Consider the following 126,366-nt stretch of genomic DNA (forward strand, 5'->3'; position numbering starts at 1 on the left):
CTCTCTCTCTCTTTCCTCTCCCTCTCCCCCTCTCTCTTTCTCTTTCTCACTTGATCTCCCTCCCTCCCTAGCTGCATTCCTATCGATGCCTGGCCGTAGGCTATGGTTCGGAGACCTCCAGTCGGATGAGCCTCGCCAACCACATCGGCACATCGCCCCTACTCCCCTTGTCTTGTTGTCCAGTGTCACTTCAGTTGTCCTCTTCCCCGGATTATTAGTAGGGCTGTGTTTTTTAAGACCACTACTTCGTACTGCTGTGTTTTTTAGTAAAAAAAAACCTGAACTAGCACTCACGCCAGCTTCACTGCATCCGGCGCACTTGTATTGTACCCGAGCTCAGTTGTTATCCAGGGAGTGCAGCCGAATTGGTGCTCTGTGTATTTGTGAGTGGTTTGTTCATGGGCCGCTTGCTCGGACACGATCGAGAAAAGTGCTCCCCCATGCAGATCATGCAGGTGGCCCTCTGGTCCTCGTGACCGACACGAAACTGGTGCCGGTCGGCTGTGCGGACAAGTGACAAAACTTGCCGATATCCCCCCTTCAGCTCGATGGTGGCGAATCGCATACCTGTCCCTACAGTAATCTCCGACGGGTTTGAATTTGACCATGGCGGATGTCGCCCCGGATCTGGCCGAATGCAGCCAAAGCACTGCAGATAACGATATTCTCGATCCAGATCGGGACATCAAAGATATGGAGTTGTAGTTGTTTGGTGAATGCAGGGCGTACAGAGAAATGGCTGTCGCCGATAAAAAAAAAACCGTGCCCCAGCAGTGCGTCAGTCTGCGTAGCAGATAATAACGATACCTTTGTGAGGTTGGAATTGGTAATCTGGACGGAGGCGACGTTCGTGTACCCTTGGGTTACAAGGGCCTCGGCAACATCCACTGTCTTGATACCGGCGTGACTTGTGGAAACTATGGTGTTGGCCTTCATATTCTCTCGGGTAAGAGATTTCCACCATGGCTCGCCATTTCCGGCATCAGTACTAATGTTGCGCTCCATGGTTGGGGTCTGGTAAGCCTCAATCCACAGAAATCTAGGGAAAAACTTGGAGCACCAAAATCTGCTTCCTACTCCTACTCACACACTATTGTTGTTGTTGTTTGAATTCTTTATTCTCACGATGGCACCATCGCCAATAAGAGATAAATTTATGAGAAGGTGAGATTGTGGGTTAAACAGTTGGAAAGTGATTTACATCACGTTAAACTTTACAAGTATGGGAGAAGGTGAGCGCTGCAGGAGCAGATTGAGTTAATCAGCAGTGAGCAGATTTCTTGTTTTGAATTCTTTATTCTCACGATGGCACCATCGCCAATAAGAGATAAATTGATGAGAAGGTGAGATTGTGGGTTAAACAGTTGGAAAGTGATTTACATCACTTTGAACTTTACAAGTATGGGAGAGGGTGAGCGCTGCAAGAGCAGATTGAGTTAATCAGCAGTGAGCAGATTTCTTGTTTGAAAGCAGGTCGGGAGGAGACGTCACGAATGCTAGCAGGGAGGGCATTGTAGTATTCTAGGGACTTGTACAGTGGGGAGTCTTTACAGCGATCGGTTCTGGAGGGTGGGAGGTGCCAAGTGCGTGCGTGTCGAAGGCTGTACTGGGCCGTAACTTGAGCGGGGTTGTTGAGCAAGCGTATGTGTTGTGGGGCATATTGGTATTTTATGGAGTGAGCAAGAAGGGTGAGCTTCACTTTGCGGCGAGAGAACATTGTCGGCCATTTGAGCCGATGGAGCAGTGTTGAATGATCCAGAGGAGTGTAAAGGGGGAGACGGAGGCAGATTCTGGCCGCCTTGAGCTTTATTCGCTCAAGACGGTCAAGGGCTGCGATTGAGAGCGGGGTGACAGCAATGCATGCATATTCAATTATAGGCAGGATATACGTTTTGTAAATGAGAGAGAGTGATTTAGTGTGTAGAGATGATTTGAGCCTAAAGAGAATATTAAAAGATTTTACGGCTTTCTTCAGCACAAAGTCAAGGTGGGCTGACCATCTTAGGTTGTTGTTGTTGTTGTTGTTGTTGTTGTTGTTGTTGTTGTTGTTGTTGTTGTTTTTGTTGTTGTTGTTGTTGTTGTTGTTGTTGTTGTTGTTGTTGTTGTTGTTGTTGTTGTTGTTGTTGTTGTTGTTTCAAATCTTTATTCTCACGATAGCCAGTGGCCAATAAGAGATAATAGTGTAGGAAAGGAGAAAAAGTGAGGAAGAATTGGGTGGGCAGGGCCTAGGGGTTAATGACTACTTAAGTGTACGGGCAGGGGTGGTCGCCACACGAGCATACAGAGTTGCGTACTTAAGTGTACGGGCAGGGGTGGTCGCTACACGAGCATACAGAGTTGTGCAACAGCAGGGATATCTCGGATTTGAAGGGAGTACGAGAAGGGATTTCGCGAAGCTGGGTGGGCAGGCAATTAAAGTAATGAAGGGCCTTGTACAGGGGAGAATGGAGACAGCGGTCAGTCCGCGGAGTTGGCAAGTGCCAAGTACGAGAGCGACGTAAATTATACGAAGGTTGCACGTTGCTAGCAGTATGCAGCGAGAGTATATGTGGTGGGGCATAATTGTGGCGCAGAGAATGCGCGAAGAGTATATGTTTAACTTTAAAGCGTGAAAATAATGTTGGCCATTTGATGCGATGCAAAAGGTGGGAGTGTTCTAAGTGTGTGTAAAGGGGAAGGTGGAGACATATTCTGGCGGCTTTCCGCTGGAGTCGTTCTAGCCTGTCAAGGGAAGTGTGGGACAACGGTGTGAGAGCATTGCTCGCATATGAGAATATAGGTAGTATGTATGTCTGATAGATGTGAGATAAAGAATCACTGGTGAGTGTGGACCTTAGTCTAAAAAGAATATTGAAAGACTTGAGTGATTTTTTGACTATGTATTCAACATGCTCCGTCCAACGGAGGTCATGCTGAAAGATTATTCCGAGGTGTTTGTGTTTTTGTGCTACGGTGAGCGGACTATTCCTGAGGGTGATCTGGGGTAGCTGTTCAGGGGGGCGGTTATTGTGGTAGACGTGTTGTTGTTGTTGTTGTTGTTGTTGTTGTTGTTGTTGTTGTTGTTGTTGTTGTTGTTGTTGTTGTTGTTGTTGTTGTTGTTGTTGTTGTTGTTTTTTGTTGTTGTTGTTGTTGTTGTTGTTGTTGTTGTTGTTGTTGTTGTTGTTGTTGTTGTTGTTGTTGTTGTTGTTGTTGTTGTTGTTGTTGTTGTTGTTGTTGTTGTTGTTGTTGTTGTTGTTGTTGTTGTTGTTGTTGTTTCAAATCTTTATTCTCACGATAGCCAGTGGTCAATAAGAGATAATAGTGTAAGAAAGGAGAAAGAGTGAGGAAGAATTGGGTGACCAGGGCCAAGGGTTTAATGACCTTAAGTGTACGGGCAGGGGTGGTCGCTGCACGAGCATACATAGTTGTGCAACAGCAGGGATATCTGGGATTTGAAGGGAGTACGAGAAGGGATTTCGCGAAGCTGGATGGGCAAGCAATTTAAGTAATGAAGGGCCTTGTACAGAGGAGAATGGAGACAGCGGTCAGTCCGCGGAGTTGGCAAGTGCCAAGTACTTTAAAGCGTGAAAATAATGTTGGCCATTTGATGCGATGCAAAAGGTGGGAGTGTTCTAAGTGTGTGTAAAGGGGAAGGTGGAGACATATTCTGGCGGCTTTCCGCTGGAGTCGTTCTAGCCTGTCAAGGGAAGTGTGGAACAACGGTGTGAGAGCATTGCTCGCATATGAGAATATAGGTAGTATGTATGTCTGATAGATGTGAGATAAAGAATCAATGGTGAGTGTAGACCTTAGTCTAAAAAGAATATTGAAGGACTTGAGTGATTTTTTGACTATGTATTCAACATGCTCCGTCCAACGGAGGTCATGCTGAAAGATTATTCCGAGGTGTTTGTGTTTTTGTGCTACGGTAAGCGGACTATTCCTGAGGGTGATCTGGGGTAGCTGTTCAGGGGGGCGGTTATTGTGGTAGAACGGGAGGATGACTGTTTTTTTTGTGTTAACCAGCAGGTGCCATCTTTGAAGCCAGTCTCCAGCTGCTGTGACACTCTGTTGTAGGTTTCGGGTGCAGTCTTGAAGAGTTCTCGCTATGGAAATCAGAGCGGTGTCATCTGCAAATTGGCTACAGGTGGTGCCGGGATTCTCACATGCGTGTGGAAGGTCTATGGTGTAGACGAGGAATAGAAGCGGCCCAAGATCAGATCCCTGAGGGATGCCGGCAGGGATCTGGAGGAAAGGCGATAGGTCGCCATCCACCTGGACCCTCTGCCGACGCCCCAACAGGTACCGTCGGGACCACTCCAGGGCGTTGCCCTGGACACCATAGTGGGAGAGTTTTGCTAGAAGGCCTGCACACCACACACGATCGAAGGCCTTGCTTAGATCGAAAAAGCAGGCATTGACGTGTTTCCCGTCGTCTGTCGCAGTGGAGAGGGTATGGACGAGACGGGCAAGTGGCTGCTCAGTGCCGTCTTTCTCACGGAATCCGGACTGCTGGTTGGGCAGGTGGGGTGTGATGTGCTTGTAAAGGAGTTGACGTGCATTTTTTTCTTGGTTTTTTGATGTAGTGCTCAAGAGAGAGATGGATCTGTAATTTGTTGGTTGGGTTGGGTCACCGGGCTTGGGTACTGGAGTAATGGCGGCATCTTTCCACTCCTGTGGGATTTCTCTGGTTTGGAACGATAGATTTAAGAGGGACGATAACGACGGTGCAAGTTCCTTAGCCGCTTCTTTCAGTAGGCGGTTTGGAATAGAGTCGAACCCGGGGCTTTTATTGGTATCAACTCCGCGGAGGAGTTTTTCGACCTCAGTTTGGGAAGTCGAGATTTCTTGAAGGGGACTGAGGATGTCAGGGGTGGTGTTGATGTCTGGAGTTTGCTCATCCGCATTGGCCACCGACAGCTTGCTCTGTGAAATGAAGAATTCGTCGAGGGCAGCGGCTTTTTGTGCTGGTGTCGTTGCAGGAGTTGCTTGGCTGACGAGTTTGGGTATGCGTTGTTTTGTAGCTGTAGTTAGGTGCTTCATGCGGTGGTGTAGGGAAGTAGAGGAGGCTGTTGAGTTGTTTACGAAATCCGATTTTGCACGACGCAGGAGGGTGGTGACACGGTTTCTTTGGGCAGTGAACGTGTTCCAGTCGTCGGGCGAGCGTGAGTGAAGGTATATTCTGTGTTTTCTGTGCTTATCCTTGATCTCTTTCAAGAGGCCCTTTGATATCCATGGTCGTGCTGGCACGTTATTCCTGTCCCAAGGGGGGGGGGGGGTGAGTGCGAGTAAATTGGCAGTGTTCTTGGGCGATGCTCAGGACTTTGTCGCGCCAGGATCGCCAGAAGGTGTCAACTGGGCATGGGTCGTGTTGGTTTGGATGGTGGTTGAGATTTGTGCGTGGAAGGGCTTCTCGAAGAAGGTGGATAGTGCTGTCTGTCCATGACCAGAATGTGGTGCTTCTGGCTCGTGGAGGGGAGTTGTTAATTATGGGGGGGGGGGGGGCAGTTGATTATTGATGTGGCCACTGATAGTAGTGTGATCGGATGCGCCAAACGGTGGAAGTGATTGGATATGAACATCATTGCAGTGGGGTGAGGAGATAGCAAGGTCTAGACATGAGAGAGGTGTTTGTCGGTGGATGTAAGTAGGGAATCTGACATGTTGTGTGAGGCCGTATGTGTGCAGAAGAGTTTGTATGTCGTCCCCAAGGCGATTTGTTCTGTCTGTCACCACGCACTGTTCTTGGCATTGAAGTCTCCAAGTAGTAGGAGGTCGTCACCTTCGGCTCTAGCGGTTTTAATGCTTCTTTCCAGTTCCGCAGTTGTTGTTGTTGTTGTTGTTGTTGTTGTTATTGTCGTTGTTTTTGTTTTTGTTGTTGTTTAGTTTACTTCTCAAATTCTAATGGGCAATAACAAGAAAGCGAAGGATAAGAAAACAATTAGAATTGAAATGAAGGGCTAAAGATAATGAATTATAGGCGAAAAAATGAAAAAGATAAGAGCGGGGTGGTACAGCCGTTTTCCTATTCTGATTTCCCTGACCGAACTATCACACAGCAGCACCGTAGCAAGAGAGCTACCTCCGTCAACATCAGTGGACGTTGACTAACTAGACTATGAGTGGATGTGACAGCAAAAGTGACTGTGTGTAGGAGGCGTGGTTGTGCGGGTGTGGCAATGATGACAACAAAATTAATGGAATAATGGCTGATACGTTTCAGGGAGCAAGTGCATGGAGATGACTGACCTCTTGAAAACACTGCGTTTGGGGATGGTACGAATATCGCTCGGTAGTGGCAACAGAGAACCTAGTCTGACCAGCGCCGCTTGCAGCGGGTGGTACATGCGCTTCGATGTCCTTCTACAAGCGGGTACCGCCATCCTGGTGACTTTGAAATCAGTGCGTAACTGAGCAGGCTCCCCGCAAAGCCGTGGATGCATCGCCCGGTGAACAATAGCAACTTTTGTTTGTCCAGCTCTGCGATTCGGCAGAGTTCTACACATTGCTCAGCAGATCTACAGTCCGACTGCGCCCACCCCTGCAATGCAATCTTCATTAGCATCGTGACTATTTCCAACGCCGAGGTAAACTTTGATTTCTCTTTATCAGATCCCCATGATTGTATGTATATATTATACCTCACTCCATATACACCCGCAGTCATATACCAGATCTCCCATGAAGTTTATAAATTTCCATATACACTGTTCATTATACACCACTAAGGAGGTATATACACCACTAAGGAGGAATATACACCACTGAGGAAAACCATCAGAAAAAAACCCACTGAGGAGCTTTCTTTCTCTAAAAAGGAGTGTATATAGCTTTCTTTCTCTAAAGCTATATTCACTCCTTTTTAGGGAAAGAAAGCTATATTCACTCCTTTTTGCTCTTGAGCTTGCACATGGAGAGGTATAAATATTATTATAACAAGTGGCCTCGTGTATATCGAGAAATATAGACCAGTATAAAAACCGAGGCTTCGCCTCGGTTTTTATACTGGTCTATATTTCTCGATATACACTCGGTCCCTTGTTATAATTATACTTATCGCCTTCTTAGTATTTGACCCCACTAATTTCCCTGATACCTAAGCGGTCAAATATATCGCGTATTTGACTGCTTAGTCAAATACACGATATATTTGACTACTTATATTTGACTCCTTAGAACTTCTTGGACTTAGAAATTTTCTCTCCAACTTAGAAAAAGAAATTTTTGAAGAAAGCAGAAATACACAAGATGGGATTTGAACCCACAACCTTGTGAATCTCAGTCACTCTTCCTTACCACCCAGCCACTGTGCTACCGATGCTAAACCTAGTTTAAACAATGATCTTGACTTTCAATGCAGTACAATGCGGTATAGGCTATAGTATAATACTAGAATTACAAGGATAAGTCGTATATGAAGAGAAACAATTGCGTGGAGAACACGATAAATAGATTATAGACCTCATAGTTGGTCTATACAGGATATATAGACCTCCTTACCGGTCTATAATCTATACTTATAACACGGCACACGGAACCGAGTGTATATGTATAGGATATTGACCAAGACGAGGTCTATATGGGAAATATAGGCCGAGTAAAAGACCGAGGTCCGCCGAGGTCTTTTACGAGGCCTATATTTCCCATATAGACCGATGTCGAGGTCAATATCCTATTTATCACGATTCCTTCGCCATAACCCCAAAATTTGAACCTTTAGGAGCTATTTTAACCTTTTTAGTATAGCATTTGTACTATAGTGTACATAGGATGTTGCCAAGTTTGGGTAGAAGACTGTAAGAACAACAGAGTTCAGCATCTGCAGCACAGTGGCTGGGTGGTATAAGGGGTTGCTTAAGATTCATACTGTTGTGAGTTCGAATCCTGCTTGTTCTCTTCCTTTGTCTTCTTTCTTTCAATTTTTCTTTTTGAAGTGGAGAGAAAAATTCTAAGTCCATACAAAGTCGAAAGATTACAATGCCTAAGTGGTCGATACAAGCGGTCGATACAAGCGGTCGATAAGCGGTCAATATTGCGGCGATATGGGTAATATAGGACCAGTCAAGGATCACGAGAATTAGTGGAGGTCGATATAGAAGAGTGATGACGAGATATATACACCAGTATGAAAACCGAGGCGAAGCCGAGGTTTTTATAACTGGTGTATATATCTCGATATACACGGGGTTCTTTTGTTATAATATATTTATACCTCTCCATATTCACCGTGTGTGACCTCCTAATGGCTTGTTCCTCGCTGACAACTACTGCTAATCCCCTTAGCGGTGTATATGGAGATATTTACACCACTAAGGGAGAGCATGCCTAAGACTGTAAGTGTATATGGAGATTTATACCTCACTCCATATACACTTCAGTCTTAGGCATGCTCTCCCTTAGTGGTGTATATGTATATAATATAACCTAACCAGTTGATTATATGGGAAATATAAACCTGTATACAAACCGAGGCGAAGCCGAAGTTTGTATATTGGTTTATATTTCCCATATAATCAACTGAGTAGGTTATAATTATTATGCTTATACTGAGCTGATATACAAACTCCCCTCTCCCCCACAAAGGAAGAGATTGGAATTCCAACCCACAACCATGGCTCGACGAGTCTTCCTTTCACCAACCTGTGCGGAGCAAGAACAAGACTACCACTGACTCTGTGCAGTGCATGCAGTGCAGTACCATATACCACCACACACTCTTTGTGACTTCAGTTTAGTACCGGTAGTTCCATCGGAAGTAACAGCTATGCGCCAAGTAAGTAGTTAGTTTGAACCTCACAGTTACAGTGACCGTTACGGCGCGCACATCTCACCGCGGGCTCTGTAAAAGAACCGCTATTGAGTATTGTCTGGTCATTAGAGACATAGAGTTCGTCTCCTTTCCAAAGTAAGAGTAAAATGAATCAGCACGAGCCTGTTGAATCGACTCCCAAACGTTTCTTTGGTTCTTCTGAGGACGACCACGAATCTCGATGCCATTATTCAAGCAGCAGTTCCCAAGAACACTGGCAGTGCCACGGATTATGGCTGCGCATGTTCCGTCCGCTCTGCGAGGGACGCGGAAAGGAGAACATCGATTGGAAAACCGTCAGTAGTGAAGTTCCGTCGCCCCTGCTATCTGCGTTCTACGTCGATGCAAAAACGCAGGAGGGCTCGCCTTTCTCCAAGAATTGTCTCAAAGTAGCGGCACGCGGGGTCTTCAGCCGCACATGTCGAGTGCTGCGCTTGACAGACGGAGTGCTGAAACAGCGAAAGAAGGACGGCCTCGAACGTCAGGTGCAGCACAAGGCACCCGCTACACGATTATTTCAGCGACATCGATGACACCAATGGCAACGACGCAGTAAAACTTACCTATTACGAATGGTTCTATCTGATATTGCGCTTTGTCTTCGTGGAGGCGAAATGTAAGCCTCCATCAAAAAGGACAACGTTGTGTTCTTCGTCCGCGTTGACGGGAAAAAGATCCTGAAGTTGGGACCGTCGTGCATGTCGAAAAACCATCAAGGCGGATTGCGGGGCACTAGTGTGATTCTAAAAAAAAGGAGTTTATATACCAGTTTATACACCAGTTTATATACCAGTTTATATACCAGTTTATATTCTCGTCATCGAAGTACCTGTTATATGCAAAATACAAGTCTGGAGTGTTGTGTGGGGAGAGATGGGAGTTTGTATACAAGCTCAGTATAAATCTCCATATACACCGCTAAGGGGATTAGCAGTAGTTGTCAGCGAGGAACAAGCCATTAGGAGGTCACACACGGTGAATATGGAGAGGTATAAATATATTATAACAAAGGAACCTCGTGTATATCGAGATATATACACACCAGTATAAAAACCTCGGCTTCGCCTCAGTTTTCATACTGGTGTATATGTATCTATTATTGCACGATTAAAGAGGTCAATATATGAAATATAGAACGAGTAAAAGACCGAGGTCCCCCGAGGTCTTTTACGAGGTCTATATTTCATATATTGACCTCTTTAATCGTGCAATAATAGACTTATCACGACATAGCATACCTAAAACTGTTTTTGCTTTGCAATAGGAAGAAAGGAATACTATTGTAATAGTATAATAGTATGTACATATGCCGTTTTCATTGGACATTACTTCTGTGTAAACCGAAGTTTTCAGTTGTCTCTTGTACTATGTTCCCCAAGTTCTTTGCCTGAGAATCTGACAGTTTGGGTTCAAATCCCAGCATTTGGCTTCAGATTTTTCTTCTTTCAGTTCTGATTTTTTTCTAAGTTGAGGAAAAAGTTCTAAGTCCTCGGGCTAAGTGGTCAATAATAAGTGGTCAATATAAGCGGTCAATATATGCTGATATTTGACCGCTTAGAGGTCACAAGTTTCTGTGGGGGTCAATAATAAGAGAGTGATAAGTATAAATATATTATACACGAGGTCCCTTGTTATAATATATTTATACCTCTCCATGCGCAAGCTCAAGAGCAAAAAGGAGTGAATATAGCTTTCTTTCCCTAAAAAGGAGTGAATATAGCTTTAGAGAAAGAAAGCTGTATACACTCCTTTTTAGAGAAAGAAAGTTCCTCAGTGGGTTTTTTTCTGATGGTTTTCCTCAGTGGTGTATATACCTCCTTAGTGGTGTATATTGAACAGTGTATATGGACATTTATAAACTTCAGCTGCCGCCTAGCATGTGATGACCCGTGTGATACTCGGCTAATAACACATACATACACCACTAAGGGAGAGCATGCCTAAGACTGTAAGTGTATATGGAGTGAGGTATAAGAGATTATCGCCTTCTTAGTATTTGACCCCACTCATTTCCCTGATACCTAATTGACTACTTATATTTGACTCTTCACTAGTTTGAGGGAAAGAGACAAACGGGAAAAGTCTGAAGAAAAAATTGACTGTTACCACCAGGGACCCTCGCTTGTAGCCAGCGATGCTCTAACCACTGAGCTATGGGGTAGTCGTCATCCCAGCAGAGACTGTTCAACATTTTCATCAGACTTCGTAGCTCACACTTCCTGTGAATCCACACAGGCGGGCGGGACGCAGCCCTCACTGTACCCACACACTATATTTGACTCCTTAGAATTTCTTGGACTTCGAAAATTTCTCTCCAACTTAGAAAAATAATTTTTTGAAGAAACAAGAAATACACAATACGAAGTAGTGGTTGCGACTTCGGCGATGATTTGTAAGAAAGGGTTTGCTCCCCACACCGGAGCTCGCCAAGTCAAGTGTCAAGTAAAGTCGGCGGAATAGCGCGAGCTCCGGTGTGGGGAGCAAACCCTTTCTTACAAATCATCGCCGAAGTCGCAACCACTACTTCGTACTGTTGTGCCCAGCGCGGGCTTGCGACTAGTTGGTTTGGAGGTGACAGGGTCCTCGACGTCTGTCTCACCGTCCAGGAGCGACACTGACTCACGCTGCTATCTGGTATTCACGAGGTGTTTGTCGCGCTGGAAACGGAGCGTCTCTGTAAGTTTGTATCCCTGATGATGTTTGTGTCTGGAGAGCACTATCAGGGACAATCTTCCTCAGCCAACTCAAGCTCAACTGATGAGGGGTGAATTCCCCGAAACACTGTGTATTGAGCAGGGAGTGGTGCTTTCTTGCAGGTTTGCCGAGTCGAAGGTTCGAAGGACTTCTCGTGTGCTCTGGATGGCAGTCGTGAGTCAGTCAAGTGTCAAGTAAAGTCGGCGGCATAGCGCGCGCTCCGGTGTGGGGAGCAAACCCTTTCTTTTAAGAAATACACAAGATGGGATATGAACCCACAACCATGTGAATCTCAGTCACTATTCCTTACTACCCAGCCACTGTGCTCCCCATGCTGAACCTAGTTTAAACAATGACCTTGACCGGCTTCCAGCCGAGTCTCACGCAAACAGTGAGATTTTTTTGATCCTGCAATGCCGTACAATGCGGTATAGGCTATAGTATAATACTAGAAATACAAGGATATGTCATATATGAAGAGAAAGTATTGCGTGGAGAACACGATAAATAGATTATAGAGCTCATAGTTGGTCTATACAGGATATGTAGACCTCGTAAAAGACCTCGGAGGACCTCGGTCTTTTACTCGGTCTATATATCCTTTATCGCCTTCTTAGTATTTGACCCCACTAATTTCCCTGATGCCTAAGCGGTCAAATATATCGCGTATTTGACTGCTTAGTCAAATACACAATATATTTGACTACTTATATTTGACTCCTTAGAATTTCTTGCACTTTGAAAGTTTCTCTCCAACTTAGAAAAAGAATTTTTTGAAGAAAGCAGAAATACACAAGATGGGATTTGAACCCACAACCATGTGAATCTCAGTCACTCTTCCTTACCACCCAGCCACTGTGCTACCGATGCTGAACCTAGTTTAACCCTTTGGAGTCCGTAACTTTTTTGCTTCCGCAGAATTTGTGGCAGTCACGAAAATGCGCACTCCATTTCCAACATAACTTAGGTTCTACTTCACCGATTTTGAAGATCTTGGGCTCGTTAGAAAGCTCTTGATGAGAGAAATACAATGAGTCCAAACTCGCCAAGAGCACTATTCATTTTCCGCCACAACGCGCCCCAAACGCGTGTCCAGCTCCAGATCTGAGACGAAATCGGTCTCGTGTAGCCATTTCACTGAATCTAGCTCGTAACTGTTCAAATTTTTTCGAGTAGAAGCTTACCTTGCCGTGACTTTGCGCCGCGCCGGTCCTGGCACATGCCGCCTGTCATGAAGCTGGGAAAATCCCTTTTTTTCACGCACTGCTGACTCGCAGAACGCAGCGCAGAAAATTCGAAATGTTTGATCGCTCGCCGCTCACACAAACTTCATCGGCGAGACTTCGGACCTGTTCGAGGCGATAGCTGAGAGTTTTCTCTACCATGTAGACTCTTCGATTGTTGAATTTGGTCAAGATTTGGCCGAGAACCGAAAGTTTGACTGCGCCCACATGCATACAAAATGCCCATGGTTCGAAATCGAACCATGGACTCCAAAGGGTTAAACAATGACCTTGATCCTGCAATGCCGTACAATGCAGTATAGGCTATATTATAATACTAAAATTATAAGGATATGTCGTATATGAAGAGAAACTATTGTGTGGAGAACACGATAAATAGATTATAGACCTCATAGTTGGTCTATACAGGATATATAGACCTCGTAAAAGACCTCGGGGATCCTCGGTCTTTTACTCGGTCTATATATCCTGTATAGACCTCCTAATCTATACGTATAGACCTCCTAACCGGTCTATAATCTATACATATACACCAAACAGAACTTGAACTTTCTGTAATAGACTGCCACTTGGCTACGTTCGTAGCCCCATGTTTCATTCATTCAGTAGCGGTCGTGCAGATGGTCATGGTGCGAGTTTTCAGTCTCTGGGAGCAAGACCTCTGTCACACTCGTGCATCGCTATGGTTGGTTTCATCTCCAATTACGTTCTATAGCATTCACATATACACTAGAAGAAGGGGATGTTTTGCCTATTTCCTAATAACGTAAAAGATGCGAACTGCAGGAAAGGGGATCGGTCATGTTAGGGTGCGCTATGCTGGAACAACAGTATTCGCTCCATCTCCATTCCTTTTCAGTTCTGTGGGGCAGCAGTCCCGTTTCTACTATGAACTGTGGCTGGCAGTGTACATGTGTGTGTTTGTGTGTGTGTGTGTGTGTGTGTGCACGTGTGCGAATGCCTCCAAGTGTGTGGATGTGCATGAATGTGTGTGAATTTGTGTGTGTGTGAACGCGTGCGCGTGTGTATGTGCGTGTATGTGTATGTGTGTGTAGGTGTGTGGGTAGGTGTGGGTAGGTGTGTGTGTATGTTCATGTATGTATGTATGTATGTATGTATGTATGTATGTATGTATGTATGGTGTGTGCGTGTGTGTGTGTGTGTGTGTGTGTGTGTGTGTGTGTGTGTGTGTGTGTGTGTGTGTGTGTGTGTGTGTGTGTGTGGCTTCGATTTCTCTCTCTTCTCTTCTCTCTTCCTGTCGGTGTCTCCCGCTTGTGCGCGGCATGGCCCATGCTTCATGCATGCTTGTTCTTGTTGTTGTGGTATGTAAGCCCAGGTACGTGTATATTGTGTCCTGCCGCTACTTGGGCTTTGGCCGTGACCACGATTTATCTTCTCGTTTTCCCCTTTCTTTTCCTTTTCTAAGAGCCGTGACCACGATTTACCTTTTCCTTTTTTCTCCTTTATTTCTTTTTTTTTGGCATATTTTCTTTTCATCTGTTTCTCTTTCCACATTTTCCCATGTCTGGGTTCCTTGGACCTCATTCGCTTCCTTGTCATCGGACATGTCAGTCCGTTAGGTTTTGCGAATTCAAATAAAAACACAACCAGCAAACCAATGTTGTTTTTGAAAGACCGTAAAGTCTTAGTCAGACAAAACCTCCCCCCTTTTGTTCCTAGTATGGTTGCAACCTGCTATACATCATGAACATGTAAAACATATTATCAGATATTCCAAGTGATATGATGTTGATGAGTGATCTGCAGACCTACGAAAACAACTGGCCTCTTCTGTTTAAAAGATCAGGCTTATATAAACAGATTCGGGCAGCTTCTAGAACATTTAACTGCCTTTTAGCATGTCTGAGAATACCAAAGTATGTGTGCAAGTGGATCTCTCCGATTTCGCTCAAAATTTGCAGGTAGGTTCCCTTTGGGGTGTGGATCGCTCGTGCAAAGCCCTTGAAAAAGTTTCTGAAGGGAACCTTGAAATTTGCATACCCCTCAAAAATGGCCGAAATATCACATTATTTATGGGTCTAGAAACGAGTCACGCCACAGCGTATACGAACAAGCTATGAACAAAACTCCATCAAGCCAACATTGCCTCACCTTAGAAGAGTTCCTGGAGCAGTACCGCTTAGCCACGCCAGCATCCCAGAAGACGAGGTCCATCACCCCCTGACGCCACAAATGATCGTCTTGAAAATAGCCAATTTACAAGCGCTGGCAAAACAGCTAGCTACGTCCTCAATTGGCCAGAACTATACACCGGCAGATAGTAGAACACCTCTTCTAGCGCTGAGGACATGTCCCCCATCTTCCTTTTGGGGTTTTCTTGAAATAAACTTTTTTGAATTTTTCCACTCGACCATGGTGAAATACGGCCAAAGTCATACCTGCGCAGGAAAGCTCGCCCCTCCGCGACGTCTCCTCAGCAATTTCTACTCCAACACTACTCCCAAGGCCGCAGAACAAAGTGTAGTGTTGACTCTGACAAGGAAAAGCAGCGGTGATCACTTGTCACTCCAAACGACAAGCTTCTCCTTGCGCCACCAATAAATTGTTGTGCGACTGTTGATGCAAAAGTGACTGAAGGCCTGAGCGCAGTTTTTGAATTTTATTGCAAGATGCACGGTGAGATCGCTTGCTCTGTGACGTAGGATGACGCTTCCTGGATCACGACACGCGGCCATCGATCGCGAACGTGTTTGGAACGCTACTCGGAACAGACCATGATGGCAGAGGTAAGATGAGCTTCATTTCCTGCTTGAACTGCTGAGAACCCCCACAAACTGTCCTAGGAGTGTTGCAATGGCAGCAAGCCGTTGAAATATGCCCCTCGTACAGCATGGAGAGTTATTCGTCTTTCACACTTACCTCCTGGAATCCCGAATATAGTCCAACAGTAAAGTCCCTTGTTTTCATGTCGATGCTCGACAAAAGCGGCTAGCTCGGTCCCTTTGTGTTGACTGGCACGCGAGTAGCACTGGCTGCACGCACTTGTTGCGTGAACTGCATGAGAGATTTCTTACGTCATAAAGAATGTGATTTCATCATCATTTCACTGGTCTTCGACCTACATGGTCAGGGAAAGTCCCGGTTCGTAGGCCTACCACACGGTCAGCGTGTTCTTGAGCGCAGTAACAACACAAGTGTGATCACTTCCAGACCAACGGGCGTTCAAGGCGAGTAACAAGCGCACTTGACAAAGGTGACTCTGAAATCTCGTGAGCTGTGATCCACGCGACTTGGCATTCTTGCGTCACAAGGCACGTGATTTCACCGTGCATCTTGCAATAAAATTCAAAAACTGCGCTCAGGCCTTCAGTCACTTTTGCATCAACAGTCGCACAAAAATTTATTGGTGGCGCAAGGAGAAGCTTGTCGTTTGGAGTGACAAGTGATCACCGCTGCTTTTCCTTGTCAGAGTCAACACTACACTTTGTTCTGCGGCCTTGGGAGTAGTGTTGGAGTAGAAATTGCTGAGGAGACGTCGCGGAGGGGCGAGCTTTCCTGCGCAGGTATGACTTTGGCCGTATTTCAGCATGGTCGAGTGGAAAAATTCAAAAAAAGTTTATTTCAAGAAAACCCCAAAAGGAAGATGGGGGACATGTCCTCAGCGCTAGAAGAGGTGTTCTACTATCTGCCGGTGTATAGTTCTGGCCAATTGAGGACGTAGCTGGCTGTTTTGCCAGCGCTTGTAAATTGGCTATTTTCAAGACGATCATTTGTGGCGTCAGGGGGTGATGGACCTCGTCTTCTGGGATGCTGGCGTGGCTAAGCGGTACTGCTCCAGAAACTCTTCTAAGGTGAGGCAATGTTGGCTTGATGGAGTTTTGTTCATAGCTTGTTCGTATACGCTGTGGCGTGACTCGTTTCTAGACCCATAAATAATGTGATATTTCGGCCATTTTTGAGGGGTATGCAAATTTCAAGGTTCCCTTCAGAAACTTTTTCAAGGGCTTTGCACGAGCGATCCACACCCCAAAGGGAACCTACCTGCAAATTTTGAGCGAAATCGGAGAGATCCACTTGCACACATACTTTGGTATTCTCAGACATGCTCTCTTAAATAACTAGCACGAGAAAGAACAGGGAATTGAGCGTCACCCAAACGAGATAACAACTGATTGTTTTGTCTTCTTTCACATAGATTTGACTGAGGCCAATTGCCGGCAACACTGTAGCATCATTTCCGACCTGGACAAATGCGATTTGTGTACCGGTTATCTGTACAACTACACTTGCCTAGGTGAGTAGTGGTATTCGACTTGTACGTACTCCACTCAGACCATGCCAGCAAAGTGCTGACAGTGCTTTTCCAGGGTCGTCAGGGCACAATTCCTGGATTTGCCTTTCTTTTCGGGAAATTGTTTTGTCGTGTGTAAAAGCCTGTGGCATCATTTCCTCACTGGACAAATGCTCTTCGTGTACCGGTTATCTGTTCAAATACACTTGCCTAGATGAGTACTCCAATCAGACCATGCCAGCAAAGTGCTGACAGTGCTTTTTCTGGGTCGTCAGGCGGGTTCAGAGGCAACTTGACAATGTGCATTCCTTGCTGGAGGTTCGACAATGTGTAGTTTTTCTCCCTTTTTGTCTAAAATCGAGAGCAGTATATCCCTTTCTAAGGGCGAGAATTGAAGTTGCGTTGCAACTCCGAGTTTCCAGCGATCAGGATCACACGTTGCCTAATGATCCTGACTGCGTGAGACTCGGAGTTGCAACACAGCTAGGCATTTTCCAAATCGGCCGGCCGAAAAATTCGCCAGAAACATTGGCTATGAAAAGAATTCAACTATCTTTTTTGCCGAATATGCAATTTTCGAACTAAAATCGCCGCAAATCGATGCTTTAGTGCCTCAGCAGAATGCAAACAGAATTTCTGTATCCATTATCTGCAATAGGTGACTGCAACTTTAGGCATTTCCCGGAACCGTCATCGGGAAAAGACCCCGAAATCAATCGAAATCGCCGATAATTGCGCCGAATTTACAAATTTGCATGTTTATTCTTATTTGAATTTGCAAGTAAACATGGGCTACAAGCCCAATTACATTGAACCCAAAGTGATAATGGGTTAAGAAAAAGCGTGGAGGAAGGAGGAGGACGGTAGCAAAGCTACAAGGAGGGCACTTCAGGACCAAAATTGACAATTGCACAAGATTATGAGAGTACCTGAGATCGAGAGTACCTGTGGAGCGATAAAATGCTAAAAGCAAAAAGAAGAAAGGAAATCATACGCCAATACCGGTACGCGCTAAACTGCACTTGAGTTATAATGAAGGGGGAAAAACGGGCGCTCAAGAAAATTATAACATACAAAGTTTTTTTTTACAAAATACACAACTCACCGGCACGCACATGGGGCTAGCATGGGGTGAGATGGTGCTGGTGGGGGTTGCCATGCTCAACCGACCAGAGGTCTCAGCATCTTCACATGGCGCACCAAGTGAGGGAGGGAAGCATAAGCATAAGCATGAGGGGAAAAGCACGGGAGAAAATGGAAGATTTAGAACCAAGGAGAGGATCTCATTTGGAACACAGCAGAACATAGCAAAAAATCAAGCAGATAATAGGAGTGAAAGAAGAGTGTCAAATGAAAGGTGCAATAGGGTAGCAGTGGAGATTGGCTACTCACGATTGGCGACAATTAGGCTTGGGGTGGGAGAAGCAGGGGCAAAAGCCCTGAGGAGGCTAGAGGTGGTCGGTTGCCCAGTCCCAGTCAGACTGCCTCAAGTGGTCATCGACCTTCTTCTTGAAGGTCTGCATCGCCTTCTGGAAGGGGCGAGCACTGAGGATAGAGGCTGTGAGGCAATTCCAGCTGTCAATCATACAGGGGGGGGGGGGGGGGGGGGGACCGAATGACATTGTTCCGAGACTGAGGTGGTACTGAGGTCTTGGTCAGCTGGAATGGACGGTGGTTCGCAACTCTGCGCACGCTGGCTCGGGTGCGGGCCCGGGCTGGAGCTGGCGGGGGTAGGAGGGCTGTGATCATGGCATGGCCAGTCAGATAGTGGAGCTTGAACAGGTAGCAAAGGGTCGCAACAGAGCGACGAATGTCCAGGCTAGGCAGGTACCAGCCATCACCGATAACGTGCAATGCCCTACGTTAGCGATGTCAAAATGCCGTGCCACGTGACCTCCACGCTTGTCGCTGGATTCCCTAGCAACCAGCTGAAATGATGGCACAAAAGGTCAGTACGGCAGAATGCCAGTCGCGGCCAGAGCGTGCAGTGCACGCGGGATATTCAAATGTGACCTGAAGACGTCAGTGACAAGCTTGGTCGTGACTATTGCCACGAAATAGAAGATGAACTTTCGTATCCGCGTTTGTGCGGGCGCGCTGCGCCTACGGAGCTGGGAGTATGGCCGCCGACAAGTTAGCGTATGTTCAGTCGCCTTTTTCATCTCTTGCGCTTCCTGATACAGGTTTGATTTTAGTTCCATCGTGTTCCCCGTCGTCCAATTTAGTTTGCTGCCAAGTTTCACCGGCGTATCACGCCGCGCACCAGACTTGTAGTATTTTTCGCGACAGGTACTCCATTGCTGGATACACCGCCATCATGAGTGTTCGTCCAGCAAAGGGACCGGCGGTGAAGATGTTTTGTCGAGTCTTGGACTCAAGGAGGAGCAGCTATTGCAGGATAAGCCCCTGCCTAGCATGATCGGAAACGTTTCAAATGCATTGGTGTTAGAACTGATGACGTTCAAAGCGGACCACCACCAGGATCATAATCTACTTGTCGAACTCTTCTTGTCTCGGAGAATGGCCAAATCACAACTCATACTTCGGCTACTCTTCAACAGTCTTCTTGAATTTCTCCAACAGTTTGCAGCAACAAAAAAACCAAACAGTACAGCTACGGTATGTACATTTTGTACAGTGCACACGATTATTCATGAGCCGCGATCCCTGTTGTCAAGACCGATTTTGTGCCGTGGTGAGATCTGGCTTGTGTACAGTGCGGCATGGTGCTTTTCGACAATGGCGGCGCTTACCCCGCGCACTCTAAACTGGAATGAGTCCACTATGTTTGCTCCGGTTTGCTTCAAACTTTGCCAGTATACTCTACTTGTCTTCAGGAATCGGATGGTATTACAATATTTGCCCGATTCTCAAAACAGAAATTTACCCTGACATCGCTACCTACGTTGGATGGCTGGGAGCTGGGCTAGTGTGAAGGGTGCTGCGCTCAACCATACCAGCATCCCAAACTCCAGGATCGGCCGAACAAACCCACGGTATGCTACAACACGGCATTATGGGTTGAGAGCCATGGCAGCCTTGCGGACGAAGCCGAGTCGCTGCGCACCGCGTATTGCGAGAGACCATAATGTCCTGCTTGAAGCATAGCTGGCTGTCAAATGTTACTCGGCGGCGCTGATCCACCTCAGGTACGTCCGTCCCCTGGAATGTGGTAGAGGGAACTGGGTGGTGGGATCGTCGGTGGGTGATCGTGAGGGCTTACGACTTTGTCGGGTCAAACCTAATTCGCCAGAGGGTGCCCCAGTCGGCAAGTGCATCAACAGCCTGCTTGAGCGTTGTGACTCCATCTGGGATATTGGCTCGCGTTGTGATACACTTATATACCGTGGTGTCGTCGGCATATACTGCGAGTTTAGCCTCTTCAGGTAGGTGGTCCTATGCTTTGTTGATGTAGATCAGGTACAGCGTTGGGCCGAGGACTGGATTTCACGGGTAGTGGAGGCCTGGCCACCTACGACTGCTTTGATCTTGAGACTAGGAGATAACTCTGCAGGTAACAGAGCAGGAACCCTTTGACACCGTATTGCTCTGCCTTGCGAAGAGCTCCTGGGCGTGAGACCTCGTAGAAGGCCCCAGCGATGTCCACTGCAAGCACCCTGACAAGGCCTCCCTGGGCAGCTGTCTGGTGCCACTAATGCTGGAGTGCGAACAGAAGCCGAATTGCCGCAGTGACAGGGTAGAATTCTTCTCCAGGAAGTTGGACAGACCACGGTTGATTATCGACTCCATGCATTTGGATATGATAGACAACAGGGGGATCGGTCGGTAATTCTTGGGAGTGGACTTTGACCCTTTTTTGTGAACAGGCACAAAATTTGCAGGTTTCTAGGTTACAGGCTGATAGCCATTGCGGAAGCACTGGGCAAATAGCCGGTAAAGTGGGAGAGCCAACGGTTCGGCGCAGATCTTCACCATGGCAGGTATTTAGTCAGGTCCAGTGGCCTTCCTGGGGTTGAAAGAAAGCAGGGTGCGGCGCACTGTGGCTGGGCGGAAGTGGATTGTAGTGAGCAAGTTCTGGGAGCGTAGGCGAACAGAGAGCATTATGCAGGAGGCGTCAAAGTCATTCTCGAGGCTGCATTTATCAGCGAAGTACTGGCATATGAGTTCGGCCTTCTCGGTATTCCTGGTGTGCTCATTGCCATGGCTGTTGATGAGAACTGGGATAGAGCTGTCTCTACCGAGCCCTCCGGAGTGCTTGCTCAGGCTCCACTACTCCTAATCCTGGAGACTTCTTGTTGCAGGCTTCGCTCCGGTGTACTGGAGATGTGCTTGCTTAGCGCTGGATAGTCGCGCACAGAAGCCAAGCATGCCCATCTCTACTCTGCCTGAAGAAGATTAGTCGAGTGCTTGCGGAGTCAGCGTCCCATGCCCACAAAACTACACTTAGTTACATTACTGCAGGAGGAGTCAGGATCATCAGTGATCAGTTCGTTCCACGCGGTTGCTTGGTAGAAGGGTGTGAGCAGAGGCCAATCAGCATGTTGGTAACGCCAAACGGTCCGGGTGTCTGGAATATCATGGGATGGAGTTAGCTGGAAGTTGGTGGCGATTACTGCATGGTCTGATCGACCAAAGGTTGGGTACATGGTGGGTTTAACCGCACCGGGGACATCCGACATGACTAAGTCAAGGGTGTTCCCGCCTCGAGTGGGCTCTGACACATGCTTGCAAGGTTGTGGATGAAGCAAAGGTCTTCGGCGGCTTCTCTGGCTGCTGTTGTGCGAATGCTACCAAGCCATTCATGGCAGTAGACATTAGAATCTCCTGCCACAAACATGTGGCAGCAAGACTGACGGGCAATGTCAATATCAGATTCGAGCTGTGTGAACATAGTCATTTCATGGTCAGGGCAGGTTCCAGGCCGGTAAGCTGCATATACTGCCATTCGTGTTCCTGTGTGGATGGTGATACTTACCCATAGGACCTCCTCGCCCGCAATGTTTATATTAAAATTTAAAAGTTCATCCGCGCCTTTGATCCTAGAGGGTGGTGGCGTTCCCACGGCGGATGAGGAAAACTCGGCTTCCAGCCGAGTCTCACGCGAACCGTGAAATTTCTATATATTTATTTTTAGTGGATACGAATCTTCAGCCAGATTTTTTTGTATTTTATTATATTTAAGGATTTGCCAAAGGTTTTGTGCCTGCCCAGGGGATCTCCTGCAAGAAGAAAGAAATGACAACTTTACATGTATGTAGAGGCCTTTGACGCTCTGAAAGCGGCATGAATGCATCTGGATGTACAAAGGGTCCAGCGGATAATGCCGGAATTTTGCTCGGCGTTATGAGACTATCCGAGCATCAGAGCATTATGAAGCATTAGATTCAAACAAAACGAGCATTGTGTGATGTTTTACCGGCATTACAAATTGCATAGTAGATAATTATTTTGAAATCCCTGTTCTTTTTCTCAACAATCTGCTATATGCAGTCATGAGTTCCAACCCTCGTCGTGCCTGAAATGCGTAGATCTACGGTTGCAGCACATTCTACCATGTACCTGTAGCCGTACATGACTTTGTGGACAAGTAACACTTTTAGCACTTTGTTCGCTGTAAGTAGCAATGCAGTCAGGTACGTACCGGTAAATGTACAGTCATGTACGTACAGTCGGAGTCAAAGAAATATGGCGCATGATAAAAGCCAAAGGCAGCACCCAAGGGGCCCTAGGATGTTTTTAAACGGTTTTTGGACGGTGCAAGATGTATTGTAATAGACTTGAAATGAGCCGAGGCACTACAACCAAAGATGTTTCACAAATTCGAAACGATGATTTACATGGAGTAGATGTTTGTTTAGAAATATTGGAGAGCCATGGATCATGGAGAAGACAGATGAAGAGGAGTTTTCTCGTTGTGCCTCAGACCCTGGCGATGGTGTCTCCACCAGGATGAAGGAACGGCTATGAACAGAAAGCGGAGAGCGTTCCAAAGAACTGTCTTTGCTATGTCCAGCCGAGGCCAGGAGGCTCGAAGAAAAACTAGAATTACCCGTACTCAAGGACTCAGTTACAAATCCATATGAGCTCTCAGCATTGCGTGCCCGACTTTTCTAGTGAAGCAGGTACTGGTAGTTGTGGACGGTTGTAATGCCAAGCCTGCAGTCAAATGCTATAAAAAAAGAGGAGTATATTGGTCCTGCATTTATCTACACAAGACCAAGAGGAGAAGAAACCACCACAAGCAAAGGCTGTAGAATGGTACAATAACTTCCTACCACGTGTTTTCCCAAAGTTGGAGGGATCTCAATTCATGATCATCTCTCACGAACTGACGTAATTTCTCCTGTTTAGGATAAGGCACTTTTCACACAGTGGAATCAGTGACAGGTTGTCTGCAGGCAGGAATACCACTTGCCAAGATAAGCTTCCAGCATCCATATGATCGGCGCCAAGCCGCCGAGCATGGTAACAAATCGGCCGTGAGTAAGTTCACAAAGGAACTGGAGCATTCCGTGAACGAAAGCAACATCCGGAATTGCAAGCGCCTCTACCTGGGACGCTTGAAAGACTTGAAGAGTCCCGACTTGGTGACGACTCTCCCTCATGCAGCTGGGGGTCACTCACTGCTGCTTGGCGACCTGGACGGTGAAGTTGCTGAATACGTAAAAGCTTTGCGACAAGCTGGTGGCTGCGTCAGCACAAGTATCATCATCGCTGGCGCGAAGGGAATCGTCGCGCACCGTAAAAAAAGAACCACCTGAAAAGACCAAATCGCTAAAATTTCCCGTCGTTAACAGGGGCGTTTTTTCAAAACGCTAAAGTTGCACGCCGCAAAAGTTTCCCGGTTTACAGTAGCCCTGCCCCCAGTGAAGGTAATACTTGCTACTAGTGTGGGTGGCTAAATCAGATGGCGGGGAGACTTGGCTGAAGTGGTAGGCTTTGACATGCCACGTTGGTTTTGCTGAAATCTTGACACGCCTATTGCGCTTCATGCCTTCGCGGACGCCAGTGAGAAGGCGTTTCGATGCTCTTTGTATGCAGTCATCAATGGAGAGTCACACTTGGTATTTGCCAAGGTCAAAGTGGCAACGGTGTCTCCGCCCACGTTAGCCCGCCTTGAGTTACATGCAGTATGTCTAGCGGCTTGCTATGCTGAGTTTGTGGTGAAGCAGCTGCGAGTGACCTTCACGCAAGTCTATGGCTGAACTGACAGTCTCACTATCGTTCATTGGATCGGTAATCCATCGAACGAATGGAAAACATTTGTGGTGAACCACGTCTGTCAAGACCAAGAGATATCGAAGAAGGTCGGCATTGTGTGGAACCATTGCCCGGGCCTTCACAACCCGGCAGATTTTCCGTCACTTGGGAGTAATGCACAGCAGATCCGTAGTCCGTTCTTGTTGGGCGGGCCAACCTGGATCACGGAGCCCAATGACTGGCCCACCGCATCCCCAACCGCTGGTACTGATGAGTCCAGTGTAGAAGTGCGAGTGTCACCCACCACCTGTAGTCGAGAATCTGATAATGAATGGTGGCTCCGATTCAGTAAGTGGTCGTGGGCACAGGGCATGGCGACTCGGATGTGGTTGGATACATTGGTGATGGCCAAGCTGGAAACTGCCGCAGTTAGTACCAATAGTAAAGTCGGTGGATATTTCCACTTGATGATGGTGTGCTGTGTTTGCAAACCAAACCATTTCCTGTTTTCTTGTGTGGTATTGAAAGCTGGTCAGAGTTCCTTTTTGTGTTTGTTCTTTTTTTGCCGCATTGCGGCTTCGCCATAGCTACGGGAATTAAAGTTATGTTATATATATGCATTGCGGCTTCGCCATAGCTACGGGAACGAGAGAGCTTGGAAGCTCAGGGCCCTACGCTATGCTTTGTTACTTAGCTCATCGTGCATGTTGTGGGAACTGATGGAAATGTTTCCTGGGAAGGCGCTGACTCTGCCGAGCACGCGCGTTCTGGAGTCGACGGGATCACTCTGCCGACGTTTCCTGTGACCGGCGCTGAGTCGCCAGTTCACGCCTATTTTGGACACGACGGGATCCCTCTTCCAAAGTATGTTTTTGCTGACGCATCCTATCACCTATTCGGCAACTAACATCCATTCTAATTTCATTTCCTCCTCGTCTCCCTATTTCTTTCCAGAAAGTCTCTCTATACATCAGGGAGTCTTACTGTATTGGCAGCTACCCTAACGGGTCACGCCGCCCACCACCCAAGCATGGGTATGATGAGGGACAGTGGCAACAAAAACAAAACTGAAACAGCAAGCAGGGAGAGAAAGCAAGAGAAAGACGGCGATGGTAGTACATCTGGTGTGCTACGTATAGAAAAGAGAGATGACAAGAGATGCGCACAAAATAGGAAACAATAATTATTTTTGCAGTTCCGAAACAATCAACCAGGTGATGGAGTGTGGTCACCCGAAGTCCCACCTGGACTCCACTGGAAGAACATCCTACGCAGGGATATCAGCGATAGGCCAAGCGTTGAAAAACAGCCATGAGGACACATCGTCTAGAAGTCCACCGCGCTCGAACTGAAATTGCAGGTTCAAACAATTTCCCACGCGGCGTCAGGCAGCGTAATTCTTCTCCCTGCATCACCATCCATCTCCAGCAACCGTCTCCACTCACAGCTCATGCCTCTGCCACCACTGTACTCCTCCGAGCTTCGCAGTTTGAAACCATTCGGGGGTCAGCTACACCACCGCGAATGGAGAGACGAGGACGACAATGGTCGTGACTGAAAAGACACTGCCTTGGCGACCGCTTCGCGGAACCCTCGCCCCAGCAAATTCAGAAATACGCCAGGGGCAACTCTGGTGGACCCAGAGCCAACCCCTTGGCAAGATTAGTAAGAGGAACGACTGAAAACTCAGATAAAACGGAGCTACAAAAAGTGCAACCGTCCCCTTCAAGCACAGTTTGCAACACACAGGGAGTCGTATACATGTACATAATATTGTGGCCAGCTGTTTGTAGCCAGCTGTGTTTGATGGTACGGTACGGTACGGAACAGATATGGGAGCCAGCAAATGGCCAGCTGTGCGACACTGTACGGGACAGATACGGGATAGTGCCAGGCGTGACACAAACAAACAAACAAACAAACAAACAAACAAACACCAAATTAAAGCTGTGTGGACCCTGGCTAGCGCCAGACGTTACTGAAGTAACGTCTTCTGCATAGCTACGGGAATTAAAGTTATGTTATTATCTTGTTACAGTTGTGTACATTTGCTTCATAACTCGTTTCCAAGTGATTTCCCTGGGCTAACCCTTTCGAACGTTGGAGTATTCGTTCATCTCCAGTTGCTGCCAACAGCGATAATTGCTGTGCCATTGTGATCACGTGTGCCAGTAATGACTGTTATTTTGTTTGTGTCTTGTCTGATTTTTCAATTGCAGTTGTTACATGCGCTACTCCATTAGCGCCTACATTTGGCAGTTTCTCTCTACCGGCTGGTGTATCAAGCTTTATCTATAACACACTGGGAACATTTGCCTGCAATCCCGGCCATCGGCTTGTCGGCCATGCCACCACACAGTGTTTAGCCAATGGGGATGTCAGCAGCACACCGCCCATGTGCCAGAACGTCAATGAGTGTGCAAATACCACTTTGCATACATGCGATCAAAATGCGTTGTGTAGTGATGTGATTGGAACGTTCAGCTGCAAGTGTATGGTTGGGTACACTGGCGATGGACAAGCTGGAAACTGCCACAGTTAGTACCAATAGTAAAGTCAGTGGATATTTCCACTTGATGATGGTGTGCAATGCATGCAAACCAAACCATTTCCTGTTTTCTTGTGTGGTATTGAAAGCTGGTCAGAGCTCCTTTTTGTGTTTGTTAGTTCTTTGCCGCATTTTCTGCTGCTTCTGCCATAACACCCCAGAGTGCCCACTGTCCGCTGAAATGGTCTGTGCAGCAGCAGTTTGCATGATGTATCGGTACACATGTTCTGCTGGTTTCAGAATTTGGACAAGTATAAATTATACCAGAGTTTGTAGAATCAATCGACAGCGACACGGGTGTTCCTAATCCCGAGAAAAGATCAAATGGGCCAGTGCATGCAATACCATGTCTAAGGGCTAATTTTTGGAAATTTTTTCTTTCTTGAAAATCAATCACAGGGGTCTAGAGAACACCTCTGTGGAAGATAAAGTTGGATATCGCATTTGAAAGTACATAGAGACCATGATTTCTATGCCATTGTCCAACATAGAATATGCCTTGTATAATGCATTATCTACAGTGTCGCTGAAAGCAGCAACAGTTTTGCGTATCAGCCTTTAGCATTGGCCAAGACATTCAATGAAGGCTGCCTTGTTCTCCAGTCAAAACCGGGCAACATTGTCCAGCAAGTGCTTGCGGTGTTGAGCTAACAAGAGCTCGAGTTCTTTTTGTGCAAAGACAACATGGTCACAGAGTGGTTCCCCTCAATATTGGCCCAATATTGGCAAGATTTATGGGTCTACAAACGAGCCACGGCACAGCGTACAAGAACAAGCTACGAACAAAACTACATCAAGCCAACATTACCGCACCTTAGAAGAGTTCTTGGGGCAGCACCACTTATCCACGCCAGCATCCCAGAAGACGAGGGCAATCATCCCTGGACGCCACAAATGATCGTCTTGAAAAAAGCCAAATTACAAGCGCTGATAAAACAGCGAGCTACGTCCTCAATTAGCAAACACTATACACCGGCAGATAGTAGAACACCTCTCAGTCTAGCACTGAGGACATGTCCCCCATCATCCTTTTTGGGTTTTTGTGAAATAAACAATTTTGAATTTTTCCACTCGACCATTCTGAAATATGTCCCAACTCATACCTGCGCAGGAAAGTTCGCCCATCCGCGACGTCTAGTCAGCAATTTCTACTCCAACACCACTCCCAACGCTGCAGGACAAAGTGTATTGTTGACTCTGACAAGAAAAAGCAGCGGTGATCACTTGTCACTCCAAACGACAAGCTTCTCCTTGCGCCACCAACATTTTTCGGTGCAACAGTTGATGCAAAAGTGACTGAATTTTTGCGTGTAGTTTTTGGATTTTACTGCAAGAGGAATAATGAAATCACGTGCTTTGTGACACAAGAATGCCAGGTCTCGTAGATCACGGTTCAGCAGTTGTTCCGAGTCATCAGGGTATCCGTCCTGGGATCCAACTGCACTTACTGTAAACCGGGAAACTTTCGCGAGCGGATGATTTTCGCGAGTTTCGCGATCACCGGCAAAATGCGAATTGGAATCGCCGCGAACTGAAGAATTTGAACGGAAGTAGTGCATCGCGTACTACGCTGGTCAGTACTACAGTCAGTGTACAAGACTGTCTGTAGCTGTGTGCATGCCTTGTCTATGTGACTGTACTATCATGTACATGACTGTGCTGAGCTGTTTCGCGAAAGGTGCGCGCGGAACTAGCTGTTCGTTCAGATCCGTCAAATGACATGACTGTTGTTGTTTGCCGGTTGAATCTGAAATTATCGCGGATAATCTTTCGTAACTTTGTCACTTCTTTCAAGTTCTTTGCCGAAGCTGGAGTTGTTCGTTTATGCTTTTACTGTTGTAAATTGTCAAGAGTCATGTCGCTTTTTCAGTGGATCAGCTCTCAGAAGAAAGCATCTGGGTCAACCAATGCGCCTGTGCCTGCTTACTTACCGCCGGCGGAGAAAAGCAGCGCAACAGAGGCAGCCAACACTGCTGAAATGGAGGAGCTCGCTTCGACCGATAAGAAGCGAAAACTAGGCAGTTATCACCATTACTCTGACGAAGTCCGAGCTCGTATGGGGCGCCACGCCGCCGAGCATGGTAACAAATCGGCCGTGAGTAAGTTCACAAAGGAACTGGAGCATTCCGTGAACGAAAGCACCATCCGGAATTGCAAGCGCCTCTACCTGGTACGCTTGAAAGACTTGAAGAGTCCCGACTTGGTGACGACTCTCCCTCATGCAGCTGGGGGTCACTAACTGCTGCTTGGCGACCTGGACGGTGAAGTCGCTGAATACGTAAAGGCTTTGCGACAAGCTGGTGGCTGCGTCAGCACAAGTATCATCATCGCTGGCGCAAAGGGAATCGTCGCGCACCGTAAAAAAAGAACCACCTGAAAAGACCAAATCGCTAAAACTTCCCGTCGTCAACAGGGGCGTTTTTTCAAAACGCTAAAGTTGCACGCCGCAAAAGTTTCCCGGTTTACAGTAGCCCTGCCCCCAGTGAAGGTAATACTTGCTACTAGTGTGGGTGGCTAAATCAGATGGCGGGGAGACTTGGCTGAAGTGGTAGGCTTTGACATACCACTTTAGTTTTGCTGAAAACTTGACATGCCTATTGCGCTTCATGCCTTCGCGGACGCCAGTGAGAAAGCGTTTCGATGCTCTTTGTATGCAGTAATTAATGGAGAGTCACACTTGGTATTTGCCAAGGTCAAAGTGGCAACGGTGTCTCCGCCCACGTTAGCCCGCCTTGAGTTACATGCAGTATGTCTAGCGGCTTGCTTTGCTGAGTTTGTGGTGAAGCAGCTGCGTGTGACCTTCACGCAAGTCTATGGCTGAACTGACAGTCTCACTACCGTTCATTGGATCGGTAATCCATCGTACAAATGGAAAACATTTGTGGTGAACCACGTCTGTCAAGACCAAGAGATATCGAAGAAGGTCGGCATTGTGTGGAACCATTGCCCGGGCCTTCACAACCCAGCAGATTTTCCGTCACGTAGGAGTAATGCACAGCAGATCCATAGTCCGTTCTTGTTGGGCGGGCCAACCTGGATCGCGGAGCCCAATGACTGGCCCACCGCATCCCCAACCGCTGGTACTGATGAGTCCAGTGTAGAAGTGCGAGTGTCACCCACCACCTGTAGTCGAGAATCTGATAATGAATGGTGGCTCCGATTCAGTAAGTGGTCGTGGGCACAGGGCATGGCGACTCGGATGTGGTTGGATACATTGGCGATGGCCAAGCTGGAAACTGCCGCAGTTAGTACCAATAGTAATGTCGGTGGATATTTCCACTTGATGATGGTGTGCTGTGTTTGGAAACCAAACCATTTCCTGTTTTCTTGTGTGGTATTGAAAGCTGGTCAGAGTTCCTTTTTGTGTTTGTTCTTTTGCCGCATTGCGGCTTCGCCATAGCTACGAGAATTAAAGTTATGTTATTATCTTGTTACAGTTGTGTACATTTGCTTCATAACTCGTTTCCAAGTGATTTCCCTGGGCTAACCCTTTCGAACGTTGGAGTATTCGTTCATCTCTAGTTGCTGCCAACAGCGATAATTGCTGTGCCATTGTGATCACGTGTGCCAGTAATGACTGTTATTTTGTTTGTGTCTTGTCTGATTTTTCAATTGCAGTTGTTACATGCGCTACTCCATTAGCGCCTACATTTGGCAGTTTCTCTCTACCGGCTGGTGTATCAAGCTTTATCTATAGCACACTGGGAACATTTGCCTGCAATCCCGGCCATCGGCTTGTCGGCCATGCCACCACACAGTGTTTAGCCAATGGGGATGTCAGCAGCACACCGCCCATGTGCCAGAACGTCAATGAGTGTGCAAATACCACTTTGCATACATGCGATCAAAATGCGTTGTGTAGTGATGTGATTGGAACGTTCAGCTGCAAGTGTATGGTTGGGTACACTGGCAATGGACAAGCTGGAAACTGCCACAGTTAGTACCAATAGTAAAGTCAGTGGATATTTCCACTTGATGATGGTGTGCAATGCATGCAAACCAAACCATTTCCTGTTTTCTTGTGTGGTATTGAAAGCTGGTCAGAGCTCCTTTTTGTGTTTGTTAGTTCTTTGCCGCATTTTCTGCTGCTTCTGCCATAACACCCCAGAGTGCCCACTGTCCGCTGAAATGGTCTGTGCAGCAGCAGTTTGCATGATGTATCGGTACACATGTTCTGCTGGTTTCAGAATTTGGACAAGTATAGATTATACCAGAGTTTGTAGAATCAATCGACAGCGACACGGGTGTTCATAATCCCGAGAAAAGATCAAATGGGCCAGTGCATGCAATACCATGTCTAAGGGCTAATTTTTGGAAATTTTTTCTTTCTTGAAAATCAATCACAGGGGTCTAGAGAACACCTCTGTGGAAGATAAAGTTGGATATCGCATTTGAAAGTACATAGAGACCATGATTTCTATGCCATTGTCCAACATAGAATATGCCTTGTATAATGCATTATCTACAGTGTCGCTGAAAGCAGCAACAGTTTTGCGTATCAGCCTTTAGCATTGGCCAAGACATTTAATGAATGCTGCCTTGTTCTCCAGTCAAAACCGGGCAACATTGTCCAGCAAGTGCTTGCGGTGTTGAGCTAACAAGAACTCGAGTTCTTTTTGTGCAAAGACAACATGGTCACAGAGTGGTTCCCCTCAATATTGGCCCAATATTGGCAAGATTTATGGGTCTACAAACGAGCCACGGCACAGCGTACAAGAACAAGCTACGAACAAAACTACATCAAGCCAACATTACCGCACCTTAGAAGAGTTCTTGGGGCAGCACCACTTATCCACGCCAGCATCCCAGAAGACGAGGGCAATCATCCCTTGACGCCACAAATGACCGTCTTGAAAAAAGCCAAATTACAAGCGCCGATAAAACAGCGATCTACGTCCTCAATTAGCAAACACTATACACCGGCAGATAGTAGAACACCTCTCAGTCTAGCACTGAGGACATGTCCCCCATCATCCTTTTTGGGTTTTCGTGAAATAAACAATTTTGAATTTTTCCACTCGACCATTCTGAAATATGTCCCAACTCATACCTGCGCAGGAAAGTTCGCCCATCCGCGACGTCTAGTCAGCAATTTCTACTCCAACACCACTCCTAACGCTGCAGAACAAAGTGTATTGTTGACTCTGACAAGAAAAAGCAGCGGTGATCACTTGTCACTCCAAACGATAAGGTTCTCCTTGCGCCACCAACATTTTTCGGTGCAACAGTTGATGCAAAAGTGACTGAATTTTTGCGTGTAGTTTTTGGATTTTACTGCAAGAGGAATAATGAAATCACGTGCTTTGTGACACAAGAATGCCAGGTCTCGTAGATCACGGTTCAGCAGTTGTTCCGAGTCATCAGGGTATCCGTCCTGGGATCCAACTGCACTTACTGTAAACCGTAAAACTTTTACGAGCGGATAATTTTCGCGAGTTTCGCGATCACCGGCAAAACGCGAATTGGAATCGCCGCGAACTGAAGAATTTGAACGGAAGTAGTGCATCGCGTACTACGCTGGTCAGTACTACAGTCAGTGTACAAGACTGTATGTAGCTGTGTGCATGCCTTGTCTATGTGACTGTACTATCATGTACATGACTGTGCTGAGCTGTTTCGCGAAAGGTGCGCGCGGAACTAGCTGTTCGTTCAGATCCGTCAAATGACATGACTGTTGTTGTTTGCCGGTTGAATCTGAAATTATCACGGATAGTATTTCGTAACTTTGTCACTTCTTTCAAGTTCTTTGCCGAAACTGGAGTTGTTCGTTTATGCTTTTACTGTTGTAAATTGTCAAGAGTCATGTCGCTTTTTCAGTGGATCAGCTCTCAGAAGAAAGCATCTGGGTCAACCAATGCGCCTGTGCCTGCTTACTTACCGCCGGCGGAGAAAAGCAGCGCAACAGAGGAAGCCAACACTGCTGATATGGAGGAGCTCGCTTCGACCGATAAGAAGCGAAAACTAGGCAGTTATCACCATTACTCTGACGAAGTCCGAGCTCGTATGGGGCGCCACGCCGCCGAGCATGGTAACAAATCGGCCGTGAGTAAGTTCACAAAGGAACTGGAGCATTCCGTGAACGAAAGCATCATCCGGAATTGCAAGCGCCTCTACCTGGGACGCTTGAAAGACTTGAAGAGTCCCGACTTGGTGACGACTCTCCCTCATGCAGCTGGGGGTCACTCACTGCTGCTTGGCGACCTGGACGGTGAAGTCGCTGAATACGTAAAGGCTTCGCGACAAGCTGGTGGCTGCGTCAGCACAAGTATCATCATCGCTGGCGCGAAGGGAATCGTCGCGCACCGTAAAAAAAAGAACCACCTGAATAGACCAAATCGCTAAAATTTCCCGTCGTTAACAGGGGCGTTTTTTCAAAACGCTAAAGTTGCACGCCGCAAAAGTTTCCCGGTTTACAGTAGCCCTGCCCCCAGTGAAGGTAATACTTGCTACTAGTGTGCGTGGCTAAATCAGATGGCGGGGAGACTTGGCTGAAGTGGTAGGCTTTGACATGCCAAGTTGGTTTTGCTGAAATCTTGACACGCCTATTGCGCTTCATGCCTTCGCGGACGCCAGTGAGAAAGCGTTTCGATGCTCTTTGTATGCAGTCATCAATGGAGAGTCACACTTGGTATTTGACAAGGCCAAAGTGGCAGCGGTGTCTCCGCCCACGTTAGCCCGCCTTGAGTTGCATGCAGTATGTCTAGCGTCTTGCTATGCTGAGTTTGTGGTGAAGCAGCTGCGTGTGACCTTCATGCAAGTCTATGGCTGGACTGACAGTCTCACTACCGTTCATTGGATCGGTAATCCATCGTACAAATGGAAAACATTTGTGGTGAACCACGTCTGTCAAGACCAAGAGATATCGAAGAAGGTCGGCATTGTGTGGAACCATTGCCCGGGCCTTCACAACCCGGCAGATTTTCCGTCACGTGGGAGTAATGCACAGCAGATCCGTAGTCCGTTCTTGTTGGGCGGGCCAACCTAGATCACGGAGCCCAATGACTGGCCCACCGCATCCCCAACCGCTGGTACTGATGAGTCCAGTGTAGAAGTGCGAGTGTCACCCACCACCTGTAGTCGAGAATCTGATAATGAATGGTGGCTCCGATTCAGTAAGTGGTCGTGGGCACAGGGCATGGCGACTCGGATGTGGTTGGATACATTGGCGATGGACAAACTTAGTACCAATAGTAAAGTCCGTGGATATTTCCACTTGATGATGTGTAATGTTCTCCCGACGTCCTTAGTACGTATCGAGAGCACACCAAAATACCAACTCAACACGGTCTCGTTGTGAGGCAAAGAACCCTTTTCATTATCAGTGCAAGAACACAAATCGTAGTGAAAGAAAACATAATACAGCAAGGCAGTCGCGGGTACTCCATGTCTGGATCTAGTAGAGTACTTGAGGGTACGCTACCGTGCATGAGACATCTAGATATGGGATGAATCATGAAAGGGATACTGTAATTGATAGTCTACAAGAGAAGAGTACAAATAAGAGAAACAAGCATGCACAATGGGTACACACACACATACAAGATAACACTACATCTCCCCTTCTTCAAAAAGGAGAAAGAGCATAGCAGTGAAAGTTGGAAAGAGAAAGACAAGACGAGAAGACCAAATAATGCAAAACATTTATGTATAATCCTATCCCTCCCTTCCGCAAAAGAAGAAGAACACACACATACACACATACACGCATACGCATGAGAAAAGCGTAGAGAAGAGTAGAGCAACAGAGCAAGAGATGAAAGAGGTAATGGTGATGCGAGTTCAGTGGTAGATCAGAGCAAGAGTTCAGTCAGAGAAACCATAACGATCAGGAGGCATCACTGTACGACCACTACGAGTAATGGTTGTGCCTGCTGATGTTGTACTGGATGTAGGAACGGCTGAGTGTGTAGAAGAGTTTGTAGACGATGTGGTACTTGTTGTCGTAGGTTGTTGTGGACGCGGTGGTGTTGTATCTGGTGCTGAAGCTGCTTTCGGAACCTGCGCAACCGGAGGTGCGGACGGCAAAGCAACAATGTGTCGACGGTTGCGACGATATTCACCCGAGGGTGTAGACACAACATATGAGCGAATGGCGGGTTGACGGAGTACTGTACCAGTCTCATGGCGATCCGTTAGATAGACTGGTTGCTCAGCTTGTAGAGGCGGCAGAGAACGAGTACGGTGCCGATCGTTGTAGTTGCTTGTTTCCCGGGCTTTGAGAGCTGCATCGGCGGCGGCAAAGTCAGATGTCGAAATCAACTGAGGTTGCAGTTGCGAGCTAGACACGGGGACACGTGAACGGAGCTGTGCAGGACTGTAAGGAGCTGTGCAGGACTGTAACCGGATTCCAGAGGAGTATTGCGATACGTGAGCAACGCACTGTACCAATCTGGAGAGGCAGTGAATAGATGCTTGACGGTTTTAACGGATCTTTCGGCGAGACCATTTGCCTGCGGATATAGCGGAGAACTGGTTACGTGCAGGAATGAGAACTCCTCGGCAAATCGACGGAACTCCTCCGACGCAAACTGTGGACAGTTGTCCGACATCAATGTCTCGGGAATACCGTGACGGGCAAAGATACTTTGCAGGTGCGTAATTACAGCCTTGGATGATGTTGACGTCAGCTGGACGACTTCGATGTAGCGAGAGTAGTAGTCTACTAGTAGGAGAAAGTCACCCGAACCAAAGTGGAACAGGTCAGCAGCTAGACGTTGCCATGGTAGATCAGGGAGTGTTGTTGGGATGAGCGGTTCAGCTGGTAGAGTGTGCATGTGGGCGCACGTCGAGCAATTTGCAACATACAGCTGAATATCCGAATTGATGGAGGGCCACCAGACAGAGTTGCGGGCAAGACGGCGTCACTTGGCTATGCCCTGGTGTCCAGTGTGGAGCCGTGACAGAATGTCGTCGCGATGAGATGCGGGAATGATCAACCTGTCGTTGTAGAGCAGCAGACCGTCATCGGTAAGTGTGATGTGTGCCCGGTGTTCTACGTATGGTCGAACATCAGAAGGAGCGTCGGATGAGTGTGGCCAGCCGTCAGCGCAGTAGCGAGCAAGCGACTCACACACTTGATCAGATTCTTGCCACTCGGCGATGTCATTGAGGCGTTTAGTTGTTGCAGGCAGACAATCAACGGCGTAGTCGACGAGCGCTGCTGTCTCAGCTGCGAGGAGATCAACATCTTGGCTGTCGACTTGTTCTGATGAAACAGGTGCTCTGGAGAGAGCGTCAGCAATGGCGAGATCCTTGCCTGGCACGTGAACAATGCGGAAATTGAAACGAAGGAGCCTCAGACGGAAACGGACAATTCTAGGCGGTAGGTCGTCTAGAGCACGGCTGCCTAGAAGCGGGATGAGCGGCTTGTGGTCGGTCTGGATCGTAAACGGCTTGCCAAGTACGAAATGTTCGAAACGATCGCATGCCCAAGTAGAAGCAAGAGCCTCTTTCTCGATTTGAGAATAGCGGGTCTCAGCTGGTGTCAGAGAACGGGACTGATATGCAACTGGACGAATGGAGCCGTCAGACTGCACCTGGAGGAGGACTGCTCCCACGCCGAATGATGAGGCGTCGGCAGATATGATCGTATCCAGGGTAGTCGAGTACATCGCCAGTACTGGATGCGAACTGAGGGCTGACTTGATCGCGTCGAATGCTGCTTGGTGCTCCTCGGTCCAGGACCATTCCTGGCCTTTGACCAGGAGAGCACGCAGTGGCTGAGACATCGTTGCCAGATCAGGTACGAACTTTCCCAGCTGATTCGCCATGCCGAGGAAACGACGTACTGCTGGGACATCCGTGCAGGGTTTCAGCTCCTGAACGCCGCGCACTTTCTGGGGATCAGGGTGGATGCCGTTGTCGTCGAGGATGTGTCCCAGGAACTTGACTGAACGTTGGTGGAAAGCACACTTGTCTGGGTTGAGTGTGATTCCGGCTGATGAGAGACGTTTGCAGGACTGCATGCAGATTCTTCTCCTCCTCGTGTTCGTAGTCACCGAAGGTTAGAACGTCGTCAATCATGCACATTGTGCCTGGCAGGTCGCTCAGCAGGTCAGACATCTGCTTCTGGAAGTACTCAGGTGCAGAGGAGATGCCAAACGGGAGTCGTCGAAAGCAGAAACGACCGATGGGCGTAATGAATGTTGTTAGCAGTTGAGATTCCAGCGAGAAGGGGATCTGGTGAAAGCCCTTGTTCGCGTCCAGCTTCGAGAAGACCTTGACTGTGCCGAGGCGAGCAAGCAGGTGATCGGTTGTTGGCATGATGTGACGTTCCCGTCGGATAGCCTGGTTGAGTCGGGTAAAGTCGCCACCGATGCGCACGTTAGGGTTGGGTTTAGGAACCACTACCATACCGGCACACCAATCGGTTGGCTCAGTTACCTTGCGAATGACACCACTCTGTTCGAGGGCCTGCAGTTCTTCGATATCTTTGGCTTCCATCGGTAGAGAGATACGGCGTGGTGTAGGCAGAGAGTAAGGCTGTGCATTATCGACCAGCCGAATCGCGTGCTCGCTGCCAAACGAACCAACTCCCGCAAAGAGCTCAGGGTACTGCGATTTGACGGAGGACTGCTCAAAAGTACCGGTAGTTGCGCTGAGCAAATCTGCTGGCGGACTGAAGATATGTAGGGCTTCGATGGCTGGCCGGCCGAGCAGAGGTGTTTTCAGGTGCGGTACAACGTACACTGTCGTGTCTACTGCAAAGTCGGAAAATGCAGCACGGCAGATACTGAGTGTGACGCGGCCTGAAACAGCTAGAGTTGCGTTGTCTGGACATTTCAGCGTACGGTCGGATTCCTGGAGGTTGAGCTGATGGTGAGCAGATATGTCGTCATATAAGCTGGCTGGGATGGCAGTTACGTCTGCACAAGTGTCGACCTTCATTGTAACTGGCACTGACTGCAGCAGCATGGGCATAGACCACCCAGTATCAGCGGACAATGCACCTAGGTAGGCTGGAGGATAGTGCCACTGGTCAGCAGACTGTAATGGACCAGAGCTAGCAGCAGAGGACTGCAGACTATGCATGTGACTGGTGTTGGAGGCAGACTGAGAGCTACTACTAGTGTGCATTCTGCATACAAACAACAGCAAAGTGTCCAATCTTGCTGCAAAATGAACACTTGGCCTGACGAGCTGGGCATTGAGTGCGTGCATGGCGTTCCTTACCACACCAGTGACAGGTACTAGATTGATCAACGCCAGAGCTGTGCCTGGGTGCAGACTGACTTGAGCGAGGATGACCACTGTAACTGTGTGTACTGCGGGGCTGTGAAGCATGACCAGTTGAATCGCGGTTGTACTGGGCGGGATGTTTCACACCTTGGTGAGATTGTGGTCGCATGCTAAGTGCATTCAGCTCCAGTGCACAAGTACACGACTCGCATGCAGAGTGATGCTGCTGTTCAAAAGCGTGGACTTGGTGAAGAGTTGCACCAGCTGATGAACTGTGACGGACAGTGGACTGTTGTGTTCGAACAGTCTCTTTCTGGCGAGCTTGTGCCAGAGCTTTGTCCAGTGTAAGAGATGGGTCCAGTTGCAGTTTCTGGGACAGGGCAGTGTCTGCAACTCCTGCAACAAGGCGATCACGGATCATCTCGTCGTGGAGCTGCTTGAAGTTGCAACGTTCTGCCAAACGAAACAAATCAGTTATGTAGCCATCAATCGACTCTCCGGGCTGTTGGGACCTCTGGTGGAATTTCGCACGCTCGTACACCAGATTGCGTTTCCTGCCATAATGGTCTGCCAATTTCGGGAATACAATGTCGTAGTTGTCCGCATCCTGGTCTGATAAATGGAAACTCAGTGGGAGGTCGTCAGCGTCGTCGCCCATCGAATATAACAAAGAGTTTACTTGCACGGACTGTGCCTGCATATGAAGACCCGAGGCGAGCCTGTATCTCGTAAATCGCTTGCTCCACTTCTCCCACACATCAGCGGACTTGAAGTCGAATCGGGCTGGAGGAGCTACCTGGGTAAGGTGGATCATCGACGGAACCTGGGGTGCCACGGGACCCAGAGATGATACCGTGGGGAGGGATAGCCCAGCCGCGGAGGAAACGACAGAGGGTGCAGCTTGACCAACTCTCGAGACAGTGACTGCTCCTGACGAGCCAGCATTACTAGTAGTCGTGGTATTACTCGGACCTGAGGAAACCGTGATGGAGGTAGTTGTGGGAGTGGAAAAAGGGTTGTTTGAAACGCCTGTCGCCATCCTGTCAAAGAGGAAATCCCAGCGCTGCCACCATGTAATGTTCTCCCGACGTCTTTAGTACGTGTCGAGAGCACACCAAAATACCAACTCAACACGGTCTCGTTGTGAGGCAAAGAACCCTTTTCATTTTCAGTGCAAGAACACAAATCGTAGTGAAAGAAAACATAATACAGCAAGGCAGTCGCGGGTACTCCATATCTGGATCTAGTGGAGTACTTGAGGGTACGCTGCGGTGCATGAGACATCTAGATATGGGATGAATCATGAAAGGGATACTGTAATGGATGGTCTACAAGAGAAGAGTACAAATAAGAGAAACAAGCATGCACAATGGGTACACACACACATACAAGATAAAACTACATGATGGTGTGCTATGTTTGCAAACCAAACCATTTCCTGTTTTCTTGTGTGGTATTGAAAGCTGGTCAGAGTTCCTTTTTGTGTTTGTTCTTTTGCCGCATTGCGGCTTCTGCATAGCTACGAGAATTAAAGTTATGTTATTATCTTGTTACAGTTGTGTACATTTGCTTCATAACTCGTTTCCAAGTGATTTCCCTGGGCTAACCCTTTCGAACGTTGGAGTATTCGTTCATCTCTAGTTGCTGCCAACAGCGATAATTGCTGTGCCATTGTGATCACGTGTGCCAGTAATGACTGTTATTTTGTTTGTGTCTTGTCTGATTTTTCAATTGCAGTTGTTACATGCGCTACTCCATTAGCGCCTACATTTGGCAGTTTCTCTCTACCGGCTGGTGTATCAAGCTTTATCTATAGCACACTGGGAACATTTGCCTGCAATCCCGGCCATCGGCTTGTCGGCCATGCCACCACACAGTGTTTAGCCAATGGGGATGTCAGCAGCACACCGCCCATGTGCCAGAACGTCAATGAGTGTGCAAATACCACTTTGCATACATGCGATCAAAATGCGTTGTGTAGTGATGTGATTGGAACGTTCAGCTGCAAGTGTATGGTTGGGTACACTGGCAATGGACAAGCTGGAAACTGCCACAGTTAGTACCAATAGTAAAGTCAGTGGATATTTCCACTTGATGATGGTGTGCAGTGTTTGCAAACCAAACCATTTCCTGTTTTCTTGTGTGGTATTGAAAGCTGGTCAGAGTTCCTTTTTGTGTTGGTTCGTTCTTAGCCGCATTCTCTGCTGCTTCTGCCATAACACCCCAGAGGGTCCACTGTCCGCTGAAATGATCTGTGCAGCAGCAGTTTGCATGATTTATCTGTGCACATGTTCTGCTGGTTTCATAATTTGGACAAGTATAGATTATAGCAGAGTTTGTAGAATCAATCGACAGCGACACAAGTGTTTATAATCTCGAGAAAAGATCAATTATTTTTCACAGCAATTGAGATTGAGGCTTTTTGAGCTGTCTGATGAATTTGAATTGTTTTTGTTGTGCCTATATGACGCTGGCCGTGGTTTCAATGCAGAATGTAATCAGTTAGTAACCCCTTGCATTCTGCTTACCTACTGTTGTTCAGACATTGATGAATGTTTGCCGGCTAGCCCATGCCATGAGGATGCTAGCTGCATTGATAATGATGGCGGATTCATGTGTCTGTGCAAGTCAGGTTACCACGGAAATGGAACTCAATGTCAAGGTCAGTCAGCAATTTGTAATGAGTACAGAGGTGTCGGCACAGTCAAATTGTTCGGGATGTGGAAACTCCAAAGTTATGCTCATTGCGCCAATTTCCAGAGACCAATTTTGTTGGCAGCACTTTACATTTAGCTGATAGAGGCCTGCCAATGTCATGCGTTACGGAGCGCCTTTATTTTTTCCGGCTAGGTACGAGGTGATTCGCAATTTTTGGACAAATCAGTTAAATATGGAAGTAGAGTCCTCCCGAGTCGTTGTCCTTTCCTTGGTGGACAAATCTTTGACAAGAGTGTCTTCGTGTGGTCTTCAAGTTTCTTTGTGCCAATTTTTAGCGGTGAAGGCCGTTTCTTTCTGGGCGTTTTCTTTATTATTCTTAGGTAATATAATGAGTAATTTCGAAAATTTCGATTAAATAATAAATGATTGAGGATTCCGTTGACTCTACGTCGCATAACGGAGAGAATGTCGACATGGGGGATGTTGTATCCCTTCCATCAACTCCAGGGACTACGTCTTCCAGCTCGAATCCGCCTGGAAGAGTCTCCTCGCCTTCTCAACCGGTGCGTTTGTGGAGGGGTTCTGGTCAGGAGAAATCTCTTTTAGCAGTGCGAGCGTTCCACTCACCTGGCACCAGTGAACACTTCCTAACCAAGAAGGACGCAGCGGCTAGTTACGGCGCTAGCCCTCCACTCTTTGCGAAATGTGAGAAGGAGATGGGCCACACTGGAGTGCTCCCCTCTGTTCTTGTATTTGTCGTCCATGAAAACCCTTGAGTGACCCTTTAAATTGTGTGTCATATTGAAAAGCCTTGAAAAGCTTGCTATGAACGGCCTGTCATTAGAACTCATATCAGCCGGTCTCATAGGCATAGCCTTACCCCATTTTAATGTCCTGTGCAAGTTTTACTTGTTCACACCATTGCAGACTGCTGCTAGATGCTATTTAATTTAGTTGTCCAATAATTGCTCGCATTGAAAAAGCAGTAGAAAAAGACACCTTCAATCAGGTCAAGTTGTGGCCGCATGCTTCAACTCTATGCCTTCAGGTGTGTGTGGTGGTGGTAAAGCATAAATGTGCCAGTAGAAAATCAAGAAAGAAATTTAATTTATCTTACAAACCAACATAATGGGGTGCTATTTAATTTGAGTGTCCAAAAATAGCAAATGACCTCGTACTTGTGATGTCTACCTCCACAGTCATGCACAAACACTCAAGGACACAGGTTGAGGTTTGGAAGAATACAATTAGATACAAGTGTGAAGAAGACAGGTAAGAACAGACAACCAGGTCAAGCAAAGCATGCACTTCTGGCGACTAGTCCAAAATGGCGCATGCTGGTTGTGACGTAATACACAGGCAAAATATACGACGTATTATACCTCACTCCATATACACTTACAGTCTTAGGCATGCTCTCCCTTAGTGGGGTATATATCTCCATATACACCGCTAAGGGAAATTAGCAGTAGTTGTCAGCGAGGAACAAGCCATTAGGAGGTCACACACGGTGAATATGGAGAGGTATAAATATATAATAACAAAGGAACCTCGTGTGTATCGAGATATATACACCAGTTATAAAAACCTTGGCTTCGCCTCGGTTTTCATACTGGTGTATATATCTCTATATACACTCGGTTCCTTGTTATCATATATACTAGGGGTGAAACGAACATCGAATTTTGAATACGAACGAACGGTCACACTAACGAACCAACTCGAACGAACATTCTCCATTATGCATTTCATGGATGAATTTTTTGAAGACCATACAGTCGTCTGCCAGTACAGGCTGACAGGCGTTCTCTGTACTTGGCTGGCCACAGTTCAGTATTGACGGTGTACGATACACTGCCAGAACAGAAATATTTTTTTATCGCGTCCGCCTGAGCTGAATCACAGGGTTTTGCAGCTAGCTGCAAAGTCCATCGCCATTGTCCGGACGAGAGTTTTCTTCTCATCGCTAGCTCAGGTCGTCAGAGCAGGAGAACGGCACTTCTTGAGGTGGGTACGAAGATTGCTCGTCGTCGCTCTGCTGTGTGATAGAACCTTGTTGAAATTGAGAAAAGGACTTCGTCTTTCCCAACCACTATCAAATTCCGCTCCAACTCCGGATCGCGATGAAAGGCTCGAATGTTTTGACATGATTGCAACGAGTGAACGTTTGCTTTCGGGAACAGATGTCACAAGCGACTCAAATCCTTTCACTACGAGTACAAATCTAACTCAAACGGACACACAGAAATATTTCAAGAAACTTTGTCCCGACGCGACACTCAACTCCTTCAACTTGCTTCAAGTGATCATCAAGGCAAACTCAGTCGATCAGCGTGCAAGCTCGCGATCTCCCAACCTCCGCGGCTCCTTCGTGATCTAGTCACAAGCGATCTTTATGCTTGCTTGCTGTGTTCGTTTATCAATCTTGCGAGTTCGTTCGTTCGTTTTCAAATTTTTCGAACGAATATTCGAACTTTCGTTCGTTCCTTTCACCCCTAATATATATTTACCCGACTGCTGCGTGGACGATAAGTGCTGCGAATAGTGATCATGCACCCTGGCCTGAGTAGCTCGCTTGGCTAATTGAAAGTCTGCCGACCTGGGCCACATTATGTGGCTAATACATGCACAACCCCAGTCACAGCGCACAAGTAGTTGGTTGAGTTTGGCCGTCAGGAGGCCAGCGCAAGGTATCCGGGGCGCGGGTCTGATTCCAGCGAGGGGCAATTATGTGGTACCCCGCAGCGCAAGGGTAGCGTGATACCCTAAGCCAACGTGCGTGCTGCATGAGTAGCGTGATACTCGCCGAGCGCTTTTGCTGTTGCCTAGCAACGCGTTTCTGTCTTTCCTGGGCCCCCAAATGCATGTTGGGTGGCCCTGCGCATGACTGCACGTTGTCATAGCAACCTTGGAAATCTCAAGCCGGTTACCAACAAGCTAGGAATCAGACCAAGCCGCCGAATGCCCCCGCCGGCCCCCGGCGCTTCATTGCAATTGAATTAATATTTTGTCCAGAATAGTGAGCTAGGACAGATCAAATACAATGTAGCTTGGAGTACCATCATGCTGAGTGGCACTCATTGTGAGACGTAGGATAGTGTAGAGCGATAATAAATACCAGGAGGCGTGGGTGGGAGGGAGAAATTGCAAAACAGTTGGATGCACGCAGTAGCACAGCTAGCAAGAGAAAGAGCCGTGGATGGGTTTGTTCCTGTTTTTGATGGCTGTGGCCATCCGTTCGCCCAACGCTCGTGTGAGTACGGCGTTTGTTTGTGCTGCCAGCTCGGGCCCGGTGCGCGAGTGAAACCGAACCGTGACAAAGGCTTTCGCTCTTTAGTGCTATTGACTGGCTTTTCATACGATGCCTATTGATGTCTAGAGACATGCTGTCTAGCCTTCCCCTGGTACGCATTCACGGGGCTTTGTTGAAGTTCGTGCCGTGAACTGCCAAAGGGAATTGTTTGAATGGTGCTGGGGCGAGTGCGACATTACGGCGTCCTGCAGCCGGCCTAATCGCGTTTGTTGCCACAACCGATTTTATACCTCACTCCATATACACCCACACTCATATACCAGATCTACCATGAAGTTTATAAATTTCCATATACACTGTTCAATATACACCTTTAAGGAGGTATATACACCACTGAGGAGGTATATACACCACTGAGGAAAACCATCAGAAAAAAGCACGCACTGAGGAGCTTTCTTTCTCTAAGAAGGAGTGTATATAGCTTTCTTTCTCTAAAGCTATATTCACTCCTTTTTAGGGAAAGAAAGGTATATTCACTCATTTTTGCTCTTGAGCTTGCGCATGGAGAGGTATAAATATATTATAACAAGGGACCTCGTGTATATCGAGAAATATCGACCAGTTATAAAAACCTCGGCTTCGTCTGGGTTTTTATACTGGTCTATATTTCTCGATATTCACTCGGTCCTTTGTTATAATATATACATAGTCACGTGATAAGACATGAGCATCATATCACATCAGTACTCAAGATCCAGCTGTGTTTTTTCATCTAGTCCTGCATCTATCAGGGTGTGTTTAGAGTATGTTTACAGTCTACTCATGCCAATTAAAACCATGCAATAGCATTCAGGTACCTAGGATGGGGTCCCGGCTTCAGACCAGCAATGTTCTTGTTTTCCAGATTTCAGCTTCTTGTTCTTATTGTATTCCGCTATTGTCCGAGAGTAGATGCAGGGGCGTAGCAGCCGCTCCGGCCGGTCCGGCTTTGGCCGGACCACTTTTTCGCCCGACCACGATCACCATAGTAAAACAATGCCAAAAGTGCCCAGAATGCAGGATTTTGCACCCTAATTTCCAAAAAATTCCGCGGGGACATTCCCCCGGACCCCGTGGCCGGACCACCGCCAACGGCGGTGCTACGCTCCTGAGATGTGAACTGTACAATGTAACTTTACATGAAACCCCGTTATTCCTGAGTTTAGTGTTCAGCCTGTTTCATTACAAAAATTGTAATCTTTTTGTTCTTCAAGAGGAAGGCGTTTGAGCTGATGAGCTTGTTACCAGCTCTCGGCAAAACATTGAATGTTATTTTTTGCTTTTTGCCGTCGTCAGGTGAAAGTTCAAGCTAGTCAAAGGAGAGTTGTTCTTCGGCACTCAATGTTACTGTACATAATGAGTACTTTCTCACCTAGTCGCAAATGCAGAGAAGCAGCTAAAATCGCTGCCACAGGAAGGGAGAAAGGTTTTTCTGCAGCGAGAGAGACTGTGCTGGAACTGCCTCAAGTATGGCCATGTGGCAAGGGACTATCGGTCAGGCTCGAGGTGCACAAAATGCCAGGGGAAGCACCATCTGCTAATACATGATGTGTTGGACGGAGCAGGTTACAGCCGGGAGAAACCGACTGAGATAGTAACAGAGAAGAAGGTTGGATCGTGCTGTCTACACTCATCAAGTGTGCGGCTGATGACCGGAGTGGCATGAGTTGAGGGAAGAACTCGAAAGGCGAAGGTTCGCGTGTTCCTGGACTCCGGTGCTGAGGCGTCATTTGTGACTGCAGCGTTGGTGTCAACAACACACGTTGGTGTTGTAAATGTACAGGTGAAGCCGTTCGGCGAGGAACCAACCCAACAGCGCATGGATAAATACGCCATCACAATCCAAGGTAGCTGCGCTACGCTAGCATTCCGGTACGTGCGCTCTCACTCTCCTCTCACCTCTCTATCTCTCTCCCTCTCTCTTTCTCTCTCTCTTTCTCCTGGGCCTGTATTACGCACCACGTGCTTGGCCTTGTCGCGTAGCGCTGGACCAGGACGTTACACGTATACACCTGGAGGCACGACAACGTACTCGGGGTCATCGACAGGAACATGCGTGAGGAGATTCGAATCCGCGCTGATGCAAACACCGTACAAACCGAAAATTCAAATGAGCTTGACTTCATCTCGTTTTGCAAGGCGGGAGAGAAGCCAGTTCGTGTTCATCCCAGACGAAAGTTGGTTACGACTGATCTCCTGTCAGCGGTCTCAGACTGGAAACTTCTTGTCTACTCAGTTAGTGCAAAGATTTCTTTCCCTAGCTGTGTTGCACTTACCACTCTAAGACCAGATATAGTTCTGTGCTCAACGAGTTGTAGGATTGTATTCTGGATGGAGTTGACAGTTTGTGCTGAGGACAGATTCAGTGTCAGTAACTCGCGGAAGGATAGGCGGTATGCGGATCTGGCCGATCAATGCCGAGCCAACGGGTGGCAGGTCGTTTCTTTATCAGTTGAGGTATGTGTGCGTGGTTTCATCCCGGACTCTCTTCGGAGGGCTCTGAAAGCGCTTGGATTTTCTAATTGAAGAATAAAATTTATTTGTAGTTTGTGCATTAAGACGTCTCTGTGAAGCAGCTACATCATCTGGTTGCGACGTCAACAAAAAAACACTGGTCGGAAGATTCACTTTTCTGAGGTACTGTATGTGGGGCTCCGTTTATTGAGGTCCGTTGAAATTTATTCTCTTTATCTTATTATTTCTTTTCTATAATTTCCCCATATGAGTTCTTGCTTGCGTCTGCGGCTGTACAGCACTTTTATTATTCCAGTACTGACATACAACTCGGGTACGTGGGGGTCAGAGTGACCGTTCTGTCTCGCCTGGATTCCTTCCACCGCCGTCAGCAAAGGTCATTCATCGGTGTGAAATGGCCACAAATAATACCGAATGATGCTCTCTATGCCAGATGCGAAGCTGAACCCTCGAGTATCATGGTCAAGAGATCACGCTGGAGGCTGTTTGGCCGCATCCTACGGATGGCAGATGAATCCCCAGCTGTTATGGCTATGTTCGTGTACTTCGCCAATCAGCAACAGCAATGCTGGAGGGGTAGACCGCGGACGACCCTGCCGCAGGCGTTGGTGGGAGATCTGCGCCAAGCCAATGCCGGATTGCTCGGGAATCTAGACGCTCTGCAGAGCCTGCGAGCCATTGCCCATGACCGACCCGCATGGCGAGATTTATGTATGAAGATCTGTGCATCGTGATATTTATTCCGACAGATCCTGAAACAGTGAAACTCAAGAAATAGCACTATTATTATCACTCAGGCTGCAAAATTCAATGACATATAGACATATTCATAAATGACATATCTTCAATGCCCATGAGCTACATTGTATATGATAATCATAGCATTATATCATCGTTCTAGCTCAATTTCTTTCCCCTGTCATAGTCCTGTTTATCATGTTCTGCATAAGCGAAGTTGTGAATCATGCTTGCATGGTTGACTCCAACGCGTACATGCAAATAATAATAATAATAATAATAATAATATGAGTTCCTATCAGTTGCTGTGAACACCTTGAGTGGAGAGCGCTTGCTCGAGCGTTGAACCGGGTTCTTAATCCACCATACCCAGTTCGCAAGGCTGGACGGGGTTGTGCGCAGGCTTTCATTTCATCTTTTCTTATTATTTCTGGTTTTTATCTCATTACAAACATTTTGCGCATTTTTTCTCCATCTGCGCATAAAATCTAGACTGACAACCTGCTTGTTAAATCATGCACCTGCTTTCAGGCGTAAAAACCCGGTTGTACAGGTCTCAGTCCTCATTTGTTAGACTTAGAGGGGGACAAAGGGTAGGAGTCACAGTTCTGCGAGGCAGTGGACATTTGGATCCGCAATGGATGGTTGGTACCCCATGACCAAGCAGTCCATGGTGATCCTGGTGCTGTGTTGCCCTTGCTGGCGGTGGCCCAGACGCACAAGGAGTCCACCCCTGTCCGCCCGTGTTTGGACTACCGGCAACTCAACAAGTTGATTGTGTCGCATCCAGGTTTGGACGCGCCTGTTTGTCAAGAGAAGTTGCGTCAGTGGAGGTCTATTGGTGACGTCGACAGCCACGTGTTGCCAGACATCAGCAAGACTTACCTCAACATCCGCATCGCGCCAGCTCTCGCCACGTTCCAAACGGTCGTCTGGAAGGGCCAGCTGTTCCCAATGGAGAGGATGGGCTTCGGTCTATCGATTGCGCCCAAATTCATGGACATAATCATCAAGTGCGTCCTCCGTGCGTATGCTGATGTGGACAACTATGTCGACGATTTGTATGTTCCGAAGCCTTGTCTGCGTGCTGTCAACGATCAGTTGTCGCAGTATGGGTTGCCCACCAAGCCAGCGGAGCCAGTCCTCTCTGCTAGAGTACTCGGTCTGCAGCTGTCAGAGTCTGCAGATGGCCAAGTGAGGTGGAAGCGTCGTGGTGACTTCATGCCGACCTGTTAGCCCGATGCCATCACACGGCGCGAGATTTTCAAGTGGTGGGGCAAGCTGACCAGCCACTATCCCGTCGGCTCCTGGCTGCGCCCGGGGTGCAGTTATCTGAAGCGTCTGTCTAGCCTTAAGCCTAGATGGGACAATCCAGTGTCTCATGAAGTCGTCGCTTGTTGTGCGGAAGTCATTCACCGTCTGCAGACCGATGACCCTGCGCAAGGTGTGTGGTCAGTTCCTGAAGACACGCAGTGGTCGTTGTGTTGTGATGCTTCGGACATCGCACATGGTGCTGTCATTCAGGCCAATAGTATGATTGTCGAGGATGGCTGCTGGCTGCGGCAGAAGGACGACCGGCGACACATTAACGTCGCTGAGCTTGACGCCGTGATCAAGGGGTTGAACCTTGCCATGCAGTGGCAAGTGAAGGAGCTCACGCTATTCACCGATTCCAAGACTGTGGCTGCTTGGTTGCAATCGGTGCTTGGCAAGGTGTCTCGTGTTCGCGTCAGGGGCCTGCAGCAGGTACTTGTACAGGGCCCTCTCCAGATTATCACTGATCTCGTCGCTGTCACGGGCTTGACAGTCAAGGTCCAGTGGATCAGCAGTCAGCAGAACACGGCGGATCAATTGACCCGTGTTCCCAGCAGCTGGATCCGATGTGGCAAGACGCTCCTTGCTCGGATTGCACCATCCGTCACCGCTGCGGTGGTGACCGTTGGTCCATTCTCATTGGACAGAGTATCTGCTGCTCAGAATGCAGATCCTCGGATTGATGCAACTCGCCAGCAAGTCATCGATGGTCACCCAGTTACTGATCCTGCGTTTGTCAAGGTCAAGTCACAGCTCGTAGTCCATGATGGTATGCTGTGTCGAAGTGTAAAGTTGCCGCCCAATGATGCAGTCGTCATTCCTGTTATTCCTAGTTCACTCGAGTCCGATGTCGTTCGTGCTGCTCATGTGAACTGTGGTCATGCGTCTTGGGAGGGTACATGGCGCTTCCTCCGCTCGAAGTGCTATTTCCCGAACATGGCTGCCCAAAGTCAGCAGTTTGTGCGCCACTGTTCGCCGTGTGCTGCTGCCAGCCCAACCAAGGGCGTTTCGGCGGATGCCAGTCACCTTGTGGTGGCTGATGGCCCATGGAGTGTTGTAGTAATAGATACTCTGGAACTGGGCGTCAATCAGAGTGGAGAGTACCATTGTGTTCTCGTTTGCATGGTTACTTTCACCAAGTGGGTGGAAGTGGTTCCGCTCCGTCAACATGACGCGGCATCAGTGGCCGAGGCATTTGTCGGCCTGTGTACGCTGTGGGCCCGCCCCGAGTGGTCCACTGTGATAATGGCACGGAATTCATCAACGCCGTGATGTCATCGCTGTTTGACACGTTTGGTGTGACAGTGCTCAAGGGTGCCGTGCGTCATCCCCTATTACAGGGATCTGTTGAGATATTTAACCGCACTCTCCTCACCTTAATTCGGAAGGTGTTGGATGAGGCTGGTGATTGGCGATCTCAGCTGGACGTGTTACTGTATTTCGACCGTATTCGTCCGCACTCTGTCCTCAAGATTTCTCCTATGCGTGCGATGCTTGGCTGGGAGCCCACTGGTGTGCTCTTCTCGGCTACTCCCGGGCTGGGCCTGACTCCATCTGATTTTGAACGCCAGGCTGCTCGGATCCGTGATTTTGTGGAAGCTGAGCTGTCCTCCGAGGACTTTGTTGAGTCTGAAGCTGATAACTGTCTGTTCGCCGTTGGTGATGCCGTTCTTCTACGTCGTGAAGTAGAGTAACCCTCTTGCGCATGTTGTACGTAATGCAATGATTGATACGTACTTTCGATATTGATTTCGCTGGTGCACATGTTGGTGCAGCGCTGGTGCACTCGCTGGTGCACATGCTGATGCACGCGATGGTGCAGCCAGTTGTTTTGCGTTGTACGTGATGCAGCTTTTTGAGGAGAAGGGTTTTCAATATCTTGTGTTCAGTTCTTCTTGCTTCTGGCCTGGTCGAGTTCGTGCTTTTTTCTTCTGTACACTTCTTGTGCATTTTGGAATTGAAATTAATAATTATAGTCCAACTTATATCCTTGCGCTGGTCTGGTGGTGGATAATTCCGCAACACTCTCGTTTTGTCTGTCCATTTTTGTGTATGGCTGATCAGCTCTCTCATTTTGTCTTCTCTGTGTGTGAAATGTAATGCAGTTGTGTGCACAAATCCCTGGGTGAAAAAGAACAAAGCATGTGAATGTAAACCGAGACCAGGCGAACCCATCTGCACAGAAGGTAAGGGCTAAAGAAAGCTGCTGTCATTTTAGCCCCCGTGTCAAAGAACATACGACCCATGCATACCCGGGTGCTGGACTGTTGTATTTGAAGACAAGAAAAAGTAGTTCCCAGCGTTTATGCCTGGTTCTCCAGCTTATTACTGAACGTGTGTTCTATTCAAGTGCAAGGCATGAGTATAAGTTGGATATACCTGGGATTGGTGAATGGGTGTTAGTGTTAGTGTTTGTGGCGATGTTGAGGTCTATACAATGTCATGATGATCAAGATACATGCGACAACGACTTGAGAATCCAGTAGGTTATTCAAGTTCTATCCCTATTTGTGTGTTTTGGGAAATACATGAATGCACCCAATCTCTACTGCAGTGTGCAATTGCTTGAATGATGGTCAGTGTACTGAAGACGGCACCTGCAACTGCCGGAAAGGTTTCCATGGAGACCAGTGTCAACATGGTAAGTAACTGCTAAATGAAGTGAATACTCGTGTTTCTTTGATTCACATGCCCCTGGGAATTGTGACCATACATGTGCATGCATACATCAACAATTATTCGTAAGTTATGAATCGGTTCGGAACCAAATTTGGGTTCCGAACCGATTCATACCTGTGTTTTACCACCCCCTCCTTTTGGACACAGGAAGCTAGTGCTTGAAGACAGCATGCCTTTCTGGAGACCATGCTCGAGATCTCTCTGACTTCCTAAGAGGCGATTTACATGACGGCAGTGCATCCCGCCGGGAAGAGAAGCACGTGATCTCGAGAGCTTGCAAACCAGACCACGGAATGTCACGACATGCATTTCCAACCACCGCCCCCCTCCCCCCCAGCCCCCTCATGGCGCCGGGACCGTACCGGGATAGCCGGCGGGATACGTTCGCGCCAAAATATGAGCACATGTGACTAAATCTCCATGGTAGCATCAGGCACGGGATGAATCCTGCCGTCATGTAAATCACCTCTAAAGCACTTGATTGTTACAGAAATTGTCTCAAGTGCCAAAGAAAGTGCCTCGGAAGTTCGATTATTGGTATACCCCCCCCCCCCCCTCCCCGCCCCTCCTTCCCTCACTATCTATGAATTAACCATGGCTCAGCTCTCCAAACCCGGTGCAAAGACGGTTACCACAAGAATTTTCAATAGCCTGCTTGCATATACGCCTAATCAGAGTAACGTTACTCAAGTAGATAATCAAGCAAGATACGGAGGGCTTGATGGCTGATCCAAGCCCAAGGGACCAGCCCGAGGGCTTTGATCAGTCATCAAGCCCGACTGTACCTCGCTTGAATATGCTTCAGACAATCCCCAACCAATATTTTATCGGAAATAACATGCATCTTAACCTCTCTATTATTTGAACTGGATTTCGGTATCCATCTGAGAAAGTCGGTGTTCGTTGTGTTCTACTTCGCCTGACTGTGTCTTGCATGTGTACTGTGTTATATTCAGCTTTCAAGACAAAGTGCCTGGGCACAAATAATGCAATTTTCACCTGGATGGCTCTTGCCAGCTTGCCGTGTTATCCACATCTCGACTATGGCAGCTGCCAGAAGAAAACGAACTTCGTGCACGCCCGCGAGATGTGCGTGAGAAGAGGATACAACGTCGTAGACTATAATTCCTTCACTGGGCTTGGCTTGAAGCTGGGTGTTAGCGACTGCATAAAATCATTGGTGAGCGAGATGATGGCTAGACGTAACAGCAGTTACAGCACCCCTCTCAAGATATGGACATCGTACATGTACTTTGGTCAGCATGTTATTTACAAGCAAGGCAAGGACGACTCGAGCGACGCACTATTTGACAGGGGTGGAATAGGCAATCATGATGTCATCTGTGAAGGTAGGCTGTTGCGTTTTTAACCCATTTAAGGCAATAGGCCATGGCACCCAGGCTCTGCACTTCTTATTTGGCAATGAAAAAGATGTATAATCTATACCGGTATATACCATACTTCCCCACATATAAGCCCATGGGCTTATATGTGAAAATTTGCTGCAAAAAAGAGTTTTTGCTGTGTGAATATGCCCGGGTAGAAGCCCATACGCTTATATGTGCAATAAAGGTTTGTCTGTGTTCTAAACAACGGTGTTATCACAATGCTTAGCAGTATATTCAGCTCCCGGGTGTTTCACCAATAGTGTTGACATTATAAGCGCATTGGGAAACCAGAGGCCACATGCCACGTACTGCTCTTTTCTCTCCGAAACTCAACACTTGCAAGCCAGATATGAAAGAAAGAAAAAATCATCAGTCACGCCACCGGGACTCGAACCAGGGACCTTGCTATTTGCGAGCAATGCTCTAACCAACTGAGCTACAGTATGACTCTTATCCACAGTGATGGTCAATCTATCCTTCTTCGATCAATCCATATCTGGTACTCCGAGTTTCTTGAGTTTTTTTTCAATCGTCAGGCAACTTTTCTAATTCTCTATATATAGTTAGGAACCTTGGGAGCAACCACTCATATATATACGTCCTCAGCGCCTGGGCATCATTTTCAACGATGTATATATATAGCGGTTAGTGGGTTAAAGGGTGTGTCCAGTGATAGTAGTGGGACAGGAGGAATGAAACAGAGACGGCGAGAGTATTGAATGCAACCGAGGTTTCCCTCTTCAATGAGAAACCTACCGCTCTAGCCAGGGTCATATCCACACATGAGTAACCAATTAGTTTCATCTGCGAAGAAACATTTCATGTGTATGCTTGCACCATAACCCGGTGTTATACTACTCCCTTGGTAGAATCGCTGAATGATTTGCAAATGTGACACGGTGCTGCTCTACGAAGTCTGGCGAGCCCCAGGCCTGTAAACATTCAACATTGAACTACTCACTAGCTCTGGGCACTTCCTTATCCATGAGATTGGGTGTCATGGAGCGGGGCGTTTGATTTCAAGCTCCCCTTATTCGTAGATTTGTTTCCTGATGTGTTTCTACCCACAACTGTATCTTCCCTTGCTTTGCAGCCAAATGGCTCCAGGCCAACGGTTCTGTACACGCCGCAGCAACTCCAGCACACAGACCCAGCGTGACTGAGCAGTTCGCAGAAGACGCATGTCAGGAGTACGGACATCATCTCATTACCAAGGAGTGGCTAGAAGAACATGGCCATGTGTTAACAGAGCGCTGGCTAGAGAAGTTGGCCTTATTGCATAAGCACCAGCAAGCACCTTACCACGTCGCGTCAATCCGAGTCAATGGCCATTCCCTTTACAGAACCGTAATGTTTAGCGCGCAAAAGCAGACGTTTCAGAACGCCACAAGCAAAACTCAAGCCCAGATTCTCTGTGTCAGTAAGTGAGACAAGGCTTCTTAACTTAAACGGCTGACCATGCGCAAGTAGTGCTCTGACCATGCGCAAGTAGTGCTCTGCCCTTGTGGGTGACATCAGCACGATGAGTATACTGTTGTGCATTTGTGCATTTGTGTAACATGTCTCCTGTGCCACCGTTAACTGTGTGAACAGGGCTTGTGCTAATAATGTGCCACTATGTACGATGTGACCTTGCAATGTGCAAACATGTCGTATCCAAGCATTTCTTGTACGCACATTGGATCCAAATATAGAGAGCCCTTCCTTAACTGAGGATCAGGTTGTGTTTTTTCCCGTAATTTCGAAGTTTTGATTGCGACTTGCTTGTTTGGCACAAGCAACTTTATTTGTTGGAAGAAAGTCTATGCAGTGTAGCGTGGCGATTGTCCGCAACCCTGGGAGCGCAGGCCATATGTAGGTGTTCGCAAGAGGGGTATGATGGGATATTATTTTACAGTCAAACACCGATTGTGCGGACGTTAACTCTCCGGACAATCGGTTATCCGGATCTCCTGGTCGGGGTGGACAACATACAAAATTGGCAGCTTTTTTTGAAGTTTTGCTGATTTTTGCCACTCGGAGCAGCACTCAAGCGATGCCCAAGATATTTTACAGCAGGTTATTCAGTCAAAATGTACAACGCTGAGAAGCTGGAGTGCACCTAGTTCCTGTTGTACTAAAATGTTGAAAATATGCTGGAATATGCATGTGATAGATGTATGAGTGGTCCCATAACCGACCATTCTTCTCATCTGATCACCGTGGAAATGGCCGATGCCCCGAAGGGTGGCTGACAATTGGCACCCTGCTGTATTTTAACGGCAACTGTCAAATGCACTATGCTTTAGCTCCTTGGCAGATCCTATGAGGGTAGATACTGAAAAAAAATCCCTGCTCTCACGCATCAGTTCCTATAATTTTTTGCTGCCTGATAAGGTTTCTTGGACCATCATTTTGGGTTATCAAAAATGTCAAATGTTAGGGACTGTAAAGGCCGATTCACAATACAAATTCTTGCGACGCGACATGCAACTTTACAACACCTGCGACGAGCTGCGACAGCGACACACAGTTCACAATAGATGATATCCCAAATAACGTGCTACTAGACTTGAGGGGGCATTGCACACAAGTTGCATACAAATTATACTACAATGTGTACACGGTAGGCCCTGAGCTCTGCATGAGGACAAGTCACAGGTAACTGTACAACTTTGAACTTTGTATGCAACTACTCTGCAATGCCCTCCCAAGTCTAGTTGCACGTTATATGGCATATCATCTATCGTTTTCATGTTTGCGACATCCTTATGCGCTAGTATTACTATGCACGTGCACTGCACGTGCACCCAGGGTCGAAACAGTACTCCATTTTGTGTATGTCGTACAACATTCTTCAACTTCTGCGACAGGTGCCTTGCAACAGCTTGCGACAGCTCGCGACAGGCAGATTCTTGTCGCAACTGTCGCAAATCGTGTGTCACGTCGCAGAAAGTTGTACTGTGGATCGACCTTTAGAGTGTAATGCAATTGACTTTTTGTTGTCCTGTTCTGCACAGAGACGTGTGAGACCGGTGTTCTTGGACCAGACCTTAGTTGTGTATGCAACCGCACCTCAACCTATGGTCAATATTGTGAAAAGGGTAAGACACCTAGCCATTCGTTTTTTTTGTTTTTATCTGAGAACACGCAGCAAGACTGCTGGAGATCATCCGGTATCATGATCTATGCAAGCGGAGAGACCGGCCCAATTCACCTAGACCACTTAGTTATTGTGAAAGTCATGGAAAGCCCTGTACCTCGGATGAAGCATTTGCTGGAGATGGCTGACATTGCCACGGCTAAATGGTTAATTAACTCGTGCTCAAGGGTGTTATCGATTGGCGAAACTGGATTGAGTGCGAGCAGGCAGTGCAATTCGAGCAACGCTGACCCAAACTAACAAAGCAAGGGTGTAGTACGCAAAATGCACGCATGTCGTACAAAGATTCTGTGAAGGCTTCCAAAAAACGCCAACGTCCATTTCCACTCCAGCGACTCCCGGTGTGGAGGCCGGTGTTATCGGATTCCACTCCAAGTACACCTACTCCGGATTCGGCCAGATTAGGCCAATTGATCACGCACTTGCTTGGGATTCGCCCTATCGATCATGCCCACCTCAGTCAAATGGTGTTGTTGTTGTTATTGTTGTTGTTGTTGTTGTTGTTGTTGTTATTGTTGTTGTTGTTGTTGTTGTTGTTGTTGTTGTTGTTGTTGTTGTTGTTGTTGTTGTTGTTGTTGTTGTTGTTGTTGTTGTTGTTGTTGTTGTTGTTGTTGTTGTTGTTGTTGTTGTTGTTGTTGTTGTTGTTGTTGTTGTTGTTGTTGTTGTTGTTGTTGTTGTTGTTGTTGTTGTTTATTTTTATTTTACTTCACCAAGTGAACAGGCATTTCTGCCTTCTCACCAGGTCGTCGGAGACCTAGTTCCGACTAAATGATAAATGTCTCGATTTCCACTAAGCATAGAGTAACACCCCATGCATTTTTCTATGCCACTCCGTGCATGCGTTTATTGATGGGCGTTGCAGCATGCAAGTGCTTGAATCAGGGTCAGTGTGACAACAAAGGTGAATGCAGCTGCCCGAAAGGATTCACCGGAGACAAGTGCCAACTCGGTAAGTAGAACATATTTAATTTTCTTCAAGTATTCTTTTTCAGTTCCCTTGGGATTTTATAATCATGCATTGACAAGTACTTTGGCTCGCTAATGAAGGAGTCCACGCTTTTTTGGACGTGATCGTACAAGGCATAATAAGAAATTCTATGGCAACAGTCCATGGTAGCCATGGAAACAGAGCATGGAATTTTGCATTCCACTGCCATGGCAATCGATATGCCACGGTCGAAATTCACTTTGGACGCAGTTGCAAGCGCTCCGACAGGAACATGGCGCCCATTTTGAAAATTGATAAAATTGCACATATGCAATGCCCTGGATGTAGTCTTGCCTTTTGCGCCATTACTTTGTACTACAAGGACCTCATCTCAACAATTGTTTCAAGAAGATTCTCAAGCAACAGCACTTTTGCAGCGCGATTTCTTGGGTTCTACCGGTAGGACCCGTGGTCTTACCGGTAGGACGGCATGCAAGCTATCATTAACATTCCAGAATCACGGGTGGTCAATATCATCCTGGAATTGCCCAACCAAATGCAACCTTTAAGTCTGTCTGACTTCGTGTCTGGCTGATTTACTCTTTTCCTCTTCTTCCCCTTCCTTGCGATGTGTGATGCAGTTGTGTGTACACATCCCTGGGTGGAAAAGAACAAAGTATGCGAATGTACGGCCAGACTAGATGGACCTAACTGCACAGAAGGTAAGGGCTGAAGAAAGCTGCTGTAATGTATGTAGGCATGTCAGAGAATGTATGACCTATGCTCTCACGCATGCTTGAATGTTGTATTTTGAAGACAAGAAAACAACTCCCGAGTCCTCATGCGGGCTTCTCCGACCTGTTCTGCAACATATGCTCAGTTTGTAGCCGGGATGTGATAATTTTAAACTGATTGGGAGAGCATATGTCGGCTACAAGAATTCTGGCTAATCTGAACACTGCAACTAGAATACACCAAAAGGGGCGAAGCAGCTACAATATTGTGTTGCCTTGTAAACTGATCTAAAAAAAAGAAAAGAAGAAGCTAAAAATTAATACATCTCTGCACTTGAAGTGTAAAGCGTGAAGTGTGCAAAGCAGCGTGCACGGAAGTCAATGCTGCGCCTGTAATAGTTTTACCTTGACACTTCTTGCTTGTCTTATGGTTACACCTTGTGTTCCTACTATTCTCACTCCTGCGGTTCTCGCCTTTCTTTTGCTTTATAACCTCTGGTTTGAACATCATTCGGGGAATTCTCCAATCAATCAAGTCTATACTGTTACACTGGTAGCTTGAGGATGGTTGAGATCATCGTTTGCCCTTTGACGTGCCTTGTGCTCCTGGCCGCTACTGCTCTGCTATACGCCGCTTTCCGTGAGATCCGCCGCGCTCGGGACAACGTGGCTGCTACAGTTGGACGACATCAATTACCTGCTACATCAAGCTCAAGTCCTCCGGATCTAGCCCCGTGTCGATCGCGTTCTCTCTCCCAGACAAGCCCGAGCGTCAAACGCATTACCAGAGAACCGAATGTTTTCCATGGCAACCCTTCCGAGTTCAAAGAGTGGGTATTTAAGGTCGAGTTAGCCTTGAAGTGCTCACCTCAGGGTGACCCGGAGAGCCAAGTTAACTTTGCGGCTAGCTACCTCGCTGGGAATGCGCGTCTTTTGCTAATTTCTTCCATGGAAGCGGGTGAGCAGTTTTCGGATTGGCATTCTTTGAAAAGCGCCCTAGCGCGAGTGTATGGCCCGCACTATGACGGGGAAAGAGTGCGGTTGGATATGTTCTCTATCCAACAGCGTGGGTCAATTGAATCGTACGTAACGGAGTTTTCTCGGCTAAGTTTACAGGTGCCGGAACTTGACGAACTCTCCAGATCCTTGCTATTTGTCAACGGCCTGCACGGTAACATGCAGACCTTGGTAGTGAAGGAACACCCCACTACACTGTCAGCCGCCATTCAGGAAGCGCTAGCAGTCGCCTCAGACAGCCGATTTCAGCGCAGACCACCACTGGCGACCGCGCCGGGATTCGCACCACCATCAGGTAGCAGAAAGCTAACAAAACTAAGCCCCGAGGAACGTGAGACATTACGAGCCCAGGGGGGCTGCTTCGCATGTCGTCGACCAGGCCATATGGCCCAGAATTGCCCGCAGCATCGAGATCACCCAAACGGTGGACGTCAGTAAGGCCGATGCGATTACTGACGCATCAAGAAAAGGCATCACCTGCGTGTAGTGTGTGCTCCGTCTCTACCCGTAACCGATTCAGTAGCCTCGCTGTGGAGGATGTTGACGATCATGCTGAATGCTCCGAAGCCAATTTCAAGTGAGATGTTACACCAACTATTGAGGCCCAGGTTACCAGCGTCAATGTGAAAACGGAACAAGAGCTCCTGCGTGTAGAAGGCAAAATCAACGGTCGTCGCGCGCTTATGTTAATAGATTCGGGCTCGACCCATGATTTCATTGCCGAACAGTTTGCCAGGAGAGTAAACCTGCCAACCGAAATTGGCTCGGAAAACCTGAATGTCACGCTGGCTGATGGAGCATCAAGCTCGTTTCCCATGGAGACCACCCATGAATTGAAGGTTATCGTAGGCGACTTCAGCGATAACCAAACCTTCACGGTGTTCCCCCTTCAACGCTATGACGCTATATTGGGGACACCTTGGTTAACGCGTAACAATCCAGACATAAACTTCCGGACGAATGAAGTCAGGTTGAACTCGAATGGTTTGCCTTGTGCGTCGCCCAGTCAAAGCGAACCGACCGCTCCTGTGAAGGCGATGTTCATATCTGGTCGTCAGGCTAGGCATGCTCTTAGGAGTGGAGACGAAGGTGTTCTGGCATGATTCAGCGTAGAAGACGGCATTGGCAAGGAACCTCCCGACAAATCCACTCAGAACGAGCACCCAGATCTCAAGGCCATGTTCCGTGACTATGTCGATCTTTTCCCGGATGATCTGCCAGCTAGACTCCCACCAGAGAGGTTTGTAGACCACGAAATCCGCCTGGAGGAAGGCTCATCACCCCCATCGCGACCTGCCTATCGCCTGCCCAGGCCAGAAATGGAGGAATTGAAGAAACAGCTCACAGAACTCTTGAAAAAGGGTTTCGTAGAACCAAGTAAGTCCCCCTTTGGTGCACCGGTGTTTTTTGTCTAGAAAGCTGATGGTTCGTTACGCATGGTCTGCGATTGGAGGGAGCTAAACAAGACAACTGTTAAGAACAAGGCGTGCTTGCCCAATGTGGATGATTTATTCGATACCGTACAGGGCGCTAGGTACTTCACGAAACTAGACCTCCGATCAGGGTATAATCAGATTCGCATTCAAGCTGAGGACGTGTTCAAAACCGCGATTAACACTCCCTTTGGGCATTACCAATTTAGGGTCATGGGATTTGGTCTCACCAATGCACCGGCAACATTTCAATCCATGATGAATACGATTCTTCAACCATATCTGAGGGAGTTCGTAGTCGTGTTCCTAGATGACATACTCATCTTCAGCAAAACGTGGTCGGAGCATATGCAGCATGTCCGGTCGGTATTGAGCGTGCTCCGGGACAACCAGTTATTTTGCAAACGGTCAAAATGTGAATTTGGCGTGGAGAGTGTGCGGTTCCTGGGACATTGCATCGATGGACTGCACATCGCCCCTGACCCAGACAAGATTGCCGCAGTAACCTCTGGCCCGCTCCGACTTTCGTCACAGAGGTGAGGCAATTTCTTGGATTTACGAATTATTTTAGGCGATTCATAGATCAATACTCATCGCTCTCTAAGAACTTAGAGGAGATAACGGGAAAACATGCACGATTCGAGCGGAACAGCTCTCGGCAACATGCCTTTGAATCGCTAAAGCATGCCTTGTTGAATGCGCCCCTATTGCGGCTGGCTGATGTGAACCGACCATTCAGAGTGGTAACAGATGCAAGCGATTTCGCCTTGGGATGTGTTCTTCTCCAAGAACTAGAGGAAGATGCCTGGCATCCAATGGCTTATGCTAGCCGAAAATTGTCTGCTGCTGAAAAGAATTATACAGCTACAGAAAGAGAAACATTGGCCGTAGTGTTTGCGCTAAAGACCTTGCGCATCTACCTCTTTCAACACTTTGAGGTCATTACAGACAACATGGCGGTAGTTTATCTGAAAACAAAACCAAGCATTACAAAGAGAGAGGCGCGATGGGTTGAATTCCTAGCTGACTATGACTACACAGTCCTTCACAGACCCGGCAGAGAGAACCCTGCAGATCCCCTTTCGCGTCGCCCAGATCTCCATGAGAGTAACCTCGTGGAGAATGCAGTACAACGTTTGAATGCTATTGAGTATGCTTTAGCAATGAATGATGACGTGTCCAATACAATATCAGATGCCTACCAGAGAGACAAAGAGCTAACTCCCATCATAGAAAAATTGAAGCATTCTCTCCGAGATAATTTGCACCATCGCTATTATTAGGACAAATCCACTGATCGCAAGTACCTCAAGGCATCCCCCAATAACCGGTTGTGCATACCACAGTGCGGTGTCCGGTTAAAGCTCATTCAAGAACACCATGAGTGTGCAACGGCTGGCCACCCGGGTCGTGATCGAACGTACTTCCGCCTAGCACGTTTTTTCTACTGGCCCCGAATTGGTCTCGATATCAAGAGATTTGTCAAAACCTGTGATCTCTGCCAGCGAACGAAGGGAGGTCAGCCACGAACAGGGCTTCTCCAGTCACTTCCAATACCTAATAGTCCTTGGCAGGATATCTCAATGGATTTTATTGTTGGATTGCCCCTTACTTCTTGTGGCTTCGACGCAATTTACACCTTTGTGGACCGACTTACGAAATGCGTACATCTTGTTCCAACAAACTCGAAGATTGATGCGAAGGGCAGCGCTCAACTGTACATTCAAAACGTGTTTCGTCTGCACGGGCTGAGCTCGACCATTGTTTCCGATCGCGATCCACGATTCACTGCAGCTTTTTTCAAAGAAGTATTCTCTCAGCTAGGAACTAAATTGGCATTCAGCACTGCTAACCACCCTCAAACGGATGGTTTAACAGAGAGAGTTAACCGGCAAGCGGGAGATGTTCTAAGAGCATGTGTGAACTTGAGACAGGACAATTGGGATTCGCTTCTACCACTCTGCGAGTTTGCAATAAATAGTTCACAACAGTCATCTGTAGCTAATACACCGTTCTATCTAAACTATGGGTTTGACCCTAAGTCCCTGCCCGAATTCATTCTTACAGGAGGGGAAAGGAGTGATTCGGTCGATTGGCTTCACGAGAAGGAAGCCGCACTAAGGATAGCTCGAGATGCAATGCTCGACGCCCAGGCAAGGCAAGCTCTATACGCAGACCAGACGAGAACGCCCAGTGATTTGAAGGTTGGTGATAGCGTTCTTGTCTACAGAGACTTTCTACTGACCCCGGAAGCTCGTGGCCAGCCCTCTCGGAAGTTGCAATCCAAGTGGTTTGGTCCGTATCGTATCCAGGCTAAGATTGGAGCGAATGCTTTTCGCTTGGATCTACCCCGTGAACTTCGCTGCCATCCCGTGTTTGATGTCACTGCTCTTGAACGCTACGAAGAGAACACGATTCCTGGAAGACACCAACCCCCGCCTCCGCCCTTCACAGATCTAGATGGACACACACGCTATGTTGTCGAAGCCGTTTTGAATCACCGACATCGCAGTGGTGGTACCCCAGCAGCGAAGCTACGTGGGAGCCCGCTGGCAACCTATGTGATGAGTCTGGTCGGAATATTAAACCGCTGCAGAACTATCTAGCCTCACAACGACAGCAGCCTTGATCTAACTGGGCTGAGCCATATGCATCTCTTACTGAGATAGTTAATAATATGTTATAGACTGATATGGTTTTGCGTCATCTCCTTGTGAGAGTGATGAAGTTGAGTTGGATTACACTTCAATGTGGTTATGCATGTGCATGAGTGATTATTCCCCTTTCCACAATTGCATCTCCTAACTGGATTGTGTTATCTAATAGAACCTTGGCTTCCTATGGGGCCGGGAGAGTGTAATAGTTTTACCTTGACACTTTTTGCTTGTCTTATGGTAACACCTTGTGTTCCTACTATTCTCACTCCTGCGGTTCTCGCCTTTCTTTTGCTTTATAACCTCTGGTTTGAACATCATTCGGGGAATTCTCCAATCAATCAAGTCTATACTGTTACAGCGCCCCTACCCCTTCGGCAAAAATATTGATATGGGGAGTTGGACACCCTTGTAAGTGGTTAAAAGAGCTGGTTTGAGGCGTCCATGATGATGGGCAAGGACATGTGAACAATTTCTTGACAGTCCGTTATTCTGTTCCTTTTCGTGTGCTTTGAAAAATGCATGCACATTCCCAATCACTGCTGCAGCATGCAAATGCTTGAATGACGGCCAGTGCACCAAAGATGGCACCTGCATCTGCCCGAAACGTTTCCATGGAGATCAGTGTCAGCACAGTAAGTATATGCCGTATGAAGTAAACCCGTGTTTTGTTCATGTTTCTGGAATACTGTAAAATGCCTAATGTTCGCGACGGATTAATGTTCGCTATTTTCGCCAGAAGTGCGTAACGCAAATATTAACCATCGTGAAATCAAGCTTCAACAGTGGGTGTATATAGGTGTCCCCTGTGCTTCGCGACCTTTTGCCATCGCAAACTTGTTGGTTCTAAGAAATCGAGAAAATTTAGTGACGCGAATATTGGGCGATTTACAGTAGCTGAAAGCTCGGCTGTTGTTCATTATGATTTGGCTGTGAGCTTGGCTTGGTGGGTCTCTACATTTGTGGCATTCTCCGTCCGCACTACGTACACGCCAGTGTCCGAGTTCAAAAGGCCCACTGGCACCACACAACAGGACAGCTAGCTCCATGGACCTGCAGGCGGGGAAGATCATTGGACATGCATTCGTAGTGCGTTTGTACGTGCGGCTGTTCATAGTCCCATAGGCCTGTCCATGTGGCTCTGCAACAAGATACATAGCCACGGCAGGTGCACTTGCAGCATTACGATGCAATGGGAGTTCGATTATGAAGATATGAGAGTTCATTCTTGTAGGCAGCATATTCTTGTACACGACCACACTATAACCGATATGTACTGTAACAGTTTAGGGCAAGGAACAAAGCAAATAGTGCCTGACGTAGGTGTTTTGTTCGGAAGTTTGAGGAAAGTTGAGAGCGGAAAAGTCTGCAGAAAAAATTGACTGCCATCACCAGAACTACAGTAAAACCTGGTTTAAGCGACCACTCCGCGGTGCAAGCAAAAGCGGTCGTTAAAGCCAGGTGGTCTTTAGAACCAGGTCCCACAGTGTCTGTGTAGAACTGTCAGTGCATGGAAAAATGGTCAGTGTTAAGAGCAGGTGGTCGCTAAACCCAGAGGTCGCTTACACCAGGTTCTACTGTATAGCTGTGATGGTCCGATGATATTTGGGATCATTTTAGTAAACAAATTCTGAAATGGACTGCGGTATCTCTACTGAGCAAGTGTACGTCTTGGTAGGCTGTGGTCCAGTTGTGTTCTACTTCATCTGACCGTGTCTTGCATGTGTACTGTGTTATGTTAAGGTTTCAAGACAAAGTGCCTGGGTACAGATAAGGCAATGTACACCTGGATTGCTCTCGCCGGCTTGCCGTGTCATCCACACCTCGACGGTGACAGCTGCCAGAAGAAAACGAACTTGACGCATGCCCGCCAGATGTGCAAGAGAAGAGGATACGACGTGGTAGACTACAATGCCTTCACCAGTCAGATGCTTGGCGTGCGAGACTGCATGGAAGCATTGCTCAACAAGATGATGGCAAGCAATTTCAACAACCCTATCACAATATGGACATCTTTCTTGAGGGATGGAAAGCATGTCATTTACAAGGAGGGCAAGAACAACTTAAGAGAAGAGTTACAGGATAGTAGTGGAGCAAGCCATCTTGATTTCGAGATGATGGCGAGCGGTGACAGCAACCCTATCTCCCTATCGTCAGGGCAAGAACAAGTTAAGAACAAGTTGAGAGAAGAGTTACATGATAGTAGTGGAGCAAGCCATCTTGATGTCAAGATGATGGCGAGTGGTGACAGCAACTCTATCTCAATATCGGCATCGCTCGAGGAGGATGACCAAAATATCATGTACCAGCAGGGCAAGAACGAGTTAAGAGAAGAGTTACTTGATAGTAATGGAGAAAGCCATCATGATGTCATCTGCGAAGGTAGGCTGTTGCATTGTCCACCCAGCCCCATGCCTGCAAATATTGGCCGACACCTGAACCTGTCTCAGAATAGGGGTGAAATGGTAGCATTGACCTTTCCGTTAGACCGGGTTTTATTGAGCATGACTAGATTGTGGGCACCCGTTATTTACATTTATTTCATAACTTTTGTCAAAAAGGCAGAAGAGACCAGAGAGAATCGGTTAAATAATTGTTGTAATGCTTCGTTTCATGCACAAAGTGGAGCTAAGGCAGTCCTTTGTTGGATCGCTCCATCCTGGTGGTGTTGAGTACTCTAGGCCATCTGGGAATGCTCGCTGTTGTCATTGTGTGATCGTTATACATACAGTCGTCCCTCTCTAATCTGGCACCTTTTGCAATGGAATTTTCTGCTGGATAAAGAAGGGTGCCGCGAGTGGATTATCAAATCCTGCCCTACCACCCGGCCCACATGTTACCATACATGTTTGTGTCGTATATCAAAACATAGGGATCTTCTGTGTCAAACCAAGTACTTTGTGGAATCATGGAATGCATGTCTATAACATACACTTGGGAATATCTTATGCACTAGCATAGGATATTTATTCCCAAATGTATGTCACATGTGTTGTGTATGTTACAATGGTCCCTGACAGTATGCGATGTACAACTGCTGGATTAGAAAATCAAATTATGTACAGTTTGAGTGGTTTGTTGCAGAAAATCGCTGCTGGAGGCGGAATTCAAGTGCCGGATTAAAGGGTAGAAAAAGATCTGAAAAAATCGTTTTGCCAGGAAGTGTGCTGGTTTGCAAGGGTGCTGGATAAACAAGTGCTGGAATAGAGAGGGACGACTGTATGCCCTATTGCCTACTGTATGTGCCCTTGTTTTGCAGCCAAGTGGCTTCACGCCAACTCCTCAGTATACACCACAGCAACGCCAGCGCTGAGGCCCAACGTCACTGAGCAATTCGCAGAGGAGGCATGTGAGCAGTACGGACTTCACCTCATAACCGGGGCCTGGCTGCGAGCACATGGCCATGTATTAAGAGAGAGCTTCCTAGAGAGATTGGCTATTCGGCAAGCACCTTATCACGTCAAACCAATCGTGGTGAATGGCAACTCCCTTTACAGAACCGTAACGTTTATCGAGGGAAAACAGAGGTTTGTGAACACCACAAGCAATCACCGAGCCCAAATCCTCTGTGTCAGTAAGTGAGATGCCTTGAACTTTTAAAAGAAAAACGATAAAATTATAGCATGTGCCTAACAAACTCGGCATCCTGCATCACTGTGACTGTTTAAGGAACTTTTCACCGTACCTGTGGCTTACCATGAGGTCAGAAATGACGTACTGCATGAATTTCGCTCCCACAGGAACCACCCCGAGTTGCACACTCTGGTTTATGTAATCTTGTCGTTAGTGTTTGGCACAAAACGCATAACTTGTAAACCTTGGGTCCTCTCTTTTAATTTTTTAATCGTTGCCTTTCCATCCGAGTCTGACCTATTATTATTATCATTATTATTATTGAATTATTATTATTATTTAATGTTGAACGGCCTCTGCTGGGATGACGACTACACCATAGCTCAGTGGTTAGAGCATCGCTGGCTACAAGCGAGGGTCCCTGGTTCGAGTCCTGGTGGTGACAGTCAATTTTTTCTTCAGACTTTTCCCGTTTGTCTCTTTCCCTCAAACCAGTTAATTATTATTATTATTATTATTATTAACTGGTTTTGAGGGAAAGAGACAAACTTTATTATTATTTAAATTTTGAAATGGGCAATCTCCACAGGCGAATTGTATCATATTTATCAATGAAAAATATCAATTGTGCACTCATAACCATGTATAGAAAAGCAACATTAAACGCAATGCACCTACAAACATAACGCTTGCGAAGCACATTATTCAGACATTCAGTCTGATCGTGAGTGTATCTCCGTTTAAAGTAGTTAAATAACCGACGAGGACGGGTAAACGTTATGTTTGTAGGTGCATTGCGTTAAATGTTGCTTTTCTATGCATGGTTATGAGTGCACAATTGATATTTTTAATTGCTATTTTACGACTGTTGTCTCCTCGTCGGTTATTTAAATGTATCATATTTGTTTATGAATGGCTGTTACGAGTAGATCTACTAACGGTTACATGTGTTTTTGTCCTAGTACTATTTTCGAGTGCTGGCTTCAGTGCTTCAACAGTGTTCACGCCCCAGTTTGCTTGCAAGCGAAAGTTGCCTGGTAACTTTGTGTAGTCCAATTTCTCTATCTCCACTGCTCATTGCGTAACCAAACCGTGTATTTTCTCTGTTTCACGCCATGTTGCGTGTATGCGGTGGCTGCTGCAGTGTGCAAGTGTTTGAACCAGGGTCAGTGTGACGACAAAGGCAAATGCATCTGCCCGAAGGGATTCACCGGAGACAATTGCCAGAAGGGTAAGTAGAAGCAGGCGTCCATAACCCCAAGAGTTTGCAACTCTGTACATGGGGTCCGCGCGGCGGTATTCCAACATTACGTCAGAAATGACGTACACGTTCGTTGCGCTTGTACTACTCCCTGGTGCCAAACAAAAAATCCAAGCACCGCGGAATGCAGAGTTTTGTCCTCTGTGCCTCAGTGGCATGACGTTATGTTGGAATTTCGCCGCGCAGTGGGCCTGCAGCAGCCAGACAACCAGTTGCACACCCTTGGGGTTATGGACTCTTGGTAGAAGTGAATTTCCTTAACGATCTGAACACTTCTTCTTCTTCTTTTTACATGTATGTTTCACATTCACATTTCTCTCGCATGTTTGTCACTATTGTAATAATGCATGGTTAGTACTCTTGGTTGCCATATTAAAGTTGCTGTCTCCGAAATGCTTGTTTGAATTCGTTTACTTCAAGTGTTTCCTTTACATTGTATGCAATTCTCAAAGTATACCTTTCGTGTGAACAAGCCTCCCCTGACTGTGTGAAGGCTTTGGAGTTGTTCCGGTTGGCCCTGATTATGCAGGCCTTGTTCTAGTTTCTATTTTGAGTGAAAGTCGACAGAACAAGTATACCGTTTCATCAAGCTCTTGCTAGGAATAAGAACACAGAACACATGTGCATCACCAAACCTGCTATTTTTGTGCGGTCGAAACGCTCATTCGTCCGCTAAGTGTTACATTTCCCTGGTCAATTGTCCAGTCTCTTGCCTCTTGGAGCTGCATGGGAGCCTTGCCCCTTGAGGGGTGGGTATTCCTATAGATGTGGAAAACTCGGCCTGCAGCCGAGTCGCACGCGAACTGTGCATGTTTTTCCTCTTGTACTAGTAAAATAAATAATTTGATAACCGCAATCAGTAATACAAGTTGGATGGACATTTGTGTACACTTTATTCATGTAATGTCAAACTGTGGAGACAATGTGCAATAAAACGATGAAAATTTGAAGAAATTGTGTAGAGAAAAAAAAGGAAAGGGATTGAAACAAGTTTTCGTACAACACTCATCAGGAATCTTTGTTGTACTAAAGGACACTGAAAACTAAATTGAACTATTATAGAAAATCTGAGTTAGAGAAATAACACTAAGAACAACAGCAGTGAAATTTACAACAACAACAAAGACCGAAGCGAGGGCGACCTAGAAAACAACCGTTACCTACACAACTTGCGGATCCTGGCTCACAGACTGTGCTTGCTCCGCCGTCGCTGGTGGCGGTGGTGGAGGAGGGTGGTCGTGGTGGCTCATCGGGCCGGCTTGTGTCGCCGCCTTTGCTACTGCTGTCGGTGGTTCCTTCGTCGGTGCACCCGGCGGCTTTGGCTGGAGTGGTGCCGTTTGCGGTCCCGGTCCCACTGCCTCCTCCTGATCCTCCACCGTCGGCTCTTGCTGCGGTGGAGCTTGCCAGTGACCGACCGCGAGCAACACCGGCAGTGGCGTTAGCACTACAATTGCCAACCCAAAAAGACCCACCTTGCGTATCAGCAGCTCCCACACCATCACCAACAATGCAATCTACAGCAACCACAACTAATCCACCATCCAAGCCCACTATTGAAAGACCAAGACGATCAACAGCCAACTACAACAGAAGCTATGCACTCAACAGACAAGGGCGTAAGGAGGGACATGACAGCAGGGTGACGGCCGAGTCCCGTTCAATGGACCAAGGCAGGTGGGATAACAGAGAGAGCGCAGAGGAAGCGGATGATGGGACGGACGGTGAAGGGAGCAGAGAGTCGGAGAGCGACGATTGTATTCATCGTGAGAGTGCCAGTGAGAATGTTAGTGTTGTGCGTAGGTTTCGTGGTAGCAAGTCCTCAGTGTACAATCATCTGTTGGCTAGTCCTGATTGTTGCAATTCGTATTCCGACTCTTCTTTCACTGTATTGTGCCGTGGTCGTCATGGTTATGGACTACAGTTAAAAGTTTTGGAAGCCATCTGTCAGCGTCTGTATAAGCCTAATTTGTGTGTACAGAAAGATAGTATAATTGGGTTGAAATTGTCCCAGTAAAGTGTCATGTTTGGTGCGGCCAAGCTTGGCCGTTAATGTTCTAGGTGTAATGTACTGCTGTTCTTTGTTATCACTTTGTCCTTCATTCTTTCTTTCTCTTCTTTGTTCGTATTTCAGTTGCAAGTTTAGTTTTTGTACACACATTCGTCATTGCTCTCGCTTTCATTGTTAAAATTCACTCTTGTCAATGTCACTGCTGTTGTTCTTAGTGTTATTTTCTCAAACTTAGATTTTCTATAATAGTTCAATTTTGTTTTCAGTGTCCTTTAGTACAACGAAGATTCCTGAAGAGTGTTGTACGAAAACTTGTTTGAATCCCTTTCCTTTTTTTTTCTCTACACAATTTCTTTACATTTTCATCGTTTTATTGCACATTGTCTCCGCAGTTTTACATTACATGAATAAAGTGTACACAAATGTTGATCCAGCCTTGTATTACTGATTGCGGTTATCAAATTGTTGTCTCCTCGCCGTTTGTTCAAAATAAATAATAATAGATTATTTTTCCCTCTGTCTACTTGTCTGTCCTTCTTGTGTCTGGCTAATCTCTGGCTGTTCTCCCTCTTTCTTGTGATATGCAATGCAGTTGTGTGCACACATCCCTGGGTGAAAAAGAACAAAGTATGCGAATGTAAACCCAGCCTAGATGCACCTAACTGCACAATAGGTAAGGGCTGAAGAAAGCTGCTGAAATATATTATGTGCCAGCGTGTCAAAGAATGTATGACCCATGCGAACATACAAGCCGTTATAATTGTATTTGAAGCCAAAGATACACTTCCGAGTTTGTATGCCGGATAGCCCAACATACTGTGACCTTAAAAGTGGCTGGAATTTTGTTCTATCCACGTGCAATAAATGATACAGTCATATGGGCATCAGTTGGATATACGTGGGAGTGTTGTAATCTGGCTGTTCATGTAGCTATGTACTGGTGGGTACAGGGTCATGATGATCAAGATACATGTAACAATGTCTCGAGAGTCCCATTTGCTATGTTGTTCTGCCACTATTCGTTTGTTTTTGGAAAATATGTGCATCCAATCACTGCTGCAGCATGCAATTGCCTGAATAATGGTCAGTGTACTGAAGACGGCACCTGCGTCTGTCCGACCGGATACCGCGGAGACCAATGTCAGGACAGTAAGTGTCTCTGTTTGGTTTTGTTTAGCTATATTTTTCTTCACCAGAAGCACAGGCAAAATCTGCCTTCTCACTGGGCGTGTTGCCACAGTTCTCGCAAAATGATGAAGATAGTGATAATGATAAGAAAAAGAGAAAGAGGAAAATGCTATCATGAACAAAGCCCAAAGAGAAGACGGAAACAAATCAATGAGGGTATCTGCAATGTGAAGTGAGTATGTAACACCACACCTGCACACATTCACTTAAGAAAACACACACACACACATGCACACACACATACACACACACACACACACACACACACACGCACACACACACACACACACACACACACAAATACACACCGGCACATGCACAATTACTCTACCCGAGCAGAGCAGTAGTGCTGGACTACAAGTAATGCTTTTCAGCAAACTCACAGTCAAAGCCGTTTTCTATTTTTTTTTAAGAACAATGGCTTTGCCACCTCTCTGTAGATACTTGGAGCAAAAGGTTCTTTCCTAAGGGCATGCAGACTGCATTGTAGGCACTTCATATTCCACACAGTGAGTATCATAGAGTTATGCTAAAATGATGTGACGTTATTGGACTCATTTACCCACTTACCTACTGTTTACAGAAAAATGGGATTAACTGATTCCAGTGCATTTGTCTCCACAGCATTTGATCATAGTGGTCCGGAATTCCAGAAAGAGAATTGATATGTACTCTCCGTAGTGTCGTGTATTACCGCCGGGCGTATTCCTGTGGAAGCCGATTTCAGGGCTAGGCTTCTATTCAGTATTCACATCAAGCTTCTATTCAAACCAGGTATTTATATGTGCGTCAACACTAAAACCAGGCTTGTGTGCCAACAGTGTATTCTGAAAATCAGAGCTCTATTCAAAACAGGCTTCGATATGATAACTGCTATCAATAAAATTAGCTGAACCGACATTTGTGTATTTTATTCATGCAATGTAAAAAATACGGTGGAGACGATGTGCAATAAAACGATGAAAATATGAAGAAATGGTGTGGAGAAAAAAATGGATTCAAACAAGTTTTCGTACAACACTCATCAGGATTCGTCGTTGTACTAAAGGACACTGAAACAAAATTTAACTATTATAGAAAATCTAGGTTAGAGAAATAACACTAAGAACAACAGCAATGAAATTTACAAGTGTGAATTTTAACAATCAAAGCGAGAAATTAACAAACAAGAGAAAGAAAGAAGGAAGGACAAAGTGATAACACATAACAGCAGTACATTTCACCAAGAGTTCATGAAAACCAGAGTGTGCAGCTCGGATGGGTTGCTGTCACTGCAGAATTCCGTGATTACATCATTTTAGTGATGTAGCAGGATTCAAGCAGGTCTCTTTCTGCAATACTGCAGCTCAGTTGTACGCATTTCCCGCCTCAGATCTGGGCTAAATATGATTTAATCACGGAATTTCGCCGTGACAGACACCCATAGCAGAAAAGGCCCCAAGCTGCACACTCTGGTTTTCATGTACTCTTGATTTCACTTAGAACATTAACGTCCAAGCTTGGCTGAACCAAACACGACACGTTACTTGAACAATTTCAACCCAATTATACTATCTTTCTGTACACACAAATTTGGGTTATACAGACGCTGATACATAGCTTCCAACACTTGTAACTAGTTTCAGTGAATAAAACACACAAATGTCGTTTCAGCTAATTTTTTTGATTGCGGTTATCAAATTATTGTCTCCTCGCCGTTTGCTTCTATATGAGATAGGCTTTAATACAAGGCACTACGGTATATCATAATTAGTACAAGCCTTCATCCTGTTGGTAAAAGCGCATAAATGAGAATGTGTTTGACTTTCACAGGCCCCAAATATAGAGAAGGATTCGTTACCCACTAGCAAAATAATGGGATTAACAGCTTGTCCTTATAGTGCTTCAACCTTGAAAATTTGAAAACAAGTCGGACAGAAAGGGGTTTTTGGCCACCGTAATATTTTTCTCCTGTACCTGAGTATGTTGTTCATGTCTGTGTGCTGTGCTGTGTTCAGATTTCAGGACAAAGTGCCTGGGTACGGACAAGGTGATGTACACCTGGACAGCTCTCGCCGGCTTGCCGTGTTATTCAGGCAACTGCCCGAAGATAACCAGTTGGACGAAAGCCAGAGACGCATGCAGTGATAGGGGATATCAGCTGGTCGACTTTAAAACCTTCACCTTGCTCGGCTCAAAGCTTGGTGTGCGTGGCTGCGTAAAGTCATTGCTCCACGAGATGATGGTGAACAGTAACAGCAGCCCAATCACGATATGGACATCATCCGAGTACAATCGTCGGCGTATTATTTACAAGCAGGACAAGAACAAATCGAGTGGTGCAATATTTAGTGTTCATGGGTTCGGCCGTCACAATGTCATCTGCGAAGGTAAACAATTGCTTGTTTTAAAGCGATATCATTGGACGGGCAAATGGTGAGAATGCTGAGTAGCACACAGTGCATTATGTCCAATGATAATGACGGGACAGGAAAGTATGAAACAAAGAGACAACAAGAGTGTAGCCACCTGGGTTTCTCACATCAATGGCACACCTACCGTTATAGCCAGGGTCAGACCCACACATGCGTAACCAATTGATTTCACCTGCGAAGAAGCATTTCATGCGAATGCTTGTGTCATAAACCGGTGTTATACTACTCCCTTGGTAGAACCGCTGAATGGTTTGCAAATGTGACACGGTACTGCTCTATGAAGTCTGGCGAGCCCCAGGCCTGTGAACATTGAACTACTCACTAGCTCTGGGCACTTCCGTATCCAAGAGATCGGGTGTCATCAACCACGATATTAAATTCACAATAGCGAGAATTTCAGTTGTCTGAGGATTGCTTTAGGGGGCGTTCGTTTTTGATCTACAGGTTTGGGTAGAAACTACTTCTTTCAGTAGAGTTTTTCGTTTTTGAAAAGAAATTCGACTCAAAAGGGTAAATTCTACTTTCTTCTACCGGCTCTACCGGGAAGAAGTTGGTTGAATCCGGTAGAAGTTGGTAGAGCCACGGGATTTCCAGCAAGATCAAGGATTTGTACACAACTCCATACAAAAAAGAAACATTTCACGTACACATCGTGTAAACTACTAGATCTGGTAGAACAGCGTTCGTACACTTGCCTCTACCATCTACCTCTATGGCCACACATTTTTATTTCTATGTTTCTCGTCACGCACACGCATACGATTTAGGAGTCTTGAAGAAAAAAAGAAAAAAACTGTGCTGCACTGACTGTGCATGTGGGGACCAGCACACTCATGCACATGTACATCATGTGGCGTGGCCTGTGCGACACATAATGCGAGGTCGGCATTTGTTGTGCGCAGTCTAGCTGCACATGCACAGATTGTGATAGATGCGCCTACCACATACTAGTTGCTAACTATGGATGCTATTTTGCATGGTGTATTGGTGGATTTTAGTGTGAACAAAGGTCTAATAAACTTTTTTTATTCTTCGGTCATTTTTTATTTTTCCACCTCTCGCAAACATTTTTAGATTTTCAGGTGACGAGAAAACTAGAAATAAAAACGTGTGGCCTATCGGTAAAGTGACTCTACTCTACTAGGTAGCTAAAAACGAACACAGCTTTGGCCTTGCTATTTTCACGAAACGCAGTGTTAAAGCAATAATGATGCCGCTTGTCTTAGTTCTCTTCCGCCTATTTTTGTTTCTACCCGCAACTGTATATGCCCTTGTGTTGCAGCTCAATGGCTCCATGCCAACGATTCTGTATACGCCGCAGCAACTCCAGCACTCGGACCCAGTGTGACTGAGCAGTGCGCAGAGGACGCATGTCAGCAGTACGGACTTCGCCTCATAACCAAAGACTGGTTACAAGAACATGGCCATGTGTTAAGAGAACGCTGGCTAGAGAGATTGGCTTTAGATAAGTCCGACGGATTAGGTTACCACGTCGCGCCAATCCTGGTCAATGGTCAGTCCCTTTACAGAACAGTAAAATTTAGCAGACAACATGTGACGTTTAAGAACGAAACAAGCCATGAGGATGCAAAGATTCTCTGTGTCAGTAAGTGAGAGAATGATAAATGACTGTCTTCTGCAATGGCTGTCCATGCACAAGCTGTGTTTGGTCCCTGTTTGTGCCGCTAACGTGATGAATATAGTTGTGCGTTTGTGTAAATGTGTCCCGTCGCTACGTGCACTGTATGAACAGGGCTTATGCCAACAATGTGCCCACTTGCAATGTGCAAACATGTCGTCTCCCAGCATATCTTGCACCCACGGTGAATCACAACATTGAGAACACTCCCAGAACTGAGATTCAGGCTGTGTTTCTTCGGTGTCTTCCCAGGGTTACTCCGAAGTCATTGCAGCATGTTTTGATTCTAAGGATTTGTTTGGTGCAATATCAGTTTGTGGCAGAGACAGGGGAGAATTTACTCCCTGGATTCCAATTGCGAGGAATCAAAATGCATGACAAGCTGAAGTTCGACTTGCCACCAGGGTTGAGAGAATTTACAGACAACTTTTTTGTTCTTGTCAAGAAACAGGGGGAATTCCCATGACTGTCACCACGTGAGGAGGTGAAAGTTTACTACTTGACGTAAAATCCCCGGCGAGGGCTGAAACCCTACTATTTGCAGACGGAGCTGAGAACTTTCCTATTCAAATAGACCTTTCGATTGCTCAATTCCATTCAGGGAAAGCCGAGTTCCGAACATTTGAGCATCTGCAGTATGTACTGCACAGTAATACGGATGTATGTATCGTACAGCAAGAGTTCAGAAACCGTGTTGGAAGTGTTATGGTGTCATGCATCCCGTTCTACGGTACCGTGCCTTGCTGCCATGCATCCCGTTCTATGGTACCGTGCCTTGCTGCCATGCATCCCGTTCTATGGTACCGTGTCTTGCTGTCATGCATCCCGTTCTATGGTACCGTGCCTTGCTGTTATGCATCCCGGTCTATTGTTCCGTGCCTTGCTGTCATGCATCCCGGTCTATGGTCTATGGTACCGTGCTTTGCTGTCATGCATCCCGGTCTCTGGTACTGTGCCTTGCTGTCATGCATCCCGTTCTATGGTACCGTGCCTTGCTGTCATGCATTCCGTTCTATGGTACCGTGCCTTGCTGTCATGAATCCCGGTCTATGGTACCGTACCTTGCTGTCATGCATCCCGTTCTATGGTACCGTGCCTTGCTGTCATGCATCCCGGTCTACGGTACCGTGCCTTGTTGTCATGCATCCCGTTCTATAGTACCGTGCCTTGCTGTCATGCATCCCGGTCTATGGTACCGTGGGTGTAAAAGCCCAAGAACAACTCGTCTTGTTAAATACTGCGTGACAGTTTTTTTTTAGAAAAGCTATTATCCCCATTCTAGTGTTATAACAGGGCTGCGACTTGCTCCGATATTTTGGAAATCGTCCGATTTTTGATCCCCTGTCGGACAAACCGACCGATTTTATTTTGAGCACATTTTAGTCCAGTTGGCCATTCGGCGCTTGTAGGTCGCGTTTGTCCAGTCATTGTACATGTACATGTACATGTAGCTGTAAAATGCAAATGTGTGGACCGTTAAAAATGTGTTCTGGGGCCACAACAGCAAGCCATTTTCCTAAATATTTTCACCCGGGGGACACCCCAGACCACCGTCAGATTTTTCTCCCTCTAAGTGTGGCAGCCCTGTTATAGACTGCATAAGAGTAATCCAATATTGACTTTGATTGTCTTTTTCTGCACAGAGTCCTGTGGGAGCGGTGTTCTTGCACCAAACATGAGTTGTATATGTAACCGCACTATGGCCTACGGTGAAGAATGTGAAAAGGGTAAGACAGTAAGCCATTAGGTTTGTGTGCATGTGTGTGTATATGTGTGTATATGTCTGTATGTGCGCATATGCATATCTGAATGTGCGTGTATGTGCGTGTTTGTGTGTGTTTGTGTGTGTAGGTGCGTGTATGTGTGGGTAAGCGATTACAGGGGCATAGCCACTTGTCCGGTTGGTCCTGCTTTCACCGGACCACTTTTCGGGCCGATGTTTCCTTTTCTCTTTCTAGAGAGCTGATGGGAGTTCAGCGATCGATTGGGCACAGTACCATGTGCATTATGTACACAGCACCGTCTAGGGAGACCTGCATGTACTCTGCCTTATATGTAGGGCTGTCAGGGACAGACTGGCGGCACAGGTTTTTTTTTGCTTCATGTTGATCGAGAGTCGGAGATGGCTGCGAAAAACTTGAAGGCGTCTGTTCCTGAGATTTCTTTTATTCCCATAGCCAGCAATGTTTTTAGTTTCCAAAACAATTGTGCGAGGAAACGAAACCTGTAATGTGCGCTTCTAAGCCCTAACGGTTCACAATCTTGGCTTTCCTGGATTATGATAAGGGTGCAGATTCAGTGCTTTGCCACACGACTGTCTATTCTTCCGGTCACAAACTCCACATTAGAGCGGATATTCCGTGCATTTTGTCACCTGAAGACGTCACAAGGCCATCTCCATCATCATCATCTGATGGTTTTGCAGTATCATCAAGACGGACGAGAAAAAAGTACTTTCTCCAAGTTTAGGTCATACCATCTTAACTGCAAGTTTTAAAAGGTAAAATGTCCAACTGAGACCAGTCCAAAAGTGGTCGCTACCGCCCTGCATTAGGTTTTTGTTGTTATTATCAGAACACACACCTTCCAGAGAAAGGGATGAACACTAACAAGAAGCCGTCCCTACATCCCCTGTGTCTTGTTTGTGTTCTTGAGCTGTGAAATGTGATTGGCTGCTTATACTAATGTTCCAGAAGGTTTTAGAATTTCGTCGGCAACCGGTTTTCGTAGATTGCTTATTGGTTAAGGACTTAGAACATGGCTGCAGGTTGCCGAACTTTTGTTCCCTTCCTTTCTTCTGTATTGTTGCTTCTTTACTCTCTTTGTGTTCCAAGTGTGTTTATAATATTTCTTCTGTGACGATTATTTGGAAAACTAGAAAGTGAGTGCTTTGACTTGAGTTTGTGCGTGATTGCCTCCGGGGGCCACTTACTACACAGTGACCTCCCGTGCATTATTTCTGCGTCACTCACTCCATGCATGTGCTTTTTTTCCCTGCCTGTTGCAGCATGCAAGTGCTTGAACCAAGGTGAGTGTGATGACAAAGGTGAATGCAGCTGCTCTAGGGGATTCACCGGCCACCATTGCCAACTCGGTAAGTAGAAGTGAATTCGTTTTACTCATTTCATAATTCATATGGCTGGCGTGGGATTTTCAGAGCGTACATCCATGTAAAAGTGGGCTCCCCTTTACCTTACGTGTACGAGTAGGCTTCGCGGTAGTTATAACAGGGGTGACAGAGAACTAGGACATGTATACTGGTCTTTTTGAGTACTCGCTTGAAGTAAGAGTGTTGGGGTGAAACGAATATTCTAAATCGTACCGAATATTCTGTAAACGAATTGAATAAGTATCGCCGAAGTAGCACCAACCCTGTCTTCAAATTGGATATCGGATATTATATAGTTTGTTTGTTCTCACATCACTGAAGAATATGTAGACAGTTCTGTCTGGTTCAGCCTTGTGAGCCATAGTCCCCTTTCCCAGCATGCCAACCACCGCATTCTACTGCCATGTACTTGAGGCTACTCAAAATTTCAGAAATATTCGGTGCTCAATATTTTCGGTATGAGGGCAACAGGCTAGGGTAGGTGGACAGAAAATTTCGGTACAGAGAAGCAGTACCCTATTGGATTATGTGTGTTAGTGTTTGTTTAGAGTCTTGAAATTTTACGAATGAAACAGACGCACCGAAAGTACCGAAAATAAAAGTACACAGAAAATTTGTTATAATAACAGCACCCTAATAGAGAGGTTCGGCACTACGTAAAGCTGAGCAACTTTACGTTAGAGGTACATATTTAGGACTCTCTAGCCAGGTCGACCTGGTCATACACTGCCGCGTTCCAAGCTGCCAAGGGCAGGTACGTAATTCGAAAACTCCATAAGGTGGAACACAGGTGCGCATGAAGTGGGACTCTCCATTCATCGACTAATTTTGTTGTGCGGAACCTCTCTAATGTTGTAAGCTATAACCTCACACGGACCCAGGCCAGGATACAGCTGCCTTAGTATTACCTACTGTACATATTGGGTATGGACTGCGCTTAGTTTCTTTTCTGGCGGCAGGTCGGTGGAACACTCTTCCTCCAAACTGTCGTCAGGCACAATCTGCTGGTACTTTTGCTCACCTCACAAAGATTCACCTAGGGTTCCCTGTAACAAGGCCATGCCTGTTGGGACTCCCCTAGTCAAATAATAAATACTACTACTACTACTACTACTACTACTACTACTACTACTACTACTACTACCAAGTCAATGACTGCAATATTAGGCTGCGTTTACATGAAAATGCACGGCCAGTTTTCCATTTTCGGTCCCGCATTTCTTCTTTCGTTTTCGTGCGTTTACATGGTCAAAGCTGATCCGAGGTGGTCTCCATTTGTATCGTTTTCGCGCGTCTACACGGGAGCAAAGGATCCGCAAATGTTCATCATGTGCCAAGTGTTGTCGTGGAAGCACCAATCACACTCCAGGAATAGGCCACAAAACAACACTCGTCACATGACGAAAATTGTAAAAACAATTTTTGGGATTGCCGGATCCGTGTAAACGGCCGAAAACAAAACAAACGTGACGCAAAACGAGGCAAGCATACCGTTTCGACTGTTTACGCACTCAAATTTATCCTGCAGAACATTTCCGTTTTCAAATTCTTCCACCTTGGCCAGCGTTTTGGTTTTCTTCCAGTTTGGTCTACAACTTTTACGTTTTGCTCTTCGTACCGTGTAAATGAACCATGCATCCGAAAGGATTTTGTTGCGTTTTCACGCCCAGCTTTGTCGTGTAAACGCAGCCTTACTTGCACATGCAAAATGTCCAAAACCAAAACACTATGTATTCAGATCTGAACCGAATGCTTCGAATTGTTATCCAAAGGAACAATTCCAGAATATTCAGAATTCGTTTCACCCCTAAATGACACAACAAAAAAGCACGAACAGTTCTCCGGCCACACTCCAAAATAGCAATTTGTGCTACGCCTGAACTGTGAACTGTTCGTGCTATCGTCTGCAAGTGCTCTGGTTTGGTCTGGTTTTGTCAAAATTAATGAAAAACCTATTACCACCCTCTGTCTTAAGTTGGTCATGTCACGTTGTGCTTCTGTCGTAATTTTGTTTATTAGCAAAGTTTCAATTGTCTGAGTGTGCCGCAGAGCAGTGATGATAATTGACGCTATCTACTGATAGCACTGATCTGTAAACTGCTGCTTGTCATTCCTGTTTTAAGAGTGCTTACCTTCCAGCAGCAATTCTATCTTTTGGAAGAAGGCCATTATGATCGAAACCCAGATTTATCCAAGTTTCCCTGGTCCAGCCTCTTTTACTTTATAATTGTCTTTAGTCTGCCTGACTCCGTTTCCGGCTGAGTCACTCTCTCGTGTTCTTCCTCTTTGGTGTGTGCTATGTGATGGATGCAGTTGTGTGCCAGGAACCCTGGGTGAAAAAGAGCAAAGTGTGTGAATGTCAACCGGGACTAGATGGACCCAACTGCACAGAAGGTAAGGGCTAAAGAAAGCTACTGTAATATGCCTGCGTGTCAAATAATGTATGATCCATGGGTTCATGCATGCTGGAATGTTGTATTCGGAGTCGAGAAGAAGAAAAAAACTTCCGTGTCCTCATGCCAGTTCCTCCAACCAATTCTACCTCTTTATTCTATTCATGTGGAATAAATAATGCATATATATGGGGAGTTGGTCACTCTCATGAGTTGAGCTATTTTGTTGTCAAGAGTTAATTTAACGTCTCCATGTTATCATGTTCAAGGCCATGTCAAGAACCCGCTTTTCTGTTCCTCTCTTTGTGCTTTTTTGGAAATGCGTGAATATTCCCAATCACTGCTGCAGTATGTAATTGCTTGAATGACGGTCAGTGCACTGACGATGGCAGTTGCAACTGCCGGAATGGTTTCCATGGAGACAAGTGTCAGCATAGTGAGTATTATGCTGTATGAAGTGAATTCCAGTTTGCTGGCATATTTCTGTGAAATGTGGGAATACCTGTACACATTAAAGAGACGTGTGTTTTTATCTACAGGTTTGGGTAGAAACTATTTCTTTCGGTAGAGGCGTTCGTTTCTTCTACTTAAAAGGGTGGGTTCTACTTTCCTCTGCCGGCTCTACAAGGAAATAGTTGGTTGAAGCCGGCAGAAGTTGGTAGAGCTACGTTTGCTGTGCATATTTCTGTGAAATGGGGGAATACCTGTACACATTAACGGGGCGTTCATTTATTGATCTACAAGTTTGGGTAGAAACTATTTCTTTCGGTAGAGGCGTTCGTTTCTTCTACTCAAAACTTCAAGTCAAAAGTGTGGATTCTACTTTCCTTTACCGGCTCTACCAGGAAAAAGTTGGTGGAAACCGGTAGAAGTTGGTAGAGCTACGGGATTTCCGGCAAGATCAAGGATTTGTACACCTCCATACAGAATAGAAACATTTCACGTACATATCGTGTAAACTAATAAATCCGGTAGAATAACGTTCGTCCACTTACCTCTACCTTCTTCCTCTATCGGTAGAGTGACTCTACTTTACCAGGTAGCTAAAATCGAATGCAGTTTATAGCTGAGAACTAATAGAATGGATATGCTAAGGTTTGATCCTTCCAACAAGGCCAAGATGATGAAAGGCTATCAAGGTGAAATGAGAGGACAAAATGTAATGTTTCGTCCTGAACTGTGGGTCAAACGATACCCGGAGAGAAAGTGCACTGGAAAGTCAGTTTGCTGGAGGAAATGGAGCTAAATGGGCGAGTGGTATTTGCATAGGTAAATAATTTTCAATTGAACTATGGTACCGCTGCTTAGGAAGTGTACATCTTGTTTATGTGTGCTTTCTACTTCACCTGACTGTGCCTTGCATGTGTACTGTGTTATGTTCAGCTTTCAAGACAAAGTGCCTGGGTACAGATAACGCAACGTACACCTGGATGGCTCTTGCCAGCTTGCCGTGTCATCCACACCTCGACGGTGACAGCTGCCAGAAGAAAACGAACTTGACGCATGCCCGCCAGATGTGCACAAGAAGAGGATACAACGTGGTAGACCATGATTCCTTCACCAATCAGACGCTTGGCGTGCGCGACTGCATGGGAGCATTGCTCAACGAGATGGTGACGAGCGGTTACAGCAACCCTACTTCAATATGGACATCGTTCGTGAAGGATGGCCAACATCTCATATACCAGCAGGGCAAGAACAGTTCGACTAAAGAATTGTATGACAGTGATGGAACAAGCCATCATGATGTCATCTGCGAAGGTAGGCTGTTGGATTGTGATCAAATGAACCCGTGAGAGAGATGCTCAGTAGCCAGCAACCATGTGGTAGAAAGTGATACTATGCATGGTTTAGCATTTTACCATTCACGCGATTTGCGACGGTCGGCCTGTACCCGTTTGTTGTGTGTGTAGACATGGTTAGCATTTAACCGTTCACTCTAAATCCAACCGTACTCGTACCCAACACCCAAAATACCATTGGTTTGGTACCGTTTCGACGATAGAAAGCTCTGTTTAGCGGAAGAACGAAACGTTAGAATTCCAACTAGGTTACGTCACAAGTCGATCGTTGTGTCAGAAACCGAAATGCTAACCAGTGTCTTGAAATCACACACAAAATGGTACAGGCCGACGTACGGTCGAAGTCAATGTGAATGGTAAAATGCTAACCATGTCTATTGACAGGGCTAGAGGACTGACACAGAGAGGCGATGCCAAGAGTGATTACAACCTATTTTTAGGTTTCCCACTCCAATGGGAAAACCTACCCATCTAGCCGGAGTCGGACCCAGACGCGAGTTACCAATTCACCCCATCTGCTAAGAAGCAGTTCATGTCTATGCTTGTGTCATAACCCGGCATAACGGTGACAACTGGGACGTTCTTAAATTATTCTTTGCATATTTTATTCCATTTGTTCATTAGAAAAATAACATGTCGTCGTATGCATCTACGCCGGAACATACCATCAGCCAGTCCGGACATGTGAACTATGTATTGAACGTTTTCGTTCCCTTCTTCTCAAAACACTACAGGATAAGGAGGGAATAAACTAAAGGCATGTTTGATTGGTGAATCCGGATTCAGATTAGAGTCACTGGAGCAGTCAGAACACCAGTTACCAATCAAACAGAACGGCGAATATTTTTGCCTGAAATATTGTAGAACTCATGATAGCTCACCATGCCGCAAACTTCAAAATTTACACAGACTTCAAAGATGTTTACATTGCTCAACATGCGAAGGCAAAACAAACTTGAAAGGCAACTACAACCGGAGAAGAAGCTTCGAAGACAGCCAAAAAATCAATCATGGACGTGTGGACCGCCGTGTAATGTGCAAAATCACACTTGGACCTCTATGTACATCACCACGCCCTTTCGTAATCACTGACATGCCAAAATCTATTCGAATCAAAACAAAAAACGAAACTCATTGCGTAGTCCTGTCAGGTTCTCATTGGGCTTTGCAACAAGCTCTGGCTGCTCCAGCCTCTGGGGTGGGAGTGATCAGAACATGTTCTGAACACTCCAAACCTAGAGCAGACCAGTACAGACCAATCAAACGCCCCTGTTCTGGATCCGACCAATCAAACGCGCCCCAAGAGACTACAACTATAAAGATACAAAGTTAATTTGTTCATCACATTATTATGTCGGCATCGTACGTTTTGTTCATAGCTTGGTTAAAACTTCTTTCTCCGGGACTGCTTTAAGTGCAGTTGCGCTCGGTGAAAATAGACCCAAAGTGCAAAGCTGGCTGCCCTGGATAAGTTCCGATTACATCATTGTATTGGACATGCGTACGCGGCCGCATTTGTCCCACTTCTACGGCGTCAATGGCCGCGCAAGTTGAAGGCACTAAATCTGCACGCTGGGCCGGGTCTCACCGAGAGCAACTGTACTGGGTAGAACCACTGAGTGGTTTGCAACAGTGGCGTACTGCTGGTCACTGAGGTCTGCCCAGCCACATGCAGCTTTAGGTATAGCCAGCATGTTGCTCATTGAGATGTTTGAGTAGCGGCAACCTTCATTCTTCGTATGCATAGAACATTTTTTTCACTTTAACCTCTCGCCCCAGTTTTCGAAATCGTTCTCCTTGTGCGTGTGTGTGTGTGTGTATGTGTGTATGTGTGCATGTGTGTGTGTGTGTGTGTGTGTGTGTTTGTGTGTGTGTGTGTGTGTGTGTGTGTGTGTGTGTGTGTACCCGGCAACAACTCAGGGTAGGGCTGAAACGATCACTGCAAAGCGGTTATCGATTACCTTCTTTTTTTAGTTCATTGCACTGACACTGCCATCAGACAAGGTTTCATTGAGTGCGACTATAGAGTCCAGGGCACCCGTTATTCGAGTATATTTCATTACTAATGTACCTATTATCTGCCCACTACTGTATGTGCCCTTGACCTGCAGCCAAGTGGCTCCATTACAACGACTCAGTATACGCCGCAGCCACGCCATCACTGAAACCCAACGTGACTGAGCAGTTTGCAGAGGAGGCATGTCAGGAGTACGGACTTCACCTCATAACCTATGACTGGCTGCAAGCACATGGCCATGTATTAAGAAACCGCTGGCTAGGTAGATTGGCTCTTCGGCATGCACCTTACCACGTCAAACCAATCCGAGTGAATGGCAACTCCCATTACATAACTGTGACGTTTAGAAATCGCAGTAATCCATTTCAAAATTCCACAATCAATCGCCACGCCAAAATCCTCTGTGTCAGTAAGTGATAATTATATTTTAGAGTGGTTTTATCAATGGCTGCCCCTGTGGAAGCAATATTTTATTCATCTGTGTCTGCAACCAGCATAACGAAATAGCATATCATGTTGGTTGCGGACACAGAGAAATAAAACATTGCTTCATTTGCGCCTTTAATTTGCCTTATAAATGAAAGACCTCATCCCAACAAATGTTTCAAGAAGATTCCCAACCTAAATCACTTTTGCAGAGCGATTTCTTGGGTACTACCGGCCGGTGAGAAGGCATGCAATCTGTCGTTATGAAAATGCCTTGAGTGTCAACAGGTTTCGTCCAAACATATCTGTGCCATCATGACTTATACCAACATGCATTGTGGCAATGCAGATTGGGACAACAGTAATTGTGCCAGTATATCATATGCCAACATCTGCTATGCCAATGTCTGCTGTGCCGAAATATAACTATAATGTAACACCCATAGCACCACCTACCTCCTCGACCCAGTCACTCAGTGTGGGATTTCTGAATGTGTGTAGTGTTCGGCGGAAGGTAGCAGAAGTTCAAACGTTCATCTCAACATGAGGCATTCACGTTCTCGCGATAGCCGAGACATGGTTGACCCCGGATGTGTCCGATCACGAGTTGTCCATCCCGCACTTCGAGCTATACAGAAGAGAAAGATCTGATCAGCGATGATGCGGAGTTGCTGTGTATTGTCATGAGTCACTGGCTTTTCGACAACGGGACGATTTAGAGTGCGAGCTAGAGATGCTGTGGCTGGAGATTCTAGCCCCTGTTCGAACACTCTTCGGCTGCTGTTATCGGCCGCCAAATAGTTCTGCTGCCTACTGGACCACACTGGATCAGAACGTTGAGCAAGCTGTTCAGGGATGTCAGCAGTCCACTGTGGTACTTGGCGACTTCAATATTGATTTTAGCAATCCAACTTCTCCATCTGCATCCCCTTTGTACAACATACTTTCCCACTACAATCTCTGCAATTACGTTACATCTTCAACTCGAGTCACGGCAACATCATCCACGATGCTAGATTTGTTCCTCTCATCCTCCCCATTGGATGGTATCTGTGAAGCAATACACTTAGACATAAGTGATCACTTTGCTGTGCTGGCCCGGTTGAGCATTCACACACACCACCACCTGTCATCGTCAGTAAAAACCACCAGACGTCTCCATCCAGTAAACTGGGACAGTTTCAGTATCGACCTCCAGAGGAAACAGCAGCAAGACTTTGATGCCCACAGCAATATCCATGATATGGTTCATTCTTTCACTTCTTCTATCATGTCCACACTAGACCAGTATGCACCATTGGTACCCCAGCGTAAACGCGCACGCCGCCCATGCTCCTGGCTGACTGATGAGCTTGTGGGTGCAATTCGTAAACGTAATCATTTACACCGGCTCCTAATGAGAGATCAAGCGAATGTACAATTGCGTGATCAGCATAGAGAAGCTCGGGCCATGGCCCGTCGACTCGACAGGAAACTCCGCAACCAGTTCTTCACTGAACAATGCCGAACGAGTGACCAGCGCAAACTGTGGAGAGTGTTGAATGTTGTAACTGGCCGTCAAAAGAAAGTCCAGGTCCCATAGGCATCCCTACAGGATCTCAGTGAAACATCTCGTAGTGTCGTACATGACCCAGCGGGTCCCGCCACTCTTCAAGCTCCCTTGGGACCAACCCAACAATGTGGTTTCTCTACTTTCCAGCCAGTCGCAGTTTCTGCCGTCGAGTCCTGTTTGAGTTCTGTGGACCCAAGTAAGGCGACTGGCAGTGATGGTGTGCCTGGCCTACTTCTACACAAGTTCTCCTCAATATTGGCACCCAATCTCACCACAATTATCAACTATTCGCTCAGAGCAGGCCAACTTCCTTCCACCTTCAAATCCTCACATGTCACCCCTCTATTTAAGGGTGACGACCCAACCTCACCTACAAACTATCACCCAGTTTCTCTGCTACCCATCATCTCCCGTATTCTTGAGGCATTTGTAAAGAAACAGCTCACCACCTATCTCGAATCAGCCCAGCTTCTACCCACCAGCCAATTTGCCTATCGTAAACAACACTCCACAGAGGATGCACTTGTCCTCGCAGTCAACAGATGGTCTCTAGCCAAATCTCGACGAGAGTACACTGGAGTTGTGTTCGTAGATATGTCGAAAGCGTTTGATCGAGTTCAGCACGAGCGTCTTCTGACTGAACTCTTGTCTCTTGGCATATCTGGTACCCCACTCACTTGGTTTTCCGATTACCTCTTAGGCCGCTTCCAGCAGATCAGAGTTCAAGGGCATCTCTCTTCTGCCGTTTCTTGTTCTCGTGGTATCCCACAGGCCAGCATTCTTGGTCCCCTGCTATTAGTCTTGTACACTAGCACATTGAGCACGATCCTGCCACCGGTAAACCACCAAGAATTTGCGGACGACATTACTCTCGACTGCTCAGACACCGACCCCACTGAAGTATGCCGAACCCTCAGTCACGCCATCACAAGCCTCGCCACGTGGCTAGAAGGTATTGGTTTGCTGCTGAATGCAGCAAAAACTCAGCTTCTCTTCATAAAGTCCCGTGGCGCAGATGACACACAGCCTGAGGTGTGCTGCCATGCTGACAAACTTGCTGTCACACCTTCGGCTAAGTATCTCGGGGTAATACTCGATGAGGAGCTGTCCTGGAAGCCCCACATTGCACACCTGAGCCGCAAGAATGCTAGGACCATTGGCCAGCTCTGGAGGCATGGTCAAGGACTCAGTTTGCGCGCAAGACGCACTTGGTTCCTTAGCATGGTCCTCTTTCAGCTATGCTATGGTTCTAATAGCTTTGTTCCTGGGCTTTCTGCCCAGTTGCTTGGACGTCTGGAGAAGAGTTTCAAAGCCGGCATTCGTGCAACCTTGCAACAGCGCACGTCCACCGCACCGCTTCTGGCACTTCTTAGTATTGTCTGCCTGACACACACATACACTCAGAAAGTTCTAATTTTTGTACACCGCTGTATCAATGGATATTGTAGCCCACTCCTACAGCAACTCTTTACAACGACTGCTCCAAACACCGTGCTAAACGATCAGCGCATCACTAGGGGCCAAGTTTCCAACTTGCTCCAAGTCCCTTTCCTTCGCGGGCCTGCTGGTCGCTCGAGTGTGATATATCAGTATTGGATGGAACGCCCTCTCGGCTGATGTAGTATCGATAACTGCTGCCGATCAATTCAAGAGAGCCCTATCTGATATTGATGTACTTAACTTGTAAACTCTATGCCAACAGTCCAACACCCCTCGCTGTACTTCATGTTCCCTGGACTGCTAAAAATTGTCCCCATCCAGCAAAGTCTGGCAATGTTCACACATATATTCTTGTGAACTGCTTCCACTAAATTTTATTTGTTCTCACAATTTAAAAAATTCACACAAATTGAGTGTCAGCATACACACAATGTCATAACAAACATTTCTATAATAATAATTATATCGCTTGCATGTCCTTATCTCTATACATTTCCTCATATAATTGTCTTCATCTTTCTTTGAGAACCGGACCTATAGGCCGGTAAGAAGGCAATCATGCCTGTGCAATTGGTGAAATAAAATAGAAGTCAACAACAACTGTGCCGACACGTCCTTCACCAACATAATTATCCTGGGTCAACATGTCCGGTCCCCACATGTCCGGGTCCCACATATCCGGTCCCCACATGTCCTGTCCCAACATGTCCTGTCCCAACATGTCCTGTGCCATTATGTCCTGTGCCACCACGTCCTGTCCCAGCATGTCCTGTGCCAACATGTCCTGTGCAAACATATATGTGCCAACGTGAACTGTGCCACACCCGTTTTCCACAAAAATATATCCGGATAGGCGTGTTCAGAATGTATGTTGCACTCTCTGAATTTATATTAATTTGTATTGTCATGGCATGATTCACTTCTTTGCATTGCATTACACTGTACTCTAGTGTCTGCTGTGTGCGACACGTGCTAAACGGTTCTTTTCTTGCTCTTATTCGTGTGATGGCATGACACCCGCATCCGTTTATATCACGAGTTTTGTTGTACGAGCATCGTGACCAGCTGATTGCGCATACTCATCTGGCCTGGAAGTTCGGCTTCCGAGCTGAGTCTTTTGCAGAGTTGTTGTTATAATGTATTAATATCCTAAAATATTTTATCAACAAGGGCATGTTCGATTGATGTGATCCGGTTCCCGATCCCTATCTTGGATCACTCGGATCCTCCCAGCTCCAATCGAACGATGGCTAGCACAGTTGGTCGTCGTAATGATGACGTATAAAAATGGCGATTGAAAGTTGCCAAGGTTGTCAAGGTACCGATCAATTTTTGTAATATATTTTGAAATTCAAATCTAAAAGTGTGAGCAAGCAGGGTTCTGCGATCATGTTGTCGCCTCCATAGTAGGACCATTTCAAGTCCATTGCCAGAATCCTGCAAAGTGAGGAGATACCGTCTGATTTGTTTGATGAGATTTGTGTACTGTCGCACCAACGTGGCTTCAATGGAGTCCTTGGATTTCGAACACCTCGACGTGTATCAGTTCCGCGGCAGAGGGTCTACGTCGAAGTTGTTGTGCCTCTGCAGTCTGATGCAGTCTGATGCAGATTTTCGTGGACACTTCCGTTTGCACTGTGCAACAGTAGAAATTGTATGCACAAAGCTATCCCATTCTGTCCACATGGCTGTGCAGGGCAATGGAGGTCGGAAAGCCTATACCCGTGCGCAAGCAGCTTTTGGTTACTCTTTGGTGGCTTGGCAGTAAGAGCACCATCAGAGAGGTGGCAGACAAGTTTGGTCTATCCAAATCGACAGTATGGCACAGCGTACGGCGTGTGTGTTTTGCCTTGCAGGACATGGCTCCGTTATTGATATGTTGGCCCCAGGGGCAAGGTGCAGAGAGGACGCAAGCAGAATTTCATTCAGCTCAGCACATCCACGGCGTCATGGGGGCGATTGATGGTTGCCATATACCGATTGCAGCACCAAATGAGGCACCTGAGACATACCTGAACAGGAAAAATTCCATTCCGTTATTCTACAAGCAGTCTGCGACAGGAACCTGCTATTTACGGATGCGTATTGTGGCTGGCCTGGCTCTGTGCATGATGCCAGAGTATTCGAAAACAGTCCCCTGAAGCAGTTGGTCACTGAAGATGCTCGTCGTTTCTTTTCTGGAGAAGCCTTTATCGTTGGAGATTCTGCGTACCCATTACAGCCGTAGCTGATGACTCCCTTCAGGGATGATGGTCACCTCACAGCAAGTCAGACCAATTATAACTCCAGGCACTCGTCAACACGGATGTGTATTGAAAGAGCTTTCGCATTGCTGAAAGGAAGATGGAGGCAACTCCAGTATCTAAATATTGTGAATGTTGAGAACGCCACCCATATCACCATTGCCGCCTGTGTGTTGCACAATATGGCCATCATGCACGAAGACGATGTCAGTGACTTTCTTCAAGACCTACCTGAAGGTGATGTACCTAATCCAACGTAGTATTTTCAACCAAACACCGGTGCCGCAGACAAGCGCAACCGAATTGTGGATCTCATTGCTTAACAGAGGAAGGCAGACTTTCACAATTATTGACTTTCTACTACTCACTTCGCATAATTCTGCTGTATTTGAGTAGGGTCCTCATTTCTTTGCACATTCTACCTTCCATGTAACTGTTCTCAAATCAAAGCATGTGTGAAAAGCTTTTGGGTGCCAGCTACTGACTGCAGAGAATGGCAAGGAATAGTGTTGTGCAAGTAGGCAGTAGTGTGTGATTGGTAGTCTTCCCTGCCACCCCATGCTTTAACGCAAACCGCGTCACACATACACGCAACCAGAAGATGATACTCGATATTGCGTAGGTAGTACTTTCTCATTATAAGCAGTGAAATAAGCACAAGCTCGAGTATCTTGAATGATACATCATTGAGAGAGGGATACATAATAATTGTAGATGCAAAGTATCATCACCGATTCATTGGTGTGTGTGTGTGTGTGTGTGTGTGTGTGTGTGTGTGTGTGTGTGTGTGTGTGTGTGTGTGTATGTATGTGCATGTAGCATTGGATGTTATGTAGAAACACATTCTGTATTCTTCACAAACTCACAATAGATACATAAATAAATAGTACTTCGAAGTATGCCTCTACTGCTTTGCAAGCCTATTGACAGCTGCAGTAAGGTCGCCAAGTATTGCCATCTGGTCGTTGTGCTTATGCTCTTGCCGGGTTTGATGTTCACATTTCGTCTTCTTGAGCCATTCCAGGGCGTCACTGGACTGCCCTCCAGACCGCTTTCTCCTCTTCTTTACGCCCTTCTCCTCATCATTAGCGGCAGGGGTTGCCACGGCTGCTGATGCACCTGCTGTAGCATTGAGACGGACTGGAGTAGCTTGCGGTGTGGTCGGAGCGGTTGATACTCTTGCTTCACCATCCTGATTGTCCTCCGAATTTGACAATTCAACTGGACGCTTTGGGGGTCTGGTGACAGGAACCAGCATTTTGGGTGGATGTTGGGCTTCCAACCAAACGTAGCAGTCATTTCATCATAGAAAGCAGGCGGCTGTTTACGGTCAGCCCCAGTTTTTTTGCTGCGAATCCATATAGGCTTTGTACGCTTTCATCAGGTTTTTCCATCTGTTTTCACATTGTTCTGCAGACGGATGTAGTTCCTCGTCCGGGAATGTTACTGCAATTCGCTGGGAAATCCGGTTCCACACACTCTTTTTCCTCCAGTTCATGTCTTGAAACAAGCCGTCGTTTTCAGACCGTGCCGAAATTAGTTCCAGCGTCAGCCGTCTTGTCCACTGGAAGCCAGGCCTAGGATCTTGGCCACTGGGCTGAGGGGACTTTGACGCAAGACTTTCAGCTGCCATTGTCAGGAACGAGAAAGATGAGGGAGATAGTGAATACTACTCGTGCTGAATGCTTTTTATATGCGAGGAAAAGTTGTCCCTCATGTCATTCTCGCCATACTAGGATCATCTCTCCGGTTCTGGTCCGGATATGTTTGCAATTTCGGTGCCAATCTGGGCAATTTGCCGCCCAATGAGCCGCAGTTGTAGAAGCAGAAACAGCAAACATTGGAGTGAGTTGAATTGGAAGGAAGCACAAATGGAAGAAAGTGAAAGCTCCACGTGTTGATGGCCCAAGTGAAAAGGGCGCTCACAGGTTCCGTATCTCCATATGTTGAGTTTCGTTGTACATGTGGACTATTTTCCGCCCAATGAGCCGCAGTTGTAGAAGCACGAACAGCCAAAATTGGAGTGAGTTGAATCGGAACGAAGCATAAACGGAATAATGTGAAACCTCCACGTGTTGATGGCCCGAGTGAAAAGGGCTCCCGATCCCACGGGTTCCGTATCTCCATGTCCATATGTGTTGAATTCCGCTTCAAACATGGGGTAGTTGCCGCATAATGAGCCGCAGTGGTAGAAGCCGCAATACCAGCCAAAATTGGAGCGAGTTGAATTGGAACGAGGCACAAATGGAAGAAACCTTCTCCGTCGACTGTTGGTGGCCCGAGGGAAAAGAGCTACATGGATCCAACGGGTTCCGCATCTCCATATGTTGAATTTCGCTGCCACTCCGGGCTGTTTGCCAGCAAAGGATACGCAATGGTTGAAACGGTAAACCAAAAAATAACAAAGGAATGAAACAACCAAACTTATGCTGTGCAAGGCATGAGGAAAGCTATTCCCGCGGGTTGGGTCCCGCCAAATGTGCAGTTGTCGCGCCAAGAAAGGTTGATTGGCAAAAAAAGGATCCGTTGGATCCGGTCAACCCTGCTCCCCGAGGTGGGTTGACCGGATCCAAATCCAAAGGATCCGGATCCGGATTCGACAAATCGAAAGGGTGCGAATCCAGTGGATCCGGTGGATCGGGATCCCGATCCTACCAAACGAACATGCCCTAAGACAGTTTCAAAACTGGTTATCCTCGAAGCCTGTTTTTGTCTTGCTTGTCCGGAGGCATGTAGACTTTCGTATGTGCGTAGAATAGTTGCAAACAAGGCGAGGGAACCGGATAATCGAACACACCTACTGTATGTATGCACTGCATATGCTGTAAATCGGTAACCAACGATTTTCTTCCAGATGGCAAGGGATCCGGATAAAAGAGGACCGGATAAGCGAGGTCTGACTGTCCCAGCAATATATTCAAACTTTGGCACTACTTCATGAAAGGAGATTTAGGTTATGTTTTTGTTTCTGGGAGAAAACAATTCTGTGGTATTCACCCTGCAGACGTAGAATTATGTGATACTGTGGGGCTCAGAGCCTTACCGAGATTATCATATACATTGGCATCACCTACAGCGCTATCTTAGCAGCAAATGAGTTAGCTTTTAAAATCGACAATGACAAGATAACTCGTCACGCACATGAAGCATGGACCACTGTACAAACTGCTTTACATTCGGTTGTGGAAGAAGTGGCAACATATTAATTTTAGTGTCCTTGCCGAACGCTTGCCGAGCTGACTGGGTGCTGACGTTGGATAAAGAATATCCGATTAGCGATGGACCTGCAGCTTCCACTGATATGGACCATTCAAATCAACTCCCACAGTCCGACATGCCCTGATATAATTTTTTAACCGGGCTTTCCACTCAATTGAGTGTGTTGTGATGCTGCGAACATTCAAGTGTAGCGAACTGTGAGCGAGTGCAATGGAGCCTTTTGTGTTGTCTTTTTTTGCGCAGAGCACTGTGCTAATGGCGTTCTGGCCCAGGACCTGAGTTGCAAGTGCAACCGCACTGTCTTCTATGGAGAATACTGTGAAAAGGGTAAGACTGCAGGATAAAACTGTCTAAGTCTGTGTTGATTATACATGTACTACAATGGAAATAACCCGCTGGTGAACGGGGTATACTGATGTCTATATTTCAGTACCAACAAAATCCGCGTGTGGCTTATACTCAAGTGCAGCTTAATTAAAGCCGATTCACAGCACCACTTTCTGCGACGCGACTCGCGACAGTTGCGACTAGAAACTGTCTGTCCCGAGCTGTCGCGTACAGTCGCAAGGTACCTGTCGCAGAAGTTGAAGAAAGTTCAACTTTTGCGACATGTGACGTTCGACATGCACAAATAGAGTACAGTTTCTACCCTGGGTGCTCATGCAGTGCACGTGCATAGTACTACTACACGGGTGTTTGCAGTGCATGAAATCTGGCCAGTCGTCCCCGTAAGCAAAATGCGTATGCATTCGGATCTACCGTACATTTCCTCTTGTTTTGGGCGAATCTGAGCGGTACGACGCGGTCGAATTGGGCCTGAATTTGCCCAGAACCAGCCGCTATCGAAGTAAAATTAGGCATTTTGAAGGCTACACGGGAACGCTGCGGCCATGTCTTCTTTCCTGCGTCGTTTGTTTGAAAATCGGAGTGTTTTTGAGCTCGTAGTTTCGTCTACGTTGTGGAATGGCCGTGCGTACATTCTCCTTGGAATTACCAATGTCACACCCCCGTTTATTACATTACTAGGAGTTTTGTTGGCAGCCACAATAGTTTTTATCCCTGGTTCCATATGTCCTTTCATTGAACAGCCAAACGAAACTTTGTGGCGCGGGGGTCTCAAGTTTGTCACTTTGAGTTGTACACAACAACCACATCAACACCTCAAAGAACCAAAAAACCAAGTGAGCAAAGTATTTCAATGTTTCGCTTTTGCCTGGCCTGCTGTGAAGATGGAGACTTCTACTCGGTAGCAGATACTCGTATCAATAAGCTGGGAGGGAGAGCGTGGCCAGTAAAATGTTGGGATAAAAAGAGCCACATTCTCTCTCGGAAAAGGTCGTCGTTCCAACACACTTGCTCTACCCAGATCTGTAGTAGGCTAGATTTTGCATGCACGTGCGAGATTCGCATCCGCCGCGCACATAGCCAGAGTCGAAATTTTTGTACTCTCGGATTTGCCGCCATCTTGACGAGTGGCCTCTGCACACTAGTGCATAAGGATTTCGCATACATGAAAAAAAGATTGTGAACTGTGTGTCGCTGTCACGGCTTGTCGCAGCTCGTCGCAGGTGTCACAAGTCGCATGTCGCGTTGCTAGAAGTTGTATTGTGAATCGGCCTTTATACTCGAGTGTGGATTTTACTCTGGAAAATACTGTACATAACCAGGTGCTGATATCACGACCGTATTTCCACACCCAGATTTTTGCCACGAAATGCAGCTACCTACCCTATAGTTTGGAAGCTTGCACATCATTGTGAACCTGATGAAGGCAATTTGCCGAAGCGGAATAATTGTTGTGAAATGAGTTGAACTATTGCAGTGTTAATGGAAGAGAGCGTGTGGGTTCTACTCTCAACTGTTTATGAAAATGCAGGAAGCCTCCCCACTTTTACTACCATATCTATCGTCGTTAATTAATTTGACCATCGCAGAATAGGCCTCACCACTAATTTTTTTGGGTTGAACTTGTGATGTGTGGCTTTTATACTCTGGGAAATCTGGTGCTTGGACAGTCTGGCTCAACCACTGGTAACTTGTTTGTGGTTCAATTGCTCCCTTCATGCTTCTCATTGCATAGTATGCCGTAATGCTTTTCCTTGCCATTCCCTGCTCTTGTTGCGCATGCATGAACATATCGTATCTCTACAGACGACTGCAAGTGCTTGAACCAGGGTCAGTGTGACAACGAGGGTAAATGCATCTGCCCGACAAGATTCTACGGAGAACATTGCCAACTCGGTAGGTAGCAAGATATTCATTTTTGTCAATGCAAACAGTTATTTTCACTCATTGCATATAAGGCTGAGGTTGTGATCGTTTCTTCATACTCTGATCCAGATCCAGACCCACTACTACTATTATCATTCCGTTTGAATGTGGTGGATCTCCCCCAGTGCACCTGGGGTGTTGTGTAATCTGGATGTTTAAAAAAACTGCTTTGACGTGTCGCACCCGATGATGATCATGAATCATGTACTAACCATGCTGTGCTGTTCTGTTGCTATTTTTGTTGTGCACTGAAACAATATGTACGTCATGCACTGCACACAATAACTGCTGCAGAGTGCAGAACATGTCTGAACCAGGGTCGCTGTAATGAAGACGGCACCTGCACCTGCGCTGAAGGATGGACTGGTGACCGGTGCCAGACTCGTAAGTGTCTACTTAATGAAGCGAATACGCTGCATTCCTTCGGCGTGCGTACTGCATGTTGCAGTTACATTTCTTTCGCTTTGTAAATCTATGTCCAGTGAAAGTAATGCCATGTGTTCGGATTACAGTCCGCATTTTAAACACCCCTAATTTACACCCCCCAAAAAATAAAAGGTCTGTGCACACTCCAGTGGTTAAATACAACACGATGTAAAGGGTGGATGGGTATAATCTGGGCACGGATAATGCTCAGGTACGGCGATTACTCTGGAAAGTATGGTACATTGTAGTAGGTGATTTGCCTGTCGTCGGTTGGACTAGTTGAGCCAACTTGCATGCATGAATGGCGGTCATCGGCCCCAGCAATTTCTGGTCTCCTGGCTTGTTGCAAAATGCCCATTTTGTGTCACCCGGGAAACATAAGCGGGACTTGATCCCAGCGGATTTTGAGGAGTGGAGTGTCCCTGTCTCATTGATATCATCAAGAGTCCATAATTCCGCAGAGTACGCAACTAGGATGGGGTTGTGGGACGGCGTAATCCGTGATTTACGTCATGTTTGGGTCGGACTTGCGTCATTGCGTCGACGCGGTCAACCACGGTTCACACTTTCCCTACTCATGATGTCACACTATGACGTTCAACACGGATTTCGTCCCAGATCTGATCAGTGAAGTTGCGCTCTCTGGAGGATTATGGATTCTTGATATAATGGTTTGACCTTGCTTGCAGCCGCCGTGAATGGTTTGTCGATGATGTAAGCTGAGTAGATTTATGTCAGGGAAATGCAAATTTTCTACTCCACTGGCCGAGTGGAGTGAAGAAATTAAAGGGGCACTCCGGGAATATTTTCGGTGGTGTGTTCTCTTCATGGGTGCCTTGTATGGCCCCAAGGAATGGGGAATCGCGAAAACTAGGCCCAAAAAGTCGATATATGAAGCTACGGAGGGCCAAGTTTGTCTCCTCTTTTGATGGTTTTGATGACGTCACGTGTGATTAGTATTCAAATTCTCTGCATTTGAAGATCTTAGTTGTTTGAATTTTCTGGTGATGAAGAACGATGTTTGGTCAACAATCCCAAGCTTCACATCTGCGACCATACTCTAAGGAACCTGAAGGACCTCCTGAGGTGCCACTGGTAGAAGCGCAGCCTGATGACGGCCAGGAAATTGGAGCGGACTCCTGAGGATTGCTTCGCGATCATGAACGTATTTGGAGAACGTACGGGTAACTGTGGTTTCAAATCGTCCAATTCCACCCCAGGAACCTATGCAGCCTGTGCGGCTGGAGATGCCCTATGTGGTAGTTTGTTCTGCCTTCCAGTTGCTCGAAAGAACCAACCCAGTAGTGATGTTCTGTCCCAAACTATTCCCGTACGCGGTGTTGGCGGTGTACTCAGGTGCAATGGTTTGTACGCGTCTCCGCCAAGAAACCATGATGACCCATCGCTCGTGAAGGACGGAACACGCTGTGATGCCAGCGGCGCTAACAAGGACCTTGTGTGCCACAAGCAACGCTGCGTGGACCAGTCTCGAGTCACCAGTCAGTGTTCGGTCGATGCTGACAGCGGCAAAGAGTGTGGTGGAGTCGGTGTCTGTACAAATGTAACAACCTGCCTTTACCAACCCACACCTGGTAAGTTTTTTTGTTTTTGTTTTCACTGAATACCACAGAACCATCAGATGCTGCACAGCGGGGGCGGTGACATATTGGATGGAAGTGGGGGCGGGGCAAAAGTAACTCCTCCAACCAAAGGTCTCCGAATCATCTTTACTAAGTTACCCTCATAGTGTGCATTTTAAATTCATTTTTAGTTTCTGTACGTCCACGGTGCGTTTGGTTGGTACGATCTAGAACAGGATCGAACAGCTGGTGCACATGGCGCAGCCCCATGCCAAATACACGGTACTCCAGAAACAGAGCACATTTTTGTGAAAAAAAGATGCCAAACTTAGTACATACTTCAAAATGTGTATGTGTCACCATGGTGACTGTGTACAGTACGAAGAGTCCAACTCCAAAGTGTGTGCACGTGATCATTTGGGACCAAAATCGATGTTCCCGCCAGGTTTCACAGTGAAAAAGTGAAACTGCTCGGTTTGCTCCGGCCTCGAGGCCGGAGCAAGCAGAACATGTTCTGGCCGACCCAGAACAGGTGCAGTGCCAACCAAACGCGCTGTTCTGGTGGATCCTGTTCTAGCTCGTACCAACCAAATGCGCCCCCAGTTGGCATTTGGATGCGATGTGCTACAGATCTTGGCTCTCAAGCTATTGCTGCTACATGCAATGTACAAGCAACAAAATAGCCGTCATGCCTTTTTGAGAGCTGCCTTACTGCGTGCGAGCAAAACTCTGTATCCTCCAACCAAAATTTTCATCGGCGCACGTACTCAACGTAGAATGGTCATTCAAAGTCCTCAGATTCCTGAGGCTCAAGCTATTCTGACCTCTACTTTGCACGAGCCATGCAACTATGACCTACAGGGAACGTCCCCTTTCTTGGGCATGCTGTTCACAGACGTGCTCGCCTCACACGCAATTTGTAAAAAAAATGGTCGTATCTGTGGTTCGCTCTTTCGCGCTATTACTGTCCTCGCAATTGGAACAGGCCCGGCCAAAAGCGGTATGGTTGCCAGGTATACTAACCACTGAGCTTTGGATATGGTTACGTGTGGATACACGGAATTCGCAAAACAACTTCGTAGCACGTCCTGTGGTACCGCGCTGTAGGACTGTTTGTCAGGATGGTTCATGTGCAGTGCGAGCGCAGAAGGACCGGAAGTTGTGTGCGGATTGGATCACGTTTCCCAGTTTGAATTTTCTTCACATTGCTGGGAAGGCAGAAGAACAGAGGTTCGAATATTCAGGGGTTTTCAGCCCTAACGCAAACCCAGATTTTGCAATTTCACGAGAGATTAAAAGCCTCAGTACAGCTCCTGAAAAGAGTTTTTTGAGTAATAATGATAAGGTGGCAAAGACATACCTTTAATACCCAGAGAAATGGTGATAGCTACTAGTTACTAGCAAGAGTAGATAAACAAGAGTGCGCAACTCCGGATGTCTCCTGCACAATCTGCAAATACCCCCGCCCACGGCAGAATTTTTGTGGGCGTCACCTTTTTTCAGAGAAACGCCCATTTTGCCGCAGAGCAGTGCAGAGTAGGCAAAGCCCGCTTTTGCCAGTAAAGCTTCGATATTTTGCCGCAAAATTTTGCTTTCTCATCGTTAATATTAAAAATTTTGCTTTCATTTTGCCAGGCCACTCGATATTTTGCTCCCTTTTTGCCCCCAAAAAAAAATTGTGTCACATGTGGGAAAAGTGACCGAAAGTGGGTCAAGTGTTGGCAAAAATGAGAAAAAGCGAGTCACGTATTGCTGAAACTGTGCGAAATTGAGTCACGTGCACCGTGTAAGTGTATAATCTCCAAATTTCCAGCGGACACACTGATATTTTGCTCCGTTTTGCTAGCAAGCTCCCTTTCAGAATTCTTCGATATTTTGCTAGCATAATAATTATTGCTAGCAAAATCGGGCTATACCTAGTCTGGGGCACGTGCTGGGCACTGGCCTTGTAGTGTAAGTCCGGCCAAGAGCACGAGGAAAACATTCCGAAGGACTCGCAGCGCGAGCGTTGTCGAAAAGATTACGTCAACAAAAAAATCTGCAATGGGCCTACCCATCCGCGAGTTGCACACGCTTATTTATCAACTCTTGATAGCAAGCGGACTGAGCTCGGGACAACCTTCCGGGTTTTGAGCTGACTGCATAGGCAGGAGCACCGGTGACCTCAGAGTTGAGGAAATTACTAATTTTCGGTGCCATCTGTATCGTAACTTGTTAGGGCACACATGCACTCGGAAGTAGTGGATCCGCTGAAGCGACGTCGCAGGAGCGAACAATACCATGGCAACGGCGAAAAGCAGAACTTCCGCCTCGGTGGAAACTCCAATCCGCTTCCTCCAAAATTTTCGAACCAAGACTGTCGCTTCTGCGGTTTCGCTTCAGCGGAAAGCACCACGGTCTGCAGTATAAGGACTTACTACAAGAAATTTGTATGCGTATGATGCCAAATGCAACAAAAATGCGTGCAAGATGGTCATTGACCTCGTCTTTTCTCCGTACCGTATGCACCACAGTCCACTTTATTCTCATTTTCCGCCGAAGTAGGAGTTTGCCTTGTTTGTATGCGTGACCATACACACGTGGTGTCGCTGGAGCGACACCAGGCTCGCTGTCGCAAAACCTCCACGCCGAAGCGAACCCAAGTGCACGTGGGACCGGGCCCTAAGTGTTCCCCTCTCAAATATCACCCTGAGCACTATGAGTTCAGGAGAGCAATATGGAACAAAAAAGTGAAGATCTAAAGTCAAAATGTTGGTGGGTTTCCATAGTAATTTTTGAAATCAGATTTTGCGAAGAGGAGATGGTATGCTGTTGTCTGCTTTGCTGAGATGCTTGTGTGTGTCCTCTCTGTTTCTCCGCAACAGGGAGCAACGAGTCCGCGAACACTACCCAGGCTGCTACACCCACGACCAGTTACTCAATAACCAAACCAACAAGCGACCCAGCCACAACTACTCCAACCGAAGTCGTCTAATAGAGTGACGGTGATGAACAGTGCAGTGCATGAAGTGTCAGTAATTGTAACTAGTTACTCATAAACTTGGGGGAATACTGCCGACAGGACTGACCTGGTGCCCTTCCACTTACCCACCCATCTTCCATAGCATCCACAATTCGGTCCAGGAAACTCGACAGGCACATGCAGTGTAACTCCAACAGAACGTTTCCAGGACGTGAAGAGCCCCTGCTAACCAAGTGTGTTTCCAGTCCTGATAATTTCCTCCCATTGTAAATTTCAAATCTGCTATTTCAGATCAGTGGAAATCTGAGGCAGACCGATATCCCATAACCCGCTACGGCTGAGTAATTATGTCGTATTTTAATTAGTAATTATGCATCTATTATTTGCAAGATGATGAGGGTTTATCTCGACATAGCATACCTTAACTGGTTTAGTTTTGTTGTTGTGTATTGTACTAGCACATATACATAAGTCGTCTACATTACTTATTTATAAACAGATGTTCTCAGTTGTTACTTAGTCTTTTAATGTGTTCCCCAAGTTCTTTGACTGAAAATCTGGCAGTTTGGGCTCAAGTCATTTGGCTCCATTTTTTTTCTTTTTTCATTTCTAACTCTTGTTTCTAAGTTGAGGAAAAGTTCTCAATCTTCGGACTTTGTGTGGTCACAACTGGTGCGTGTACGCGTGAAACCATGCGTTTGTGCGTATTTTGCTGGCTTTTGGTGCTCCATGCGTACGGAAACGCGCCCAAATGGAAATTCCATTATGTTGGAATTTGCAGCGCGCATCAGGCGCGTACCAGCCTACATGCCATTCACTTTGATTGGCGGGGTCAACAAATTAGTACTCGAAGGTGTCGCACGCGCTAAATACGACACAGATTGCTGTTTGTAACAAAGCTTAGCAAAAGTACATAGCCCCCCCCCCCCCAGAGTGTGCAACGCCTGTTCCAGCCCTGCATAGTCCCTGATACCAACTCTTGCTGATACTGATAGGGTCTTGGTTGAGCCAGGTTTTACAAAATTAGGACAGGTATACCAATGCAAAATGTGTGGAGAAGCAGATCCCAAACCCAGGTTTTGGAGATTTAAAGTGGGTTTTTGATCCTCAATTCGGCCCAAATTGGACTTGCAAAAGCCAGCGGGACTGTTTCCGATGAATGGACTGTAGTACAATCCCTTTTAAATTAATCAGGCTGCGAAAAATTCACCGAAAATGAGACTGATCGAAAAATCGCTACACTTTTCGCCGATTTTGGAGGGTTCCTTTGACAATCGCCGAAAATCGACCAACTCTTCTAATAATAATTTAACAAATTTTGAGGCCAACATGCCAACAGTTCTTTTAGCCGATTTTCCAATATATTCCAGTTTTGCAGCCGATTGTCAAACAATCAACTGATTTTGCAGTCGAATCTGATGTATTTTTGACCCGAACGAAAAGCCGAACAAGCGGAAAAAACGGGCCGGTTTGGGGAAAGCCTACACAGGGGACCTTTCCGAACCTGAGCTTTCCAAGTTGGAAGGTTGTTGGTTTGCGCCTTGGAGAAGTGTTGGACCCAGGTGTCAGGTCGCTGAATGTCTCAGTACGAGGTGATTATGCATTTCTAAGCATTTTTCGTTTCTAAGCAAATGCGTAAAATCAGCAAACCGTCTCGTACATATCCAATGCATGCGGTACAATATTCCAAATATAGTACTGTGAGAGACTTCCCTCGGTCTTCATCTTCCTTTCCCAGCATGTGTTTTGTTCAAGAAGACTAGGTTTGTCTTTATTTTAGAGCAGTTTGTTGCTCTTCGCGATCGCTTCAGTAGCAGAAATAATGTAAAATCGCCCTTTTATGGATCCCGTTTGTGAGGAGCCTGCCGAACCAGGCCCAGAAAGTTCATGTAATAGCAGTAGTAGCGACAGCACTGGATCTGCTAATGGAGAAGAAAGCCATAAAACGACTTCTGATACAGATATGGCATCAAATATTGAGCCGGATGAACCCAGCACAGATTCAGCTAGCAAGCGAGCAACGCTCGCTGTCAGAGCATTCTATTCTCCTGTAACGAGCAGTGCATTTCGTTCGAAGGCCGCTGCGGCAAATTCATTTGACGTGAGTCGGCAGATGATCCGACATAATATTATAGAGAAGAAACTGGAGGTGTCTGGCGTGTTGTCAAACATCAAGAGTGGGCACCTTCCTCCTCCACCTCTGCCAGATGTTCACGACAATGGTTCAGTGACCACACCATCTGCACCTGGTGGCATAGAGTTTGACATGGCAACAGTGGAGGCTGCCATCAAAGCCAAATGCACACGTCCTGGTGACAATGTCAAGTATGGGACACATGGATTGGTGGGCATGTATCGTGACGTCCTGGTGACAATGTCAAGTATGGGACACATGGATTGGTGGGCATGTATCGTGACTGATTCGTGAGGGCGTGAAATGGGCCGTGGAGTCAATGCACACTGGCAATCTGCGGAAGGATGGGCGCAGAGCATCTGAGCTGTTAGCCTTGATGAACATCAAAGTGTCTGACACGACACTTCACCTGAAGTTGAGAGAATATGAGGAACAACCACGACCATCAGCAGTCTCCCGTCCCCGGCGGCCACCATGTCGCCACCAGCATCCCCTGGTACATCCTTCTGGCCTAGGAGTGTTTCAACTCCACTACCCAGGGCAACGGTGGCTGTTTCACCTCGACCAGCCTTCCTGATGCAGCCTAGACTCCCACGGCCCAGCAATTACAGCGGACCCAGGCTACCAACTGGATATGCTGCTCGGCCGACACCAAGAGGAAACCCACCATCATCCAGTGGATCCAGTTGAGCTGATGACCATGTGTGGCGCAGGTTTGGACACGTTCTCCTGGCGGTCCTTCGGACAATTTCTTCTTCTTTCTTATTTATTCCGGTTCATTGTTCTGTTCATAGTCCACACGCTACTATGATCTTCAAGTAATCATGCTTCTATGGTGTTGCCAGACCCGGGCCATGCTCTATTTCAATTGTAATGCACATGTTGTGGTTCTTTAAAACTTTTTGGTTTCAGTGGATGCTGGGAAGCCACTTCTTTAGGGCTCTAATTGCTTGCGGAAGACTTTGGTTTCACGTTTTGGCATTAGTACTTGTCCCTGTTTTAGCATGTACATGTATGTGTGTAGAATGGAAGAATGCGATGAAATAACACTAAACATAGTCATTTTACACAATGCTTAGAATCTAAAACGTTCATATTCATAGCATCATATCAACCCAAATGTAATCCATTCCTTGGGGCGTTATGATAGTCATATTCAGTTGAAACTTGGTGAAGATAGAAAGAAAGGGATCATCTTCTGAGTGAGGCCAACAAATGTATACACATGCGCACTGACACCCCGATATTGTACGATTTTACAATCATGCTTAAAAATGCATAATCACCTCGTACTCCCGGCCTTGTCAGTTTTGTGCCATTTTGTCGCACTCGCTGACTGTATAAAGATCTGGTTACGTTGGTGGACAGTTATCATAATATAACAAACAAACAAAAAACTAACTAACTAATACTGCGACAAGAATACCATGTAACAGGGGATGAGCCCTTGCCACGGAGAACGGTTTTGGGAAGCAAAGATGCAATGCGCTTGAGAAAAGCCGAAGCCTTGACTCGACCACCCGTGCCACAAAACAGCAATGGTGCTGGGATTCATGCTGCCATGGAGAATCATAATCAGTAAATTGATGTTGCTGTTTTCTTTTTCTTTTTTTCTTTTTTCTTTTTGGTTTCCCGTTCCCGGGGCCTTCTATTCGCCGCTCTTTGTAGTTGTACTTCTGTACTGTTTCATGTTGAGCTACATGTATCCGAATTCCAATAAACACCAAAAAAAGAACAAAAGAAAGAAAAAAACAGTCACATGTACCCATATATTTGGCGTTCCCCCTGAGCTACCCAAACAAATATTGTGCTTGACCGCATTACGGCACGTTCGGTATCTCCGCCTTCTCCGTTAAATCATATTTAAACAAAACGGTTCTGCGCTCCGGCTCTCCGTCCTCTCCGCGAACACAAGAAAACTAGAGGAAAACAAATTGAAGAAGCAAGAATGACAAGAAAGGCAGAAAGTATGAGAACATTACATTGTTATAAGCCAGCTAAATTTACCCCAGATCTCCAGTTTCAATTTCCAAACAACCCAGCACGGGAGTCTTCTGCAAGCTGCGCACTCTGCTCAAGCACAAGTCTGTGGGCGGGGGTATGCATATCACGAACGGCATACTGAGAGAAGTGGCACCCATGATCATGCAGTCCCTGTGCCAACACTAGTTTCCGGCTCGGGCAGCTACCTAGTGACTGGAAGTTGGCTACAGTCTTACCTATCTACAAAGAGAACGGCAAACATGTGTGGCCAGCTAACTACAGCCTACAGGCCTATCTCTGTATGATGATGTTGTTGTTGTTGCTGCTGCTGCTGGTGCTGCTGCCGTGGCTGTCGTTACAGTCCCTCTCGTTGTCGGGAAATGTTTGCTTGTGCCATTCTTCAACCAACCGACTTCAATTGTCACATGACTGACTCACGGCTGCCATCCAGAGCACACGAGAAGTCCATCGAACCGTCCACTCGGCAAACCTGCAAGAAAGCACCACTTCCTGCTCAATACACAGTGTTTCGGGGAATTCACCCCTCATCAGTTGAGCTTGAGTAGGCTGAGGAAGATTGTGCCTGAAGAGCACCACTTATATAGTGCTCTCTAGGCAAAGACATCACCAGGGATACAAACTTACAGAGACGCTCCGTTTCCAGCGCGAAAAACATCTCGTGAACACCAGATAGCAGCGTGAGTCAGTGTCGCTCGTGGAGGTGCTGAACAGACGCTGAGGACCGTTTGCCATTCACAACGTTGTTGCCTCCAAACCATCTAATTCGCATGCCCGCGCCGGGGACAACTCTGTGAAGAAGAGGTTGGTGCGACTTCGGCATCCTCACTTGACTGACTCACGACTGCCATCCAGTCCAGAGACACGAGAAATCCATCGAACCGTCCACTAGGAAAATAATGAGGGATGAATTCCCAAAAACACTGTTTTTTGAGCAGGGAGTGGTGCTTTCTTGCAGGTTTGCCAAGTGGGCGGTTCGATGGACTTCTCGTGCGCTCTGCATGGTAGTCGTGAGTTAGTCAAGTGAGAATTCAAGTCGGCAGGAATAGCGCAAGCTCCCACGTATGGAGCAACACACAATTCCCCAATTATCGCCCAGGTAGCACCAACCTCTTCTTCACATTCTTCATCCAGTTGAATTTTTATGGTTTCGTATGTTCGTATGCGCATTTGTTAATTTTGCTCCTGAAGTGTCCTCCTTGTTACTTTGCAACATTCCTCCTCCTTCCTACACCCCATTAAATATCACATTCGCTTCCATGTAATTGAGCTTGTAGCCCATGTGTACTTGCGAATTCAAATAAAAAATATACAATACAATCTCCCTGCTGCCGGCCGTAGCCAATATTCTGGACGCCATCATCGCCGAGCACCTCACCAGCTTCCTCAATAGGCAGGGATTAATTACCGACCGAAAAATTAATTACCGACCACCAGTATAGCTTTGTCTCCTGCAAGTCAACATTCGATCAGCTAATTGTCCTGTCTTCAAGAGTGGCTAAAGCACTCGACAAGAGCCCTGTCTACCACGCTCTGTTCTTGTATTTTTCGAGAAAGCGTTTGACAAGGCACCGCACCCTGTTCTTCTCCGACAGCTCGCTACTTTAATATCCCCTGAAGCCGTTCCTTGGTTCACCAACTACCTCGGAGACCGGTCCTTCTGTGTTAAAGTTCTCTCTGCCGACCCATCTAATTTCTGCAGGCGTTCCCCCAGAGTCTCACCTTGGCCCCATTGATTCTTTTCATTCTCTATTTAATGCCCTTCCTCGCACCATATCGTCTGATGTCACTACTGACGTGCTCTTATTTGCCGATGACACTGCTCTTGGTAGAGCAGCCTGAGAACCTAACCAACAACAAATGGTCCACCCCTCCAGGCCACCACTGATGCCGTTCTGCAGTGGGCTGATTCAGTCGGAGGTTGCTTCAACCCCTCGAAGTCTTGCACCATGCAGTTCACTCCTAGAAGTCGTGCACAACATGCCCACCCTACTCCGACTCCGCACCTGAGTATGCAGGGTCCTGGGAGATGACGTGTCTGATGTAGCGACTCACCGACATCTTGGAGTCATCTTGGACTCTAACCTCGACTTCACCAGCCACACTACCATCACGACACAGTCCGGCCAGCGAGTGGTCCTACTGATCCACATGACCAAGCGTATCACTCCGTAATATATACACAGTAGATATCCTTAGCTAAAAAAACGCTAACGTAAACGCAAACCTTTCCGTACTTCGGATCGTTCAAGCTGACTTTTCCCTTAGCACAAAGTACGTTATAGTTGAGACGAAGTAGTCGTGACAACCATGGCGATATGAATTTTCGTGGAAACAGATGCGGGAAATTCAAAATTTTGAACCAGGGATTAGTTTGCTGTCGTTCCGAAAGAATACCTTGGCGATGTCTTTTAGCAAAAGCACGGCGAACATGAGTTTTCGCTGTTCCCAGGTCCTTGGAAACCCTTTCCTAAACGCAGCACCGAAGACTGTAAGGGTTCTCCAGCTCCAGCACGTCTGGGAGAGGCCGATGAATTTCTTCCTCAGGAGTGCCGCGGAACTGGTCCTTTGTTTCCCAGATGGGATAGAGGGAGAACGGCACGAAGCAGAGGACGCAGAAATTGTCAACTGAAAGGCAAAACTCGCCAAAAAGCTAAGTGTCACAAGAGGAAGCAATCTCGACTCTCGATCTCATCTCGATCTGTACGTCGACGTGCTTTTTATCTCCCGCCAGTTACAAAAAATGCGAGTTTTTGCATTTTTTTGCAGACTTTCCATAACGAACGTCGGCCCGTTATTTTGAGCTCTGTAACGTTTTTCCGTTATCCGATAACGTCTTTTGTCACGGCTGGGAGTGAGTACCGTAAAAGTTAGCGTTATCGTACTTTTGCTAAGGATGTCTAGTAATCCGCAAAGACCGAAATGAGGCAGGAGGTGGTGTTGCTATTTGGGCTAAATCAGAGCTCTAGGTTACTCAGCTCACCCATGTCGCTTGCGGCTCACATGAGGTGCTGTGGGCATCAGTGTCCACGCACGACGGGCGCCGCACTGTCCGTGGTGCTATCTACCGACCAAGATCATGTGCCGAGACTGACACTTCTCTTATGGAGTACCTGGACAGTGTTCTCGACAATGTCCGGCACCTGGGGTCAAACGTAAATCTGGTGGGAGATTTCAATTTGCATAACGCTGGATGGCTGCAGAGCACTAAGACAACTCCTGCTGGAGAGTCACTTGAGGTGCTATGCGCAACCCACCAACTCGCCCAGCATGTGCCCCCTGTCACTAGGGGATCAAACACCTTGGACTAATCATTTCAATTTTTCCACCCCAGTGTCTACTTCAATCCATGCTCCCCTCGGGAGTAGTTGTCTCTAACTTCCAAGCTGTAGACCCGAGGCGGGAACCTACCACCTCCCGCAAGGTTTCGCGCTATGCCTATGCCGACTGGAGCCGGCCGAGGGCACACTTCCGTAGGCTAGACTGGCATTCACTGCTATCCGATGACCCCAATCAATCGTGCGAGGGAGTGACTGCTGCCATTCTTTGCGGAATGGAGCAGGTTATTCCCTCCAAGGTACTCGTTACCCGGCCTTCCGACCCGTCTTGGTGGACACCAGAATGCAGCTCCGCTGTCGAGGCCAAGGAGAGATGTTGGAAAGCATGGAGGAGGAACCTTGCCAATAACGTCCTGAAGGCCTCCTTTATTGCCTCTGTCGGCAATGCTGTTCACACCTTGCAGTCAGACCGCACTGCCAGTGACGACCGTGTTCGGCGGCAACTAAGCTCCCGGTCCCTCAGTGACAAGCAATGGTGGTCTAATGCTAAGAAAGCAGCATGAATCTCCCGATCTTCAAACATACCCCTGCTGATCGATAGCGACGGAACATAGTATCACTCAAGCAAGGACAAAGCTAACGGCTTTGCACGATATTTTGCCGACAAATGCAGCCTCGGTCAAACTGATCTACGTCCCGAAGATCTACCTGACATGCAACACCCTGCGTACGAGGCTCTATCCAACATTTGCTCCCGTGTTCCAGAGGTTCGCCGCCGCCACGGCAAGTTGGATACCTCCAAAGCAACGGGCCCAGACGGGATACCAGCTCAAGTCTTGAAGCATTGTTCCATCGAATTGTCATCCATTGTCGCGCAATTGTTCTCACTTTGTTATCGCCATGGTGTCCAACCAACAATCTGGAAGCTACCACACGTTTTCCAGGTTTACAAGAAGGCCGTGCGGTCAGCACCAGCCAACTATCGCCCAGTCTCTCTCTTATCCGTTCTATCCAAGGTAATGGAGGCTATTATCAACAGTCAAATCACCAACTACTTGGAGAGACACTCCGTACTTGCTGACACCCAGTATGGTTTCCGTCCGAACGGGGGCACTGCTGATGTCCTCACGGCGCTGCACAATGAATGGGTCCGCACAGTTGCTGCTGGGGGCCATGCCTATGACCTACAGGGAACGTCCCCTTTCTTGGGCATGCTGTTCACAGACGTGCTCGCCTCACACGCAATTTGTAAAAAAAATGATCGTATCTGTGGTTCGCTCTTTCGCGCTATTACTGTCCTCGCAATTGGAACAGGCCCGGCCAAAAGCGATATGGTTGCCAGGTATACTAACCACTGAGCTTTGGATATGGTTACGTGTGGATACACGGAATTCGCAAAACAACTTCGTAGCACGTCCTGTGGTACCGCGCTGTAGGACTGTTTGTCAGGATGGTTCATGTGCAGTGCGAGCGCAGAAGGACCGGAAGTTGTGTGCGGATTGGATCACGTTTCCCAGTTTGAATTTTCTTCACATTGCTGGGAAGGCAGAAGAACAGAGGTTCGAATATTCAGGGGTTTTCAGCCCTAACGCAAACCCAGATTTTGCAATTTCACGAGAGATTAAAAGCCTCAGTACAGCTCCTGAAAAGAGTTTTTTGAGTAATAATGATAAGGTGGCAAAGACATACCTTTAATACCCAGAGAAATGGTGATAGCTACTAGTTACTAGCAAGAGTAGATAAACAAGAGTGCGCAACTCCGGATGTCTCCTGCACAATCTGCAAATACCCCCGCCCACGGCAGAATTTTTGTGGGCGTCACCTTTTTTCAGAGAAACGCCCATTTTGCCGCAGAGCAGTGCAGAGTAGGCAAAGCCCGCTTTTGCCAGTAAAGCTTCGATATTTTGCCGCAAAATTTTGCTTTCTCATCGTTAATATTAAAAATTTTGCTTTCATTTTGCCAGGCCACTCGATATTTTGCTCCCTTTTTGCCCCCAAAAAAAATTGTGTCACATGTGGGAAAAGTGACCGAAAGTGGGTCAAGTGTTGGCAAAAATGAGAAAAAGCGAGTCACGTGTTGCTGAAACTGTGCGAAATTGAGTCACGTGCACCGTGTAAGTGTATAATCTCCAAATTTCCAGCGGACACACTGATATTTTGCTCCGTTTTGCTAGCAAACTCCCTTTCAGAATTCTTCGATATTTTGCTAGCATAATTGCTACCAAAATCGGGCTATACCTAGTCTGGGGCACGTGCTGGGCACTGGCCTTGTAGTGTAAGTCCGGCCAAGAGCACGAGGAAAACATTCCGAAGGACTCGCAGCGCGAGCGTTGTCGAAAAGATTACGTCAACAAAAAAATCTGCAATGGGCCTACCCATCCGCGAGTTGCACACGCTTATTTATCAACTCTTGATAGCAAGCGGACTGAGCTCGGGACAACCTTCCGGGTTTTGAGCTGACTGCATAGGCAGGAGCACCGGTGACCTCAGAGTTTAGGAAATTACTAATTTTCGGTGCCATCTGTATCGTAACTTGTTGGGGCACACATGCACTCGGAAGTAGTGGATCCGCTGAAGCGACGTCGCAGGAGCGAACAATACCATGGCAACGGCGAAAAGCAGAACTTCCGCCTCGGTGGAAACTCCAATCCGCTTCCTCCAAAATTTTCGAACCAAGACTGTCGCTTCTGCGGTTTCGCTTCAGCGGAAAGCACCACGGTCTGCAGTATAAGGACTTACTACAAGAAATTTGTTTGCGTATGATGCCAAATGCAACAAAAATGCGTGCAAGATGGTCATTGACCTCGTCTTTTCTCCGTACCGTATGCACCACAGTCCACTTTATTCTCATTTTCCGCCGAAGTAGGAGTTTGCCTTGTTTGTATGCGTGACCATACACACGTGGTGTCGCTGGAGCGACACCAGGCTCGCTGTCGCAAAACCTCCACGCCGAAGCGAACCCAAGTGCACGTGGGACCGGGCCCTAAGTGTTCCCCTCTCAAATATCACCCTGAGCACTATGAGTTCAGGAGAGCAATATGGAACAAAAAAGTGAAGATCTAAAGTCAAAATGTTGGTGGGTTTCCATAGTAATTTTTGAAATCAGATTTTGCGAAAAGGAGATGGTATGCTGTTGTCTGCTTTGCTGAGATGCTTGTGTGTGTCCTCTCTGTTTCTCCGCAACAGGGAGCAACGAGTCCGCGAACACTACCCAGGCTGCTACACCCACGACCAGTTACTCAATAACCAAACCAACAAGCGACCCAGCCACAACTACTCCAACCGAAGTCGTCTAATAGAGTGACGGTGATGAACAGTGCAGTGCATGAAGTGTCAGTAATTGTAACTAGTTACTCATAAACTTGGGGGAATACTGCCGACAGGACTGACCTGGTGCCCTTCCACTTACCCACCCATCTTCCATAGCATCCACAATTCGGTCCAGGAAACTCGACAGGCACATGCAGTGTAACTCCAACAGAACGTTTCCAGGACGTGAAAAGCCCCTGCTAACCAAGTGTGTTTCCAGTCCTGATAATTTCCTCCCATTGTAAATTTCAAATCTGCTATTTCAGATCAGTGGAAATCTGAGGCAGACCGATATCCCATAACCCGCTACGGCTGAGTAATTATGTCGTATTTTAATTAGTAATTATGCATCTATTATTTGCAAGATGATGAGGGTTTATCTCGACATAGCATACCTTCACTGGTTTAGTTTTGTTCTTGTGTATTGTACTAGCACATAGTATATACATAAGTCGTCTACATTACTTATTTATAAACAGATGTTGTCAGTTGTTACTTAGTCTTTTAATGTGTTCCCCAAGTTCTTTGACTGAAAATCTGGCAGTTTGGGCTCAAGTCATTTGGCTCCAGTTTTTTTTGTTTTTTCATTTCTAACTCTTTTTTCTAAGTTGAGGAAAAGTTCTCAATCTTCGGACTTTGTGTGGTCACAACTGGTGCGTGTACGCGTGAAATCATGCGTTTGTGCGTATTTTGCTGGCTTTTGGTGCGTCATGCGTACGGAAACGCGCCCAAATAGAAATTCCATTATGTTGGAATTTGCAGCGCGCATCAGGCGCGTACCAGCCTACATGCCATTCACTTTGATTGGCGGGGTCAACAAATTAGTACTCGAAGGTGTCGCACGCGCTAAATACGACACAGATTGCTGTTTGTAACAAAGCTTAGCAAAAGTACATAGCCCCCCAGAGTGTGCAACGCCTGTTCCAGCCCTGCATAGTCCCTGATACCAAGAGTCCATAACCCCCAGAGGGTGCAACTCGTGATCTTTCTCAGCACAAATCAGTGCCGCAACGAAATCCAAACTTCATACGTCATGTAGTGAGTAGCGGGTGTACTGTAGAGGCAGAAAATTTCGTCGGTCAATAATTTCGTCCAACTCCAAAGAAAAGGAGTTCGTCCGGTTGAAAATTTCGTCCATGGATCATAAAGCGGGATTCACAGAAGCTTTTTTGTGATGCGACACGCGATGCGACAGGCGCGAAACCGGGAAAACCCCAAATGGCAGCCATGTCGCGGCCCACGCAACTGCCGCAACTGGGCCATCGCAGAAGTTGAGCTTGGCTCAACTTTTGCGATGCGATGCGATGCGACAAGCGATTTGGTGTACGATTTTGACCTTTTCTCCAGCAAAGTTGTACAAAGGTGCAAGAGTTGCCTATAAATTTTTACAAGTTGTGTCAAACCGCGCGAATATCATGGTGACGTACCCAAATCAGCAAAACTTCGTCGCATCGCTGACTTCTTCTGTGAATGGTATTTCGCGAGTTCGCATCGCACGCATCCATCGCAGATCGCGTCGCATCGCGTGTCGCATCGCAAAAAAGCTTCTGTGAATCCCGCTTAAGAGTGTATAGAAAAGCTGGGCAAATCGACATTCGTCCTACATTTAATTTAGTCCAAAAGCCCCTTGGACGAAAAAGACGAAATTAAATTCCAGACGAATATTTCTGCTTGTACAGTACCAGATATGCACATGGCCCCATCCGCCCACTATGGACCGGATGACGCAATGTTTGGATTTCGTTGCGCCAGACCCCAACCTGGAGTTGCACACTCTGGGGGGTTATGGACTCTTGCTGATACTGATAGGGTCTTGGTTGAGCCAGGTTTTACAAAATTAGGACAGGTATACCAATGCAAAATCTGTGGAGAAGCAGATCCCAAACTCAGGTTTTGGAGATTTAAAGTGGGTTTTTGATCCTCAATTCGGCCCAAATTGGACTTGCAAAAGCCAGCGGGACTGTTTCCGATGAATGGGCTGTAGTAAAATCCCTTAATTAATCAGGCTGCGAAAAATTCGCCGAAAATGAGACTGATCGAAAAATCGCTACGCTTTTCGCCGATTTTGGAGGGTTCCTTTGACAATCGCCGAAAATCGACCAAATCTTCTAATAATTATTTCACAAATTTTTAGGCCTACATGCCAACAGTTCGTTTAGCCGATTTTCCAATATATTCCAGTTTTGCAGCCGATTGTCAAACAATAAACTGATTTTGCAGTCAAATCTGATGTATTTTTGACCCGAACGAAAAGCCAAACAAGCGGAAAAAACGGGCCGGTTTGGGGAAAGCCTACACAGGGGACCTTTCCGAACCTGACCTTTCCAAGTTGGAAGGTTGTTGGTTTGCGCCTTGGAGATGTGTTGGACCCAGGTGTCAGGTCGCTGAATGTCTCAGTACTCCCGGCCTTGTCAGTTTTGTGCCATTTTGTCGCACTCGCTGACTGTATAAAGATCTGGTTACGTTGGTGGACAGTTATCATAATATAACAAATGAAACAAAAAATTAACTAACTAATACTGCGACAAGAATACCATGTAACAGGAGATGAGCCCTCGCCACGGAGAACGGTTTTGGGAAGCAAAGATGCAATGCGCTTGAGAAAAGCCGAAGCCTTGACTCGACCACCCGTGCCACAAAACAGCAATGGTGCTGGGATTCATGCTGCCATGGAGAATCATAATCAGTAAATTGATGTTGCTGTTTTCTTTTTCTTTTTTTTCTTTTTGGTTTCCCGTTCTCGGGGCCTTCTATTCGGTGCTCTTTGTAGTTGTACTTCTGTACTGTTTCATGTTGAGCTACATGTATCCAAATTCCAATAAACACCAAAAAAGAACAAAAGGAAGAAAAAAACAGTCACATGTACCCATATATTTGGCGTTCCCCCTGAGCTACCCAAACACATATTGTGCTTGACCGCATTACGGCACGTTCGGTATCTCCGCCTTCTCCGTTAAATCATATCTAAACAAAACGGTTCTGCGCTCCGGCTCTCCGCCTTCTCCGCGAACACAAGAAAACTAGAGGAAACCAAATTGAAGAAGCAAGAATGACAAGAAAGGCAGAAAGTATGAGAACATTATAATTATTGTTATAAGCCAGCTAAATTTACCCCAGATCTCCAGTTTCAATTTCCAAACAACCCAGCACGGGAGTCTTCTGCAAGCTGCGCACTCTGCTCAAGCACAAGTCTGTGGGCGGGGGTATGCATATCACGAACGGCATACTGAGCGAAGTGGCACCCATGATCATGCAGTCCCTGTGCCAACACTAGTTTCCGGCTCGGGCAGCTACCTAGTGACTGGAAGTTGGCTACAGTCTTACCTATCTACAAAGAGAACGGCAAACATGTGTGGCCAGCTAACTACAGCCTACAGGCCTATCTCTGTATGATGATGTTGTTGTTGTTGCTGGTGCTGCTGGTGCTGCTGCCGTGGCTGTCGTTACAGTCCCTCTCGTTGTCAGGAAATGTTTGCTTGTGCCATTCTTCAACCAACCGACTTCAATTGTCACATGACTGACTCACGGCTGCCATCCAGAGCACACGAGAAGTCCATCGAACCGTCCACTCGGCAAACCTGCAAGAAAGCACCACTTCCTGCTCAATACACAGTGTTTCGGGGAATTCACCCCTCATCAGTTGAGGTTGAGTAGGCTGAGGAAGATTGTGCCTGAAGAGCACCACTTATATAGTGCTCTCTAGGCAAAGACATCACCAGGGATACAAACTTACAGAGACGCTCCGTTTCCAGCGCGAAAAACATCTCGTGAACACCAGATAGCAGCGTGAGTCAGTGTCGCTCGTGGAGGTGCTGAACAGACGCTGAGGACCGTTTGCCATTCACAACGTTGTTGCCTCCAAACCATCTAATTCGCATGCACGCGCCGGGGACAACTCTGTGAAGAAGAGGTTGGTGCGACTTCGGCATCCTCACTTGACTGACTCACGACTGCCATCCAGTCCAGAGACACGAGAAATCCATCGAACCGTCCACTAGGCAAATGATGAGGGATGAATTCCCAAAAATACTGTTTTTTGAGCAGGGAGTGGTGCTTTCTTGCAGGTTTGCCAAGTGGGCGGTTCGATGGACTTCTCTTGCGCTCTGCATGGTAGTCGTGAGTTAGTCAAGTGAGAATTCAAGTCGGCAGGAATAGCGCAAGCTCCCACGTATGGAGCAACACACAATTCCCCAATTATCCGCCAGTTAGCACCAACCTCTTCTTCACATTCTTCATCCAGTTGAATTTTTATGGTTTTGTATCTTTGTATGCGCATTTGTAATTTTGCTCCTGAAGTGTCCTCCTTGTTACTTTGCAACATTCCTCCTCCTTCCTACACCCCATTAAATATCACATTCGCTTCCATGTAATTGAGCTTGTAGCCCATGTGTACTTGCGAATTCAAATAAAAAATATACAATACAATCTCCCTGCTGCCGGCCGTAGCCAATATTCTGGACGCCATCATCGCCGAGCACCTCACCAGCTTCCTCAATAGGCAGGGATTAATTACCGACCGAAAAATTAATTACCGACCACCAGTATGGCTTTGTCTCCTGCAAGTCAACATTCGATCAGCTAATTGTCCTGTCTTCAAGAGTGGCTAAAGCACTCGACAAGAGCCCTGTCTACCACGCTCTGTTCTTGTATTTTTCGCGAAAGCGTTTGACAAGGCACCGCACCCTGTTCTTCTCCGACAGCTCGCTACTTTAATATCCCCTGAAGCCGTTCCTTGGTTCACCAACTACCTCCGAGACCGGTCCTTCTGTGTTAAAGTTCTCTCTGCCGACCCATCTAATTTCTGCAGGCGTTCCCCCAGAGTCTCACCTTGGCCCCATTGATTCTTTTCATTCTCTATTTAATGCCCTTCCTCGCACCATATCGTCTGATGTCACTACTGACGTGCTATTATTTGCCGATGACACTGCTCTTGGTAGAGCAGCCTGAGAACCTAACCAACAACAAATGGTCCACCCCTCCAGGCCGCCACTGATGCCGTTCTGCAGTGGGCTGATTCAGTCGGAGGTTGCTTCAACCCCTCGAAGTCTTGCACCATGCAGTTCACTCCTAGAAGTCGTGCAGAACATGCCCACCCTACTCCGACTCCGCACCTGAGTATGCAGGGTCCTGGGAGATGACGTGTCTGATGTAGCGACTCACCGACATCTTGGAGTCATCTTGGACTCTAACCTCGACTTCACCAGCCACACTACCATCACGACACAGTCCCGCCAGCGAGTGGTCCTACTGATCCACATGACCAAGCGTATCACTCCGTAATATATACACAGTAATCCGCAAAGACCGAAATGAGGCAGGAGTAGGTGTTGCTATTTGGGCTAAATCAGAGCTCTAGGTTACTCAGCTCACCCATGTCGCTTGCGGCTCACATGAGGTGCTGTGGGCATCAGTGTCCACGCACGACGGGCGCCGCACTGTCCGTGGTGCTATCTACCGACCAGGATCATGTGCCGAGACTGATACTTCTCTTATGGAGTACCTGGACAGTGTTCTCGACAATGTCCGGCACCTGGGGTCAAACGTAAATGTGGTGGGAGATTTCAATGTGCATAACGCTGGATGGCTGCAGAGCACTAAGACAACTCCTGCTGGAGAGTCACTTGAGGTGCTATGCGCAACCCACCAACTCGCCCAGCATGTGCCACGTGTCACTAGGGGATCAAACACCTTGGACTAATCATATCAATTTTTCCACCCCAGTGTCTACTTCAATCCATGCTCCCCTCGGGAGTAGTTGTCTCTAACTTCCAAGCTGTAGACCCGAGGCGGGAACCTACCACCTCCCGCAAGGTTTCGCGCTATGCCTATGCCGACTGGAGCCGGCCGAGGGCACACTTCCGTAGGCTAGACTGGCATTCACTGCTATCCGATGACCCCAATCAATCGTGCGAGGGAGTGACTGCTGCCATTCTTTGCGGAATGGAGTAGGTTATTCCCTCCAAGGTACTCGTTACCCGGCCTTCCGACCCGTCTTGGTGGACACCAGAATGCAGCTCCGCTGTCGAGGCCAAGGAGAGATGTTGGAAAGCATGGAGGAGGAACCTTGCCAATAACGTCCTGAAGGCCTCCTTTATTGCCTCTGTCGGCAATGCTGTTCACACCTTGCAGTCAGACCGCACTGCCAGTGACGGCCGTGTTCGGCGGCAACTAAGCTCCCGGTCCCTCAGTGACAAGCAATGGTGGTCCAATGCTAAGAAAGCAGCATGAATCTCCCGATCTTCAAACATACCCCTGCTGATCGATAGCGACGGAACATAGTATCACTCAAGCAAGGACAAAGCTAACGGCTTTGCACGATATTTTGCCGACAAATGCAGCCTCGGTCAAACTGATCCACGTCCCGAAGATCTACCTGACATGCAACACCCTGCGTACGAGGCTCTATCCAACATTTGCTCCCGTGTTCCAGAGGTTCGCCGCCGCCACGCCAAGTTGGATACCTCCAAAGCAACGGCCCCAGACGGGATGCCAGCTCAAGTCTTGAAGCATTGTTCCATCGAACTGTCATCCATTGTCGCGCAATTGTTCTCACTTTGTTATCGCCATGGTGTCCAACCAACAATCTGGAAGCTACCACACGTTTTCCCTGTTTACAAGAAGGCCGCGCGGTCAGCACCAGCCAACTATCGCCCAGTCTCTCTCTTATCCGTTCTATCCAAGGTAATGGAGGCTATTATCAACAGTCAAATCACCAACTACTTGGAGAGACACTCCGTACTTGCTGACACCCAGTATGGTTTCCGTCCGAACGGGGGCACTGCTGATGTCCTCACGGCGCTGCACAATGAATGGGTCCGCACAGTTGCTGCTGGGGGCCATGCCCAGGTGATAGCAGTGGATATCGCCGGTGCATTTGACCATGTGTCACATGCAGCGGTGTTCCACAAGGCAGCGGAAATTAGCCTTGGAGTGAAATTATTTCAGTGGCTCAAGAACTACCTCTCGAATCGCCAGCTAAAAGTAGTTATACACGAGCAAGCATCAACATCGCTTGCAATCACAGCTGGTGTGCCACAAGGTAGCATACTTGGCCCCACGCTCTTCCTCCTTTGTGCTCCACTCGACTCGGCTTCAGCAGGTCCACCAACATAGGCACCTTGGTGGTACACTCTAAGACGATATGCGATGGGCCCAACACATCATAGAAATAGCCAACAAAACCAAAAAACTACAACTCCCCAAGACACGTGGCACAATGAACGCTTCCAGGCTATTGCTAATATACACGACCTACATCCGACCCGTTCTCGAACATGGCAGCCTTTCCCTCTCCAACACCACACAGCTACAGCGGGACACACTGGAGAGAATTCAACGCCCTGCTATACGCATCTGCCTTTGGATTACCCTCTTTGCACCATTTCACCACAGTTCCCTCCTCTCGTCATGCAAAGCTTCCCACCCTTAGCTCACGACTCCTTGTTAAACAAGTCCTACTAGCATGGAACATCCACCACCAAACCTCCCCACCACACCTGCAACAACCACATCTTGCAGCACAACGTCAACCCTAACCATTCACCCTTCGACAGACAAGGACCTACTCCATCAGACACGTACACACAAACAGGCACCGAGATTCCCCCATCAACAGGCTGCCGAGCGGGCGGATTGCAAGTTGCGGCTTCTCGTACACCGCATACTTCACGGCAATGGCAGTTTGCTGTTCAAATCACGCCTGGAATACAGTCCACTGCCCCGATCCACCAGAGGTCAGGATGCCTGCAATCTGCCTCTTCCCAACATCCGCAGGACTTCGGGATCTAACAGAACAGTTTTTGCTGCTGCTAAGTTGTGGAATCTTTTGCCCTCGTCCTTAATTAAAGTCATGCCCTACCACATGCCGATTCAAGCGTTTATTGAAAGTTTACTTTCATGGCTAATGCTAGGATGTTCCCTATCCCGAGAGTTCTCCATACTCACTGTTTTCTTTACTCCACCTATCCAAATTATCTTAGATTTTATCCGTTTGGGGATGATTGTCCTTGGGTTTCCAATGCATTCATAAAACAAACACAGAATGGATGTACTTCGGAATCTCACAGCCTAGCATTCCCCTCTAGTTGGCCTGACCTAGCACATCTCAACTCTCACGTCCATTGAAAGTCTACTTTCATGACCAATGTTGATGATCTAAGTAGAGATTCCTAGACGCACCGTTTTCTTCACTCTCTATAATCCAGGATAACTAACCTTGTTCTTAATCTTTTCTCCCTTTCCATCGTCATCATAACATTGGGCATGATTGCCCGTTTGACTTGCGATGTAAAATAAAAGCAAAACAGAGCAATACAAACAGTGCCCTTACCCTCTACAACTCACTCCCTATCGACATCACACATCATGCTTTTTTGTAGTAAAGCATCAAACCGGACAATGGCATCATCAACATCAGAATGCCGATGAAGTAATGACCAGTCCAACCTAGACAAGTCTTCATTCACTACCTGCCAGACACGGGTAGGCACTTTTTCATACCTGTACTGAGCCTGGGATGGAGGGACGATTTAGCAGTCGCTTGTGGTACATCCACACAATGTTCACTATCCTGAAGTCGTGCGCAAATATTCAAAATCATTCACCGAACACAGATAGGCGCACATACCGTAAGAGCAACCCACCTTGATTTTGCCGCGACAGATTTTACAGCCAGTGTTGTGAACCCTCTGGTTCTCTAAAGTATCATCAACGAACGACCCCACACGGCACGAGGACAACTATTTATTCTCAACAGTATATTTCACTTCCATCGACTATTAAATGATAATGAACAATTATTATTATTATTATTATTAGACACAATCTCATAGCATGTGACAAGCATGGCTAATGCAGGGACAGAATCCCCTGAGACAAGGGCGTTGAGCCAGCCACGGCAATAGTAAGCTAGGAAAACAAAGCAAATATGAATTAAAGCAGAAAATGAATGGAAAATTACAAAGAAAAACGATTAACGGAAGTGAGCACTATCAAAATTCGTGCATCACCCAGGTATTCGAGAATGTTCATCGATGATAATTATTGCGTCTAGTTCAGTTGTGATAGTAGATCTTTAAACTGACCAATAGAAGAACAAGTTTTCAGACCGTATGGTAATGATAACCAATTAGAGTAGCCGGAAAACAAAGGGGACTTTAGATACTGGGCTGACTTAACAAGAGGCAGGATGAGCGCGTTACGGGTTGAGCTTGTCAAAAACCAATTGTACTTCATCATGTGTGAAGGGGTTTTATGAAGAAATATTTTATGAACCAGTGTACAGAGATGGTGCTTATGACGAACGGAGAGAGGAGAAGTGTGTGCAAGTCGATAAAGGACATCCGAAGGAAAACATTGATCCTTGCTGTAAAGAATTTTAAGTATAAATCTATGGTGGACTTCTAATTGGTTCAGAGCTGTGTCAGAAAGGCCACACCAAGCGGTATCGCAATAGTCGAATATAGGGAGAATATAGCACTGATAAAATAATAGTTTACACTGGATGGGCAAATGAGTGCAATGTGGTTGTAATACCCCTAATGCTGAACTGGTTCGCGTGCATACACAGTTGACATGTGCAGCCCAAGAGAGTTTGCAGTCAAACATCACACCTAGATGTTTGTGCTGAGTAACAACACGGATAGGCATAGTCGAGTCAGGGAAGTATAATGGTTGATCAGGAGGGGATGAAGAAATATACATGGCTTCTGTCTTGTCTAAATTGGGCTGGAGTTTCCACGTTTGCGCTGTTGATGCGATGCTGCATGGTAAGGAGTAATTGTGCAGGGGAGGAATCAGAACAGATAAGGCCAGTGTCATCTGCATACAAACTAACATCGGGGACAACTGAAGGTAGGTCATTAACGTAAAGCAAGAATAACAAAGGACCCAGAATGGAACCTTGGGGCACTCCAGACGTTACAGGGAGGGGATCAGACAAGAAATAGAACAAGCGAACAGCCTGAGAACGAGCAGACAGATACGAGGATATCCAACGCAAGGCAGCATCCTCCACCCGGAAGGTGACCTCCAACTTGGCAAGTAAGCCACGATGCCAAACAGTGTCGAATGCCTTAGCCAAGTCGAAAAACACCATTCCCACGTGCTCCCCACAGTTCCTCTTTGTCGCTATGTCTTTTTTTTTACTAGAGCCACGTAAACCCGTCATGTGTGAGCCATGAATAAGGGGAGTGGTGGCGTGGTCTGGGATGCTCTGCAGACCTTGGGTCTCGGCTTCATCACAACCAGGCGCGTCTTGGACAAGTCGAGTCACCTGGTATTGAGTTGAGTCACCACGGCAGAATCCCGACTGAGCTGGTGAGAGAGCCGGAGCGATGTGCAGGTAGAGGGAATCGAATACAATACGCTCACAAAGTTTGGAAACTGTGCGCAGCAGAGAGATGGGGCGGTAGTTTGCCGGGCAAGCACGGGAGCCTTTATCCTTGTAAAGCGGTGTCACGATGGCGGATTTCCAATCCTGTGGGAATGTACCAGTTCGAAATGACATATTAAAAATAATGGCGAGAGGATAGGCTATTGATGGTGCAAGAGACTGCAGCACTTCATTCGGGATCCCATCTGAGCCGTGAGACTTTCCACATTTCAGGCGCTTCAGATATTTCCGAACTTGAAACGTAGTGACAGTGATTGTACGGAACGAAACAGATATGAAAGGCGACTGGGACCAAGGGGGAATGCGCCACGAAGGATCATCAGGTAGCCCAAATGAGGTGAACTGAGTGTTCAGAACATCAGCTATGCTCCTGGGGGACGTGGCTACCGTACCGTCGGATGCTATCATCGTTTGGGGCATGACACGGCCGGAAGTGTGCCGCTGTGCTCGCACAAACTGAAAGAGTGTAGGTCGATTCGGTGACGTTAGTGATGCTTGGATGGAGCGTATAAATTGACGATGTGCTTGCCGAGACAGGTGCTTGACAGCATTCCTTTGTCGGTTATAAGCTGCATGATTTACTGTTGTCGAATATTTTTTGTACACACTATATAGATCACGCTTGCGTTTTACAGCAGACCTGATCTCAGCAGTAACCCATGGTGGAGATTGCATGCGGGGTCGTGGAGATGTCACAGTGTGGGTGGCTCCGAGTGAGGTGAGGTGACGACGGAAGGCGGACTGGAGCTCACAATCAAAGTGATGAAGTGCGTCATTAACATCAGTGTACGAGTTCAGAGAGGACCAGTTGTAGCCAGCTAAATCAGCGTTGATTAATTGCCAAAGGTGCGAAGGTACTTGTTTGAAGCGATACAGTGAAGAGGGAGGACCAGTGGAAGAGTTGGGGAAGTAGTTCGAAATAGGGGCGTAACATAAAGTGCAAACAATCTGTATATGGTCAGACATACCCAAGGGAGGTGCTTGATCAATTGAGCGCACGAGGCGTGGTCGGTAGGTGATCACCAAGTCCAGACATGAAACAGAGCCATTAGGCGAGGAATGAGTGGGGAAGTCAACCGTATGGTGGAGCCCAAGAGCAGCAAATACTGTGCTAAGGAGATCACCAGCCTTCGAGGTAGAATCGGTGGGACACCAGCTTGAGTTGTGGGCGTTGAAATCGCCAGTCACTAACAGATCCTAAGAATCTAAACAGACTGACTGTAATGCCTCAACAAACATGTCACAAAAGTACGACAATTGCATTGTGCTCTGTGAAGGTGGTCGATACATGCAGCATAGTAAGATGGGATTCTGAGATTGAGTAGAGGGAGAGCCAAGTTCAAGCCACACAGACTCGCAGCCAGGGCGTTGAAGGTCGACACGAGGGGAGACGTACGGAAAGGAGTCCGAACGGACAAGTACGGCAACACCCCCATACCCACGGCTACAATATGCTGACCGATTGTCTTCCGGAGGTCGATCTCTGCCGATGCAGATATAGCCTGACAGTGAGAGCAGGTTCCAGGGACAGAGCCACGTCTCTGTTAGGCAGATTATGTCAGTCTTAGCATATTCGGCAATAACGCAGAGCTCAGACAACTTGTTGACAACAGAGCGACAATTCAGAGATACTAGGGTTAAATCACGCTGGGATTGAGGGAAAAAAGGGAACGCTGATGGATTTAGCGCTGGACATGCAATGTGTGCGGGTCGGCCAGAGGAGGGCTGAGCGGGGTAGAGCGGGTAGGCTAGTTTCGATCGTGGGGTGAATACAGGGGCGTTGGGATTTAGTCGTTGTTGCTGCATCGTTGTGTATGTTGGTTTGTTAGCAAGACAGTTCAGGATTGATCATCACTGCCTCGCCGCGAAGTAGAAGACGACTTGTTACCTTGGGCATCAGCAAAGCGCCACTTTCGCACTGTGTGCTGGATGGTGGCCGGCCAGAATTTGGAGTCTAGAACTTTGTCCTCGTCCGATGCTGCCACGGTTACGTGAGCATGGCAACTACCCAGGTACGTGTTTTCTGAAATCGAACACAAGTACTCTCTCTCTCTCTCTCTCTCTCTCTCTCTCTCTCTCTCTCTCTCTCTCTCTCTCTCTCTCTCTCTCTCTCTCTCTCTCTCTCTCTCTCTCTCTCTCTCTCTCTCTCTCTCTCTCTCTCTCTCTCTCTCTCTCTCTCTCTCTCTGGTTGTGAGCCGAACAGTAATGTTTCTGTCCTCTCTGTAATCTACAAAGTAACATTAATTATGACACCAGATTCAATCGTTCGAAGTTAGTTCTAAATTCACGAATCCAGACTTTTGTTTAGAATTACGTAGCGCACTGCTAGCTACAGATCCTTCAGAATCAACCGAACACTTTTTTGCGGACCTTGGCTGTTGCCATGTTGACGAAGTAAAAAATGGCGCTGACAGGTCACCCAAAAAAGGGCACAAGTCGTACTGATCGCCCGCGTCGTACGAAAAGTCAACAAAAGTCCCCTAGACGTACGACAATGAGTATAAAAATGATTTTTACCCACCATATACGCACAAAGGTCACATTTGGATCAGATGGATCCAGTCAACCCTGCTCCCGCAGGGTTGCTCGGATCCAAATCCGAAGGATCTGGATCCGGATTCGACCAATCGATCATTGCAGATCCAGTGGATCCGATGGATCTGGATCTGGATCCGACCAAACGATCACGGCCCTAGTTTGTAGGCATTTTAGTCGTTGTGGTACGCATTCAACCTTCATGCTAGGTTTCTACAACTATATTGACCTGGAAAAGACAAAAATAGTATGGACCCGCTGGGGTGGGCGTTTGCAGCGAAGTGGGTGTTTGCTGCGGACTTTACGGTAAACGCTCACCTCTTTTGTCTATCGTACAGACTTTCAACCCGGGCTGAACTCGACCCGGGTTGAAATTTCTCATGTAAACACAGCCTAACAAGGCGCGGACACGTAGTGCTCCTGACTATAAGTACCGTAAAGTACCGCCAGAGCGCCCCACCATCTCGTCCTTTCGTGGCCGCCTTGTGGAGGTGGATTCCTGTCTGTAGGTCATACGACACGGACCTTGTACAAACATTGCACATTGTGCAGTCAATCCGTACCCAGTTTACCTTCGAGCTCCACATAAAAGCATACCAAGTGTGACCTTAGTACACGAAGGTTCTCACATCGTACAAACTTAGTAGCATTCTGCCATACGATTTTCTTCCCTTGGCTGTAAAATCAAGGTGGGGCGCTCTCGCGAGACGGGGCACTCTGGCGGTACTTTACGGTATAACCAAGAGTACATAACCAAGAGTGTGCAACTGCCTGCACAACCTCTATGCTGTGCTGCGACGGCAGAACTTCACATCACGTGACATGGTTCAAAAGGTTATGCTGGCAAACAGTGCAAAGTGACCACAAGAGAGTTGTACCCAAAGCTGGGCTGCGTACAACCCAGTATCTATCGCTCTCACGCACTAGAGTGCACGGGTTCATCACGTGATGTGAAGTTCTGCCGTCGCAGACCCCATAGCTGGAGTTGCACACTCTTGGGTTATGTACTCTTGGTATAACCATAACCTGATTGGCAGAGTATTGTACTACAGTACATGTCTCCCTGGTGCCCACCCTCTTGACCAGGGATCGCACAAGCCCTGAGTTTTGACGGGTGTGTACGACTCCTGGCATGGCTCTTCCTTCACCTTTGGTCGGTGTACGAGATGCACGAACAGTTTTCATAAGGTGAGTACTTTTTCATGTGCATGACTGCAGCATGCACAGAGCAGAAAATGGAAAGGTGTCAGCACGACTAATGGTTGAAGCAAGTGCCCTCTTGCTTGTTGTATCCCCAAACTTCTGGCCAAGACCTCTGTACGCCAGACCATGGCAGTTTAAAGACCGTGACCAACATCAGAATGCAGCATCACAAGACAATCTTGGCAGCAGCAATGGTAAACATTCCACCACAGATCCGACCAGTGATAAAGTATGATGGCAGCACTGGGTGACCCTAATTCTCCAACAGGACTCGAACCTAATCCTAATGCCGCCCCATCTATTCCGGGTCTTTTCACTAGACATCTCAACCCTAATGCCATTCCATTTACACCACGGTCCCATCAAGGCGCCCCAGCAAATTCCTGGGTACGCTTTGGCTTTATCAACATTTGTAGCCTTGGGCACAAAGTCGACGCCCTGGAGCAGCTGATCGCGAACCAGTGCTGGGACATAGTCGGTGTTGCTGAAACATGGCTTGATGGCACAGTGTCTGATGGAGAAATCCGGATCCCAAACTTCAGTATTGCCCGTCAGGACCGTGCCGGTGGAAGAGGAGGTGGAACATGTATCTACTTCAGGTCGACCCTCCCCGTGAAGCCTCGCCCGGATTTGACGGCGGATGATGTAGAGTGCACCTGGATCGAGCTTAAAGGTGCCCGGGTGCCTCATCTCTTAGGGTGTGTAAACCGGCCGCCAAGTGAAACAGTTGCGTTCTGGCCCAGACTAGAGACTGTCTTACAGGCAGCCACCAACAACACCGGATCGGTCACTATGATGGGCGACTTCAATGTAAATGCTGACCCAGTTTCTCCTGGCCCACAATTGCGCCACATGCATGACACGTGTGGAAGCTATGGACTGCAGAACGTCGTGACAGCACCAACTCGTGTTCTGCCCCAATGTGTGCGTGGAACCATACTAGATCTAGCCTTGGTCAACCATGCCAGCTTAACATCCTGGAACATCGTACCATGTGACATCAGCGATCACTTTGCTGTGAGTGCTTCACTCAGCTGTGCTACTGAAGTAAGCCAGCCAGCGAGTTCGCTCCTCACCAGGCAGCTGCACAGAGTGGATATAGCAGCTCTCCGCGCTGACCTGCTTGCAGCAGACCTTCACATTTTTCCTCCACATGCGAGCGTCGACGATATGTGGTCCACTTGGCACACTAGCATAATGCGTGTACTTGACCATCATGCCCCGATGACCCCAGTTAAGAAGCGTTCCAGAAGAAGGCCATGGCTTAACAGAGACACTTACCAGCTAACGATGGCAAAGAACAGGCTGCACCGAAGATGGCTGCGAGACCGGGCTAACATAGCATTATTCCACCAGTACAAACGTGCTCGAACGGCGGCAGCAAACCTTGTCAGACGGAGGAAAACCAGTACTTCAGTGATGAATGTGTTGTCAACAATCGCAATCCAAGGAAGATATGGTCCCTGTTAAACTCCATCACTGGCAGAGGAGGAAGCAAGCAAGACCCTGCATGTGATGTGAACAAGGTCAGCGTGGCATTTAGCAACATTGTAACTGACCCTGATCGGCCAGCCCACTTGCCATTACCGAATGGACCCCCAGCTGAACACTCACTCAGCTGTCTGGGAACAGCATCTTATGCTGCTGTGAATAAGCTTCTGCAAGCGATAATT

At 47.0% G+C, this 126,366-nt stretch overlaps 5 protein-coding genes across 5 annotated transcripts in view; 3 read left to right on the plus strand and 2 right to left on the minus strand.

Moving 5' to 3' along the window:
• Positions 1-34,490: 34,490 nt before the first annotated feature.
• Positions 34,491-35,461, minus strand: LOC135821795 (uncharacterized). Its single transcript, XM_065334791.1, has 2 exons — positions 35,073-35,461; positions 34,491-34,965 (listed from the first exon to the last, which is right to left on the minus strand). Exons 1-2 carry the CDS (start codon positions 35,459-35,461, stop codon positions 34,491-34,493), a joined length of 864 nt encoding a protein of 287 aa, XP_065190863.1.
• A 1,069-nt stretch (positions 35,462-36,530) lies between these two features.
• Positions 36,531-38,523, minus strand: LOC135821797 (uncharacterized). The gene is made up of 2 exons (XM_065334793.1): positions 37,994-38,523; positions 36,531-37,764 (listed from the first exon to the last, which is right to left on the minus strand). Exons 1-2 carry the CDS (start codon positions 38,521-38,523, stop codon positions 36,531-36,533), a joined length of 1,764 nt encoding a protein of 587 aa, XP_065190865.1.
• A 711-nt stretch (positions 38,524-39,234) lies between these two features.
• On the plus strand, positions 39,235-79,914 carry LOC135821798 (uncharacterized). The gene is made up of 22 exons (XM_065334794.1): positions 39,235-39,238; positions 39,603-39,920; positions 40,408-40,527; positions 50,448-50,528; positions 50,897-50,983; positions 51,978-52,370; positions 53,503-53,829; positions 55,409-55,492; positions 56,414-56,500; positions 57,121-57,201; positions 62,866-62,952; positions 64,061-64,699; positions 65,577-65,891; positions 67,035-67,121; positions 69,752-69,832; positions 70,222-70,308; positions 72,345-72,716; positions 74,044-74,367; positions 76,044-76,127; positions 76,252-76,257; positions 77,408-77,428; positions 79,823-79,914. The coding sequence occupies exons 1-22, from the start codon at positions 39,235-39,237 to the stop codon at positions 79,912-79,914; spliced, it is 3,777 nt and encodes a 1,258-aa protein (XP_065190866.1).
• A 1,392-nt stretch (positions 79,915-81,306) lies between these two features.
• Positions 81,307-100,453, plus strand: LOC135820649 (protein cueball-like). Its single transcript, XM_065333676.1, has 6 exons — positions 81,307-81,663; positions 83,816-84,130; positions 92,845-92,928; positions 94,753-94,842; positions 95,167-95,256; positions 99,743-100,453. Exons 1-6 carry the CDS (start codon positions 81,333-81,335, stop codon positions 99,850-99,852), a joined length of 1,020 nt encoding a protein of 339 aa, XP_065189748.1. The 5' UTR covers positions 81,307-81,332; the 3' UTR covers positions 99,853-100,453.
• Positions 100,454-124,927: 24,474 nt separating this feature from the next.
• LOC135821799 (uncharacterized) overlaps positions 124,928-126,366 on the plus strand; it is a 2,231-nt gene continuing 792 nt past the window's right edge. The window contains exons 1-2 of the mRNA XM_065334796.1: positions 124,928-125,740; positions 126,088-126,366. The exon at positions 126,088-126,366 is cut by the window's right edge and continues 792 nt beyond it. Coding sequence (XP_065190868.1) covers positions 124,928-125,740; positions 126,088-126,366 — 1,092 coding nt within the window. The remainder of the gene's footprint in view (positions 125,741-126,087) is intronic.

Source organism: Sycon ciliatum, chromosome 7, assembly GCF_964019385.1.
Source record: "Sycon ciliatum chromosome 7, ocSycCili1.1, whole genome shotgun sequence".
NCBI classification, from domain to species: Eukaryota; Metazoa; Porifera; class Calcarea; order Leucosolenida; family Sycettidae; genus Sycon; species Sycon ciliatum.

What these genes read in the sequence shown, in the direction of transcription:
- LOC135821795 (XM_065334791.1), bottom strand. Translation starts at nt 35,461, where the DNA reads ATGCACACTCTACCAGCTGAACCGCTCATCCCAACAACACTCCCTGAT. An exon ending in TTCACTGCCTCTCCAGATTG is followed by an intron (nt 34,966 to 35,072) that starts GTACAGTGCGTT and finishes CCCCGTGTCTAG; the next exon opens with CTCGCAACTGCAACCTCAGT.
- LOC135821797 (XM_065334793.1), bottom strand. Translation starts at nt 38,523, where the DNA reads ATGGGCGACGACGCTGACGACCTCCCACTGAGTTTCCATTTATCAGAC. An exon ending in GGTGTGAAACATCCCGCCCA is followed by an intron (nt 37,765 to 37,993) that starts GTACAACCGCGA and finishes GTTTGTATGCAG; the next exon opens with AATGCACACTAGTAGTAGCT.
- LOC135821798 (XM_065334794.1), top strand. An exon ending in TGGAGATCAGTGTCAGCACA is followed by an intron (nt 62,953 to 64,060) that starts GTAAGTATATGC and finishes TGTTATGTTAAG; the next exon opens with GTTTCAAGACAAAGTGCCTG. An exon ending in CGGAGACAATTGCCAGAAGG is followed by an intron (nt 67,122 to 69,751) that starts GTAAGTAGAAGC and finishes TATGCAATGCAG; the next exon opens with TTGTGTGCACACATCCCTGG.
- LOC135820649 (XM_065333676.1), top strand. Translation starts at nt 81,333, where the DNA reads ATGGCTCTTGCCAGCTTGCCGTGTCATCCACACCTCGACGGTGACAGC. An exon ending in TGGAGAATACTGTGAAAAGG is followed by an intron (nt 92,929 to 94,752) that starts GTAAGACTGCAG and finishes GTATCTCTACAG; the next exon opens with ACGACTGCAAGTGCTTGAAC. An exon ending in CGGAGAACATTGCCAACTCG is followed by an intron (nt 94,843 to 95,166) that starts GTAGGTAGCAAG and finishes TAACTGCTGCAG; the next exon opens with AGTGCAGAACATGTCTGAAC.